This window comes from Ambystoma mexicanum, chromosome 6q (assembly GCF_040938575.1).
Source record: "Ambystoma mexicanum isolate Mex_15411 chromosome 6q, UKY_AmexF1_1, whole genome shotgun sequence".
Classification (NCBI taxonomy): domain Eukaryota; kingdom Metazoa; phylum Chordata; class Amphibia; order Caudata; family Ambystomatidae; genus Ambystoma; species Ambystoma mexicanum.
Window position 1 is genome coordinate 783,601,601 of NC_090937.1, and position 144,179 is coordinate 783,745,779.

A 144,179-nucleotide genomic window follows, 5' to 3' on the forward strand; every position below is an offset into this window, starting at 1 on the left:
TTGGGTTTCGAGTTCAGGAGTTTTAGAATTAGTTGGGTGTCGTCGGCGTAGTTCTAGCACAGGATGTTGTGCGAGCAAACTATTGGAGGGAGGCTGATCAAGTAGAGATTGAACAGGAGGGTGGATAGGCACGCTCCTTGTGGGACTCCCGTGTCGACTGGTCGGGCTTGGAAGGCATAGTTGGAGAGTATCGTTATTTGGTACCAATCCTTGAGGAATGAAGCTATCCATTTAAGAGCGGATCCACAAATTCCTAGGGAGTGGAGGCGGTCTAGGAGGATTGAGTGATTGATTGTGTCGAAGGTGGCGGATAGGTCAAGAAGGATTAGCGCTGTGCATCCCGCGGAGTCTGCGGTCATTTTAAGGTCATCCCAAATTGAGGTTAGGGTGGTTTCAGTTCCTTGACGGGCTCTGAAACCTGATTGAGCGGGGTCTAGGAGATTGTTGGCTTCGACAAAGGCATTTAGTTGGGAGTAGGCCATTCGGTCAATGAGTTTGGCAAGGAATCTGGTGTTTGAGATGGGGCGGTAGTTTTTGGGCTCGAGAGGGTCAAGCAAAGGTTTTTTAATTAGAGGTTTGACATAAGCCATTTTGAATGCGTCGGGAAAGATACCCGAGGAAAGGGAGGCATTTATAATGGATCTTGCGTGTTCCCCAGCGCAGGTGGAAGTGAACATTTCTTTGAGGGTTGTGGCTGGGCAAGGGTCCTGTGGCGAGCCAGATGGTTTGAGGGCAGATAGAAGTTTGAGAAATTGCTCTGGTGAGATTGGACGCAAGGATTCAAACGTTGGTTGCGTTATGGTCGCATCTGGTGGGGTGGCTGGTATGGGGGGAGAATTGCTTGGAGGATGTAAGAGAGCAGGGTTGGTGGCTAGAGTATTTGTTCTTTCGAGAGCCATGGTGAAAAGTGGAGGGAGAGTGAGTCGCACAGAGATTGTGAGGGAGTCGAGCCGGTCGTGTTGCAAGCTGGATGGGTGAATTCGGAGATGATTTTGTGGAGTTCTTTTCTTGGGTTTTTGCAGTTTTGGATTCAGGAGTTGTAGTGAGCTTTTTTTGCTTTCTGGATTTCTGCCTTGTACTGGTAAAGGTGACAGGCCAAGGCGGCCCTATTCAGCTGGGTTTTGTCTTTCTGCCATTTGCGTTCTAGGTATTTCTATAGTTGTTTAGTGATCTTCAACTCAGGAGTGAACCATCTGGGGAAGAGGCCACGGCGGGTTGATGGTTTGCAAGGGGGTGTGAGCCTCGTCAGAGATGCATTGAGCCATGAGTCAAAGGCTTCAGGGGTTAGTTGTTTGTTGAGTAGGCATATAGGTGGTGGAGACTGGAGGAGTGCGTCGGCCAGGTCCGAGACGATTATTAGTTTTTTCCAGCATTTGCGTAGATTCGGGGGTTCAGATTCGAGTACGGGAAGGCGGTCGGGTGGGTGAATGGTGAACGAGAGAATTAAGTGATCGGACCAGAGGATAGGGGTAGGCCGCTTTAAATGAATCAGGGTGTTGGTGCTAAAGATGGCATCGAGAGTGTGTCCTTTATAGTGAGTCGGGCCGTTTGTGTGGGGTTGGAGGTTAATTGCGTCCAAACCGTCAACCAGAGAGTGTGTCATAGGGTTGGTGGGGATGTCGAGCCATATGTTGAAGTCTCCGAGGAGGGTGAGGTTGGGGTGGTTTAGTTGAAGGGTGGCAATAGAGTCGCAGAGGTTGTTTGCGAAATGTCTATCGTAGCCAGGGGGTCTGTAGATTATTAGGAAGCTGTGTGAGAGCGACGGGGAGAGTTATAGTCTAACAAGGAGAGATTTGCAGGATGGAATGGAAGGTTGGTTGTCAATGATTGAGGCGTGGAAGAGAGACTTCCTCTAGAAGGACGGTTCAGTTGGATGAGGGAGTATTTGGGGGGGGGAGGCTTCACTGGCGATTGGGGCAAAATCGTCTGAGAACCAGGTTTCGGTGATAAAACCAGGTCTGGTTTGTCCGAGGCGAGGAGGTCAAAGATGTAGTATCTGTTTTTCGCTACGGAACGGGCATTAAATAGGATGCAATTCACATCGGGAAGCGAGGTTGGTCTTGGAGCAGGAGCGGAAGGGGGTGGTGGCGGACAGAGAGGAAGCTGGGGAGGGAGAGGGGTACGGTGGGAGATGATCGATGGGAATTGGGAATAGTGGGCGAGCAGTGGAGTTGGCGGGTTTCGGGCGGGAATGGGTGGCTGCGTGAGTTGGGATGCTCGGGTTCGGTTCGCGTGGTTTGAAGGTAGGGTGTGGGTGGTTAGGACTTTCAGTTGTAGTTGATGAGAAGTCGAGCGAGAGGGGTTTCAGGCAGGGTGAGGCTACAGGGGAAGGAGGTGAGTGGGGTACAGAGGTTGCGGGTCAAGACAGGGGAGGCAAGGAGTGCTGAGAGATTGAGGGGGACCAGGTACGGTTCCTCTTTAGTTTCTTTATTGCAATTGGAGTGTGGGAGAGGGTAGGGGGGTGAGAGGGGGAGAGGGATGCGGCTTCTGTTCTTGCAAAGGCTAGGCGTGCAGTTTTTAGGGAGGGGAAATGGTGTGGTCGGGAGCGGAGGCGGTGGGGGTTTGTGGGCAGAGCGGGGGGGATGCTTGCAGGGCGGGGTGTGCTCGCTATGATAGTGAGGGGAGCGGGCATGGTTAACGTGGGCTGATCTGTGGTGATGTTCGGGGGAGGAGTATTCTTAGGGTGGTTGGCTCGCCATCGTGCCCCTCTGGCTTGGTGTTTGGAGAGGCGAATGGTAGGGAGTGCAAAGGAGGGTGGGATGATTTGGGAGGGGGGACGGGAGGGAAGGTAGATCGGGGAGTGGGGGCAGATTATGGTGGTCATTTCTGACGGACCTTGGAGGACTGGGTGTACTCATGCTTAGTACGAGCTGTTAGGTGTAGTCTCAGGAGCAGCTTACAGTTTAGTGGATTTTATAGGTTCCGTTGTTTCACTGGGTGTGAGTGGTCTTGTACTCAAGGTTCCAAGTGGTCGGGTGATATTATTCAATTATTCTAGGTTTTAGTGTACTATTTGTACTAGCTTGCAGATATTAGGCCGTTTGAGGTATTGCTAGATCCTAGGATATGCTAACTGGTTGGCATATTTAGTTGTAGCTACAGCACAGTTACGCTGTTGGGTAAGGCTTTCTTCTAGTAAGCTGGAATACAGGTAAGCTTATTATTATTTTAGGCAGAGTTTGGGAGGGCTTTCTTATCGTAGTTCTAAATTCAGTGGGGGCACGCTATTGGCACACTTCTAAGTTCAGTTTGTACAGAGAAGATATTTGGCTATTAGGAATACTTCTAGGTTCAACTTTATACAGGGATGATATTAGGTTATTAGGAGCACTTCTAGGTTCAATTTTATACAGAGATGATATTAGGCTATTAGGAGCTATTAAGTATATAGTAAATGCTAATACCTTATTGTCGATCTGAATTCAGTGGGATTTCACTGTTGAATTCAATTGGCACACTTCCAAGATTCAGTTTGTACAGAGATGATAGGAGCACATCTAGCTTCAGCTGTATTTGGGAGGGCTTCTTGTTGTAGTTTTAAGTTCAATCAGTTATTAGGGGCACTTCTAAATTCTACTTTCACAGGGTTGGCTATTGGGCACACATCTAAATTCACAGGGAGGCTATTGGGCACACTTCTACGTTCACGGAGAGGTTATTGGGTACATTAGTAATCTGGCTTGCCACAGAGAGGCTATTGTGCACACTTCTTAATTCGCAGAGAGGTTATTGGGCACACTTCTAAATTCACAGAGCAGCTATTGGGCACATTTCAAGATTCAGCGAGGCTGTTGGGCACACTTCTAGATTCAGTATCAAATGCACATATCTGGAATCACAGAGAGCCTGTTGGGCACACTTCTAAATTCACAGGGAGGCAATCGGGCACACTTCTAAATTTACAGGGAGGCAATTGGGCACACTTCTAAATTCACAAGGTGGCAATTGGGCACACTTCTAAAATTCACAGAGATTCTATTGGGCACACTTCTAAATTCAACTTCTAAATGAGCTTCTAAATTCAACTTTTCCCAGAGAGGCTATTGGGGACACTGCTAGATTCACAGTGAGGCTATTGGGCATACTTCTAATTCAACTTTCACAGAGAGGCTATTCGGCACACTTCTAGAAACACAGAGGCTATTGGGCACACTTCTAGAATCACAGAGAGGCTATTGGGCACACTTCTTAATTCGCAGAGAGGTTATTGGGCGCACTTCAAATTCGCAGAGCAGCTACTGGGCACATTTCTAGATTCAGCGGGGCTGTTGGGCACACTTCTAAATTCAGTATCAAATGCATATATCTGGAATCACAGAGAGGCTGTTGGGCATACTTCTAAATTCACAGAGAGGCAATTGGGCACACTTTTAAAATTCACAGAGAGGCTATTGGGCACACTTCTAAATTCAACTTCCGAATGAGCTTCTAAATTCAACCTTTCAAAGAGAGCCTATTGGGGACACTTCTAGATTCACACTGAGGCTGTCGAGCACACTTCTAGTTCAACTTTTCACAGAGAGGTTATTGGGCACACTTCTAGACTCACAGTGAGGCTGTTTGGCACACATTTAATTCAACTTTCCACAGAGAGGCTATTCGGCACACTTCTAGAAACACAGAGGCTAATGGGCACACTTCTAGAATCACAGAGAGGCTATTGGGCACACTTCTAAATTCAACTTCTAAATGAGCTTCTAGATTCAACTTTTCACAGAGAGACTATTGGGACACTTCTAGATTCACATTGAGGCTATTGGGCACACTTCTAGTTCAACTTTTCACAGAGGGGCTATTGGGCACACTTCTAATTCAACTTTTCGTAGAGAGGCTGTTGGGTACAGTTCTAATTCACCTTTTCACAGAGAGGCTATTGGGCACACTTCTAAATTCAACTTCTAAAAGAGCTTCTAATTCAAGTTTTCACAGAGAGGCTATTGGGCACACTTTTAATTCAACTTTTCTCAGAGAGGCTATTGGGCACACTTTTAGTTCAACTTTTCAAAGAGAGGCTATTCGGCACACTTCTAGAGACACAGAGAGGCTATTGGGCACACCTCTAAATTCAACTTCTAAATGAGCTTCTAAATTCTACTTTTCTCAGAGAGGTTATTGGGCACACTTTTAATTCAACTTTTTACAGAGAGGCTATTGGGCACACTTCTAATTCAACTTTTCGTAGAGAGGCTGTTGGGCACAGTTCTAATTCAACTTTTCACAGAGAGGCTAAATTCAACTTCTAAAAGGGCTTCTAATTCAAGTTTTCTCAGAGAGGCTATTGGGCACACTTTTAATTCAACTTTTCTCAGAGAGGCTATTGGGCACACTTTTAGTTCAACTTTTCACAGAGAGGCTATTCGGCACACTTCTAGAAACACTATAAAGGATAGTGCTTGAACAGCTGCACTACCCTGAGCATGTTACTAGGGAAAGCCTTGCAGAAGCTATTGCGGAGGACTGGTTTGTACCAAATTTGTTAGAACACATTGAGCCTCATTATAACCCTGGCGGAAGCTGTGCCTGTATAACAGGCACGGCTGCCGCCGGAGTTGCATTTTTTCCGGCACCCATCAATGAGGAATTACCGGGTAATTCTGACATTGCCAGATTCGTAACACTGCATTGCCGGGTGTTGGTGCCTGTCAAGGACGGTGCCGGTGCATCCAACAGGCTGCGCTCGCGGGTGCCGCTTTGCCCGCCAGGCCTGGCGGGCTGACAGGCGCCTGCGAGCACAGCTCATAGTATAGCGGTCCGGGAACTACGGTACCGGCATGCTTACTGGTACCGTAGTTCCCGGACTGCCATGCTTATAATGAGGCCTATTGCCTTTTATGTAGTAAATTGCATTGTATGTCAAAAGTTTACCACTGGGCACACACTGCGAACAATTAGAGGAGTAATTCCTCGACCGAACAGTCCTTTTCAGCATTTACATATTGACTATATGCTGCAAGTATGTAGTGGATATAGGTATATGATAGTGGTGGTGAGCCCCTTTTCGAGATGGATTGAAACTGGTCCATGTGCACACCCTGATGCCACTTGCGCTGCAAAGTTTTTAGTCTGAGCAGTCTTTCCTAGATGGGGAGTATGTGAGGTGCTGAGATACCACAATGGGACCTAGTCAGTTAATGAAGTATTCGAACAGATCAGCCCATTGCTTAGTATAAAACACATTTCCTTCTGCTTATCACTGTATGTGAATTGGATATGTGAGAGACTCAACAGTCTTCTCAAAGAAAGAATTGCTAAACTTAAATTGACATTGAAGAAGGGATGGCTGTATTCCCTGCCCCTTGCATCATATGCATTAAGGATTCAACCTGGGTCAGACCATCACCTCACACCTCATGAGTTAGTTACAGGAAGGCGAATGAGAATGCCCCGTCACCTCCATCGAGGAGTAGAAGTCATGCCCAGACAAATGCAGAATTGTTATGAAATGAGCTACGTGTGTATTTGACATGTATGACCGCTAGTATCTCTGTCATTTCAGACCAACTCAAGTGCAAAGGGTGACGGTCTCTGGACACAGATGTAGACCATTCTGCAACCTGATGTACGCGATTACTATCTGTATCCAAGTTATTTGTTGGAGACCCCGTTTTAGTACGCAACTTCACAAGGAAGTGGCACGAGCCCCGTTATAGTGGATCATTCATCATTGAAAATGTCACCCCCTCAGCAGTAAAGGGCCGAGGAAGGCATGCCTGGATCCACTTGAGCGACGTGAAGCTGTATGCTGTTGAGACTGATACACCCCCACCTGTTGATTCAGAAGCAAGACAAGAAGAAGCAGTTCAGCATGTGCAGACTCAATCGATGACAAGGAAGAGAGATGCTAAGAGTGCTGATTAAATAAATGCAAGTGTGCATTTGGACTGTGGCTTGCCTCGGGCACTCTTTATTGATATTTTAGCAGGAGTGTAAAAATCAACTGACTTGAGCGACAGGAATCGTTTTAATCTAAGAACGGCCTTGCGATTAGAAGATTGCTTACAGCGATAATTGAGCAAATTCAACAGCTACCTGAGCATCTAACAAGACTGGCTGATTAAAAAGGTTTTTTTCTTTCCTTAAAAAATAGTACAGTGGCACAATGTGGACCAATGAGAATAATGCAATTCCAGAAAGTGAACAGATCAGATTCAATGACGTGTGGAGAGACACCAGTGGTGGGGTCCCATGTATTGCTGCATAATGTATGTGTGCATAGCATCTGTCATTGTTTTTCTGTTTTTGTTAATACACGCTACTTACCTTGCTGGTCCCAAAAAGGTAGGCGTCTGTTAGGCAGAATCACATGCAGTACCCTTTGGGAACACTACATGCAATTAAGACTACAATTGTAAGCACAATTTCACCTTTGGTACAAGCATGTACTACACAGTAAAGTGGTAGCAATGGCTGAGCAGCCAGACTTATCTCAAGAGTTTAAGTGAGCAGTAGAACAAGTTACACAAAGGACCAACTAAAACAGTGATTCAAACAAACACTTACTCAAGGTTTCTTAGTAAAAGAATATACATTTATTTACTCAGTCAGTTAGAAAACATTACACTAGCATAAGCAGCTCAATATCACACACTAATAAACCACAAAATTACAACCGGTAAGTAAATGAACAAGTTTAGCTCGCCTGAAGTGGGAGCAAAATGGCACTTCAGCTATTTAATAAAGGGGTAAAAAGACAAGGTTATAAGAACGGACAGCCCAAATACATTCATAGACAGGGCAAAGGGTTTCAGTTAACTACAACCAGCCATTCTTCTCATAGGCCTGGGCCAATGTCAATGGTTCAGAGTCTTTGTATAGGATAGCACAGTTCTGATAGATAACGGTAAGTCATTGCCACAGAGTTTGGAAGAATTTGGTTAGGCGAAAAGTTTGATGAATGTTTAGGGAAGGACTAGCCTTCGAAGTTGAGGAAAGTTTCACGCACTTTCTCGATGGCCGAAAAGTTTTCCGGACCGCGTTTGCACAGTACCTTGGTAATGAAGAAGAGCTGTAGCTGAGGCAGTTGTTCCTGGCAGTTCGAGCAGATCTCGCTGTTCCTGAGCTTCAGTCATGGGGACAAGAAGGAGGACGTCGGGAGGTTCCTGCACTGTCCAGGGATGAGGCCAAAAGCTTAGCAAGACGTCAGTTAAAGGTGTGAGTGCCTTAAAGTCCACATGATGGTTTCCTTCCCTCTGGCTATCCGGTTTTCAACAGCACTCTGATGAAAATTCAACCAGATGGGGACGGTGTCCAGGTGGCTTGCGAGTTGGTTGTTCTTACCAAACTCAAGGGAAGAAGTTAACCTTGAAGGGCTTCTCTGTCATCGGAGTTTCAGGCAATTCAGACCTGCAGCAGGGCTTCACCGGTTGTCCAGGAGTTGTAGCAGTCCTCTTCCATCAGCTCGTCTTTGGTTCTTTTGTTCCAGTGGTCGACTCTGCTTTCCAAGTCCCAGAGACCTGCTTTTAAACAGTTTTCCCGCATTCATTCCAGACTGGCTATCACTCACACAGCAGGGTGGCTGTCCTTGCTGGACAGCCAGCCGGCCAATCACGCCAGAGTGCATTAAGGTCTCCTAGTAGACTAAGCACAGGGAGTTTCGAGCACCTCCCACACATCCTCTTCACCCCAGACACTCAGGCGCCAGAGGAGGGCTTCAGCACTGAAGCCCACCACAGGCCAATGAACAAAGGGACCAAACCTGGTTTGGCGCGCAGAGACAAACACAAGAAGGACTTTTCCTAAAAGAAATGGTGAAAAAATATGACCAGCGTCTGTTTTTACAGACAGGTCTGGGGCGCCATATTGAAAAACATGGCTGACCTGATTTTTATCTACCGTTGTTAGTGGTCAGGAAAAATCATGGTAGTTGATCTAAACCACTGCCAACAGCCATTTAAAGTAGGGAAAGGTAACATTTGACTGTTACATGAGTGTTTTGACTCGGGGGAAGCTAGGCAACCACTCCAGCTCTCCATAGGAAGATAGGGTGTGCTGGGTCAGTAAATTTAAAGAGAATAGCAAAGCAAATTTAACTTTACATGCTCTGGGAGACAGTAGTCAGTCCCAGGAAAGGTATTTAAAGCTTGGGAAACCTGAAAGACATCCCTGTGCCACTGCACTGAAGGTGCTGTGTGACACACAGAAAAGGTGATGCATATGGAGTTGTTTTAAAACTCCATATCCAAAGAACACAAAAGTAAAACACATTGAAAATTAAATGTTCAAAGCCCCAAAAAATAGCAAAAGAGCAGGAGGGCTCGAAGGTAGAGGGAATTTTGCACTTGTGTGAGAAATCTCCCTAACACTAGGAAGCACTAGTTGCCTGCACAGCCATGGCTTGACCTTGGGGATGATGCTGAATGCTTGCACAGGTCTTACTCTGAAAATTAATTTGTGGGCGGTTTGCCAGGTTGCACTTGTGTTTGCACTCCTGGCGTGAATGCTTCTCTTTGCAAGTGAAACGTGAGGTATATAGCAACTCAATACCATGCTCCTCTTCTTCCTCCCTATCATTTAAATCAATTTTATCTTTCTCTGGTAATGCATGTGTAACAATGTAATTGGGCCACATGGGTAAGCAACTAGTCCTTGTTCCCTTTTCCTGTTCTTAACCCTGCTTCTGAAGTTTGTCATTCTTGATTCCCTGACCCTCTCTGATCCTTCCACAAACCAAAAAAAGACTTCCCGCTCTACTGGTTTGATCTTCCATCCTTTATGCTCTATAGTATGTCATTAGTTAAAATTCTTAATCAGGTCAAAAGTCCTCTGTACTGGGCATTGGCATTGTTTGCCTCCCCACTGCCCCCCTTTGTCATGAGTTCCATTTTTCTCAGTTTCTGCTCAGTAAAAAATGCGCACAAAATATGCCTTTCTGGGGTGTTATGCTTCTTTTACTGATTTATCCTCATTTTCCATCTATAGAACTCACCCAACTAAATGTTTACAAGAACTCCTCCTTCGTTTTGATATAATTCATAGTATTTAATACACAGAAATGATCCCTTTATGATCTATTTATGCTTGTTCTTTGGTTTTAAAAAAACTGTAACGGTTCTCGCCTACTTCAACTTTTCTTCTGAGTCAACACTCATCTCCCTTCAATATATTTTCCTATTTGTCCAGTGCTAAACCCCAATATCCTATAATTTTCTGTCTTTCTGCTTTATCAATTTAACTGAATTTTGCCCGACCCTTCCTGTGTTTGCCCGTGCGGCCCCTTTAGTTAAAGATTTGATTTTGCGAAGCCCAAGAAGAAACATCAACCTTCCCAGGCAGCCCTCCTTTGAACCACCTTGTTGAGGTTTCAATTAGGCCTCTTACTAATCCTTTGTGCACACAAAGGGGCTTGACCGAAAGAAGTCTGCCACTTCTACTAACATATCAGCTGGCCATGGAAAATCCAAGGCATGACAGCACCAACCTGTAGAATCCCAAATCCATCACCAATGAATCCAAAGTAACATCGGGCAGCAAAGGTAGAGATTAACATCCATACAGCTGTTTAGAAATTGACAGGGAATCTGGCAGAGTATTGGTGTCCCTAAAATGTAGCTCCCAAGTGTTAGGGAGAATTCTCCAGAATGGCTAATTTCCCTTACCTATTGAGTCCCTCAGCAGCTTTGCTGGATTTCTAGGATTTATTTTTTTCACCTGGTGTGAGCCTTTTTTCCCACTCTTACATGTGTTTTTCTGTGTGTGTTTAACTTGTTCTTGTGTTCATAGACTGTGGCGCCTCACCTACTCCAACTGGCATCATCTTTTTACTGTGTGTTACACAGCACCTTCAGTGCAGTGACACAGGGTTGTCTTTTTCAGACTTCCCAACTCCGACTCCATTTTCTCAGACTGACTACTGTCTCTCAGAACATGTGAAGTTGCCAATGACTTTATTAGTCTCTTTTAAATCTCACAGACCCACTACAAAATATCTTACATAGAGTGCTGGAAAGGGTTAATACTTACCCCTTGTTGTCTGTTTCTCTTGGAACATTGTTTCATTCCCTTTTCATTAAGACTTGGCTGGTGGCAGTGGTAACTACCATATTTTTCCTACGCGGTTATCTTAAATAGCCCTGGTATTGTTTTAGGCTACCTTGGTAGCCTTGAACTTAAACCCGCTGGACCATATATGTTTTTATATGGTTCTGCCTGGGTTTATTCACCATCTCTTTTTGTAAAAGTCTTTCTCGTGTTTTACTCTGCGCGCCAAACCAGGTTTGGTTCCTTTGTTTGCCGTCCTTTCGCGGGCTTCTGCTCAGAAGCCCTCCTTAGGCACCTGTATGTCTGAGGGGGACAGGATGTGGGGGAGCGGTTTAGGACTCCCTGCACATGGTCTCCTTGGAGACTCATGTCACACTCAGATATGATTGGCTGTGGTGACTGTCCTGGCGGGACAGCCACCCTGCTGTGCTATTGACAGCCAGGCTGTGTGAATGCGGGGAAAACTGCATAAAAAGCAGGTCTCTGGGTATGGAAAGGCAGAGTCGCCACTGGATCAAGAGAGCCAAGGAGAAGCTGACAGAAGAGGACCTCTACCACGACTGAACCGCCCGGTGAAGCCCTGCTGCGGGTCTGAATCTTCAAACTTCAACGACAGGGAAGATCTGCAAGGAATCTTCTCCCCTTGAGCTGGTGGTAACAACCAGATCACCAAACTGCTCGTCAGGCCTCCCTTCTCTGGTCGAATTTGCTGTACAGAGCTACAGTGAACCAGATAGCCAGGAGGAATGGACGCTGCTTGTGTTTTAAGGAGCACACCTTTTATTTATCGCTTTGCTCTGCTGCTGGTTTCTTCCCTGGGAAGTGCAGGACCCTCCAGTCTTCCTCCTTCTTGTCAGTCCGACAGTCGCTTCAGGAACTGTGATCCTGCAGGACCTGCCAGGAACATATGCCTCAGCTACAGCATTCTTCTGCTTTAAAGGTACTGTGCTAACCCGGTTGTTTGTTTCATCCAGCCGCAGTGAAAGTATGTGAAATCCTTCACCAATCCGAGGGCTTATCCTTCTCCATTTGTTAAAGTAACTTTTCGTCTGACCAACTTCATTCTGAACTCTTGGCAAAGACTTAACCGCAAACTACTCTGAACTGTGTGATCCTCTGCAAAGACTTTGGTCCATTGACTTTGGGCCAGGCCCCTTGATTTCGATGTCCTCACTGTAGTTCCTTTTTCTAGATTTCCCTGCTTACCCACTTGTTGGTGCTGCTCAATTTCTGTCTTACTTTGTCTATCCCTCCCTTTTAAATTGCTGGAGTGCCATTTTGCTCACACTTCATTTTGAGTCTAACTTGTCCAGAATCTATTGGGTGCGGTGCAGTCTATTAGTAGCGTGATTTTCTACTACTTGATAATAGTGAAATGTTTAATAACTGATGTGTAAATAAGTGTTTATTCTTTTACTCAGAAACCTTGAGTCAGAGTTTGTTTGAATCATAGTAATTTCTGTCCTTTGTGTAACTATTGATACTGCTCACTTTACTCTTGAGATAAGTCTGGGTGCTCAGCCATCGCTACCACTTTACTGTGTAGTACAGGCTTGTACCAAAGGTGAATTTGTACTGTCACTTGTAGTCCTAATTGTGTGTGGTGTTCCCAAAGGTTACTGCATATAATTCTGCCGAACACCAAACACAGAAATCTCAGGGTATTTATAGGTTTTTACACCATGAGCCATATACAGAAGAGTAAGTATGATATATATATATATATTTTCAGTTACATCAATAAAGAACTTCCCAACGGAGCACCCTCCAACCTTGGAAAGCATTGCTTTAAAACACCCTCCGAGACCTGTACAATTCTGCTTGGCCTACCAAGGTGACACAGACCTCCACCTGTAGCAGATCTTTCCATTACATGTACTAAAACCTGTTCAGACAAATAGTGCCAGTGTGATCCATATTCTGGTTTCCTAAGCATGTATTCACATGACAATGTCACGCCTCAAAACACTTGTGTATAGGTGCGTTATAAATACCAATCATAATGCCACTAGCTGTACCTGTACCTCAAAGGATTACTTCATGCTTGCATGACCGTATCGATCTTCATGTGAGTGCCAACTATTCAAACCTCTCACTTCACCACCCACCCGAATATCACTGTGATCACTGCATCATCTTTAAGTCATGGCTGCAGTTTTGCTCTGTCCAAGGTTCGTGCACAAATGTGGTTCATCAGAAGTATAATCAGTTGGTTTCGACAGTAGAACATAGTGTGTGTAAGAGTTGACTGTTCAAGCTGTGTCATGTGTTAGGAGCTGGAGACGTGAGTTGGTGAGTGGTTAGGACAGGCGAGTCGGATAGCGTGGATGGCCATCTTACTAGTTTGTAACCTGGGATCAACCTTTCAACTTCTAGTCTCTTGTTCCACTGGCACAGCAGTTCTGTTGAGATTTTTCCAATTAGATCATAAGGTTCTCACAGTTTTAGTTACGGTTCTGAGTGGATTACAGGGAGACTGACCTAAAGGAGTCCGACCCTCTGACTTTCTTGGCTAAGCCATTGTGTGTGGGCATGGCACGTGGTGGCTGGAGTAAGCAGAAAATGTCTGTTTGTCTATTTAATTACGGCATCAGGAAAAAACCCTCAATCTGATTTCCCAAATTCCTAGGTTGAGGTGCTAGGCTTGGGCAAGTTTCGTCTTGAGTAGAGTAGGCACAGAGAGTGCAAACTCTGACTGTACATTTAATAAGAGTGTCAGGAGACTTGCCCTCATCTAAGTATGAGTTCTCAGTTTCCTTGGCTCGAGTATTGTTTGTGAGCATGTGATATGTCAGAGAGGACAGAGACAGTCACGCCTCTGTTTTGGACTTTATTATGAATGTGGTCTTATCTCTGTTCTTTAAGAGAGGCAAAAAACACTAAGGCACACCTATAGTTAAGGTTCTTTTAAGTACACAAGAAGGTAGAGTTAAGGATATTGAGGGATGTTGTATGGAATTTTGAGGTGCGGGGGGCAAAGGCTCAACCTTGGCATCTAGGTTGGATGTATAAGAACAAAAAAGTGGTGGTTCCTAAAAAGTTATTTAGGAACTCCCGTCCCCTGCACACTATCAATAATCTGAACATCAGACCAAACATTCAAAGGGGTAGTCAGTAATTCATATAAACCTTTTTGTATAGTTAACAATTTTGATATAAGAAAACCAATTTTTTCAATTTTTCAACAAAACAAAATATGTATTATACAAATGAAAAGCCCAACGCGTTTCGAGTTACAAACTCTTCTTCAGGGGCAATGTAACAATTCTTCTAATTTCTAAAGAATAAAGATAGAAAAAGAACACATCTTAGTCCAATATTTCACACTGTATTTCCATATTCAAACAAGTATTTCATAACAAATGAACACATTTTAGGAGGAGAACCACTAAGATCCTCTTCAAACTAGAGAGGGTCACCCCTACTTCAGTAAATCAATTTGATAAATCTGATGGTAACTCAATTTTTTAGAAATGCCTAGTGGTCTCATTATGACAGAGTCTTAAATGAGCAATGGCTCAAACAACAGAAGTATGTAATCATCAAAAGACATCGTATTAAATCCAACCAGAAAAATATATTTAATTTTAAAGAGATTACTGTCAAATTGTCCCAGTCAGTATAATCAGTAAAAAAGAGAAGAGAGGAGAACAACACTTGCCCAAGCGGGTGGGTGTCTAGAATGAGAGAGAGTCCTAAAATGCCTATATCCTTAAGGCAAATTATCTCATGGACATAGCACCCAGTCGTGGATGAATATCTAATCTGTAACAAAAAATGCTCCTAATTAGCGAAATGTGCTAAACCTAGGTAGAAGGAAGTATACAGGGTAATAGATACGCACTTACTTAAATAGTAGTGTCCTCCAAACAAGGAAATCCGTAGTTCAAAGAAGGGTTCCTAACATGCAGAAGCTGGAAGTGAAAATAGAGAAAAGTATAAGTTCTACCACTATTACACATGGAGACTGCCAAAAGTTCGAAGTCAAGAACATCTTGTACCTACAGAATTCACCTAAGTACAGGTAGTGTAGGAGCCAGGGAGACGCACCTCTCACAAGTGGGAGATGTGTTGCTTCTATGTGCGTCCTGCATTTATACCCGAAGGCATAATTAGGTGCATGCGCGGTAGCAAGTAATTGCATGCGCGTGCGCCTAGAAGATAAACCGACGGCGTCATGGGGCTGCCGTCATACGCGAGCATGCACGAAGGCGTTTAAAGAGAAAAGTAAACAAAGCGCTGTGACGTGGTGCCAGATCTGACAACCAATCGCGTAAGAGTGCAAGAGTGCTAACGATAGCATCGTCATCGTTATGACGCGCCTGCGTCAAAGCGTGATGGAGTCAGACAACTCGAAATCAAAGGAAGGGGCATCCTATTGAGTAGAAGAACTAAATGGAAGTTAGTTAAGTGATAACTGTGTTGAATAAATAAGTAACGGTAAAACCAGGTGTAGTGACCAGATAAATGGAAAAAGTAGAAAAAGTAAAATAGATAAATAAAGTCGTCCATATCTCTTGGGAAACTCGGTCATAAATGTCAGGATTTAAATAGTACCAACAAAGTGCTTACAATTCCTGCCCACTTAAGGACGTACAGTCTTTTACAGCGGCATGATCCAACATGATCACATCAACAAAAAAAATATAAATAAATAAGTGGAATCACCAGACATAATCACATCTTAATCTATGTAAGAAATCAAAGGGTACATACGAACAAATAAATAGAATTACCAGACATAACCACATCTTAATCCATAAAAGAAATTAAGGGGTACATTTATAAAAAAAGGGCCCAGGTGGTAGTCTTCAATCATCCCCAGGGGAGAAACAGAGTCAAGGCAGTGAATCCAAAAAAGTTCTTCTCATGAGTATGAGACGAGCAGCTTCCTGTGGCACTTCTGCACAATACCGGCACCGAAATGGTACCATACATGTGCGCCACTTTAACGCACATTATAAAGTGGAGGAGTGCCACAAGAATACCCGTGTTAAATGGCAGGTACCAAATGTGGCGGTTGCTAGGTTGGTTTCCCAACCATCCTAGCAACCGCCACATATATTCTGAAAGTGGCGCATTCATTCTGACTTCGGAAGAATGCGCCACCTTCAGAATAGGTCTTAAGTACCGAAAGGGTCGTTAACACTTTCTCCAACCTTTTCAGTACTTAACACCCACATCAGAATCCGGCCCTGAGTACAGAATTTACAGCTAATTACAGTGTTCCTCATAAGAAATCATATTTGCTTTAATCAACGAGTTTCGATAAAAATGTCTTTTATATTTTCAGATTTATTTAGAAAGTGATATGGTACTTCACATGCCTGCTTTATTAAACACAAAAACACTGTGTCTACCCATTCAAGAATACAAGGCATAAATCTTAGTCCGTTGCTGTAAAATTAAAAATGGAATGGTGGACGATGTGGTCTACTGAATACATTGGAGACACTGAAGCAGGCACACATCCTGGCTTCTCTGCTTGACCAACATGTGTGGTCCTATAAAAATAACTTCACTTCACAGAGTTCAATAACAACTTCTCAAACTGAAATCTCCAAAAGTCATTCAGTTTAGTGTGCACTATAAAAGACAAATATGCTGGATTATTTTAAGCATTTCATGCTTTAAGTGGCATAACATGACAGCAGTCGGGCAAATGAGGCTGAGCTTGGCAATGATCGCAGCATTTGGGTTTGTGAGTTTATAACTTGCATATGATGCTAAGAGGGTATTTGTGGATACACTTAGCATATTAAAACAGTTCCTTGGCATGTGACACAGTGTATTGCATATTATGCCATGTAAAAACTTTAACGGATATAAAATGGCTGGCTCTAACTGGGCATATGCAGTAGTACTGCCATAGGAAAGCAAGGCTACTGGCCTATGATGGTTCAGCTGGGTGTACAGCAGGCATGTCATGATTTCACTAATTACATATTGGGGAACAACCATTGTTAACATATAATCGAAAGCTAAAATAGCCTTTTGTCGGTTTAATGGAATTTGCTATTTTTATAATCATATACTTATTGTAGGCATTTACTGTTTTTCTAATGTCACTTCTTGTGATGTCACTTATGCCAAGGGTCACATGGCATCTCTTTCTGTCATGCTGTCATGGTTGAAGGTCACGTGATGACATTTCCTGTGATGTCATCAGTATGTGATGTCACTTCCGCTACCACTTGCATTTTGGCAAATGGACCTCCTTGCACAGCCTACAGCTGTAATTTATCAGATGCCGCTTTTCACATGAGATATTTAATCAGTTACATTACATCAACGTGTTCGGATTCAGCGTGAATGTTTTTGAGTTTACTGATTTACTTGCTTGTGTGATAATTGTAAGTTCATGTTAGGTAAACCAGTTAGTAATGCAGGACTCCCGGAGTAAAATCCACAACATCAAACGTTGTTCTCGCTTCATGCTCATAATGATGTCGCTATCCGACCGCCAGTACATTTTGACGAACATCACGCTGCGTGTGCAGAGTGCAACAGAGCTGTAGCTAATATGCTTTAAACAATCTGCCAGACCACCCCCTCCCAAGGCATCTACAAACATTTGCTTCATGAGACATGCTCACGAATTTACAGACACGATTGCTTTATTCATTTTAAGTTTAATGTAGCCTGCCGAGGCATCTGCAATTTATTGGAACATTAAACACGCATAAGATTTCAACACCACCATTGTCCAATTAATCTAAAGGAGCTGGCTTTCAACAAGCCCAAAATTAAGAAACCCCAAGCTGCTTACTGACTAAAGAGTGAGAACTCTATATTGAAAGTGGGACAAGGAAGTCGGTTTGAAGCACAGCAAGGCTGACTTAAGGTTCAACATTTAACGTGCTATACCTGGAGGGACATCCACTGATCGTCTTGGTGAATGTGATAGAGTGATCTCTGAGAACCAGGATCACAGTACATGGTCCATTCCACTTGGCCGTCAGCTTGTTCCTGGAAGTTGGGAGTAATAAACTTACATTGCCCTTCACAGCAAATCGACAGTGTGTGTGTGTGTGGCTCAGTGTGACTCCTGCTATTAGAATGCCTCTTTTCTTTCTCTAGACTGATTTTCAGATGTTGGTGAGCCATAGACTTGAAAAAGTTGTATCCTTTCGCGTTTGCTACTTTCTTCCTCTGCTCCAGCTGGAACTTCCCATTCTTCCATCAAAATGTCCAGTGCATCTCTAGGCTTTGTCCAGAGAGGACCCCAATTCCACGTGTCTTCTTCAACCATCTTCCAGATTAATCAAGCCAGTTGGATGGGATCTTGAGGTCTGCCATGGACCGAGATGTGAAGGGAGTTCCCTGATCCATTATGATCTGTTTCATAAAGACTAGTCAGGAGATTAAGTAAACTCGTTTTTTAAGCTGTTGTTAATGGTGTTGGTTCCCATTAGAAATGCCTCAGTGAACCATTTCCATTGTTGCTGATGACCAAATATACTGCTTCCCTTCCTTGGAGGAACGTAGGGACCCAATGCCCTTGATCCCACAAGTAGTAGCAATGGGGCCTTGCTACAATTGGCTTGGGAGATCATCTGACATAGGGAGCATTGTAGGCATGGTGTACCCCTAGCTAGAAAAAACGGCTAAACACAGGTCTGAGTCTTAGCTCCCATTGATCTCCAGAAGAGAGATTGGAGTGCCTTCCTTTAGTCTACTGGTACCAGTAGCTGGTAGCAAGTGTTATGTTAAAGGTTCTTATACTGTGCACTGTCACCACCTACGTGGTCCCTTGGGGCTCTAGCGGATCTGTAAAGCAAGAGGGTAAGGGGGTTAAGTTAGTAGGACTGAGCAGGAGAAAGGTGCAAGAGAGCTGTGATGTGCTCTTGGCAGCTTCAGTTCAGTTTACACCATTCGCTGAGCGTAGGTGTAATTTCTGTTCGGTAGCCGTCATGAGCTGTTGTTCGAGGCTATGTGTGGGCTTTTTCATTTTTGTGGTGTAGTGAAGTACTGCTGTATTGTAGAGAAATAGTTGTATTTATTGCAGAGTTTCACAGGTGTATGCAGAAGGATTTGTTTTTTTTAGTAGGGTCGGTTAGTGGGGGTACCCTATTCTGCCCCCTCCGGTTTGACTACCTGCAGCAAATATCCCTCCCCTTGTCATACATTGTGGTGTGTTGCAATTACCACTCCTATGTGTTGTGTGCAGAGGTCTGGGTCCTCAACAGGGCTATTCAGCTGTAGCACCCTCTCCGCCCCCAGTGTTCAGACCAATTGCCGCCCACATCCCTTACCCCCTAGCACATCCCAATGTGCAGGAACCACCATCCCCACAGCCCCCCTCTAGGACGGACCGGCTCCCTGTTCCCCTGTGCTCCCTGTGCTCCATTATCTCTGAGTTTGGAATGCCTCTCTCTCTCTCCCTTTTTATCTAAGGCCCTCTATCTGTGGTCCAATTAAGTCAGTCCCATCTCTCTCCCCTGTTTCCTGTTTGACCCTCTATGGGGACGGGCACATCCTTGTCTCCCTCTAATACAGACGTCTCTCTACTTCCCTTCACTTCCCTCTGGTCTGGCCTATCCCCCAGTCTTTTTCAGTTGTGTGTTGGTTTGATGGGGTGTGGGTGTTGTTGATTTGTTTTTGTCCCATTCTGAGTTGAAGAGTCAGGTTTTCAGAAGTTTTCTGAATTTTAGTTGGTCCTTCATGGTTCGTATTTTTCTGGGGAGGGAGTTCCAAAGTTTAACAGCTAGGCAAGAAAATGCTGATCCACCAAGTTTTTTCCTCGTGTATGGTTTAGGTTGTAGGTGGATATCGTCACTGGATCAGAGTGTTCTAGTCGGCTGGTAGATGGTGATTTTCTTCTGATGGCAGCCAATGTACCAGCTTCAGCGCTGGAGTGATGTAGTCCCTCTGTGTGAGTTTGAGGAGAAGTCTGGCAGCTGCGATCTGTATACATTGCAGTTTCATCAGTAAATAATCCGGCATTTCGAGGTTACGGCTGTTGGCGTATTCTATCCTGGTCAGGATGAGGGAGATGATGGCCAGTTTTTTGTGCATGAATGAAACAAAAGGTAGAATCGTTGATATCATGTGTAGATGGAAGAAGCATTTCTTGATTAGAGCACTTGCTTGCAGTTCTAAGTTTAGCTCATTGTCCATTAGTATTGCAAGGTTTTTGACAACTTTGGATGGTATGGGTGCTGTTCCCAGTTCTGTGGGCCATGGGATGTACTGGTTGCTTCCTTGGTTGTTGGATGTAATCATGATTTCCATCTTGACCGGGTTGACTTTGAGGTTCTTAGTGTTCATCCATTGGTAGAGTTCTTTGAGGCAGTGTATTAGTGTTGTGTTCTCCTCTTGCTCATCGCCGATTGTATAGATGATGTGGGTGTCATCTGCATAGTTGTAGCAAGTGAAGCCACGTCTTTTGATGAGGTTGATTAGTGGCATCATGTAGATGTTGAAGAGGAGTGGGGATAGTGAGGATCCTTGTGGTACTCCACAGGTGGTGGCCTGCGGTGTGGATTTGAATGGTTTTATCCATAGTGTTTCTGTTCTTTCAGACAAGAAAGAGTTAATCCAGAGCAACACTGTGTCAGTGATCCCAATTTTTTCTAGTCTCTTGATGAGGATGTTATGGCTGACTGTGTCGAATGCTATGGAGAGGTCGAGTAGTATCAGTGCAGAGTTTATGTTGGAGTCTGCGTTGGTCTTTAGGTCGTCCCATATAGAGAGAAGTGATGTGTGAGTGTGGCATCCCGCCTCAAATTGTGAGAAAGAGCAGGCCCTTTGCTTGAGAAAGTAAGGTCTTATATTTCTGACCTCGTTCCTCCTGCAAAATAGTATCATAAAAGGAGGCCCAGAAGGTCCAGTCCTTGTGCTGCATGTACCCTTCCCCCAGTGCATACTACTTGAGGTTTCTTCAGGATGAGGGGAACATTCTGGCTGTGGATGCCCATGTAGCTTGGTTTTCCTAACTTTCCTCTTCTGTTTCCATCTCCTCTTACCCAATCATTTCTTCTGCTTCTATGATGCTGTTGACCTGACAAGTAAGATGGGCAATGGCATCTCCCTCCTCAACTTTAAAACTCTGTCCCATGATTGAAGAGAAGATCTTCAATGATTCCACTGTAGTCCGAGTTTATTAAGTGCTGACATCAATCCCAGTCTTTTGGCCAGGCTGGACCTGGGTTATGTTTGCCAACATGGTATTTCAGGAAATTTGACCAACAAGCCCTTGAATATTAGGGCCTGTCCTTTCTAATCAATTACCATTTGGTAAATGCTAAATAAGTTGAGTCCTGCTGAGCCAGGGATGGCCTGGAAGCAATCCACAAAAAACCTGTCCTGAAATCCATGGGAAAATTTGAGTAGTGCTCCAAGACAGCCTTTGTGCATCATACGGCTGACACCATCTGCGATAGGGTAGATGGGTAAGAAGCACAAAAAGGCTGAAGCATTTGTAGGTTTCAGAGGAGGGTTTTGTTTTGCCAAACACATCACAAAGAAATAACATAATATTCTAGAATAAATCAGAAACAAATTCTCTTCAACAGTTTTAGGAAAAGTGTCTCTCAACCTCAGCTAAAGTTTCCAATCCATAAACCTGGTGTTTGTCTTTGGGCTTTATGTTTGCAGGGTTCCTGAAGCCTCATCTGTTGAGTATGATGTCAGAACCGCCATGGCCAGGATGCCCTGGCCTTGGATCATCTTGCAGGTCTACTCCAGCAGGTCGAGCCACTGGGTAAATCTTATGCGGACTGATCCACTCTCCCAGGCTTTTGGGGTGGGCTGTGGTGCTCTCTATATGTTGACCGCCTCCTTGATCTAGGGTCCTGTTCCCTGAGGCATCTACTAGCTGTCCACCCCTAAAGTAAGCTCTCTGGCCCCTAGCAAAATGTTCATCTTCTGATAGATCCTCCTCTAGTTTCTGCCCTGGATCGACCTTGTCTGCTAGAACCTCCCTCCTCTTTCTTTCTAGAAGGGGTACTTGTTCTGCTCCCACCAACTCCTTGCCCTTCCTGCACTGTTGGCCCCCTGTTGGGACGTCTCCTCTGGTCTTCCCACAATCTCTCTCTGGAGGGTATCTATCCTCATCCAGCTTCCTCCTAAACCTCTCTCTCTTGCTTTGATGGTTGCCTCTTCTACTCCCCAACAACATTTCCTTCTGATGACAACTGTGTATTTTGCCAAACTCCTCCAGACTTTCCCTACCACCTACACCTCTCCCCTCTTGCTCTGTTCTCATTACTCATCTCTCTCTCTGTATGCCCTGTATTCAGACATGCATTGTCATAAATGCAGTCTTCTGACACATTTTTGTGATATGATTGTATAATTATTCAATATATTGTTATTAAGTTATTGACTGTCATTTTAAAACTCCCATGTCATTCCCTATGTAAACAGAGTAAACACCTGTTGGCCGTGAAACAAACATGGGCAAAGAAGCGTACAGCTTTTATGGATAATGGGACTTTTTGACCTTAATTCGTTTAGATTCCAAATAATGTTTTTTATTCTCATGCAATTATTTGTATTCTCATCTTCACAAATTATCAGGTGCTCAGCGGAGCTAAAGAACCCAGGCACAATTTCTCTTTTACTTCTGCAAGCCAGTTTACACATATATGGACCCTGAAAACAGGTATGTGACCGGTATTTAAAGGGTTTTATGAATGTGGCTGTATTGCAGTCGTCAGTCCTGATATCAGGATGTCCCTGTTGTTATTTACATATGGAAGAACACTCAGCTTTTTGTAAATCATTGGGGAGCCTTCTTTATTTCTGAATTTGGACGGGTGAATGAATTGGTAGTTTGCTGAATTTACAGACTTTTTGATGTTGCTTTATAGCTAAAGTGAGCTGTCAGGAGTGAGTCCAGTGGCCAGATATTAGCGAGACCTCTTAATCTCTATAGTTGGGTATAGTCCTACATTATGTCTGTTTTTTCTAGAATTGATGATGGTGGCATACCTTTTTGTTTTCATCTTCATTATTAATGGAGTGCAGAGTAATCAAAAGTCTTCGAGTTCTCTATATTCACATACTGTGTTTTGTGTATGAGGTTTCTAACTCTGTATAGTTTCAATAGAAATCTGGTAACAAATAAAACGTTGCATTGAAAACTGAAGCATTATAAATATGGTGTAGGGCTTGAGAAGGTGTCTGTTCATGTCATATATTACCCTTAGATTCAGCCTCTGTATCATCAGTTTATTTGCTAATAATGGAGTTGATGTCAACATCGCAGAAACAGCCGTGCACTTCACTGCTGCACACTAATTCTTCTCACAACTAGCCCTCAACCTAGTAAGTACATTACACAACTTGTCCAGTAAGTGATCCCCCAAATCTGACATAGCAGTTTCTCAGGAAAAGTGTTAAAAATATCTGAGATTTTTTTATTTGCATACGTGATCGAACATACCTCACTATTTATACAACTCTACATCACCCTCAACTAATGGAAGCCCTGTCAAAACCACATGTACATTGCAAAAGGACTCAACCACAATCACAGATGATTCTTTAGTGAACACATCTTCAAACTCTTTAACAATCTAAAGTCAAGCACATGGAATTGCCATTACATCACCTCTGAGCCACTAGTTTTTATTTATTTTTTTCTTTAAAATATTTGTGGACTTTGGTTAAGGCACTGCTGACATATTGGCACCAGGTAGTGCTGGCGGTCACCATATAGGACTGTGCAGAAGGATTTAAAGTGCTGACTTTGGATATTTGGCCAGCCTCAGGTTACTGGGGAAAGTGCATCAGATGAAAGCCAATATATCTCACTGGTCTAAACTGGTTTGCATAATAAGCTACAGTAGATGCTGTCATGGGGGTGGAGAAAGCCCTCGCCTGAGGAGGATGTAACCTGAAGGACGCCAAGTGCCATGATTTACCTGGTAATGCTTAGTCATGTGATCTCCTATGGACATGGACATAAAGGAAGGACCAGTCTCTGGAGACAAACCAACCTATTGTTGGAGGTAAGGTGAGAATAGTGCACCAAAATGTCATGGGGTCAATTGACTGCAGCACATTACAGGAGAGCATCTGGCGGCCAGAGGGGATTAGTGGGTTGGGAACAGGTTAATGAATGGATGGTGTCTCTTTATTTTGCAAGACTAACTGGAAGAAACACTTTTGCTCATCTCACGACTGAAATTGAGATGATTGTATTTTTGGATATTTTCAGATTGGCAAAACAACTCAGACCTAGTGTGCGATGTGGTACGACGCTAGACTGGAAGCTGCATCATCCTGAAGACTCCACCATGCACACACCGAAAAAATAAGTAGTCCTTATTAAAAACTCCATGGAGTTTATCAGGGTAGTTAAAGTTAATTGTTGGGATCCATACATGCAGAGCCACTAAGGGGAGCTGAGAGATTTTTTTCCATGATGGGTGAGCTGAAAAGGGATTCATTTACTGAATATGCAAATATGTGTTGGAAATTCTGGTTTGGGTATGCAGGTTTAATATTTTTTGGGCTGTTTTATTGCTGAGGTTTTGGCGATTGTCTACTTTTTCTACGCTGAAATAGATCCTGAAAAATACTGGGAGTGGTCATTTAGGTAGGCTGGTTTTGTGAAAACCCTGCAGGTCTCAGGTATATGTACCTGGGTACAGTCCGATTCGAACTGACTCTGGTAGGAGTTGGCACTCAAAAGAGGACTCTCTTTTTGTGTCGCTGGTTAGGATAGGGGGAAACAAACTGGGAATGGGATAACAGGATTTGGTTGGTGGAACAGTAAGGTAGAGCACATAAACAGGGAAAGATCGATGTTTGCAGGTTGAGTGCCACTTATCAATTTCAGGACCACCCTGGGAAGTGTCTGGTAAATCACCATCCCCTCTCAGGACTGCAAAAGTGCGGAGTCAAAGAGTGAATGATACAGGGGAAAGTGGATACAGGGCAATTCAGAACAATAACTAGGGACGGACAATCCAGACAGGTGGAGGGCCCTCCTAAGGGCTCACTTCCATGTTACATGCCTACAAACTTTAAAAGCATGATCTATGATTTCTTAGACTCTTGGAACTTCCGGACCAGACTTAATGAGTATACCTAATTCCGCATAGATGGGACTTTTAATCTGCTCAAACTGGGTGTGCTCAGGTGAGCTTGGGAAACACGGAAGGAGATGACAAGCCTGAAGCAGTGGGGGGCATTTGAGACTCGGTTAAAGGAAGTGGCTGCCAGATGCAATGACAGTGAAGCTAAAGGACTCAAAGAGGTTAATGACAGGCTGCAAGGACAAATAATCCTGTAGGTATTGTACGATCGGACCGAAAACAAAAGGTCCAACCGTACAAAAAGACCGAAAAATGCTACCACCAAAGGTTCGAACACCAAATGTTTGAACCTTTGGTGGTAACAGTGTAGGTAAGTATAAAAACAAAAAGACTGTGGGGGTGTCCCCCGCAACAACCCGCTCACTATACTGTGTGGTATAGTGAGCAGGGTGTTGCGGGGGATATCCCCGCAGCGCACCCGAACAAAAATTTTGAAAAAGGAAAACCGGGGCTGCGGGGTATCCCCTGCAACATCCCGCTCAGTATACTTTACAGTATACTGAGCGGGGCTTGCGGGGGAAACCCCTGCAGCTCCCGGAAAAAAATAAAAAAAGAAAAGGACCCTGCGGCACCGGTTCCAGATCAAGGAAGTTAAAGGGAACTGGCACTGCAGGGACACAGCGCGACGTAAAGACAGGTTAAGTGGGGTGTGGGTATGTTGGGGGTGTGTGGGGGTGTGTGTCGTGGGTGTGTTGTGGGTGTGGGTGGGGGTGCAGGTATCTAGGGGTTATGGACGTATGTTCACATGGTAAATGTACAAACCTTTTGTGGTTCGTACATTTCACATGCAAACATTTCAGCCGCGGTCAAATCAGCCGCAGTAGGATCACGTAGATGCAATCCTGCAAGGGGAGCATGAGAGAAATCCATGCATCTGTGCTCCCCAATAGTTGAAGGGAAGATGGAAACTGAACATGAAGAGCGGGTCAGCAACAGAATCAGCCCAAAGGGTCCTCTGCACCAGTGCTGCCGAGACCAAGAAACCTAGGAGCTGAAAGGGGGGTTTATTGCCTGATGTAACTCCCTCTTATACTTCAACAATGAAGAGAGGAGGCACTTTGCCGCTTCTCCAAGTACCCCATAGACAAATGCAGACAGGCGACAAACTGGATGAGTGATTGCAGCAACTGTTCGAACTTGTCACTGTACATATCCCATGGACTCCAGGTGACCTGCAAAGCCTAGCTAAACAGTTCCCAAACATTAGAGAAGAACCACAAGGATTCATAGAAGAACTAAGCACTGCATACAGTGCAACAACCCCTCTTCTGCTGATATTAATCAGTTCATGGGTATAGTAATGCCAACCAAGGTAAGACAGCGATTAGTTAAATGGGCTACCTGGTTGGATGCCAGTCCCTCTAATGTTGATGCTGTAGTTTAGGCTAGAGATAGGGTAACTACCGCCATCTCTGAAAACCGCCTCCTGATGGACATTCTGGTCTTAGATAAGTGACTGGAAACCAAATAAAGGTGAATGTCCATCACACTATCTATACCAGCTGAAGGTGGTGTGATGAACCCAGTGGAGTCATCACGGATTCCCTGGTGGTGACTTGGGGAAGGCAGCCGCTACCTGATCCTTACCCTGGAGGTACCTTCATAGGGGAGGATAACATGGGAGGAGACAGCTACCGGGGGATGTTATAACTTCACTGGACGAGACAAGGTATCTCCTCCTTTCCCATGAGGGTGAGCCCCATAATAAGCAAAACCCTTTTCCATGAGGAAGATCCTCTGATGCCCCAGACCCTCATGTCATACTGTTAGATACGAGTTCCCACTGATAGGAGAAGTGAACCCTCTTCTTCATATTTCTTTGGCCAAACACACAACCAGAACACCAACTCACACTGCTCAAACAAAACACCTTTTTCTTCTAAAGTTCCTTAAGGTAAAACCAGTAAAAAGAACTATTTGAATGCCATAAAAGCTATGAAGTTCAACTCCCAGAATTCCCCAAGTACTGAGTCGAGGAGGCTGCAGAGGTTTGAATCGTGTACCAAAAACCTGAACCTCAACGTGCATCCTCGTTGTTTTACAAAGCACCTGTATGCATGATATTTAACCCTGGTGAGAGCGCTATTTGTAGAATCAGTGCAGCAGAAGACATTGGTTCCTATTCAAGAGCTCACAAACTGAAAGACCACATACCGGTGTGGCAGAGCAGAGGAGGCCACCACAGGAGAGACGTAGAGTCATAGATTTAAGTGCCGTGGAGATGCTTGGAGCCGCGAGGAAGGTCCTGGGTGCTCAGCGAATCAAGCAGCTGGCATTCTCCATTCTGGATCCCGAAAGGAAGCAGTTGTGCAATCACTGAGCCATGAAGGGGGCGGAAGAATGTCTACAACATCCAGTTTGGAAAATGGGTGGAAGCAGCACACTGCAGAAGTGCGAACCCAACCAGAGATGTTGGACAAAGCTAGTGAGTGTGCCCGAAGCCAGTGGGGACCCCGGGGCATTCCGGCGACCACGCCAACAGCATTTTGAACATTATAGCCTTGTGAATATGATGAAAGGCTAGTTTGAGTACCAGAAAGCTAAATGGGAAGCCCTAATGAACTTATGAATATATGAAATGTAAAGGTGGGGCCACACGACTCAGGAAGTTGGCAAAGTTGACTGTTTTAATGTCAATAATCTAAAACAGGGAGTACAATGGACATCAACGGATGTCTCATAGCATGGTTTCTCAATGCATTTAATAAAAAACATCATATTTATAGTAAAAATCCATCATAGCTGACATCAACCTATGTATTTGCTATCGTCATCCTACGTGCCAAACTACAAAAACCTAGTGGCAATAGGCTTAAGGGGCACATCTAAGTACACGTTCTATACTAGTCTAGAAAGTGATAGGTTCTCCAACATCAGGTGGGACTACTAAGCCCATCCTTCAAACAAGTCACTATGAACGTCACTAAATACACAACGTCCCATTGGTTATACAAACTATAGGGCTCTTAATAACGTGTCTCCCTACAATTGGTTGGTCCGTCAGTACTTTTCCACCCATGTTAGCAGCACGCAGGCTGGACTTCCAGGAGCTGGTGAGCTGGTCATAACCATAGCTTCCCACCAATTAGCATATCACCTATCATCACCTCAGTGGTCTGCACGTCAATTAAGCCTTTGAACTTGGCCTTGGAAATGTTCTTTGCTATGGAGAATACAAGGGAGTAGAAGCACGCTATGCTTCGCTGTGTAGGTGTGCTTCGTCATGTTTGTCCGAGTACATCCTCCCTCCACGTGGCTGAAGACCACAAATTTTAGCTCTGGTGCATTTAAAATACTACTATTTAATGAAACTCTGGCATCTGCCTTGTTTTCGTCCATGCCTTCTGAACAGGAATTTCCTTCTTTCACACAATTGTAACTAATGTCTGCTAATCCCAGTCCGATAAGACCTTGGCTTCTTGGGGATGATCCAGTCTCGCATTCTGAGATTCACTTCTGTAATTCAATTGTTTTTTCAAGTGCGAAACACTGGAAAAGGCCTTCCTTCTCTGGCCCATCTCTGCTATAACACGTTGTGGAAACATCCATTCTTTACTTCTATATATGTATACGTTGCTACATGCCGCAATCTATTCACTACATAGCAAACCTCAACTATACTTCATCTGCCTGTGTGTCTTTGCATCTGTACACGTGTAAAATAACTTGATATCTTCATTGTTTCTGTAGCATAAGTTTATTCATCTCAAGTCAGAGATGTCACTTATATTTGATACATTCTTGATGCCTTCTAGAATATCTTCATTCTCTCATCACTGCATCTCTTCTACGTAAATCATTCTGGCATTGTGTGACGTCACCAATCTGCTCTTTCATTAATTGGTCCTGTTTCTTCTGGGATTTTATTCAAATGGCCATCATACTGTCTCGTATGCAGGTATGGCTTTCTCAATGGGAATCTTGCCTCCAGGATTCTCCTTGGTATCAGTATTTTCAATGGTACTGCACATGTTTCACACTCTAGTTCCCAACATATAGGCAATATGTCTGAGACCTTAATATATAAAATATATGAGAAATACTGTTAAAGCAAGCATACAAGAGGTCTTCGTAAACCAAAGATAACAGGTGAGAGAAATATAGGAGAAATCTTGACAAGCAAGTCAGCAAGCAATTGATTTATATAAAAGTACTGGCAGGGGAGTATACAAAGTACTGGCAGGGGAGTATAACAGGCAAGTGAAACTCATAAGTGAAGACCTGGCAGACGAGTACACCAGGCAATTGGCATTGCAGAAAGAGTCCTGCCAGAAGAGTGCACCAGACAGTTTGCATTGCATAGAGGAACCTGGAAGGGGAGAAAACCGGGCAACTTTCAAGCCCCAAGAAATGTTAAAGTAAAGATTGGTGTTTATTTATTGAACCCTGGAAATGTGGATATTAAAGAAATACATTGTTATCCAGACAGAGGAGAAAATAACATTAAAGAAAGACTGTTAAAGACTTGGTTGCCTGAACAGGAATCCTGTTAGTCCAAACAAGACACCAAGGAACTGTTTACAAAAGTGACTTTGCTTCTTATGATTAAGAATTGAGGGGGAGGGATCCACCCTCTGGAACCAAGCCCTTACGCCTTGGAGAACATTTCTGTTGGAATTATACTTATTAGAGTTGTGAACACTTTTTGGCCGGTTGAAGATATTTTCCTTACACACTGTCTTTTGTTTATAGTGTGAGGGTGAGGACAGGACGTTTGGACACAAGAGGCCTCATTACAAGTATGGAGGTAGCCATGGTGCTATTAGTGCCATGGCTGCCTCCATACCGGGCTCCAAAACCGGGTTCCTTCAATGAGGAATATCCACGTCATTCCAACATTGGAGGACCCGGTAATTCCTCCTTGAAGGAACCATTTCCCATTCCCATTTGAGCCCCCATATGGCTCAATGGGAATCGGGAGGGGGCTAATAATGGGCACGTAAATAACGGCTTTTATTAGCTCCCTGGTGCCCCTCGCGGGACCCGGAAAGGACGTCTGGCTTTACTAGACGTCTGTTCTGAGTGCCGCAAAGGGAAACTCGTAATAGGCACTCCCGTAATGAAGGGTGCCGGTCGCATGCCGGCACCCTTCATTACGGGAGTGCCAGGGTCGTAATGAGGCCCAAGGACTTTATTTTCTTTTATTGACATCCTGACACAGACAGATCCTTAGTTTTAGTTTATGGGCAGGAAAACTCCTCTTTAGCATAGGGTCAGAGAGGCATTTTTCCAACCTTTTGTCTTTTAATCAATATCTTTTGTAAAAGCATGACAACCTTGTGTCTGGCTCTCCTTTTTTGACCCCTCACACTAGCTTTAGTTTAACACTTGCCCATTACCAAGCATGACAAGACTGCACAGCATGCTATAGTGAACTCATTTGTAACTTGGCTTCTTCCTCAAAGTACATGCATCGCTGAAGAACGTGTGCATAGAGTGGTAGACTAAACCATTAGCAGAACTGGTGGCAGTTTGGAACTACTGTGTAGCGTGTCAAGAGATTGTTGAAGGTAAGTTAATGACTCTCCAGTTTAATAATGTACAGGGACAGATGCAAAATACAAAGAATATTGTGCTCAAAGCAGGGGCAGACCATGGAACTGGGCTAGAGGAGGTCAGCCTACAGGACAAATGAGGTTGGCAGGACAAGTGGGGAGTTATACAGGACATGAACGCACAAAGACAATAGAATCAGCATGGACAACAGGGGTAAGCAGGGATTTCAGGGATTTCCTCAGCACCATGCTGCCTATGGGCGCAAGCTGTGCAATATAAAATAGTATAAAATAACATAACAGGGACACTGGGGTCAGCAAGGACAACCAGGACCTTGGGGCTTACAAGGTTCATGAGGACTGCCGACAAACCCATTATTTTTCAATTACTGTGAACAGGTGGGGCATTGAAAGAACGGGTTCACCTAAACACCTCAGAGACAATACTTCAGGGCAATCAGGGACAAAGTAGTGCTCAATAGGACCTACTCACATGTTCTATTGACTGCGCTTGATGGAAAGGGGCATACGACATCCACAACTAAATTGCACTGTACTCAGTAAGGCTGTACCTGTATTGGCTTGAGCCATCCATTTACTGAATCCTGATTCGCCGGCAGGCGAGGAGCCGGGCCACCTCTCCCAAGGCCCAACTTCCAAGGCTCCTGTCCGGAGCCTGTTGAAGCCGGGAAGAGTGAATCCTGCTGATCCACCAAGGTTAACAAACATGGACAATATTTACTTTGCCACCAATCTGTGCGCTTCTCATACCCACTACTAGTCCTCTCACGCACCAACACTTGCATTTCGCATCTAATGTCATCTGACGAGTATGTGCGCAGTACCGTACCCATCATAGAATTGATCGCAGGGAGATGTCGACATTTTGCTTAACACTATGAGCTGTAACTGCGCACAAACTCTGCCAAGTTCACGGACTTGACGAGAGGCATCTTGCCATTCCTGATACGCTTACAGATGTCCTTATCATTAACACTTGTAATACTACCTTGTCGCCCACCCCCCAATGTCTGCTGACAATCTGTTTTGCACATGGCACATAACTATCGTTCTGTGCACTGTATATGCCAAAGGGCCTAGAGTCATTTTCACTGAGCCACCGGTGCGCGCATCGCTTGCTCGGCATAGTGGAAGTAAGCTATTAACATCTGTACCGCAAGCGCAGAATGGACCTTTTAATGTGTGCTAAGATCTGTGTTCCATTACTAAGAAATGTGATTCCTTGCTTTACATGTCGATAGAGCACATCCTCCACAAAGGGCTCATTATTGTATCCTGCTGCTACTATTTCTACTGTTACTTAGAACAGCGTAACAAACGTTACTACCCACTGACTCGCACATAGTACGGTATGATTACTTTATGTGCATGTACGACTTATTGACTTGCGCTTTCCACTGTCTTATTACCTTATGTGCATGTACATTGTGCCTGATACCACAATATTTGTTACCTGCCTATCTGGCCTATCCCACCCTACCCCTGTCCTGACGTCCTCTGGCTTACAACAAGGATAGGCACCCACTGGGCTCCTCACCCGAGTTGGCTGTACCTCTGACCTCTCCCTACACCAAAACCACATCATCTAGGCCCTCATTGTTGCCACCTTGTATAGACTGTATTATTCAGAGTAATCTCCCATTATGGTCCAATCTCGCCACACACAGAACACAACCTGCTGCACAGGGGGTGCCTTCATCCCATTGAACAATGGCCTAGCTAAAGTAGGTTGCTACTCACACCACCCCATCCCTGCCCGACCCCATTTCTCCCAACGTCCTCTCTGTTTCCATCCTATCAATCGAATAATAAACAACTCAGTAACAGAAATGGCTTGACTACAGCTATAAGCTGGTCAGGTCCCCCTGCTTCTGGTATACCCATGCCCATTGACCTCCACCATAGAGTCACCACAGTCATTACGGGTGCACATCACAGATCAAAGCTCAGATCCAGAATACCACTATCTCCTGCAGCCTCCCTGCGTCCCATCAAGGGCAAGAATAGATTAATAAGGTTAGCATCACGACTGAGTGTCAACTATACCTATAGCCGGTCACACAAACACCATCATATTGGTCAGAAACCATGCGCAGTTAAGACTCAGAACAACGCACTAGGATTTTGCCCTCTACGGTAAACAGCCCTACCACGTTACCACCCTCAGCATCCACCCCACCACATAACGAGCACCCTCCAACCCCAACTAAAAGTTCACACACACTTAAATGTGCCCTCCTGATCATGCGCTCTCGAGGAGCTCATGCCATCGAAACATCGAAACGCATGACTTTATCTTAGACCAAAAACTGGACTTCCTAGTCCTCACTGAAACCTGGTTACATCAAGCATCTGGCCCCTTACTAGCTATAGCCATTCCCCCCCGCCAGTTCCCCCTACATAGAGCAGACCGCCTCAACTCACCGGGAGGAGGTGTCACTATCATTGCTAAATCTAGCTTAGATCTTAGAACATGCAAACTTGACACTACTGAGGGATACAAAATGCATCTTCTAAAACTCGCAACAGACCCTAGGACCACCACTAACATCCTTGTCATCTACAGAGCCCCCAACCAGCTGAGTCACCCTGAATCAGACATCCCACTGATCATCACACCTTACCTCAAGCCTAATACTAAATTCATAATTCTAGGTGATATCAACCTAGGCTACAATGACCTTCAAGACCACAAAGCAAGTGCTTTCCTCACCGTACTGCATGACATGAATTTTACCCAACTGGTGACTGAACCTACACATGATAAAGGGAGAACCCTAGACTGGGTTTGACTCTAAATGTCTGCTTATCCATTGACTCCATTAGAGTGATTAACTGGTCAGATCACAATTTAATCAGTTTCACACTGTCTACTCCAGAGAATCCTACCCCCCGTCGATGTCTCCCAACCCCATTGAAACTAGAGACATCTGCAACCTCACAGCTGATAACCTCTCCCCCGTGCTGGTGGAGGCCCTCTCCTCCATGACACTTACTAACCAGAGCGCAGATCCCAGTGGCATTGCTAGCGACTACCATAATTGCCTAAAAAATACTATAGATGCTCTAGACCCGCTAGTAACCAAAATACCACGCAAAGCCAAATGCTCTAACTTCTGGTTCAGTCAAGAACTGGTTGAGCTGCGGCGTAACAAAAGAGCAATGAAACATGCTCACAAAAAATCTCCTACTGCAGTCACATCCAAATCACTCCAGGAAGTCATCAAAAACTATAAAAATTCAGTTATTGAACACAAACCCAATGCCCTGAATTCCTGCATCAATAACACAGCGTCTAACTCGAAACAACTTTTCACCATCCTACGAGAACTGGAAATCCCCATCCCCCCTACTAATACCATGACTGAAAGCAAAGAATGGTGCACGACTATCCAGAATGCGCTCGCCGCTAAAATAGTTAAGCTCCAAGATAAAATCAAAGCCAAACAAAAACTAGGAGAAATGTATTTCATCCACACCACTTGCTGCACCACATGCACAATTGTGTTGGAGTGAGTTACAATGTTGCTTGATAAATAATTTCAAAGTTCTGGTTAGATGGTTAACCAGAACAACTTATTTCTGGCCCTATGTGAATACATGTGTTTTGACACTTAACCGTGCCTTTCTCAAATCAGGGCTTGTCCTCTGCTTGGGCACATATGTGATCTGCGTAGATGCAGTGCGAACAAGTGCGAACTGAGGTTCCTCAGCATCCGACGCGAGACGCAAAAGCCTTCAACTTTCAGGGGGATTTCAACCCATGATTCTTGTTCGCATTGCATCTACGCAGATCACATGTGGACCCAAGCAGAGGACAAGCCCTGATTTCAGAAAGGCACGGTTCCGAAACATGTGTAATCACATAGGGCCATAAATAGATTGTTTTGGATAACCATCTAATCAGAAATTTTAAATTATTTATCAAGCGACTTTGTAACTCACTCCAACACAATTGTGCATGGGGCGCAGCAAGTGGTGTGGATGAAAAACATTTCTCCTGCTTTTGCCAATGGAGTAGAGGAACTCAAGGTCTCCGTTGTTTCACGCATCAATGCGACACGTTTAAAATTATACTTGATTCTGGTCGAGGGGCACTTAAAATTGATTAAACATTTCCAAACAAAAACTATTAGCCAGTAAATGCCCATCTACGCCGCCTCATGACACTAACCCAGTCAAACCAGCATTGCAGTTTAACTTCTCCCAGGTCAACCAAAATCAAGTCAGGATATTATAGCTGGGCTTAAACCCTCAAACTGCAAAGGACATTCCTTTCCCGCCAAACTAATCAAATTGTGCCCACCTACGCTCTCTCCTTTCATCACCAATTTTGTCAGTGACTCCTTCAGAACCAATGTAGTCCCGACTAACATTGAAGAAGCATAGGTCACACCACTTCTGAAAAAACCCACTCTGGACCCCACATTACCGACTAACTACCGTCCCATCACCACAGTCTCCTTTCTCTTGAAAATAGATAAAATTGCCTATTCTCAAATCCAAACCCATCTGGACTCGAATAATCTACTAGGAACTAGACAATCCAGCTACCGGCTTAGCCATTGTACAGAAACGGCCCTATTGGATCTTAAAATCCAAATGGACTCCATTAGAGATTCTGGCAAACTTTGCATCCTACTCCTCTTAGACTTGTCGGCTGCTTTTGATTTGGTGGACCATGATAAACTATGTACCACCCTGGCAGAAAACTACCACTTCTCACTTGAAGCCACTCTTTGGGTGAGATCCTTCTCGGCAGACCGAACCTCTAGAGTCGCCTTAGGAAAGAAAGCTGCCGACTCCATTCCAGTACCCATAGGAGTCCTGCAAGGTTCATGCCTGTTGCCCACCCTTTACAACGCCTACACTAAGCTTCTCTTTGCTTCCTTGACGCCATGGGTGTCATCTATTCTAACTTCGCAGATGACAGCCAGATCCTGATCCCCTTTACAGGGAACCATGAGCAAGACACAATTCTAGTAAATAAAATGTACGCCATAATCCAAACTGGATGGCAGTCAATAGTCTTTGCCTTAACGACGAAAAGACAGAGATCCTTATCGTGGGCACACCATCCAAAATCAAATCGCTCGACCCGGACTACTCCTCCATCACCATTGACGGCACACCTATTCCTATCCTCAATCAGGTTAAAACGCTGGGTGTTTACCTAGATTCTAACCTAACCTTGACCAAGCATATCAATACTCTTTCATCAGCCACTTTATACACCGCCATACTTATTGCATTAAATCGACAATTCCTCACCCACAAAATTGTATTACTCTCGCTCGTGCATTAATGCACTAAATGGACAATTCCTCACCCACAAAATTGTATTACTCTCGCCCGTGCATTAATTTTGTCCAAACTAGATTATTGCAACGTGCTATTACTAGGCTCTTCCAACACCACCTTGCGAAAGTTCATCCCCTACAAAATAAAGCGCTGAGAGCAGCTCTCTGCATCAAAATATATGACCATATCTGAAAGACGAGAAGGGAAGTTCCCTGGCATCCTATTAAGGCATGAATTCTCTTCAAAACTCTTTGTATCACACACAAATGTTTAGCCAAGATGGCCGCCATGTACCTCACCAACACAGTAACGCTGAACACCTCGACAAGTACTCTGAGATCGAATAACAGCTCCCAACTCAGCGTCCCATGCTTCAAGCTCATGAGGGCAGGGGGTAGGAGTTTTCAGGTCCCAGCCCCAAAAACCTGGAACTCCCTCCCATTGACTTTGAGAAGCATCACACCCAAGATTTAAGTAAATCCTAAAAACCTGGCTTTTCAATAAAGACTAGGCCAAGATTTGCACCATCCTGACCAGTAATTGTGCCGACAATTACCTTTAAATAGACCTCTGCCTGGTCTCCATCAACCACAGTATTGCATATGTATTGTCTTCCTGTCTATTGTTGTGCAACTATTCTTTCACTGTAACCAGAGATGTTAAGCCTTCTGTAATCTACGCCGTGATAACCCAGGGTTTGGGCATATAAAAATTAAATAAGTAGGCAGACGGTGCACGATGAAGGACCTGACATAACCTAAGGTATCATTCTAATAGCTCTCTCAGGAAGGAGGCAGTACACAAGATGTTGAATCCCCAAACATTTACACAAATAAGAGAATTTTTAGCTGTGGTCAGGCACTACCGACAGTGGATTTTAGGATGTGCTGATGAGATCATCAAGCCCCTGCAGCCAGGACCAGATTATTTGCCCCCCCTGTGAAGAAACAGCAGTGGAAGTCACCTTTGGCTCAGATGGCTCCGATGTGGAAGGGGCCATTGCTGGTTTTGTTATTGTCTAACTATGCTGTAAAACTTCAGGGCACATGACATGGGTCTATGTGACCCATTGTAAGGGTGCAGCACCATCAGTACTTTGAAAAGAATAGGTTTCTTCTGGACTGGACATTTTCTCAATTTTGATCTCTTTCCTGATTTGAAATGTTTTCTGTGTTACCTAATGCAAACTAATACAGTTGTTAAACCTCTCTATAATGGTTATCATCTCAAAAATAGAAACATAGTCCTGGTGTCAGAAGAGGTATTTAATCCACTGGCAGGGAGGGAACTGCAAGTTTAAGGCTGAAACACGTGTATGGGGTTGCTGTTGGTACTCTTTTTCAGAGGAGAATTGCCTAGCATTTCAGTGCTGGACTGCCCCTGGGCAGGACAAAGACTGATATGTGGGCACATTTCTTCTCTGTGAAAGGGACAGTGAGCTAAAGACTTGGTAGAGTCTCTCTCAAGGGTTATTCACCCAATAACAGGTCATTGGGCCGTGTTCGTGCTGGTAGAGAGATTCCCATACCCCTCTTTGTTTTGCAAGTTTAAGGGAAGCTGGGAATGTGGGGTGCATTTGCTGGTAGGGTTTCCTCCCATGCCCGCTATATGCCCCCATGGTGTTCTCCTCTAACTCTGCGAGTCTCTACTTAATCTGATATCAGACCAAGAATACCTCTGTGCTTTAAACGCTCAATCCCAGCCCTCTAGATTGACCCCTGCCGCAAGTATAACACCCATGCCTAAAACTATTGTCACTTAATCAACCTTGACACCTCCAATGTATCCTGTACCATCTCACATTTCTGATTTAACTCACTATTCCTATTCTGTTTTACAAACTAGGGTGAGATGAAATTAAGCTCTGGTTTCATTACCAGACTAATATGACAGTGGTTGTGAGAGAATGGTGTCAGACTGGCAATGAAAGAAGGGCCACTGATGTAGAGCCAGTGCTAATGGTTTTCATAGGGTGGCTGTACAAGGAGTGTGTAGTGTAGAATGTAAGAGTGTAGTGAAAGGGAAAGACTACAATAACTCCCTGGTGATATTCTACTATTTACTAAGCACTTTGAATTCTAGAAACAGCAATGATGTGACATGAGTGAGTTGCAGCACCACCCATTCTATATGCCGGTGTAACGAAGACTTAGTTAATCAAACCTGTACTCTCATTCAGTACCTTGTGTCACCAACATTTGAGGTCATTGAATTAATAAGGACTACTCATAGTCAGTCTCTCTGCTATAACACAGTGAACAAAACAGACAGTTCTGGATTCTGATATGTTGTTCTGTATGCTACGTTGATAATTTCCATTCCTTCGTCTGAGTTTCAGGTCGCTACTCAGTTTCCCACCTGCAGCGAGCGAGTCGCCATTCGTCTTCCAGAGCAGAAAGAGAAATTACCCAGAAGAAGACAGAAATGGAAGCAGTTGATTGTATTTGGGAGGGTGCGAAAAACAGTCCTTGCCGCTTGCGGTATCTACAAGGGTCAACATTTAGATGGCTGATTAGGCTGCCTAGAATGAGCTACAGGGCCTATCTCTGGGGCACAGCTCACTGATGCAAGTATAACATTGGGGATCTGCACATGATCGGCACTCTCAGAAAGCTCTCATGAGATGCCCTGATACAGCAGGGAGAAAGCTGCAGTGGGGCATTACTTGTGAACAGGGGCAGAATTACCTGAATTCAGAACTCATACGTATCCATGAAGCTGTACAACATAACAGCTGGCCGAGAATCCTGGGAAATGACTCTGGAGTACCTGATGATCTGTGCCCTTGGAGACACTTCTGGCACTACAGTGGATGGATTTGCAGATTTTGGGAATGCATATTCACTGCAAAGGGGCCAATCAATGTCATCTGGGCCCACACCAGCAATATAGTACCAGGCCCGTGGACAGGATGCAATTGGGACTGGGCAACACACAGAAGAGTGTGGGAAGCCAGCCAGATACCTGATTTCCCTGCCATGAATAACCCTGACTTTGGCTAGATGTTTTCTCAGCTTGGAAGTTGTGGCCTATCACCCACCCATTTGCAATGCATTAATAAGTTAGGAAAGGGTCAAGTGTGATGGTGGGAAATAGGATTTGTTGGGATGGTAATAAGGCAACTGAGATATCTTTGACAGGCATGAAATTGTTCCATGGTGAGGACAGGTGTGTGGATTTAGTCACAATGCCAATGACAGACTTGCATTTCATCATACAGGCAGTTTGATTCATATTGACCTGTGGTTGAAAGTAAATCCATGCCTATTCATATAGAATTGTTGAAATGGTGGTCTAATATTGTGCCCATGAGGTTTGAGGAGCTAGAAAAAAAAGCCCAGAGGCGAAGAATATTACTGATATTTGGAAGAGTGTTAATGCTTTAGAAGTCATATTAATGACCATAAAAAGGCAATTGATGTAGCTCATCATACAGCCAGTGTATGTGCTCCCAGAGCTATCCTGCGTACTATTAACAATTAATTGTCAAACAACCCTACATCACCTCCACTGTGTCTATAACTATTTTTCTTCTTCTTACTTGCAGGTCTTGTTCCTTCCTGTCGATGATATTGCAATAGTGCCCTCCAGATCAGCTCTGCATTGCATGACTCCAGATCTGTATCCGTCATTTGTTTCACATGGAATCGAAAGAGAAAAGGATGCTCTGAAACATTAGTTAAATGGTTTATTAGAGATATAAAGAAAGGAAAAGAAGAAAACACATTAATGAGTTTTCAGAGGAATATTAAATGCAGTAAGTTAATGGCCCTGATTCTTCACAAATCTACTTCTGTAAAAATTGAAAATAAGTTATAATTGATCATAATTGGCATGATAGTTCTGCAGGAAGCACTAAAGGGGGCAACAGATCAAAAAGAAGTATGATAAATATATTGATATTCCGAATACAGGGATGAAAGGGATCATTATCCTAGAGGAGGAAGGGTATGGGGGAGGATTTCCTTGACAAACAAAAACAAGGAAGAGGGAAATTGTTTCTGAACACATTGCCGTTACATCCATTCTGCACCCTTAGTGTTTATTCTTATTTAAAATCTTAGCAGACTTTAGTTAAGGTTCTCCATTCATATTGGCACATGGTGGTGCTGGTTTGCCATATTAGATTGCACATACGCAATTCAAGTGCAGACTTTGGACATTCGGGCAAACTCAGGTTGTATTTCACCAGTTTAAACTAGTTTGCATAATAAGCCATCAATCTGCAGCAGATGCTGTCAGAGGGGTGGAGATCTATGCCCCTCACCTGAGGAGGATGTAACCAGAAAGACGGTAGCGCTGCCATGTTTTACCTGATACTGGTTAGCCATGTAGTACCTTATGGACATAGCCATAAAGGAAGGACCAATCCCTAGAGACAAAGTAACCTATCATTCTAGATAGTTTAGGAATAGTGCACCGGAAGGCCTAGTAAGTGACTTTATGGTTGATCGGCTAGAGCGCATTTAAGGAGCACATCTGGAAGGCAATGGTGGTTAGTGTGTTAGGAAAGGGTTAATGCAAGACTGCTGTCTCATTTACTGAAACTGACACCATTCTTTTTTGGGATGTTTTCACCCATAAGGTAACAGGTTTGAATACTGGAAAGGCTGATCAGTATTTCATCCTCATAGTCTCAATACATTTGATATCATTAAATTGGATGATCATAAAACCCATCACCATAGCATTAGAAGAGGGGAGAATTCAGCAAGAAGCATTATATGAAATTTGACATTATAATTTGTAGCAGTCATTTATGGACTACTCTCCCGCTGATAGCACCACCTCTTGGAAATAACTTATGGTTTCAGAATCCTAGTCTATACTTTGAGATATAAAATGGGCAAATGAAAAACATATTATACTGGATCTAATCTTTCTTTAAAAAATGTGCACATGAGCAATTATAGAACAACATTTATTGGAAAACTGGCCACTCAGCTGCAGTATAAAGTTGAGTGTTTCCTCTCCAAGCTGTCATGCAAATATATATGTTTCTCAACTTGTATAGCTAATCGATACAAATAGTATCATTGTTATGCAATGTATCAACAATACACAACATCACTTAAAAAAAACATTGCAAGAATTACATCTTTAGCACTCATCTTTAGAGACTCCTTCCACATAAGACCCATCAAAAGGGTTGTGGGTGGGAACTGCAAGCTCCTCTCCATGAGGCTCACCGCCTCCCACTCTGACTGCACCACCATTCACATTATCTATCAACACCCAGAGCCTAACACAGAGAACATTAAACCTACCTCAAGGATCATACTCATGGGGTACCTGAATTTAAGATTCAATGATTCCTTTGCTGTGGTCAACACCGACCTAGGCTTCAAACACTGTGTCACCACCCCTACACACACTAAAGACAGAACTTTAGATTGGATAGTGGACTTAAACAGTAAAATCTCTATCACAGCCAACGACCCGTGTTCATGGTCAGACCACCATATCATGAGCTTCACCTTCCCCCAGCTGGAAGTCAGACCCCCAGCCCAGCCATGCCTCAATCCTTGTCCCACAGCACCCAGAAGATATCCAAAGAATCCATTTCCCTCCTCCTCACTCCACTCCACCCATAATCCCTTAACTCCACAGACCCAGATGTACTAGTGGGTATCTTCACTAGCACCCCCACAAAAGCAGTAGACCTGGTAGCCCTGCTACTCTCGTGGAAAGCGAAACCAGCAGGTCACATCAATACCTGGCTCACTGAAGATCTCCAGTCTATGCACAATAAAAAAGACAGGCGTAAGCCATCTGGAAAAAAGCGCCTTCAGCAGCATCCAAAGCTGCATTCAACAAGTTAGCCAACCAATACAAGCAGGCCATTATTACTACCAAGACTAACACCTATAACACTAGAATAGTTAACGCTAGCTCCAACTCCCAAGAACTATTTATAATCCTTAGGGAACTAGAATCAGCCTCACCCCACTCCCCCCCGACATAATTTCCAAAGATGAGAACTGGTGCTGCCAGATCCAGGACACTATCCACTCCAGCAGAAAATAAAAAAAACAAGCCCTATCTTAAGTACTCCCCCACCACACCACAGCCCCAAATTGCCCAAGACACCTCTTTTACCCTTTGGATAAACCTAAGAACTAAAAACAGACATCATTAAAAACCTAAAACCCTCCAGTTGCAAAGGGGACATCTGCCCAGCCAATATTATTAAAGATTGTGCAGAAACCTTAGTACCCTTCATCACCAAATTCGTCAATGCTTCCTTCACAAGTAGTTGAGTCTCACCAAGCCTTAAAGAATCCTCGGTCATCCCACTGCTAAAAAAAAAAACAACACTTGAACCGTCCATCCCCAACAACTACCATCCCATCACCACAGCACCATTCCTAAAAAATTCTAGACAGAGCAGCATACATCCAAATGCAATCTTACTTAGAACAAAACCAAATCTTGGGGATGTGCCAATCGGGCTTCAGGCCAGGCCATGGCAGTGAATCAGTGCTCCTTGACTTAAAAAAAAGTTCAAAGACAAGGGTAAACCTGCTCTCCTTCTCCTACTAGACCTCTGAGCTGCCTTCGACCTGGTTAATCCCAAAACCTTATGCCATCACCTCATAGACGCAGCCAACTTCTCGCCAGAGGTTACATCCTGGGTCGCATCCTTCCTGGAGGGTAGATCCACAAGAGTTTTCTCTGACCATGCCAGAGCACCACCCATATCCACCCTCTACGGAGTTCCACAAGGTTCCTGTATCTCCCCTGCCCTATGCAACATATTCACCAAACCCCTCTTTGATCCTACAAAAACTATGCTGAGGACACACAAATTCTCCTCCACCTGACAGGCAGTTAACAGCACTTACTCAACAATCCAATGTTGGATGGCAGAACATTTCCTGCGCTTAAATGATGACAAGACAGAAATCCTACTGGTGGGCTTGCCAGCTACGCTCAGGAATCTCGACCCCCAATTCTCCACCTTCACCATTGATGGGACGCATATCCATACCTCAGCATCAGTAAAAACTCTGGGTGTCCACCTAGATGCATCTCTCACCCTCACCAAGCAAGTGAATGTGATCGCCTCATCAGCAGCATGCACAGCCAAGCTTATCAATGGTGGTGTATGCCCTTTAGACTAAAGGCCCCTTCAGTTAAACTTGTAGTGGCTGAACCACTTGAAAACCCACTTTGAGTGGAAGTGGTTCCTAGACTCTAAAGCTGGATACTCCTGAAAATCCACTTACAGTGGAGGTGATCCAGATGGATGTAAAGAACGTAGGTGTTTTTAGCAAACCTAAGAGGGCAAGGAGTTTCCTTGAGTCCAAGGTAGGAATTATGTTTTCTCCTTTAGTTCGCACTTCTTGACTCCAGTCAGCTGCTTAACAATCCCTCGAGCACTTAAAGAAACTACAGACAATCCAAAACAATGCCCTTTGGGCCACACTTAACATCCCGAAAAGAGACTGCATTTCTGCCATGAGGAGGAAAGTGCACTGGCTCCCAATCAGGGAAAGGATCATATTCAAAATCCTTTCAATTGCACACAAATGCCTATCCAACACAGCCCCCCAATACCAGTCCCAAAAATGGTGAGATACAAATCCAACTGACCAATCAGAACCGCCTACGCTCACCGCCTGGCCTTACCAAGAGGAGGAGGCTCAAGCTTCCCGACTGTTGCAACAATCAACTGGAATGCCATTCTACCTGCTTTAAGAGCAGAACCCTCTTACTGGCCATTCCACAATGCCTTAAAAAGCTGGCCTAAGATACTACCTGTTGAGCAGTACTGGCGCCAAGACTGAACGTTAGGTCGACCATGCGCCCATGCCAGAAGGGAGGTTGAAGATCCATGGCCCATGTGATATGACGACATTAGTTTGCTTGCTTTGATCTTCACACGTAACTGGTTCCGCAACAGCGCCCTGATGCCTGTGGGCTGAGGCGCTTCACAAATAAAACAAATAATTAAATAAATAAAATATCAGTCACCTAGCTAGTTTCGCCATTGGGAACATACATGTAGGTCACACAATACTCTCTACCAAAATGAAGCAAAACTCAAATGTATTTTAAGTAGACATTGAAATATATCTCAGCCAAATCAATCAACTACTTACAAAGTAGACTAATTTTCACAATTAGAAAATTATAACAAAACTAAATATTCAATTACAGTTGCTTTTCAGTTCACAGACTAAGGGAAGCAATAACTCTAACTTGTTTTAGGATAACTCAGTTATACTCAAGGCAAGTCAACCCTTTTGAAGTAATATTCAATTACAGTTGCTTTTCAGTTCACAGACTAAGGGAAGCGATAACTAACATATTTAAGGATAACACATTTATACTCAAGGTAAGTAAAACCTATATACTTTTGTAAGGAGCTACCAGCAACCTAAAAGGTAGCTGTGATCTAAGCAGACTTATTCTGATCAGGCTAACAGCAAGTCAGGGGATGCAAGACCCAATTATCCTAACAATTATCCTAACAGGAATAATAAAGTGAAACCAGCACTATTACTTTTGGGAAGAGGGGAACCCAATTCACTGGTGAGTAAGTTAATCCTTTACCTACTTTCTGTTAGACTGGCGAAACAGTTTCTAAGGAAAATAAGCCCTTGAGAATACTTATTTAAGACGGCACGCAGTTTATTCAAGGTAGATAAATCCTACATACACGTTTTCAGAATGGCAAAACGTATCTAAGGTAAGTAATAACCTTTTTTGACTATGCACTCTGAGAGGTTAAAGTTACCAATGAACTCATCCACAAGTAAGTAAACTTTTCAACACTTGTTTTAATTTTCAAGGCAGACCACTTAAATTATCCAGCGATTCCCAATCCTAGTACATCAGTTCTCTCAGAGGAAGAAGAGGGACCCAATGGTCCAGTAGCCAACTGTCGGCAGGAGGAGATAGGGCTCAGTTGCAGAATGGTTCAGAGTACTGGTTCAGAGTGCCAGAGGACTGTTCAAACAAGTAAGTATTTTACTTTAGAGTTAGTTATGGGTCAGAGAAGACACCTTAGGAGGATTCCCGCAGTGGGCCTGGGTGAACTGGACGAGAGACCTCCCAATCACAGAAAACACCCCAAAACTACACAGGAATGACAAGAAACTTAAGTTAAGTAAATACCCAAGCCAGCCCCGTACCTCAGCATGGAAGAAGAGTTTTCAGCAGGAGGACTACAGGATCTGTAGCCAAAAACCCAGGCACTGCATTCCTTGTCAGGAGGACAGAAGACAGGACCCTGGATGGGCTTTTTCAGCAGGGATCAACACAGAAGGCTTCACGCAAGAGTTTCTTCATGGCTGGATGTTGCTCTGTAGATTTGGCACCTTTTCAGGAGCACAGAAGAAAACTGAATATTGCTAGTCGGAGTCTCATTGGTTGCAAGGTCCAGCACTCTGGTGAGGGGACTTCTAAGACTCGATTCATGTCTCTAGAGGTCCAACAGGATGCCCACAAAGTTTCATCAAGATTCGAACATTCAGAAGACCGTGTACCGCTCAATGGCATGCGGTACCAGGGTATTGGGGTATTGCAGCCCCGCAAGGTCACAGCACAACATGAGATGTCTCAAAATGCAAATCTTGTTCAGTCTATTAGGTCTCATAAGGCTCTGGATCAAGGTCATCATTTTCGGGGGTCCCCAGGTCGATTGGAATGAAGGGCTACAGCAGGCTCCAGTTACAGAGAAGGCTCTCTGATCACTGGAAATTGTCTCAGCTGCAAATTGTTCATTTTCCTATTCGGTTTTGGTTCCAGTGGTCGACTACCTCTTCAGCTTCCAGAATCATACTTTTATGCAGAAACCCAGCCAATCAAACAGCTTTGGAGCATGCAATCTAGGGGGGTTGGCCTTCTTTTCAGGACAGCCAGCCTCCCAGCTTGAACTGGATTCTCACACTAAGGTTGGAAGACAAAAGACTGCAGAGTTTTGGACTCCTCCCTCGCTTTCTGCCTTCACAGACACTCTGGAGCCTGGGCAGGAAGTCCACAGGACTCCCGCTGAAGATAAACATCACACAAACAAATGTCCTAACCTGGATGTCAGGGGAAGGAACAAGAAAGGACATGGAATGCTGAAATGGTGAGAAAAGTAGACAGGGGCCATTTTGGTGAAATAAGCTCCCATGGGCGCCTTTACTGGAGCTGTGGAAGCAGCCCACAGTTAAGGTGCACCAAATGAATACAACGGTTCACTACCACCAGCCATTCAAGGTACGTTTGTCCTTGTACATTTATCTTTCTCAATTTGTTACATTTAAATTGAGAAAGAGGATACTCTACATAAGGTGGGGTTGCTGGTCTCACCCAATAAAATGTAAAAGGGATCCAAAGATCCTTTCTTACCTTGGGAACTGTAGTTCTCACAAGGTTAACCAGATAAAGTTAAAAGGGGAGCCCCTAGGGCAACCCAGCAACAATAGGCAATTATTGCCAAAAAGTTGTCAAAGAGGATTTCTTTTAAAATACACCATGGAGACTCTTAAAAATGACACGTATAAAAAGAGTAAAAGATTCTGTGAGTGTGGAAAAAGGTTCCCACTCACTGAGGTATTGTGGAAAAATAATCTACCAGTCCAGCAAAAAGTTCTGGGGTTGACACAGGTCCGCACAATTTATCATTGATATTAACATTTTACCTAACACTCATCTCTCCCAGACTAAGGAACGGGATGATCTAATCCTCACCTAGATGGATCTCATGTTCCAGTCAGTTAAACTGTTTGCTGAGTCCACCAGCAATCTTTATGTAACCCTTGCTGTGATAATTTTAATATTAGTTATAATTTGCAAACTATATGACCTACAGTATTTTTGGGCACTTTCCTCTTGTCTAAGGTATAGGGGATCTGTTTTCACAGTCCCCCAGAAGTTTTGACAACTTCTGAACCTATCTTCACCACCTCTCCCACAGGAGCAGGTTGGGTCTCATGTATCTTAGTTGGAAGGGTGGTGGTCAAGCATTGTACATGCTGCTACTTCCTCTTAAATCTGGTTTTACCTTGGTTAGGGGTTCCCTTCTAACAGTAGGATTTACAATGAGCTCTTCTGCAGAAGATCCTACAGTCTCAAGGTGTTTAGTCTTGGACTTATCTTTTCTGGATTTCCACCAGCTTTGAGGTTTACCAGTCCTCAAAGGCCTAGATAGGTTTTCAACTTGTCTATCCACCCCTTCCTCAGAAGCAGTGTGGTTCAGAGACTTTATAATTGGAATTGAAATGGCAGAGCTTTGTTTAAGCTCTCATTTCCCTAAAATTCTGGTATTCTAGATTTAGATTTTTCTTTGTCAGAAGTTGCCCTATTAACAGAAGGACTTACAGTAGGGTCCTCTGTGGTGGATCCCACAGATTTAGAGCGGTCACAAGCTTTTTATTAGAAGGCCTAGTAAGAAAACTATTCTTCAATTTCTAATTACTCTTTTTGTATTGGAGTTGTTCAGGCCTGGACGTTTCCTTCTGGGCACTGCGAACTAAAGGAGAAAACATAATTCCTACCTTGGACTCAAGGAAACTCCTTGCCCTCTTAGGTTTGCTAAAAACACCTACGTTCTTTACATCCATCTGGATCACCTCCACTGTAAGTGGATTTTCAGGAGTATCCAGCTTTAGAGTCTAGGAACCACTTCCACTCAAAGTGGGTTTTCAAGTGGTTCAGCCACTACAAGTTTAACTGAAGGGGCCTTTAGTCTAAAGGGCATACACCACACGGGGTGTGTGACAGGAACACCAAGGTTCTTGTCAGCCCTAGGAATTTCCTCCACAGCAGATGGTCAAGAGTCCAGGTTTTGCGATTCAAGGACCCCCTCCACTGTCTGTGAGGTTTCAGAGGGACATTCTACCTCAGACTCAGCTGAAGGTATGGGTGCTACACCCAAGTGCCCATCAGAGTGGCAGTGAATGCCTTTTATCTCTGAGGAGGGGTCTCCTAATGTGACCTCTCTTACTTCAAGTTTAGGAGCCTCAACCTTTGTACAAGGTGGCTCAGTTGAGTCTAAAACCACAGCTTTTGTGCTACACTCGCTGGCACAGTTCCTTTAAGGGATGAGGAGATAGCACTTTTAGGCCTACCTTTATTCTCATGGTCCCTTAAGGGGTTTAGATATCGAGAAGCTGTCTTCTTATATCCATTCATGAGACCTTTTACCCTATCCCAGTTACTTCTTTTAGCTACATTTAAATCCAAGATTACTTGGTAGTCTCTCTTGAGAAGCCTATACACAATTAGTGTAAAGAGTTCTTGCTTATCTTAGCCTGTGTTCCATTGAGCTGAAAAGCAGCTGTAATTGTATATTACACCAAAAAGGTCCCACTCACCTAGTATAACTGTGTGTTATCACAAAAGTAGTAGAGTTACATACCGTTCCTTGAGTGTGTTCCACTATTGCGAAAAGTGTATTTGCAAGTTGGTTGACTAAGTGATTTCCTTGTTGAGTGTCACTGCATAGCTGACAGGGCCTACTACCCATGTATTACTGAAAGTAATCAGAAAGTAATCTATGGCTTTACCCCACCTAGAAATACTGTTAGATGTTCTAAATAAGGTATGTGCTTTGATCTGTGTATTTCAAGCATAGTGTTGTGTTTTTATAATGTATTTATATGCTTTATGATAGTACTTACTTACCCAGGAATCTCTTGGTCTGCTTGTATATAAAACAAACCCTTTATTTTTACAATACATAGTGTGTCAGTGTTTCTTTGGGCCACATGTATAATGCTATTTCTTTCTACTGATTCTACAGCCCTTTCTCGCTCCAAAGATAATCCTGGATGCTCTGTCTACGCTACCATGAACTCAGGTAGTACAGCCTTATACTAAGAGTGGAGTCTTTTACTGCCTCAGTGAAATGGTTTTACTAATCCCTTAGTTGAACTTCAGAAACACTGTCCTAACAACCCTTATGTCAAGTAGTGAACAGAAAGCATTGATCCCCTAGTGCAATGTTGCCTAGGAGTGCGGCTTTCTTCAACTTGTCAGTGTAAACTACCATCCTGTGCCCAGAAGCAATTTCAAAACAAAAAGAGAAAACTATTTAGTTTAAAAAAGAAATGAATTCCACTTGTAATTACTCTTTTTATTTTAATTACGTATCTGATAGAGTTTCAAGGCATTAAATCTTAGTTCAATCTATTGTGGTATTTTATTTAACTATTCAAGAACAGACATGGCTCTGTGAACAGAGGGAATCCAGTCTGTCAGGATCTCTGTAGATCATCCCATCCCACATCATGATGCTTTCACTCTATGCCCCTTTGTTTGTAGACATGCAAATGTTGTCCTAGTGCCTTACGTCTTTCAGCCTCCAATGTAACAATGAAAGCAGATGGGTTTCCCTTAATGACTTAGAATTATGGCATATTTATAACATTGATCAGTGAGTTGAATGGAGACAGCTGAAAATAACACCTTGTAGAAGGTTATGCATGTGCCAGTTGTTTCTATCTCCTCTGAGACCACACCCGGATGTTGTGTAAGCATTGCAGTCTGTTTCATTGTGTATGGTGTTGTATATATGGGGTAACATTCACCATTTGCATAATCTCTTGGCATTGCTGGGGGTCTCTGTGAGGAAGACAGTTCATTCTGGTTGTGGTACCCTCGCTGATGTGCAACCCAATTCAGGCACAACTTTGTTTGTCCTGATGTCTATGCACATTCTGTTGATGTTCGATATGGGTTTTTCTGCAAATTTAGCAAAACAATGCCCTGTACAGTTTGTACTCCCATTGGAAGGAAATCCCTGTAATTTATAGAAATATTTCTGTTTTTTCTAGACCTAGCGCTTTTCTAATTCACTTTATTAATCTAATAGCAGCCATTCTATCTGCATCCTTTGGACATCCTGATCCATCATTATCATATTATCAATATATTAATTTCAACAAACATTTTCACTCTTAATGTAACAAAAATGGTTTAAACAATATTAAAGATTCAAATCCAGATGACGCCATAACATTAAAACTTGCAGATAAGGGCGACTCACTTGTCTAATCGGACAATGCCCATCAATCGGACAATGCCCATCACGGTGCAGAACACTGGTGTCAATTGAATGATAGTGACGTATATGCATACATATCTAATGATTCTATAAATAAGATCAATACCAAAATAGAAAGGGCGCCAACAAGTAATAATCCATAAATGGATCAACTCCAAAATCAGACAATTCTTAATAGCTACAAATCCATCAATACCTGTTTAAAGTTCACAATCACGACATTTTGGGGCCCCAAAGACCAACAATAGCTGACACCAGTAGAATCTTTCAAACCCTTTGGACCGATATTGATATTTCCATCAACCTCTTTTACACAATGCTACTTTTATGCATTATCTGAATCTAGTAGATCACAGGAATCACAGGAATAAATTTATAAATACACTTTAGGTATGTCTAATGGACAGTTTACAGACATAGACGCAAGCATTAAAGATAATACTTTCTGAATAACTCTATACACCAAACCTCCAGATAGTAATGTTCTTTCAGACAGACACAGTTTTCAACCTCCACAGACATTAAGGCAACTGTGATACAACAAACTCCTCAAAGTTAAAATCATTATAAATTAATACATTACCTGTGAAACTCAATCAAATCTGTTGACACTTAATTCCCCACTAGAGGCTACACACATGAAGAACCTAAGTGAGCAGAATATAAATTTGCTAGACAAAACAGCAACAACGTATTGAACTTTCAAAGTCCTGACCTATTCGCAAAGTTGATTTATGTTTTGAAATAATCTATTCAAAGTAATTCTATCCAACAAATAATACATGGGAATTGGTACATTCTTAAGAATGATGAAAAACTTTAAGATCTTTTTCGGGAAATACCAATCTTTATCTACTACTCCAGCAAAAACCTTAGGGGCTGACTGGTGAAATCAGAGGTACCGAAAAGGATAGAAAAACGTTCCTCCGTACTACAAAACAGGCCCTTACGTTTGCCACAATCGTGTTGATTTCAGAGTTTAAAATAAAGCCAACATTGTGTACCATACAGCATCAGAAAATCACATTTGAATACAAGAATATACTTCATGTGATACAGCTACAGCTTCCATTGTATACTTTGACCATCTTGCATTTATTCTGTAGGGAAATTGAGTAATGAAGCCACATTTTGCTGGAATGAGCATTGTTCAAATAGAAGAACCACAAACCTGAAAGCAACAGTGGCAAAGCACTTCTGGAACGAAATCACCCAATTAGTCAAAAATATAAATGTCCACAATGAGTAGGAAATACATTTAAAAAATTATCGCAAATATTAAGTGAATTTACCCTCTTTTAAATAAATTATCTTTCACCTGTGCCAGCATCACTTCTATATGATATAAATAAAAGGTTCACAATAAAACTTTCTAGAAGCATTATGAATCCCAGTTTTGATTTACAGTTGAAATGCAATGTATTTTCCATTTGTTAATAGAATTATTCCTTATTATTTAATGTTCACTGTATAATTTCTCACAGTCCCCTTTCTACAAAATTGGTTATCTATTGAATCATCAATTGCAATAAAATGTCAATGTCATTGTAATGGAATTTCTTTCAACCATACTTGCAAGAGCAAACATTTGGTGGATCTGCTCCCGTATCCACAATAAACTGAGAGAACAGACATAGTCATGACATAACATAACCCATCGCAGATTCATACTGCTGATGTTTGGCTCTTCAAGCATATGTGTTGGGTGACCCAGAGGCAGGACATTTAAAGATGCAACTCTTTAGTACTGGTCTTTCAAATATATTTTGTGACGTTGAATTATGAATGTTAAGTGATGTAGCTGGTAAGTCTATGGAAAAGTCTTCTCCGCAGGCAACCGTTTGAATCAGAGCGAAGGAGGGAGCAAAAACGAGTAGGGTAAACCATTGCACTTATTATTCACAATTCCTGTGAGTAGCAGAGTATTTCATGTAGGCAATTTAGAACAGATTTGACTCTCTTGGGAGACTTGAGTACATTATAATGTTACAATTCTCTAACATCTTCATTGACGTTAGTGTACTGTACTTGAGCAACTCTGAGGTGCCCTCTGTTTCACAATTGATCACAGCATAGTAGCAGTCTCCCTTCGCAGAGGTAGAACGTGCACAGGTCCAGCAGTGATGATCCAAAGTGTTTCCCTGTGGGAACAACATCAGCAATTCCCATGTGTGCAACCATCAGCTCTAATAACCCCACAGGTCATGGGTTTTACTCTTGCTAATGGGATTCAAGCAACCTAACGGTTCACAATGTATGAATGTTGTGAGACATAGGAAGCTGAGGGAGCCCAATTCTAAGATCTGACTGCAGTTTCCACACAATGATCAGCAGTGACAACTTAGTTCACTGAGCTACCTTGCAGCTTTGAGGACCTGCTTTTGTATGCAGCAAATGTGAGATTGCACACATCTATGATGTGTGCTTAAAATCTGGGTGTGCTTCTAACATTGCTGCCCTGCATTGGTGCAAACATTAGGGCGCCTAGAACTTCCATATGTATAACCTCATCTTCCTGATTATAATGGTTATTGATGCTAGCCTGTTTAACAGTACAATATTGCACAAAATAGCCAGCATATGCATCCCAATCCGTGCGTAGAATGGACCAAAGTGCTGAACAATCCTGCATGAAGGCACATTACCTGCTGCTTCAAGATATCAAACCACCCCTCCCTGAAACGTTGCTGTCCTGTGTGCCTGGTTGTTAGCCTTCTCTGACTCGGAAGCAGACCTTAGAAGGAGTTCATGAGTCAAGCCTGCGATTGTAATGGTTTGATACTCAGTTACAGCTTATTTAGAATGATGCTCTCAGTGTAGTTTCATGAAAAAAACAGTGATTCACAGGCTGTACTCGCCAAACTGATTCACCTGCTGTCAGCAGTACATCTTTCAACTGTCAGGCTGTGGCATTGGATGGTGATTGTGTGCAATCTATCATGATAAGCAATGGTTGGCGTTCTGGCACCAGCCAGGTGCTATTTTAAGTCAGTCAATGCATTCTATTTCTCCATTACCAACATAAACCATACCAACGAGAACATTACAAAGGCAATTCAAATTGCAGAATTCATAGAACTCGAGCAAAGCTAAAACGCCTTGGGAGTGCTGCTTTAACACTTTGTAAACATTATATATAAAAGAGAAGCCATTACTATTCATTAGAAAATGGATTGATTCAGAGCAGGACCTGATGTTATTTAGCATCTTCCTTCGCAGATCAATACAACTACAAATCAGTAAAGAAAATGCAGAGGAGCTTCATCAGCCCCAGATCACATAAACATTTCTTTCTAGAGCCCAACCTCACGAATCATTAGAATCATTGTCCTGCAATCTGGTGATTCATTTCAAATGTGTTCTCCCTCTGGTTCATACTGGTGTGTGTCCTGGCATGAAGTGTATATGGAAACTTTCCACACCCCGCTTCCACTGGAGAACTATGCGTTAGTAATGCCATGTTAAGGTTTTGTATCACATGGACAGCAGAATATCTGCCTTTTCAACCCTATGCTTCAGTGATACTTTGAGTGGAGCATACACCTATCACTAGCCATGAGGATCTTGTAGGTCAATGGGGTATTACATGAACATATTAAGGCAACAGTTCGCTCCTTAGTACTAACTGCCACCGTTTCATCAATCCCTTTCACTGTTCACATTCTTTTTTAGTGTCCAATTTACTAATGGAGGGATAAAGCCCTGCACATTGAAACAATGAGAAAAACTAAACGTGCTTTGCAGATATTGACATTTGCGGACAAAGAGGCAAAAACAAAACTACCCATTATTCTATTGACACTTCTTATCCTCACCTAAGTGTTAAGGGGTCCCATTTCTTGACATCAATACAAGATAAGCATTTATCATTTTCTAGTAAAACATGAAAAGGCACAGTTAGGAGTGAGTGCCTAGTGTTCCATTCCTTTAAGACCTTGTGTTAACCAGGATGGCAAAGTAGATGAGACAGACACATGCTGACCGGAGGACAGTCACATGGATGCTCAAATAACAACCAAAACAAAAAGGACAGATTTGAATGTGTGCTTCTCAAACCACAGATAAGCAATGTACACCTCAAGATCACCAGAAATATGGTTCTATGTCCCTACATTAACAGTTCATTTTTCGATTAGCTTTTTGCTGACAGTTTTTTGCTGAAAAAACATATCAAACTTTTGTTAGGGGTGGTTGTCCCCTTACAAACATCCCATATTATTTGCAGAGTTTTTTTGGGCCAAAAAATAAACTGTCGATGTAACAACAACTTTGTACCCAGAAATATGTCACACATAAGCCCCTCCGCCTGCTAGGCCAGCAGCATCCACTTCAGAGCACTGAGCAAAAAGCGCACAGACACTTTTATTTACCATCAACAAACCACAGAAAAGCAGGCTGGCATATGAGGAGAAACCATACAGGTACTAGAAACACCTGCCATGACTTTGCAGTTCACCCAGCACAAAACCTTCAACATGACAGGCCTTCCACAGAAAAATGCATAGGCAACAACTCCAGCTCAATTAGAAATTGGACAAACACTAATACATCACCTCAACACACAACAGACACAAGGGCATATTTGGGGCCAATAGTCATCCAATCCTTATCCCACATCCTTATACAATCACATTCCTCTAATAGGCCAACACATCAGCACTCTCCCAGGACAGCATTGATCAAGAATCACAGATTCTCATACAACACCATAGCAACCTGGATAAGTAGTAGATGGGGAGGGCCTATTAGTACCTGATCCCATGGCCCGAGAGCCTTGATTAGCAATCACATAGACACTCTTACATTAGTTCAACAAATCAAGACAGACAGGACAGAGTGAAATCGTATGGGCATCTCACAACCCTGACCTGAAGCACCTATATTACTTTTCACACGTACCCATGCCATGACTTTCCTACTGCAGTTCATACTCATGTGCCAGACTACAGTAGCCCGGCAGAGTTGAACTTTTTAATCCGTTTTCATAAAAAATCCTTAAACATCCCTTGTCCCCATTGCCCTCCCACTCCACAATAAATTCCATAGCTTCGCTGATACCATTAGTGAGAGAGAAAGCACTGCAGCATTATACACATGCAGTGCCACTCCTGAGATCTGAATGTGGCCAAGGGAAAGACATTTATTAAAATAAAATTATAAGGCAATAAGATTCACCAGATGCTACATTTGGCTTGTATAATCTGGATGTTGTTATTGACTGAGTTTCTGTGAAGCTGATCGGGTGAGGGGAGACAATGGACTTCCACTACGTACCATTAACCACTGCAATTATTATATGTTGGGGCTCTTCTGCCTCATTCTTCTGTATGTGCTTTGTATTGATATTAATTTTGGAGGTGGAATGGTTTACTTTTAACCTATTAAGTGCTAAATGCAAGTATGTTGGTCCAGAATTCCCACAAGGCATCCTTGTAGGCTCCACCTACTTCTGCAGTTGAGTCTGTTTCTATCCTTAGATTCAATGTATTTATTTCAATCCCAGTTAGGTGTGGGTCCAGTCATACAATTGTGGGGGAGCTAGAAGACAGACTTTAAAAAAGGTGAGCCTTCATCTAATACCCAATGCCCTTCCACATTCCCATACATCCATCACAAATTATTTGTATTTTTTATTTTTATTGTTTAAAGCACAGACCTAGTTCGAGAGGAGCAGAGCACTGTACCAAATGTGGGTAGCCAGCATTGGGCTGCCATCCTCAACCCCATCTTCCTCGACTGAATCTGCCACCACGCAATCTACTGATGAAGGGCAGAGGATTCCTCCTGCTGCCTCGCAGGCCATATAAGAGACTGTTGATCCTTTACTTTCTAGGACAACAATTCTCTGCATGTACTGTGATGCAGTCCTCTGCAGGGGGGGAACAACTTTGAAGTGCTTTGAAGGCTGCTGTCAAGGAGCATGAGAAGCACTGCCCCCTACCTTAGATCTTAGGTCAGGCCCAACATCTTCCTCTGTCCATCTGTCTCCCTCATCAATGGTTGGTGCCAATGAAGGAGACCATTATTTCGATCTAGAAAGCTTCTTTTTTTACTATATTTTGTTTCAGAGTTTAGCCTTGATTGTAGACCCTGTTTTCACACCTCCCCCTACATTCCAGTCAGTGAGTAGAATGTCTTCCGGCTAGGTCATCTGCCTTGCACAGAGAGCTTTCAGAGACACTGAGTCTGAGGGAAGTTTGTTTTTCACACCCTTAGAGGCCACACGTTATTGCCGTTGTTAACAGATGGGATGCAAGCCAGGCTTTCAGTGGGGGATTCCTTTGTGAGATTTGCCCCACAACAAGCAAAAGGGTTTGCCTCCGGCATACAGGTACCTTTCTTGGGAAAAAGTGGGCTTTTCTTGTCAAATGTTTTCTGGTATTTTGCATGTGAAGCATAATACACATTGAGCCTCATTCCGAGATTGGAGGTAGGCATGGCGCTAATAGCGCAATGGCTGCCTCCAATAACGGTACTGAATCCGCCCTCATTCAATGGGGACTTACCAGTCTAGTCAGACCTTTGCGGGACCGGTAAGTCCCCATTGAAAATACCATTACCCATTCCCCATTCCCATTTGAGCCACTATAGGGCTCAATGGGAATGGGGAAAGTGCAAATAACGGTACCGCAATTTGCGGTACCGTTATTTGCTCCCTGGTCCCTTTGCGGCTCCCGCTTAGGCCACCGGGTAAAACCAGGCGGCCTTAGCGGGACCCGCAAAGGGAACTCGGAATAGGGCGCAAAGGGATTACCGGCACCGGTGTCCTTACCGGTGCCCGGTATCCCTTCGCGCCCGGGTCGGAATGAGGCCCATTACATCTTTTCAACACACATTATGGCACCATTTTTCATCCGATTATGAGCTCAAATTGAGAAATCTGTGTTGCAGGAGATGGTGTAGACCTAATTGCCATCAGGACAAGTGGTAATTGGATGTCCCAACTGGGTCCAGAGTCTGCCACAAACGTCTTTAAGATACTCACAATGGTCTTATTTTATCTCTCTACCACCACACTTGAGGCCAGGCTGTAGGCAATGTGGAGTTTTCTTTTTACCCCTAAAAGCTCCCACATCTTTACGATCACCTCACTAGTAAAATGACTTCCTTGATCTGACTCAATCCTTTTTGGGAGTCCAAAACGAGAGAAGATGTGGTTGATCATTTGTGCAGCAGCTGTCTCTGCTTACAATTCAGGAATGGAAGACATTCTACCCACTTCATGAACAAGCATGTCACAGTCAACATGTACTTGTTTCCTCTAGAGGAGCGAATCACAGGCCCAATGAAATTGACTTGCACATCTGACCAAGGCAGCGCCATTCCCCTTTTTTTGGGGGCAGCTCTGTGTGTGAGTGAACTGGGTTGAAATTGAGCACACACAGGACATGCTTTTATGTAAGTATAGAGGACCTGGCCCATGTGTGGCCATTAGGCAACCTTGCACAAGATTTCTAATGTCATATGAAACCCCATATGACTGGCAGTGACCGTGTCATGGGTGTGATTCAACATCAAGCTTTGGAATGAGGTCGGTACAACGGCCTGGTCACAGCCCGATAGGGCTCTCCTTTCCAACAAACTGTCTGGTACCCGCAACATTTTGGAAAACTTCATCAACACCTGGAGATTCTCTTCACCAGTATAATCCAACTCTTTTAGAGGAACACTCACAGGGTCTTCAATGTGTTGATAGAATTTTCCAATGATCGGGTCCTCTTTCTGTGCAGTGATCAAATCTGCATTGGGGTATCTTTACTTGAATGGGTAGTCAAGAGTTCACTATTCGCCAGTGTTTGCGACCTGGTGACAGCAGCAACTTGGATTTCCCCCAGCAAGGATTCCATTACTATGAAATCACCCAGCATGGTCTCAGTTTTACCCAGTTGGTCAGCTAGATAATTCCCAGTCTTATCTTGCCCCTCTCTTTTGGAATGACCTCTTACCTTCTTGCAACAGATGGTCATCTCATTGGAGGTCACTAGATCGTCAATTGACAGGATCAGTTTGGCATGCTTTAACAACGCATGCCTCAATTCTTCCAGTTAATCAGGTGCTCCACAAACCCATTCTTGATATAATTAGAATCAGGGTTTATGACCAGTTCATTTTGTTGGTGGTGGACTGCAGTAAGGATGGCTTGATGAACGGCCATTAACCCTGACACCTCACTACTTCAGGGTCCTAATTTGTAGCCATCAGAGGGTTCCAGGGTTTCGTTCACCCAGGCATTCCCAATGCCAGCCACTAGTTATTTTTCCCCATTCTTATCAACATGGTAGGAGCACCCATCCACATAAACTGTTGGTGTCTCCTGACACATGTCTTCTTCATAGACCTTGTGTGGGGAAGTTAAGTATGCCTCCATGTTGTGGTTGGTCATCAGACTTTCGTTCTCAAGGCTGTTTTCTTGAACACAATCATGGAAGTCTGCTAACCCTTGCGCTAGAGGACTCTTCTTGTTTTGGCCACATCTGACCTCAAAAGGAAAGCCTTGCATGGACAGAATCCATGAAGTAATTCATAAGTTACTAACGTTCCCTGACCGGTTTCTGTCACTTTGTAGAAATTGCAAGGGATGATGAGGAGTCTCGACAATCATGTGCTCCCCCTGGATAAATAGGTGGTCATTTTTCAATACCCACACCATGATCAGGAGTTCTTTCTTGCAGTCATTGAATTTTTCCTCCACGGAGGACAAAGTCTTGCTCATGGTATAAGATGCTTTTGATACAAACAAAGAGCCTGGGAAAGGCATATATTCAGTTGTTTAACTGCCTTGGCTTTTTCCGGACCCCACTCCCATTGGACTCCGTCCCTTAATAAATGGACCATGGGTTGAGTGACCTCTGCATAGTCTTCAATGAACTTCTGACTATAATTAGTGAGTCCAAGAAGGCTTCTTAATTCTCGCAGAGTAGTATAGTCTTTTAATTTCATTAAGGCTTCCACCTTCTTCGTCTGGGGACCCACTTCGCCTTCTGAAATGACATTTTTGCTCTTGCTTTCTGCAGCTGGGTTAGAACATAGCAGAACTTTGCTATATGTTCCCCCACAGTTGAGCTCTTGATCAAAACATCATCTACAAAGGCCAGGTTTCCCCTTTTGCCCAAGTCAGGCATGGCCTTATGTAGAAATATGTTGAACTCATTGCCGGAGTTTTTGTATCCATAGGGGGTTTGGGTCCATGTGTATTGCTGCACCACAAAGTTAAAGGCAGGCTTGTACTGGTCTTTCCTACTCACGGGTACTGTCCATTAGCTGTTGGTCAGGTCAATGGTGGTGTACACCTTTTACCCTTGATCTGGTCAGTCACTGATCGATGTAGGAAAGAGACCATCTTGACATGTGGACCTGTTTGTTCAACTCCCTCAGGTCTGCACATGGTCTCCATTGGACATCGGGTTTGAATATCCCCAAGACCGGTTTGCTGACCGTACTGTGGATCGGATGAATTATCCCATGGGATCCTAAATTCTTAATAATCTGAGTGAATCAAAGGACATGAGAGGTAACCGGTATTGTTTCACAAATACAGGATCTTAGGGTCCATTGGAATTGTGGTTGAATGAATGGATGTATATCAACAGTCGTATGGGTCAGCTGAAAAGATTTCTTGGAATTCTAGGAAGACCTAGTTCAGCTTTTGTCTTTGCTCCTTAGTATCACAGACATCAGCCAGATTGATCCTTTCCTCGACTATCTGTTTGAAACGTGGAAAGACCTTGGGCTTGGAAATTTCAGCAGTATCCTCCAGTTGGGTGAAGAGATCTCTTTTGATGGTATTGATCTGAACAGTAGGTCCCAGGGATTTGAGGGAGTGGCCCTCTCCCCTGATGTCTCAAGTCAGCTCTCCCACTCCGCAGGAGAAGGAAGGGGGAACCATGAAATTCCCCCGAGGCCTAGTAAAAATCTTTCCTGGAGGAATATTGTCACTGTTGTCGAAACAGTTGTTTGGGATTGGCCCCATGATTTCATTACCTAAGTCAATAGAATAATGTTGGGCATCAACAGTCATTCCAATAAAGGTGTCTGTGCCCAAAGTTATACTTCGAGGATCGCTGTTATCCACCAATATTCAAATGGTGTAGTGTTCTAGGTCGACTACATGTATTGGATTTAAATACAAACCTTGTTGTTGGAGATTAAAATTTTAATTTATATAAACCCGTCCTGATATTGGAGGTTCTGTTGTTGCTTAATTCTGAGGAGAATAGTAAATTGAGGCACCTCTCCTAGGGTGGTAACCTTCTCTCCCACCTGAACTTAAACCACATAAGGCAGCAATTGAGCTGACTGGAATGCTTTTTTGGTGTTGTCAAAGCCCGGGCTTTACCATTAATTCAGTCTAAATTGATATTTAATCGGTTGAGAATGTCACTGCCCAAATGAAACGTGGAAGGTGTATCTCTCACAACCCAACTATTATTTTGTATGCTTTTGTTACCAATGGCCATTTTTAGCATACACCTGCTGGGCAGGAGATGTTTGGAGTGGGGAATTTCCAAAACGATTTCCCATTTGTCAAACAATTTAAATGTGGGAATGGTTGGATCTTTTGGGAGTTTCCTGAAATATTTTTCGCTGATGAAGCTCCTTCTATTATTTAGTCATACTCTGTCAAGCACCAGCTCCTCCTCCTCATTTAACTGAATGGGGAAAATCAACTGTTCGCTGTTTTACTGAATTCCCGTCAGACTTTGAGCAGGTTCTTGACTGGTTTCACGGGACTCAAGGTTTCTTCTGATTTTGCACTGCTGTAACATTTTAGGTGTTTGCTTTCATTGTGGATTGCCACTTAAAACTGTGAAAAGGTTGATTTTCAAGAATGGAGAAGGGTTCCCATCACCAGTTTGTTCTCCTACAGAGATGACAGTGATGTCTGGTACTTGGTTTTTCTTGAAATGGAATTCTACTTTCTCAGAAAATAGATCAATAAATGACAGGTACCATTCAAGCTTACATAATTGGTACTCATTTTTTATTTTATAGGCCGGTTAGTCTGGGTCCAGAGGACCTCATTCACACAGTCGATCAGAGGTGATAACCTCCTTAGGAGATCATTCCCCAGTAAACAAGGTGTGCCCTCTGGAGTCACGACTATCACCGGATGTTTTAATCGGTGACACCCAATTTTGATTTCCAGGTGTGCAGACACTTCGATGGAAATGTAATTCCCGTCTAAATTTTGAAGTTGTCTCGGAAGTGGTGTGAGGGGAATTTGGTGGCCCTCCATCCCATCCTGAGTTTAGTTGGTCAAATGCCTTTTTGGACAGGAGGGTGGCTTGGGATCCAGCATCCACCAGAGCTGATAATTCACACTGACCCTGCAACCTGACTGGTGAATACAATCTGCACCCTGGAGGAGAAAGAAGGCAAAGGAAGTAGGAGTTATTTGCTAGCACAGTATTCATTTTCTTGATATTGAAATCTGACACTTTGTGATGTTGGGTGATTTTCTTGGTCAGAGATTGGGAATCTGTAAAGATCATTTCACAACTGGCAATGGGTGGGTTTGGGAAACCTCCTTCCCCTGATTATTTGCTGGAGGCAGTTCTCAGAACCTGTTTGGGGAAAGGACCCCTCCATTTGTACCTTGTCTGGCTCACATTTTGGAGGTTGAATAGTTTCTTGTTTTTGGTTGGTCTCCAACCCTGTCCCATTCAGGGTCGTTTGGGACCAATTTTTCTTTGGGAGGTATCCTCCCATTCCTAAAAGAGAAGATTTGCTTACCTGGGTCCTCCAGGGATTCATCTCTTTCAAAGAGGATGATCTTAAGCTCTTTCACACAGTGGTTTCTTCCTTGGCCTCGCCTACTTACCCTATGCTCTTTAGGTTCTAACATTTCAGGGGTAGAAGAGTCACTTCAGGCTAAGAGGTGTTTAGCGGTTCTGTCTGGGTGAGAAAGGAAGCTTCCTCTAGGGCTTGGAATCTCCCCTCTACCAGGCCCCCTCCTCAGGAACTTTTGGTTTGTCGTATATTTCTTCCCATCATTTGCCCCCCTACTGCATCAGCCCTGGGTATTGGGGCATTCTGGGAAGCAGGATTAGGTTGAGGGTTGGCCTGAGCCCTCCGTATGCGCCCCAGTTCAGTCAGTTGTTGGACTTGTCGCTCCAGCTGCAAAACCATTTCTCATTTGTAGGGCGATCTCAAGTCATACTTCTGAGGCTCCAAGAAGGTAACTGTCCCTTCTTCTGGATTAGCTCGGGTACTGGACATTTCCCCCATAATTTTCTATGCTGAATCTCTCTTCTCCCAGGAACTATTGTCCTGGAATTCTGGAGAGAGTGGAGGATTATTTTGGAAGTTCTGGTTCGGGGGATATCTGGGAAAAAAGTTGAGATTGAGAGGTGGAATTATACTTCTCTCCTGATGGAAGTTGGTGGGAAGATTCCTTGGGCAGTACTTACCTGATTGGTTCACCCCACTGGGCCAGGGGAGTGTAAAAATAGCCCAGGATTGGCTTGGTACCCTTTTACCTAGGGCTTACATAGGTGGCAGGATCATTGTTCTGGGCCCCTGCATGACTACCATTCGATTGGGATAGGGTGATGGGTTCCTTCTACCTTCCATTTTGCTTGGTGACAGGAGGGGTACTTTTAGTCCCCCCATCTCCAGGTCAAAGGGAGGGGTCATTTTCACCTCTACCCCTTTCACAGAAGCAGGTGCATTATATAGCTCAGGGATGTTGGGGTTTTTTTTATTCTCAGTGGGCTTTTGGACCTCATAGATCCTCGATTACCCAATCCAGGGTCCTGTGCTCATGAAAGTCATGCACGAGCTGAATAATTATGGATTTGTGGAGTGCATGGAAATAGGTGATCTCCTTCAGAAAAGAGGACAGGGTGCCAGATCTCTTCCCTCCCTTCCCTCACCCACCTTACCTCATTGCCTCTCCATCCAGGAAAAACAAACAAACAAACAAAATATCAAAAACTACAGGCCATTTGCCACTTGGGGCCAGCCAGTGACCAGAGTTTATTTTTTTTAGTCTCTTTGTTTGAAGTGTAGGCTGCACATTGTAAACTTCTTCAAACTTGTTTTTGTGTTTTTCATTTGTATGTACTATATATACTGACAGATGCTTTATTGCATATCGTACTTGTTCCATTTTCATCTTTTAACAAAAACTGTTTCAAGGCATTTAAATCATTTAAAGGAAATATCTCATCTCAAGCATCTGTTAAATGTACTCTATCTCTTCAAAGAATGTTCACTCCATCAAACCTTATATTCCCATTGTGGCATTTCTACATCCTGTAAAAAACATACAACTTTATTCACATTCTGCCTGGCTTTTTCAATTTGTTGACAACAGTTCCATTAACCTTTCAAATGTATCCGTAATGTCAAAGTGCAAGGATATTCCAGTCCCATATCCCAAACTGTTGTCTCCACAATGTACTATAATGATGTCTGGATGTCTAAACCGAACCATATTTTCACGCAACAGTAATAATGCCACCGAGTTTAATCCACAGACTCCATACCATGACCCCTCCAATTCTTCTAATCCAAGATTAGCAGAGATGCCAAGGTGCTCTGTGTAAACCTTCAACCAATGTACCTTGAGTCTCCCAGAATCCACACACTCTGCTTCTTCATAGCCCTAGCCATGCTTCCACCACTGCACACAAGAAAGCATAAACTTGCTACCCTGCGCTCCTGTATACTTCAGCTCCTCCTCCACAACCACAAAACCTCATTGTAACCCTGTCACCTCAGTTAAACACTTCATATGTAGATTTCAACTCTCAGGGGACCTGTTGTGAGAGAACGGGCCTCAACGACCGGTGGGGGGTGTCTGTACTCCCACTCCCTATATGGTGGAGGAGAGGCACAGGAGACCCCAGCCAAGATTCTCTATTCGGTAGCAATGGTCGAGCAATCAAGGCCTAGCTTCTCAGGAGGTGATGCAGGCTGGTTCTTAAGTACAGTGTATCCCCCAAGCCCCCACAAAGGAATATCCACACTCTGTATTGGTTAGAACACAGTCTTTATATAATCAAAAGTTAAGGTTATGTAAATTCATCATGATAACTCACTTTGTACTCCGGCAAAATCTACGATGACAAATATTTACAATCCTAAAGTGGTACCACCCTAGATCTCATTGAAGTGCATGAACAATACAGTACAATGACACACAGACCAATAGAGTGAAACCAGCAATAGAGAGAGGAGAGAAAATAAGATGGTTGAGCAATAGGCAGGATACTGGCCCCTACCACTGGGCACAGTTCTGTGTGGAGATCCCCCCACCTGGGCAACCTGTAAAGAAAGATATAGCACAAGCCCAGTCCATATATTGCTCTGTAAGTCTTATTCTCTCTTATAATGTTTTTACCCCCCCAATGTACCTGGTGGAGTCGAGTTCCTCGAAGGGGCGTCGACAACCATCGAGGGACTCGCTGTTCGGCGACGGGGAATCGACGGCCCTTCTTGAATGCCTTCCCTTTCAAGCGGGAGGCACGGGGCGTCGAACGTCCGTCGACGAACGAGGTAGAACGATGACGAAGAGGCGGCAGCTTCGTCCGAGCGGTGCTCGTCGGCGTCGGGGCGTCGGCGTCCTGCAAGGCGGAGGTGTGCGGGGCACCTCGATGACAATAGTTCTGGACCGCAAAGATTGTAGAGACGGGAGCCCGGCAAGGGCGTCGAGTCGTCCGAGTCTTTGAGGTCGTCGGGTGGCGGGAAACCCACCGGCAGGTTTCTCCTCGGCGCGTTGGTCGTCCTCGACTTTCTCCGGCAGGATAAGCGGTCGACGAAGCGGTCGAGAGAGTCCTTCGATTGAATGTTCTTAGGCAAAGGAGCGGACGGCTCCGGTCGTCGGCGGCACGGCGTCAAGTGGTTCCCACGGCTGGGCAACACAACTTCGACGGGCCTCCAGCGGTTACACAAACCTGCGAACCCTGGTCGACGGCAATGGACTTCGACGGCGTCGATGTCCGGGTGCTTCACTTCGATCTCCTCGGCGGTCCCGTCTCGGGTCGACAGCCTTTCAAGGGTCTGTCTTCCAGGGCGCTTCGGTCGAAGATGGAGCGGTGCTCGATGGTCCCTCGAAGCACGGGAAGAGGGCGCCTTACCAGGTCCTCTCTCGGGTCAGCCCTCGACGATCTCTTCAGCCTTCGGATCGGTCGAAGCAAATGCCACAGCAAGTCTTCTTCTTCCAGCTGGACGTCGAGGATCAGCAGTTCCAGTTACTCGTAGAGTGGAGACTCAGCTCCCTGGCTGCTTCAGGAGCACAATGGTCGCTTCTCAACCAAAGGTCCCTTCTGAACACTTTTCCAGTGGTGAGAGGTCCCCAGATATACTATCCTCTCTCTCATCCACGCTGCTGGCACACACTCAGCAGCCAATCATACTGCAGGGCATTCATGCAGTCAGTCAGCCAATCAGGCACACAGTGCATTCAGGCCACACTCCTCCCTTCCAGACACTCACAACAGGGAATGTGGATTGGGACAAGTACCCAGCCATTCAACACTACACACTGTATTCAGGCCAGTTTCGGGCAGGGCTGTCTCAGTCTTTGTCTCTCATGCCAGAAACCAGACAACCACAACAAGAAGTGTATATTGGTCACACACTCCATTCACCTGGGTCCCACCCACAGGAGGTACCCACAACATACAGTCACTGGGAAGGCTGCAGCCAGTCTAGCTGGGCCTTTACAACAATACCATACATGGAACTTCCACCCAACAGCCAGTCAGGGGGAAGGGACAGAGACAGGGCTTCCCAGGACTTTGGGAAAACAAGATAACAGGCAATAGAAAGCAAGAGGCCACAGGGGCCATCTTGTTTTCTATTAGGAATCAACAGATCCCAATGGCAGGGCCAGGGTATCCCAAAATGGAGGACACCCGGAGCACCTGTCAAATTCAGCACGGAGCTGCCACCAGCCCATACCCTGCTCTGGGGTCACCCACAGGTGCCCAAAAACATACACTAGGGGCACAGGGTTGTACCCCTACCCATGGGTGCCATAAGGGTATCCCATGGGTCTGTTCACCAAACCAAAAGAGAGAGCTGCACTGCCAGGAGTCCCACATGGACTCCGGGGCAGAAAACATAACAGAACACACGGTAAAAACAGAAAAAGGACAAGGACTCAGAGGCCCTGTCCCTCAGATGCATTTCCAGCATCACAGTCGCCCCCCCAGACTGAGGTGGAGGGTGTCTAATCTCCCACGGGATAGACACCCTCATCCAGACGGTCAACATACCTTCTGGAAAGGCCATCTGCATTATCGTGACTCTTCCCTGGTCTGTGCTCTATGGTGAAGTCTAGCCCTTGCAGGCTAATGGACCGCCTGAGAAATTTCGGGTTCTCACCCTTCATCTGCATAAGCCACTTCAGGGGCTTATGATCTGTTTGGACCTTGAAGGTAGACCCCGTAAGGTAGGGCCTAAAACGCCTAAGGCTCCAAACTATACTAAAACACTCCTTTTCAACAGTAGCCCACCTAAGTTCTCTACCCTTGAGTTGTCTACTGATGAATATGATAGGGTGTTCTCTCCCTTTGTCATCTAACTGGGACAAGACAGCTCCAATTCCGGTGTCGCAGTCATCCGTCTGGACGATAAAGGGTCGGCTGTAGTCAGGCGCACTCAACACAGGTGCCCTACACAGACTTTCTTTCAAGCCATCAAAGGCGCGCTGACAGTCTTCGGTCCAAGTAACCTTCCTAGAATGCTTGGGTGACGTTAGAGCTGTCAGAGGTGCAGCTATGGTCCCATAGTCTGCCATGAAATTGCGATAGTACCCAGTGAGGCCCAAAAAGGCTCTCACCTGGGTTTGAGTAGTGGGAGTCTCCCAGTTCTGTACATCCTGTACTTTACTGGCGAGAGGTTGGATTTGACCCCCTCCTAACTCATGACCAAGATAGGTAACTTTCCCCTGAGCTATCTGGCACTTGGTGGCCTTGATAGTGAGGTTAGCCCTTTTCAAGGCCTGCAACACCCTATCCAGATGTGTCAAATGCTCTTCCCAGGTGGAACTGTAGACGGCAATGTCGTCTAAGTAAGCCACACAAAAGGCTTCCAGCCCACTGAGCGCATGGTTGACCAATCTCTGGAAGGTGGCAGGGGCATTCTTCAACCCAAAAGGCATGACCCTAAACTGGTAGAGTCCCTCAGGTGTTGAGAAGGCCGTCTTTTCCTTGGCATGGTCCGTCAGAGCTATTTGCCAATAGCCTGAAGTGAGGTCAAAGGTGCTCACAAACTTGGCAGCACCGATGGTGTCCACGAGCTCATCAGCCCTGGGCAATGGGTGCGCGTCAGTCTTGGTGACGGCATTGACTCCTCGGTAGTCCACACAGAACCTCCAATCCTTGGTACCCGCCTGGGAACTTGCCTTGGGGACAAGGACTACTGGACTGGACCAGGGACTGGTTGAGGGTTCAATAACACCCAGATCCAACATCTTGGCGACCTCAGCCTGGATGTGGTTCTTAACAGTATCTGACATACGGTAGCACCTGCTTTTGACAGGCACACTGTCACCAGTGTCAATTTCGTGCTTACACCACGGTGTAAGGCCTGGCTTCAGTGAAAACAGAGAGGCGTACTGTTGGCGCAAAGCCCTATAGGCCCTCTGTTGCTCGGTTGTCAAATCTGGAGAGAGATGTACTCCCTCCACTGAGCCATCCTGAGGGTTGCTATGCAGCAAATCAGGAAGGGGCTCACTCTCATCCTCTTCTTGCCCAGAAGCTAGCAAGAGACATGAGGGAGGGTCAAGGGGACCGACGATGTCGATGCCCACCCTCTCAGATGGTGTGCCAACCACTGGCAACAGCTGTAGTGGGGCAATGACACTGCCTCCAGTCTTGCCAGACAACTGACAAGTTGGGCAGGTCCTGCAGTGGGACTCCACCTCTACTCCCATCCGTGGCCAGTAGAAATGGGCAGAGAGCCTCTGCTTAGTCTTCTTGGTCCCAAGATGACCAGCCAAGGGCACCTCATGCGCCAACTGCAGTAGGAAGGGCCTGTAAACCTGGGGTACCACCAACCTCTTGCGGGCACCAGGTTCAGGCTTAGTGGGCTCACTAACAAGGAGCTCACCCTCCCAATAAATCCGGAAATTCCTAGGCACCTCTCCTTGTGCCTGGGCCAGGGCCTGTTTCCTCAGTCCCTCGAGAGAGTGGCACTCTCTCTGTCCCTTACAGAAGTCCGCCCGGGAGGGTCCCCCTTCAGCTAACAAGCATTGAAGGTCGGGATGATCCTCCGGGTTAAGAACCTCTCCCACAGGAGAGTCTTCTGCCTCTTCTCCCAAAGGAGTTGAGTTTGGGTTTTCCACTGGACCCAGCCCGTCCGGAGCATGGATCCCAATGGGTGCAGCAGGAAGAGAAGGTGCTCCCTCCACAGAGGTGGCCTTCTTGGTCTTCCTCCTTCTTGCCTTAGGCCTCGCCTTTGGCTCGGGTATCTGACCCACAGCCAGACCCGGTGTCACCTGTGATCTAGTGACAGCAGCAGCAGTCATGGGAAGACCATCCGAGATCAACCCCAACTCTACTAGATCATTCCCTAACAAAATGTTAGCAGGGACATTGTCCTGAACCAGGACAGGAAGCTTCGCTGTCTTGTCGCCAATCATGAGTGTGACTAAGGCTACAGGTGATAATTTGGGAGGCCCACCAGCTAACCTGGTGGTTTGCAGAGGAGCACCTTCATAGTCCTCTGGCCTGAGCAGGGTCCTGTCCACCACTGTCATGCTTGCCCCAGTGTCTCTCAAACCAGTAGAAGGCTGGCCATTCAAGAGGACACTTCTCAAAAACCTACGTGTGTTCTGTGGGATAGTCGCCAGTACTTCCGCGTACTGGTCCCAGGCCCCAAGGGACACTAAGGAAATCTCCACCGGAGCACCAAATGTGATACCGGCAGAGGAGGGGAGGACAGTGGCCTCCACCTCAGACACGGGGTAAGGGTAGGTCAGGCTGACAGCCTGTACTCCAAGTGCCTTACCTTTACACTTGGGGTCACCCCTTTTGTGATCCAGAGCCCCACAGTCCCAACAAGCGCCAGGAGTGCGGGGTACGGTACTGGAACCACTGGGAGCCTGCTTTGCAGCAGGTGGGCCTCTACTCTTATTCCCACCCCCAGATGACTTATCCCCACTAGATTTTTGGGTCTTAGGAGAGGAAGGTTTTGGTTTACCCGACTGTGACTGCTTGGGGGACTCCTCAGCTTTCTGAGAGGCCCCCTTCTCCTTGTCCTTGTCCTTCCCACTGGAGTCCTTAGGGGACACCCGGTGGGAGACCCACTTGTCAGCCAACCTAGCCAGCTTAAAGGGGTCCAAAATGTTCTGGTCAGCCACATACTGACGCAGCTCTGGTGAACAGGCTTCAGAGAAATGCTCAAAAAACAAGAGGTGGGACAATTCAACAAAAGTCTTAACCTTGTATCCATCGATCCACCCCATCATGTTCATGTGCGCAGCACTCACCCAGTCAACCCAAGACATATTCTCCTTTTTCTTAAAATCCCTGAACCTTCTAAGGTATTGGGTAGGTGTCTTGCCGAACTTGGCAATCAAAGCAGACTTCATACACTCGTACTGACCCCTTTCTTCCACACTCAGCTTCAGAATACAGTCATACCCGGTTTGAGGCACTCTGCTTAACAAACACTTCGCCCAATCTCTTTTATCCACATCATGAATCTCACAAGCCATTTCAAACGCTTCAATCCATTGGAGGATATCCGAACCCTCCACAAATACACCAACCAAATCTTTCATAAACTTGGTGGCTGGGGACCTGACACTCTTACTGGATCTAGCTGAAGTCTCCACTCTAGCTTTCTCTAGCTGGATCCTCTGACATTCAGTGTCCTGGCTCTTGAGTTCAAGGTCCTTATTTTTGAGTGCAACTTGTTGAGCCAACTCCTCTTTCTTAAGCTCAGCATCTATTTCCAACTTGCGGTATTCAAAGGCCAATTTCATCCTTAATAACTCAAGCTCTAAGGAATTGCTGGAGTTTGGAACAGAGGCAGCAGGAATGGCGGCATTCCCAGAAACAGATTCAGCTGAAACCCCAGGGGCAGAGTCCTCATTGGTTGCATTCCCCCCCTCATCAAGAGTTTCACTAACAGTCTGGTAGTCCACCAGGGCAGCTATCAGCTCAGCCCTAGACTTATCCACAAAGTCTAACTCCCTGGCTTCACAAGCACTCTGGAGAGCCTCCAAGCTCATCCGAGTTAATTTGCCATTCGCAATAAACTCCATTGTTTGTAATGCAGTTACCTTGTACACAACTAAACCTTAATTTAATAAAGGGCAAATATCCTTTGTAAGTGGCACGGTTATACACTGATTCTTAAAACCATAAGCATCCCACCGCTTGACACCAGTGTGAGAGAACGGGCCTCAACGACCGGTGGGGGGTGTCTGTACTCCCACTCCCTATATGGTGGAGGAGAGGCACAGGAGACCCCAGCCAAGATTCTCTATTCGGTAGCAATGGTCGAGCAATCAAGGCCTAGCTTCTCAGGAGGTGATGCAGGCTGGTTCTTAAGTACAGTGTATCCCCCAAGCCCCCACAAAGGAATATCCACACTCTGTATTGGTTAGAACACAGTCTTTATATAATCAAAAGTTAAGGTTATGTACATTCATCATGATAACTCACTTTGTACTCCGGCAAAATCTACAATGACAAATATTTACAATCCTAAAGTGGTACCACCCTAGATCTCATTGAAGTGCATGAACAATACAGTACAATGACACACAGACCAAGAGAGTGAAACCAGCAATAGAGAGAGGAGAGAAAATAAGATGGTTGAGCAATAGGCAGGATACTGGCCCCTACCACTGGGCACAGTTCTGTGTGGAGATCCCCCCACCTGGGCAACCTGTAAAGAAAGATATAGCACAAGCCCAGTCCATATATTGCTCTGTAAGTCTTATTCTCTCTTATAATGTTTTTACCCCCCCAATGTACCTGGTGGAGTCGAGTTCCTCGAAGGGGCGTCGACAACCGTCGAGGGACTCGCTGTTCGGCGACGGGGAATCGACGGCCCTTCTTGAATGCCTTCCCTTTCAAGCGGGAGGCACGGGGCGTCGAACGTCCGTCGACGAACGAGGTAGAACGATGTCGAAGAGGCGGCAGCTTCGTCCGAGCGGTGCTCGTCGGCGTCGGGGCGTCGGCGTCCTGCAAGGCGGAGGTGTGCGGGGCACCTCGATGACAATAGTTCTGGACCGCAAAGATTGTAGAGACGGGAGCCCGGCAAGGGCGTCGAGTCGTCTGAGTCTTTGAGGTCGTCGGGTGGCGGGAAACCCACCGGCAGGTTTCTCCTCGGCGCGTTGGTCGTCCTCGACTTTCTCCGGCAGGATAAGCGGTCGACGAAGCGGTCGAGAGAGTCCTTCGATTGAATGTTCTTAGGCAAAGGAGCGGACGGCTCCGGTCGTCGGCGGCACGGCGTCAAGTGGTTCCCACGGCTGGGCAACACAACTTCGACGGGCCTCCAGCGGTTACACAAACCTGCGAACCCTGGTCGACGGCAATGGACTTCGACGGCGTCGATGTCCGGGTGCTTCACTTCGATCTCCTCGGCGGTCCCGTCTCGGGTCGACAGCCTTTCGAGGGTCTGTCTTCCAGGGCGCTTCGGTCGAAGATGGAGCGGTGCTCGATGGTCCCTCGGAGCACGGGAAGAGGGCGCCTTACCAGGTCCTCTCTCGGGTCAGCCCTCGATGATCTCGTCAGCCTTCGGATCGGTCGAAGCAAATGCCACAGCAAGTCTTCTTCTTCCAGCTGGACGTCGAGGATCAGCAGTTCCAGTTACTCGTAGAGTGGAGACTCAGCTCCCTGGCTGCTTCAGGAGCACAATGGTCGCTTCTCAACCAAAGGTCCCTTCTGAACACTTTTCCAGTGGTGAGAGGTCCCCAGATATACTATCCTCTCTCTCATCCACGCTGCTGGCACACACTCAGCAGCCAATCATACTGCAGGGCATTCATGCCGTCAGTCAGCCAATCAGGCACACAGTGCATTCAGGCCACACTCCTCCCTTCCAGACACTCACAACAGGGAATGTGGATTGGGACAAGTACCCAGCCATTCAACACTACACACTGCATTCAGGCCAGTTTCGGGCAGGGCTGTCTCAGTCTTTGTCTCTCATGCCAGAAACCAGACAACCACAACAAGAAGTGTATATTGGTCACACACTCCATTCACCTGGGTCCCACCCACAGGAGGTACCCACAACATACAGTCACTGGGAAGGCTCCAGCCAGTCTAGCTGGGCCTTTACAACAATACCACACATGGAACTTCCACCCAACAGCCAGTCGGGGGAAGGGACAGAGACAGGGCTTCCCAGGACTTTGGGAAAACAAGATAACAGGCAATAGAAAGCAAGAGGCCACAGGGGCCATCTTGTTTTCTATTAGGAATCAACAGATCCCAATGGCAGGGCCAGGGTATCCCAAAATGGAGGACACCCGGAGCACCTGTCAAATTCAGCACGGAGCTGCCACCAGCCCATACCCTGCTCTGGGGTCACCCACAGGTGCCCAAAAACATACACTAGGGGCACAGGGTTGTACCCCTACCCCTGGGTGCCATAAGGGTATCCCATGGGTCTGTTCACCAAACCAAAAGTGAGAGCTGCACTGCCAGGAGTCCCACATGGACTCCGGGGCAGAAAACATAACAGAACACACGGTAAAAACAGAAAAAGGACAAGGACTCAGAGGCCCTGTCCCTCAGATGCATTTCCAGCATCACACCTGTCTCCTGTCATTCACAGTCTCCTGCATCAAAAACTACTGTGAAACTCTCCCAGATTTCTATTTGCAGATTCAACAATATCTACATCTAACAAGACATAGTACGGGTATGCTTATTTTTCTTTCACTGCTTTTATAAATATATATATATATATATATATATATATATATATATATATATATATATATATATATATATATATATATATATATATATACAGGGATGCTGCCACCTACAGTGTAATACACATCTCAATGTGCATATGTTCTTTTTTGACCACTGCGTTCAAATGCCATGTATTGCAACATTAAGTGGCAGTTATTTACATGTGCTGCCAAAATATCGGACATCCTGACACCAATTGCCACTTACCAGCGTACTACAAATCTTTTGCAACTGCATGTCCCTTACTTGTAAAAAAAGGTTACAAATGGGGCAGCTCTAAATGCATGAATTCTTTCCCCAATAAAATGTTACTAAAAAGAAACATTTTAAAAAGAACAGCATTTTTCCTTACGTATTAATGTTATGTTTCCAATCTTTGCTATCAAATCCCCTATAGTGCCACCATTCTCCACATACTACCACTTAGTAGTACCATACTGCATTTTCTTTCCTTTACAAAAATATGAACATTTTTCTACTACTGATGTACCTACACACTGTACATTTCTTATTAAAATACACATGAAAGTAGGTCTTGCAAAACACATAGGCCCTCATTCCGAGTTGGGAGGCAACCATGGAGCTATTAGCTCCATGGTTGCCTCCCAACTCGTCCCAAATCCGGCCTGGTGAATGGAGTAATTACCGGTCCATTCCAAGGTTGGAGGGACCGGTAATTCCCCATTCACCAGGGCCCTTCCCCATTCCCATTTTTGCCCCCATAGGGCTCAATGGGAATGGGGAAGGAGGTAATTACGGTACTGTAAATTACGGTGCCGTAATTACCTTCAAAGTCACTTTGCGGGTTCGTTTTTTAACGCCTGCAAAAAGCAGGCGTGAAGTACCCACCCGCAAAGGGAACTCTGAATAGGGCGGTAAGGGTTTAACGGCACCGGTCTCGTTACCCCCATAAGCTTTTACTTACACCTAAATGTACAGTGCTTTAAACCGAATACTATCACGTTTCATGTAGTGGCACAATATTACACATCATTACAAGTGCCACTTAACACAGTGGCTCCAATATTTTGCAAATACATTTTCCTTACTTTAAAAACACAGAAATACAGCCAATGTGTATGTACATTTTATCCCTTTGAATAAATTCCTACTACAAACACGAAAACCTAAAGGGAACACTTTTCCTTACATAAAGGATACTAGTCTTTAACAACCACTACTACAACACATCATAAGCACAACATACACTGCTGCAAATGTAAAGTTCCACAGTATTACCACTAGGCCACAGTTTGCTCTACTCATAAACACTGCAACACATTACAAATCCATTGCGCCACAAGTGCACTTCCCATATTAAAAGCACCAGGACAAAAATGTCCCTACTGCAAAACAAATATTGTTCATGCATTTTTGCATCAAGGCAAACTTTGCTGTACAGCTGAATCCATTCCATATTAGCATTAGTGCATATTTTCCTGTGCTGCAAAAATGCACTAAAAAGGCATCCTTATTACACTATGCCAATTTCCATACACTGTTGCTTATATGTCAAACTGCACTTGTCAGAGTGCAACCATTTTCCAATGTATCTCACTGTTTAAAAAAAAAATAAGGCATATTTTGCTAGTGCTAATACCATGCAACTTTCCACTTGCACCAGTTCAAAGTTTATATAATCTCGCCCCAGATTGTAACAACATACTTTAGCACTCCACAAAGCACAACTGTATTCACTCTTTTTCCAATAACTGCTACTTCCTCAATAAATGCTATTGAAACTAGTTAACAATTACCAAATATACCAACTAACTTTCTTTTACAATTACAGGAAAAAATGAAGATTGACAAACACAGCTACCAAACAAAGAAAACTCTTCACTTCCTACAAAGTAAGTACATTAATATAGCATGTATGTCTCTCCAATTGAAATAACGTACTTTCATTATGTATTAGCCTAAATTATTCCTTTTTTACGCAACAATATTGTAGGTCACTCTTACTCACCCCAGTGCAGTATTTACACTATTTCTAATCCTAACTCAGCATTGCTACTTATTCAATAATCCACCAATTCCTTATTGCCTAACAACATAACTGTCTCTCATGTACTTCTATATCACAATTTTATGTCTTTATTCTTTCATACCCATATCCACCTCAAGTCTTCAATTCCAACCCAAATACTTTTCAAACTCATTCTATTCCAAATTACTAACAGATTACCACTCCTACACACTCTGCCTCACCCCTTTACAATTACACCCATACAATCCTCATACCTGTAAACTAAACCACACCATTACAGCAAGCACTGTTTTCCTCAACACAACATAATATCAATACATATTGAATCACACCACCACTCCATTACTCAGTCACACCAGTACTGTTAACACATTCTACTATCAATATGTTATCACCCATTCCCCATCACATGAATATACTTATTTTATACACCACCCGATTTCATGTCATATTTACCCAAACCCATTACAACTATACAACCTATTACTCTAGCAACCTTCCTAACCACTCCTATCATCCCACTACACAATCACAGAGACCTCTTTTTCATCCTTCTAAAATAACATCAACGCACCCATCATTTCTATACAATAACACATGCATAAACATTCCATATCTTTCAAACACACACTTTCTGCTTTTCCAACAGACCCAACAGAATGCCTACTAAAAACAACTCTGTAGAAAACAGAGAAAATATAGAGCACATTAAACACAAGAACAAGCCATATAGGGCCTCATCACGAGTTGGGTGGTATCCCGGCTGTAATGCCACCCAGCTGTAATAGTGTTAGCAGCGCCAACCGGTACAGTGGTATTACTGCCGGATCACGGGTTGGGAGTTAACAGTAAATCCCCATTCCCCTTTGGGTCGATCGAACCCAATGGGGAATTTTGGTGCTAATACTGCACGCTAATACGCCCGGAGGTAATAGCACCAAAAACAGGGCTCTATGGGCCTCACCAAATGTTGGGCAGTAGCCCTTAAATGCAGCGGTTACTGTATTACTGCCACATTTAAGGGCTGGCCTTATCACGGGTCTGGCGTATTTAAGCCGAAGAAAGGTCCATTCTCGCTGCAATTACTGCTGGTAGTATTACTATGCAGTAATTGCGTCCAAAATTCGGTATTGGGTCCAATGGACCCAATGGGGAATGGGGACTTACAATAAGCGTCCAACCCATGATCTAGTGGTAACACCGCCGGACAGGTGGGCGTGTACGCTAATATAGTTGGGCGGTATTACAGCCCAAATACCACCCAACTTGTGATGAGCCCCTAAATGAGATTTTCACCTCCAGCAAATAGCCCATTTAGCACCCAACTCGTGAGAGGGCCAGCCCTTAAATGTGGCAGTAGGAACAAGTTACTTACCTGTAACTGTTGTTCTCCAGCATGGGTCTGGCATGGATTCACATGCTCATGAATATTCCCCGTCGTCAGGCTGGGAATCCTCGGTAAAGAAAAAACCAGTATCAGTTTTGTTTCTGATCTGTCTTTCGTAGTAACAACCAATCACTGGTCTCTGCGTCATACTGACCACAGCCAATGACTGCCCTCTACCTAAGCACCGCCTCTGGCAGCCATCTTCAGATTTGGAAGCACGTGAAGTGGCAGTATGACCAAGTGAAGAGCCGCAGAGGGGTAGGCGGGAGGGTTCGCATGTGAATCCATGCCAGACCCATGCTGTAGAACAACAGTTACAGGTAAGTAACTTGTTCCTTCTCCAGCATGGGGTCTGGCATGGATTCACATGCTCATGAATAAAGAATACATAGCAGTACACACATGCACAACCACGGGAGGTGGCAAAGGCTCAACATTAAGCATTGTACCAAACTCAACATTAAGCATCTTACCTCCCCACCAGGCTCACCTCAGGCGAACAGGTTGCGCAGCACTGCTTGGCCGACCCTGGACTCCTCCCTGGAATCCCGATTGACGCAGTAGAACTTCGTGAAGGTGTGCGTCAACCTCCACGTAGCAGCCCTGCATATGTCCAGCAGGGGCACACCAGAAAGGAACGCCGTGGTAGCTGCGATCGCTCTGGTGAAATGGGCTCTCGGACGGCCAGGCAGCGGTCGGTTGGCCAACCGATGAAAGTACATGATACAGCCGGAGAGCCATCTGGAAATGGAAGCCTTCGAGAGAGCCTTCCCCTGATTGACAGGTCCAAAGTTCACAAAGAGTTGTGACGTCTTCCGAAAACACTTCGTGCGGTCCACGTAGAACTTCAGCGCTCTAGCCACATCCAGCGAGTGCAAAGTTCTCTCAGCCGGCGACGAAGGCGACGGGAAGAATACAGGCAACACCAAGGGTTCGTTGAGGTGGAAGTCCGACGGTACCTTGGGCATGAAGGAGGGGTGCGTCCTGAGCACTACCCTCGTGTCGTGAAAAGTCAAGTACGGGGCCTTGCAGGAAAGGGCCTGGATCTCTCCCACCCGTCGTGCGGAGGTGATGGCCACAAGAAACGCTGTTTTCCACGACAGAAACTTCAACGGGGCCGAGTGCAGAGGCTCGAACGCAGGTCCCATGAGCTTGGTCAGCACCACGTTGAGCTCCCACGCCGGGGCCGGAGCCTTCACCGGCGGGAACGATCTGAACAGTCCCTTCATGAACTCTTTCACCAGACGATGAGACCACAAGGACGTCCGCCCCGTGGTTCTGGGGTATCGGGAGATCGCAGCAAGATGAATCTTGATGGACGCGTGTGCCAGTCCAGCTTTGGCCAGCGTCAGCAGGTACGGCAGTACTTCGGGAGCCGTAATCCGTAGAGGGTTAATCTTCTGTGCGTGGCACCAGAGAGAACCTCTTCCATTTGTGTCCGTAGCATTTAAGAGTCGAGGACGCCCTGGCCTTTGCAAGAACCTCTCTGCAGTCGGCCGGTATGTCGTATCCTCCAAACTCTAGCGCTGCAGGAGCCAGGCCTGCAAGTTCAGCGATTTCGGGTCGTGGTGGAGGATGGCGCCTCCTTCCCTGGAGAGCAGATCCGCGTCCACCGGCAGCTTGATTGGCGGGGACGCTGACAAGTCCAGAAGGTCCGGGAACCATATCTGCCTCGGCCACGCAGGTGCGACGAGGATCATCCTGCACCGTGACCTCTTGAGCTGGTTGACGAGCCGGATTAGCAGTGGCAAAGGAGGGAACGCGTAGAGGAACAGGCCCTCCCAGGGGAACGAGAAAGCATCGCCCATGCTCCTCGCCTGGGGAAACCTGCTGGCGAACCTCCGGCACTTGGAGTTCGTCGCCGTCGCGAACAGGTCGATCTGGGGTGTGCCCCACCGTCGGAAGAGGCGATCCACTAGATCCTGCCGTAGTTCCCACTCGTGGCACGAGCGCAGCTCCCTGCTGAGTGAGTCGGCGATGGTGTTTTTTATCCCTGCCAGATGAAACGGCACCAGAAACATCCCTTGGGCGACTGCCCAATGCCACAGGTCCTGCGCCTCCTTGGACAGTGCTGGGGACCTGGTCCCGCCCTGTTTCCTGATGTAAAACATGGTGGTGGTGTTGTCGGTGAAGATCCTCACCACCTTGCCCTTGAGGGACGGAAGGAAGGACCTGAGGGCCCAAAACACTGCACAGAGCTCCAGGACGTTGATATGTAAGGATTTCTCCGTCGGGAGCCAAAGGCCTCTTGCGTGCAGATTTTCGGTGTGCGCTCCCCACCCTTCCAGGGAGGCATCCGTGGTCACTGTCTCCTGGTGGGCTGGGGTCTGGAAGTCCATGCCCGCCATCAGATGCGCGCGGGTGCCCCACCACCGGATCGCTCGTCGGAAACTCTCGTCGAGTGTGATCCTTTCCTCGAAGCTGCCCGTCGTTTGGATCCAGCGCGCGTCCAGGAACTCCTGCAACGGGCGCATCCGGAGCCTGCACATGGGAATGAGGTAGATGCAGGAAGACATCATTCCGAGGAGGGACTTGATGGACCTCACCTTGGCCGCGTCGGCCACCAACATCCGCTGCACCTTGCCCAGGATGGTCCTGGTCCTCTCCTCCGACGGGGAGGCCAGAAGGGACACTGTGTTGAGCCTCGCTCCCAGAAACAGAGCGTCTTGCGCGGGTACCAGGTGGGATTTGGCATAGTTCACGGAGAATCCCAGGTCCGTGAGAAGTTGGACGGTCCTTGCCGTGTGAACCACGGCGAGCTCCCTTGTCTTGGCTCGGATGAGCCAGTCGTCCAGGTAGGGGTAGACGTGGATCCCTTCGCGGCGCAGCTGCGCCGCCACCGGTCCGAGGCACTTGGTGAACACCCTGGGTGCCGACCGTAGTCCGAAGGGGAGGGCTTTGAACTGGTAGTGACGCCCTTGGACCACAAACCTGAGGAATTTTCGGTGCCCCTTCAGGATGGGAATATGGAAGTAGGCATCCTCCAAATCCAACGACGACAGGAAGTCTCCTTCCTCCAGCTGACCCAGGACGTGCTGGAGGGTGACCATCCGGAACTTTTGCGCCTTGATGAACTTGTTCAGACGTCGCAGGTCCAGGATGGGGCGCCATCCCCCCGTCTTCTTCTTCACGAGGAAGTATCTCAAGTAAACTCCGGAGCCCCGAAGCCTCTTTGGGACGAGTTCGATGGCGCCCTTCCTGAGCATCGCCTTTACCTCCAGGAGAAGTTGAGGGACGTGAAGTTCTTTCCTGGCCACGGGGGGGGACGCGCGGACACTTTCTTTGAAACTCGAGCGCGTGGCCCCGGGCCAAGGCGTCCAGCACCCAACGGTCGGTGGAGATGGACTCCCACACGCTGACGAAGCTCGCCAGCCGGCCTCCCACCGGGGTGCTTCGGTGGGGGCCCGACCCCACGGCCGGTTCAATCCTGCTTCGACGAGGCTTTGCCGCCTTGTCCTTGGCGACGACGGCGGGGTCCGCCAGACTTGCCTCGTCCTCTGTAGGCCTCCTGAGACGACGAGCGGGCCGCTTGACGGTAGGAGGAGAAACCGCCGCCGGAACCTTTGGAGGCGCCCTTGCCTCCGCTGCTCCGAAAGGGCGTCCGTCGTTGTTGCAGAACTCCAAGGGCCCGGGCCGTCTCGGTGTCCGCTTTAATGGCCTGAAGGGAATCGTCCACTGTTTTCCCAAACAGGTTGTTCCCATCGAAGGGCATGTCCAGGACTCTGGTCTGAACGTCTTGACGGAAGTCCGTAGCCTTGAGCCATCCACGCCGCCTAAGGCAAACGCCGTTGCCCAACTGGCGGAACCCAGTGTCGGCGATGTCCGTCGCAACGGTAATGGCGTGGTCCGAAGCCACCTCACCTTCCTGCAGGATCTCCAGGGCCTCTGCCCTCTTGTCGTCCGGCAAGAAGTCCAGCAGGGGAGCCAGTTTGTACCAGAGCTCCCTGTCGTATCGGGCCACGATAGCCAAGGCGTTGGCAGCTTTAATCGTCGTCGCTGCAGACGAGATGACTCTGCGTCCCATAGCGTCCAATTTCTTTCCCTCGCCGTCCGGTGGGGAAGTTGATGTGGAGGCCGCACCCCCCCCCGCTTTTTTCCTGGCCGCCGCGGAGACGACGGAGTCCGGGGTAGGCTGCGCCCGGAGGCACAGGGGGGCCGTGTCCGGGACCCGGTACATTTTCTCGTACCGGTCTCTTCTAGCTGGCGTCGTGGAAGGGTTCTTGAGGAGGGTGAGGCCCTCATCCCAAATGTCGTCCAATAGAGGCACCGCGAGGACCGTCTTCCTCTTGGCCTCGCGCCGCTGATAAAGGAAACCTTCCTTCTTCTTATCCTCAGGGCAGAGTTGGAAAAGCTCGGATGCCCTGGCGATCATGGAGTGGAACGATCCAATCTCGTCGGGCGGAGAAGCCCTGATGGGAGGCGACGACGGTACATCCTCGTCGTATACCTCGTCGTCCGTACCCGTCGCTGCCGTGTCAGTCCCCGTATCATCCCCTCGGGTGGACGGGGAGGAGGGCTGGAAGGGGCGCGACGGCTGAAAAGGAGGAGGAGGGTGGATCCTTCTTTTCTTGGTAGGGGGAACCCCAGAAGGTCCCGGTTCTGGGTCCCCCGACGGGAGAGGTTCCGTCGGCAACGGTAGTCTTGTCCTTATCTCTGAGCATAAGGACTGTATAGCCAACAAAATGGCCGCCAAGCTGTCTCGCGGCGCTGGCAGAGGGGAATCCGACGGGCGATCAGGGGCCCCGTCGGTACCCTCGACGATGTCGTCGTCACCTGCGTCGGGATCCATCCCGACGGGCCGGTCTTCTTCCAAGCCGAGGCCGTGGCTTAAGACTTCGACCAGCTCCTCCTCCGAGGTTGAGGCCGAATCTACGACGACGCCCTGCCCCCCCTTTTTCTTCCCCACGGGGGATTTCACGGGGGTCCTATCGATGGGCACAAAAGTGGACTCCCTCCGAGGTGGCAGGGAGACTCTGAGCCCCGAGGTCGCCACCACTGGCGTAGCCTCCACAGGCTGAGCCAGGGCCGCCGCGACAGACTCGATAGAGGGCTTGGCCAGATGGATTAAGGCCTTCACCACCTTAGGTGCGCTCACCGCCTTATCATTGAGGGGGAGGACAGTGCCTCGCTCCCCCTCCGCCTTCGAGCTCGACCGGGGCCTCTCTAGGAGCCTCGCTGGGTGCCCGGCCTTCCTCTTACCCGACCCAGAGCGTTGGCTCGTGGTTGATGGTGCCGGGGAGGGTGCGCCCAGCCTGGCGCCCGTAGAGCCCGACCGTTCGGCGCTCCCGGTGCCAGCGGACTCGCGGTGCTTGGCCTTATGTTGGACCCCCGTCGCCGGGGCGTCCTCAAAGGTCTTAGAAGACCGCTCGGATTTCTTCCTCTTCTTCTCGCCGGATGGGCTCTTCCCTTCCAGCCCGTTGGCGAGACGTTGATGGCGGTTCTTCATGGTCCACTCCGACATGTTGCCGCAAAACGCACAGTCCTTCTCCACGTGCGTCTTGTCCTCATGTAGGCAGTAAAGACAAAAAGAGTGTTCGTCCTCCTTGAAGACGTTCTGCAGCTGGCATCCAGGGCAGACCCTGAACAGCTTTTCGGGCGTCGAGCTTCCCTTCTCCTGGGCCATGACCGGGCCTGAGAAACTTCTGGAGTCCTCCAAAAGCGTAGCTCGACGAAATCTTCACCCTTGAGGGGCGCAGACGAATCCGACACGGGTCCCCGTTGATCGGATGGAGAGTCGGTGGAGCTTGAGGCTCTTTTGACCGAAAAAACGAAGTTTTTGAGAAAAAACGTGAAAAAATAGCACTAACGCTCGAGAGCAATAGCACGAGGATCCCAACACATGAACGTGCGGTAAAAATCTGAAGATGGCTGCCAGAGGCGGTGCTTAGGTAGAGGGCAGTCATTGGCTGTGGTCAGTATGACGCAGAGACCAGTGATTGGTTGTTACTACGAAAGACAGATCAGAAACGAAACTGATACTGGTTTTTTCTTTACCGAGGATTCCCAGCCTGACGACGGGGAATATTCATGAGCATGTGAATCCATGCCAGACCCCATGCTGGAGAAATACTCTTACTGTTGCATTTAAGTGCTACCGCCCAACTCGTGATAAGGCCCATAGTCACCCGCCACAAAACAATTCATAGAAATCATTCAAACTGAACATCTGGTAACCTCACTCAATGAAACTAAACAAGTCAGCACTACAAAAAGTAAGCCCCTCTTTCAAAAAATACCATTGCAAAAAGTCAATTTTACAAAAAAGTATTCCAGCATAGAGTTCTTCGCAATCTCCTAAAAAAATCTAGGTCATGTTCTACGCTTAAAAACTACTACAGAAAACGAATCCTCGAAGCATTTACAGCACATTTAAACTAAAGAAAAAGATATTTATATTGATTTTAAACAGAATGAAATCACTTCCTAAATTAATCAATAAACTACTCAAACATGCACAATATCAATATAAATACCTTTTCCAACTACTATGAATGTGAACAGTTTTACACAAGCAGCACAGAACCATATTTCAATGAAGAGGCTTATACACAAGAGCAAATAAACCCAATTGCCATAGACAGTATTTGGCGAGGCTATGAAGTGGTAGCAGACTCCATTATGGCAAAAGAAACCCTTATAGAAAACACATCCCCAACAAACTTTCAACCAGATGTTCCTCTAGTCCAAACAAGCTGTTCAGTGTACAAGTGGAGCTGCAGCTCAATATGTAACGAACACCAACAATCGTTCAAATGTTTACGACAATTCCTGAATCACTATGTGAAACTAAAAGACAAAAGTAGAGTGAAAACTTTACAAACCATGGAATCCTGCCCAGTACGCATCCACACTGGACTGCAAGGACATTCAGTAGCCTGCATTTCTGAACCACTTGCAAAAGCACTTTCCATCACATCAAAATATTAGCAACACAGCATTCCTCTTTGCAAAACCTTGTCCATATATTGTACTATGCAAAAAGGCCTGCTCTAGAACTACAAACATTACATAACATTCTCCTACATGGAACAGCTAAAGAACTCCTTAGAGAAATAGAACACATCCAATGAAAATATTTTGGAACTGAAGTTCACTTACAAAATTCAGTTACTTTAGAAAACATTAGAAAAAAACTCAGACATACCAACCTCCATACAAACACATACAAAAAAGAAATAGCAAGGTTTGAAACACATCTGCCGAAAATACCAAAGAATGTGTCTGTTGTTGCAGTATTTTGGTTAAAAGAAAATAAATAGAAAATAACTGGCACCTCAATAGTTTGAACATACTGCAATATAATGTAGGAAAAAGTTAGAGGTTTTAGTTGTGCCAACTATATTATGGGCCTCATTATGAGTTTGGAGGTAGCCATGGTGCTATTAGCGCCATGGTTGCCTCCAAAATCATGGGCCTCATTCCGACCCTGGCATTAACCAAGGTTGACGCCGGTATTTTTCCAACTCCGCCATTGTAAATGGCGTAATTACCGCCCCATTCCAAGGATGGCGGGGGCGGTAATTCCCCATTCACCATGGGCCCTTCCCCATTCCTATTTTTGGCCCATAGGGCTCAATGGGAATGGGGAAGGCGATAATTACGGCACCGTAAATTACGGTGCCGTAATTAGCTCCTAGGTCCCTTTGCGGGTTGTTTTTTTAACGCCTGCAAAAACCAGGCGTTAAGTACCAACCTGCAAAGGGAACTTGGAATAGGGTGGTAAGGGTTTAACGGCACCGGTCTCGTTACCGGTGACCGTTAACCCTTACCGCCCTACACGGAATGACCCCCCATGTCTGGGTCCGGGTTCTTTGAATGAGGAATTACCGGGTCATTCCAACCTTGGAGGATACGGTAATTCCTCATTCAGAAATCCCATCCCCATTCCCATTCGAGCCCCCATAGGGCTCAATGGGGATGGCGCTAATAACGGGCCCATTAATAATGGGCCCGTTATTAGCTCCCTGGTCCCCTTGCGGGACCTGCAAAGGACCTCTGGTCTGACCAGACGTTCTGAGCGGGTTCCGCAAGGGCACCTCATAATAGGGCGAATGGGTTTAGCGGCACCGGCACCATTATCGGTGCCGATAAACCCATTCCGCCCACCTCGTAATGAGGCCCTATGTCCTGCGCCCTAATACAAAAACTCTGATTTCGCAGGTGTCGCAGGGGTGTGAGGAAAAAAAGGGGCAATGACCCCTACCTCTTGTTGAAGCATGCAAAAGAAATGTTTCCTCATACAATATAAAACTGTGCCACACAATCTCATGTGATTTGTACACCAGATTTGAGTTTTTAATCATAACACACAAATGTTTTAAAATCATATAGCAATAAGGTGCTCAAAGCTTGACAATAACCAAATGCCATCACGGGCTACCACTAAAAACTTAGAAATCTTCCAACTTTAAAAAGCTCTCCAACAACTTAACTTGTATGAGAGCATCAAAATTTAAACAGTACAACCATTTCAAGCTATAATGCGCCATCAACCCACAACTGACAAATTGCCTCCAACCGATTTACTCAAAGGTAATCGAGGCAAAGTAGTACCAAAATAGTCAAGGGGACCTGGTCTAGCAGTTTGGGCAGAGCTGCTTCCTTTGGTGGCAGTTCCTAACTGATTTGCATATGGCGGGACCCCTTTTGCAATGGTGCAGATGGGCTAAAAATGATGGTGTGGAAGGTTGCCCAGAGCAATGCCAGTGGTTCAGATTAATTCCACCCATCACTTTTTTGGTAAACTAGTACATTTGCCATTAGATCTTAAAGAAAATGTAGAAACTCTAGGAGTAAGGCGGCCAATAGAACAATCTTTGATTGTACTAGTTAATGGTGTACCAACAAAATAAAAAACAATTTGGCCACAACTAGTTGACTTAGACCAGTGCTAGAATATCTTAAACAAAACAATGAATAGAACAGAGATATAACATAGAATAAAACGTGAGAGAAACCATGCAAATAATTGAAGATTCACCGAAAGCTGGCCAATTTGTGGATCCCGTTTCTGTGGGCAACATTTTAGACCAGTGTACAGTTCATCCACTACCTTCCAAAGACACCACAGAAGATGCATTACAAACATATCAAATGCGTCAATCCAAAGGATCTCCAATGAGCTTATGGAAGAAAAGTGTAGAAGCACATTCTTTTCCTCTACTCTTTCCTACAGGAAAAGGGGGAAGGTATGATGAAAGAGCCACACAAATTAGTGCATCAGAATATCATTCTTTGCAAATGTATTCTGAAGACCAAAGATTCAGAAAAAATGTAGAATACATTTTTCACCTCCTGTTTGAAAGCAAACTAGCAACTCCATGTTATGGAGTTGCACATACATTAAAAACAGGCTCTCATTTCTTAAACATGTCAGCTACCCAACTGTTTCAAAAGATAAAAAACAAAGATGAAGTTTTGCAGTCGAGCATCACAAATCTCTTTGCAAACATGCATGGTACAAAAGAATACTGGTTGCGACATCACGCTGAAGTACGTTGTATGCTAAGGAACCTAGGCCCACCCACGTGGTTTGGTATTTTAAGTTGTGAAGAAAATGCAAGGGATGACCTGCATGACTTCATATGCACTGCAAACCAAAATAAAGAGGGAAAAGACATAACAACACCAGGAGAACTCTTTTCTGTTGACCGTGTCAATGTTTCAAGATACTTTCACCATTGCGTCATTGCCATGCTGCACTTCATCTGCAATAAAACTACCTCTCCACTCAGAGAAGTAGACCACTTCTTTTGGAGAAAAGATTATCAATCCAGAGTAGCACCACACATCCACATGCTTTTGTGGATAAAAGATGCTCCTGAATTTAGCCACTGTTTTACAATTTATTCAAAAATATATTATTACCTGTGACATCCCTTCAGAAACCACACATAGTGACATACGTACACCAATCTTACACTGCCAAAAACATAAGTGTGGCAAATACTGCTGATATAAAAACAAAGGTAAATCTACCAAATGTCACGTTGGCTTCCCTAGATCAGTTTCCACCAAAGGACAAGTAAATAGCTTGTCCCCTAAAAACACATACAACATTACAGGAGATGAGGCACCGAAATACATCAATGATTAAAAAGCGATCATTGCCCTCTTGTGGAATACAAATATAGACATTCAATACATTGCAGACAATTCCACTGCAATTGCAAGATATATCACAACCAATTTCACCAAAGCTGAGAAGACAGAGATAAAAGACCTTTGGGATAACAGATCATCTGACAAAAACCTGTCACAAAAATTGTACAGCTTTGGTATCAAAATGCTGTCACATAGAGAATGCGGGTCATACAAAGCTGCAGACCGTTTAACAGGCACATACTTATATGGGAAATCTGAAAACATTGGGCCCAATTCATAGAATCCAGCGCAGAAGCAGCGCAAGCGCCACAAGCTGAGTAGGTGCATGCGCCATGCAAACCAGCAATTGCGCTGCACGCATATTCATGGATTTCCCGAGGCATCAGTAGCCGCGGCGCAATGAACAGCAAGCAGTGCCAGTAATGCCCCAACAAGTCCCCATGCACAGGAAAGCCAGTGAAATGCCCAATACATCACAAGACCCCGCGCCACCCATGGCCCAGCACACAGCACCCCCCATCGTAATTGCGTGAAAAATCAGGGCATACCGCTCGCACACCAGCCGAATCGCATGGAAAGGGCAGCACATACCCCGTCCGCACCCCAGTGAAATCACGTACCCCGCACCCATCAGCCAAATCACGTGGAAAGGGCGACACGTACCCCAGCAAAATCGCGCACCCTGCTCCCAACAGCCAAATCGCGTTAAAAGGGCCATGCGTACCCCCGTGAAATCACGTACCCCGCTCCCAACAGCCAAATCATGTGGAAAGGGCTGTGCGTACCCCAGCAAAATCGCATAGCCCGCAGGCACCAGCCAAATTGTGTGGATAGGGGCGCATGTAACCGAACAAAATCGTGTACCCCGCTCACATCAGTCAAATCAAGTGGAAAGGGCTGTGCACACCCCGCGGAATAACCTACCCCGCTCGTGGCAGCCAAATTGTGTGTAAAGGGCCACGCGTACCCCCGTGAAGTCATGTAGCCCACTCACGCCAGCCAAAACATGTGTAAAGGGCTGCGCATACTCCTGCAAAATTGCGTACCCGCTTGTCCCAGTCAAATCACATGCAAAAACCCACGCAGAAAGTGCTGCGTGTGCTGCCATCAGCCGAGAACACACCCCACAGGCACGCCACACCACAAGAGATCCCCCACCACCCGTGACCATACCCCACAGGCAGCCCACCCCTGACTATAACCTGCAGGCATCCCACCCCTGACCATATCCCGCAGGCAGCCCATACCACAAGGGACCCCCCACCACCCGTGACCACACCCCGCAGGCAGCCCACACCACAAGGGAAGCCCCCACCACCCATGACCATACCCCACAGGCAGCCCACACAACAAGGGACCCCCCATCACCTGTGACCATACACAGCAGGCAGCCCATACCACAAAGGACCCCACCACACGTGACCATACCCCGCAGGCAGCCCACACCACAAGGGACCCCCCCACCACCCGTGACTATACCCCGCAGGCAGGCCCTTACTCATGACCCCCCACCAGTGACGGCAACCTGCAGGCAGGCCCCGACTCATGCCACCCCACCCCCCACATTTATGCACCATGCAATCATGTAGCATATGTCCACCAAAATCCCACCACATGCTGCACCCATAGGGTGCACCTCAACACTCATCCATTGTTCCTGCTCCCCATTACATGCCCCATGGCATGGGAATCACAAACTCACACCTGCATGGATGTTTGCACACACATGAACAACATTTCTCAACAGCAGAGACACGTAATACAGGCAAGGAAGATTGAAACTAGCACCAAAAGAATGAGAGCAGACACCATTTGTACTCCAAGGTATAAAAATGTATTAATGATCCTGAATCCAAATGAAACATATTAAAATAAAAGCAGTGAAATCATCATCATACTAAATCCAAATGAAATGCGAATCCAGAAAAAAAAAACTTTTGATCGAAAAATTAAAGACTCCAAATTGTGGTCCATGTCCATTGTACCATATGAAAATGCAAAGAAAAATGTGAATAAAACAATTGCTCCATGGTAACAAAAAATTGGTCCAAAAACGACAAGATCCCAACTATATATAAAGTTCACGGGTCCATGATCCCCACAAATAAACACCCAAAAGGTACTATAAAAAACAACTATATACAGGATGACACCAAATAATAAAAAACAAAAACAAATGAAACCCACTCCTAAAGGTTTACTTACAAAGGCAGCGGGCTAGTCCTACGACTCACCATTTCAAGCCTCCGGAACAGCCTCCGGGATGATGACAACCCCCGGGCCTGTCGTGCACGTGCCCTTCTGCTTGGTGCCTGCACTTCTTCCATTGCCATGGGTGCAGTTGTTGCGGTGACCACCTCTGATGATCCTCCTTCAACTCCCATCTGAGGCAGGGATGTGGTCTCCATCAGACTGCGCACCAGGGTTGGGACAGGTACACAGAGGGCCCTGGTGGTATCTGGGCCAGAAGACGGCAGGGAGGACAACTGGCGCACAGCAGAGAAGGAGGAGGAGGGAGTCGCAGCATTGGCCAGCACACATAATACATTTGTGACCATGAACTGTGCTAGCCAGTTTATGAGGCGACAGACATCATCGTGATGATGTTCAAGGCCCTGATTGAAAGCCTCCACATCACCACGAATGATGGCTGTACGCCTCGTAATACTGGCTACCACAGGTTTAACCCTGTCACGAATTGCCTCATCTGCAGGTCGTAGAAGATCTGTTTCCATGGATACATTCGCCACCTGCGGATGGGTCCGGCCTGAGGCATGTCCGCAGGTGCACACTGGTGCAGTCGCAGTTCCAGGGACAGGAGCAGTCACAGGCCCCTCCACGGTGACCTGCACTGCCTCCGGCCCCTGACACTCGACTGCACCAGGAACACCTACCTCATCACCCCCGCCGGGCCCCATGTGCTGGGCTGATGTGGAGCACACATACGCCTGCTAAGCGTATGGCCCACTGGCAGTGCCTTGCGGACCCTATTAGCGCTTTGGGCCATGAGAGGCGCACAACTGGTGATGTCATGCCCTGGAATTACCTCAAGCGCCAAGCAAAAGACAAGGTGGCTGCCATGTTTGCCTCTACTCAGGTGACTGGTGATGGGTTACCACCAGAGGACAATGAACTCACTAGACATGAGGAGATAGCTAGTGATTTCATTGCAGTGGAGCAGGTCCGTTGTATGAGCCAATGTCCGGTGAGTGGTGATGCATGTGTGTCCAGTCCATGTGTATGTTGCTTGTGTGATGTGTTATGATTGTCTACCAGTTCAGGCTACATTGACATGACTGGCATGTATGACCCATGTGATGTTGAACTGATACGTGCTTGTTGTCATGCAGACTGCATACAAAGCATGTGCTGCACACAGAGGCAATCTTCATCACCACACCTGCTAACTCCTTCGATGACACTCTGTCAAGCCTCTCTTGGTCCTATTCTTGCTCCAACCTGTGGTCGCGGATAGCCTGTGATGATAGTCCACTCAACACACACCTTCTATCGTCACATGACTGATGTCTCTGTGAGGTCACCCTGCAATCTGCTCCTCAGAGGCATTCTTCCTTTCCTCTCCTTCCCCAGCAGCTCACTGTCTCCAGAGGACTGGTAATTCCTATGGTGGACTACTGTAACAGCCTTTACCAGGATGTCTGTGATCCACACTGTTCCCTCTGCAACTCTGCCAGACCTGGACTGTGTGGAAAGTCATTTAGGCATGGTGCAAGGTATCTGCCTAGGACTGTGATGATGGCACAGGCTCACAGTGGCTATGAGTGTTCATTCCTGAACCCTGTGCATTCTCAGTAAGTCCCTATGGGTCCTCTGCCAGCAAGTCCTTCAACTCCATCTCCTGTATTTACTTCTTTCTCATGGTCTTTCATCATCCCTTTCATGCTCCCTCAGGGTCAGTTGCTCCTCATGGAAATTAGTTTGTGGTTTTGGTCTGTGTTGAGCTGGGGCCTCCCTCTGGTACAACCTCCCTGCCTCTATGTAACTGGAGGTGTAGCATCCCCGGGTATGGAGGCACTTCTAATGCTTCCTCATGTGTTGTGCTTTCTGTCCTCATCTCCCCTGCTGTACTCCCAGATGACTGACAGAATGCACTTGCCACCTGACCCCACTGTCTGCTACAACACGGTCTGAAATGCATTGTACATGGCTCATCTGCAATCATTTTCAACTTCCATCTGAGGCTGGTTGAGAGTTCTGGCATGGCTATGCTATGTGCCATCTGTGTATGGGAATCAGTCATCTTTGTGGAAGGACTATGCCAGTGACATGCTTGTGTGTGATGCAGGTGCTATGCACCATGCAGAACATGTGTATCTCTTGCCCTTTGACACACATCCATGTGCATGCGTGTCTGAGTTTGTGTCATGTGTGACATGGCAGGTTCATGTGTAGGCTGGCAACATTGTAATGCCTATGTGTGTGACCTAAGCTATTAACATGTGTATTCATGTCTCTTTTTTGCATTTCTGCAAGGTGATGAGGCACCAGATGCAGTGGAGGAGGAAGAGGAGGAGGAGGAGATGGTGGGGAGGAAGAAATGTATACTGAGTACCAACCAGGCACCAGTGGAGGATGTGGTGTCGTAGCCCATGAGAAACCATTGGTGCTACAGACCATCCTGGCCAGGGGTGTCTGAGTCTGTCATGAGGATGCCTATGCCTCTGGTGCCGAATCAGACATGGGATCCTCATTTCTGTGCAAGGTGAGTGATTCTGCTGCGGATGCTGTTCTGTCCCAAACACCCACATGGGCGTTAGACCCCTCACAGGGCCAGTCAGTGTTGGTATGTCCATCTGTGGTGGTTACAGCTGCAGGGCTAAACTCCACAGTATTGGCTGCTGTTCCTGGGGCAGCCTTTCAAGAGAGGAATGCAGTCTTGCAGCCACAGGCAGCGCAGGTGCAGCAAGGGCCAGGTATCCTTGGGTCCGGCGGGTGTGGGGTCCGGCAACACAGTGGCTGTGTGCCACCCGGAAATATTGTGTGGGAGCAATCCATGTGTACTATTGCACAGCAACAGGGGGCATCATGTGAGATGTTGGTAGAGGGCATAGATTGTTTGGCCAATTCCATGCTCCCCCCGGACAGACAGATGGAGCTTAAGCAGCAGGCATTTGAGTCCACATGCTGCTCGCACAGGCTGGACATGTCGGCTAGCAACAGGGGCCAACCGGCTGAAATGAGGGCTCTGCGCACAGCCATAGCTGCTGAGACTGAGGCCCACACGGCTGCCCTGAGGGAAGAGAATACCTCCCTAAGATCTACTCTGGCTGCACTCGAGTTGGACTGCAGTAGATGGGCAGAACAGCAGATGGAGTAGATGATGCACAACATCTCTGTAGAACTCTGTGCAACCCGTGAGGTCTTGCAAGCAGAGATCCGTGCATCCTGTGACATCTTGCAGGCGGAACTCTGTGCATCACGTGAGCTGCTACATGCAGACCTCTGGGCCATCATGATGCAGAATCAAATATTTCAGGCGTGCATGCTCGCTGCCATTGAGGAGCAGACCAGGACTATACATGGTCGGCTCCCTTACCATGCAAACCCCATAATGCTACACCAGAGGGTTATGACAACATTGACAGCTCTCCCACTCTATGCTAGCTGTGCAGGCCATGAACCCATGAAGGTTTTTTTTTTCTCAACATCCACACATGTGGGTGTTGAAGTGCACCCTGCACCTACTCCCTCCTGGGTGCCCCTCCTCTTTGTCCACGATGGCCATTTTTGATTATTTTTTTCTTTATTTTTTGTCTATTGTGCATTCGTGTGACAGCGTGTTGCTTTGTGTGGCATCCAAAGGCATCCACTGTGTGTTCCGGCTGGGCCCATACAGCATTATCTTGTGTTGGTATGTTTCTTGTTTGTGTCTTAGGTTTCAGACACATGCCTTTCCTGCTTCCCCTTTCCATGGGCTTGCAAGGAGGGCAGCGTGTGAAAGTAATTTACACAGACGTATTGACCTTCCATCAGTTCAGTAGTCGGGCTGAAGTCCAACCTGTGTATACACCACTAGTGGGGATTCATGATTGTTTGTCCAGTGCATGGTCAGCATACCTCTTTCTTTCCACTTTGGTAACTGTGCATTTTTTATATTACATCTCACTTTCTTACCCTAAATACAGACAATACTGAAGTCCCATTCTTCCCTGCTAACACACTTCCTCCTCCCTCCCCCGCCTTCCAATTTCTTTTCCCCTTCCCAACTCCCCATCCCTCCCCATGCCCATAATCTTGGCCTTCACATTGACTCTAATCTCTCCCTCTCTCACCCCATCTCTCTCACTGCCCGATCCTGCCGCTTGCACCTCTATTACATCCGTAAAATTCTCGACCCTTCCTAACCCTCCATGCTACTATACTCCTAGTCACCTCCCTCGTCTTCTGTAGACTTTTCCACTGCTCCACTCTCTTCTTCGGACTCCCTTCTACTCACCTAACACCCCTTAAATCAATCTACCACTCTTCCATCCGTTCCCTCTTTCTTCTTTCACCTCTAAATTCCATCTCCTCTTCTCTCTCCTCTTAAGGTTCGCTCTCCTTAAACTCCCAGCTCAAATTCAATTTCCTCTGTCTCGTCTTCAAATCCCTCTATGGTCTCGGTCCACCATACCTTTCCTCACTCCTTACTTTCTACACTCCTTCTCGCCCACTCCGTTCTGCTGATCTTTTCCTACTCACTCCTCTTCCTCCACCCTGTGCCCCACCCCGCTTCCGCTCCTTCCAACTACTTGCTTGTTTCCACTAGAACCGTCTCCCTCTCCCTATCCGCTCTATCTCCTCCTACTCCTCCTTCCGCACTTCTCTAAAATCCCATCTCCTCCAATCACCACCCTAACATCTTGTGCTGCTGCTCTCATTTCGGTCCTACTCCACATCCTAACACTTTCTTGCTGCTTCTCTCACTGTGGTTCTACACCACTCATGTTAAACCATGTCACTGGTGTAAATTGTTTCAATATACTGCTTTCTAGTACTTAATTCACATGTTGTTTTGTAATGCTTGTTGTATTCTCTTTGTCCTCTTGTAAAGCACTTTGGCATAAAGCACTATATAGTTATTCAATAAATACAAAAATTACATTGACTGTCTTCATTATTGATGCCCTTCCTGCTGTATGCGTTACCCTACCCCCTTTAGCTAGCAGAGACACACTCAAGATAGAAGGACTCCATGTGGAGCTTTGTCACTTTGATGCACTTGTGCTATTGTGATTGGTCATTGTCTGACATTATCACTGTGGGCTCCTGTGTTTATGATATCTTATGCTGGAAGATAGATGTTCCTGTGTACGATTTCATTTTGATGTGTCAGAGTGAGTTATTTCTGACCTAGTTCCATTTGTCGACCTGCACTTTGTGACAGTAGCATTCTGTGTTGGCCATTTGTCACTTTTGACATTGCATGCCATGGTGCGGCAACCAGGTGACATGAAGTTTGGGAGGGTTTAGGTTACAACCAGGATTTAGATGCGCAGTTTTCCATGGGGTTGGTGGCATACTGCAACTTGAATGTGTGCCTTTTGTTCACACGGGATTGGGTTACTTTACGTTTCTAGGGATGCACACAATGTAGAACTTCCAAGGACACATTTTCAGGGTGGTAAGGTTGGGACAGTTAATTGTCCCTTTGTCATCATTGATTGTCACCTGGAATGTGCCAGGCCTGTGTGCACTCTGCAGGGGTGGGATTTTAGGTGGAAAATTGTGCCACAACCTGGGTACGGGCTGCTTCGTCATGGGCCCTTTCCCCTTCCATGCGCAGCAGGCGTGCATGTGGTTGGGGATGTGGTGGCACCACCATGTTCACCGGTTCACCACGCCGTTTTGCAATGTTGTGCAGGACACATGCTGCCACAATTATCCCGCACACTACTGGTGGTGCATATAGTAGCTGCCACCGGAGTGGTCAAGGGAGCGGAAACGTGACTTTAGCACTTCGAATGTGCACTCCACTATGGCACTAGTTGCAGTATGGACTGCGTTGTATATTACCTTGGGTGGTGTGGTGGGGTTCCGTACTGGCGTCATCATGTAGCTGCTCAGCGGGTAGGCACTGTCCCCATGGGGAGGTGAGAATGGTTGTCATTAGTTGGCTTTGTCTATCTGTCTGTGTCTAACATGCATGCATGTGCACAGGCATTTATACTCACCAATGAGCCATTGTCATGATGCCTACCCCAGGCATTCGGATCGAGTCCATCAGCCACAGGAGCAGGCATCCAGATACTCATTAAAACCCCAACAGCCCTGGCTGGGGGCTGTTTGGATTCAGTCCTGGCGCCTTAGGCGCCAGGCTCATCATAGAAATCAGTCCTGGCGCCATAGGCGCCAGGCTCATAGACTTTACTTACCTTATACAAACCATGCTGCAAATGAGTCCAAGCCAACGTAAGGCCTGGATGGGACTATTTTATTACAGGGACTATTTTTTTTACTCGGGTGTGGTTCTGGGGAACTTCTTACCTGGGACTACTTTGCAGGCTATTTAAACCACGCCCGAACAGCAGCTCATGCTTCCTGTTATTCTGCATCCAGCAGCGTAACGCTCACCGTGTCTGCAAGTCAGCATCCATTCTTCTGCCACGCCCGCCTCGAATCCGGAGCTCCTAGAGAAAAAGAAAAGAAAGGAGAAGAGGTTAGATCACGGACATTATTTGATTCCTTACCTGATTCCGGACCCAGCACATCTCCGAGCCTGGAAAGGACATTATTTCAGCATGCGTCGCTTTGCCTGCAGCAGCGCCGCGTTATACTCACCAGTCCACCGCATCTTTCAACTCGGTGCTGCCTCCATCATTTTCTTCGTCGAAACCCAGCACCTGGGGGGAAATCAAAAGGAATAACAAGGTGAGCCGAGAAAACCGACAAAGACAATCTCTTTGCCACCATAGGCTTACCCGCTTTACCACTGGAGGTATTATCCTTTAATTCGCCGCATCTTTCTATGCCGCACCTATAAAGGGAGAGAAAACAGCAAGTTAAACTCATGCAACTTTTACCAGACAATGTTTGGTAATACAGACTCTTACCTGAACGCCATAAGCTGCCTCCAGGCAATATTCTTTTGGACCCAGCTGCAACCTAACGAGGGAATGGAACAAGAGTGAACATCGGAAATATTGAACTCTTTGAACTTTATAGACAATGGAGTCAATATTCCTCCGGAACTCCTCCAGTACCTTCAAACCAGTGAAGTAAGTGGTATCTACGCGCCCCTGCATGCCATGCAGGATGGAGAGCTCATCATTTAAAAACATAAGGAGAATATTTCTACGAGTCCAGCAGACAAGATTAGGTGGCCCAGTCCTGTCCATGGATAGTTAGCATATACAGAGGTGATGATTCCCTTGGCATCACATACAACCTGCACGTTGATGGAATGCCGGTGCTTGTGATTCCGATAGATGTGCTCTGTGGCCCTAGTTGGATGTAGGGTCACATGGGTGCAATCAATAGCACCAAGCACTTTGGGGCAGTGCGCCACCCCATAAAAGTCCTGAACCATGGCATGCCTTTCTGCGGATGTTCTGGGCATGTATATGTGCCTGCGGACTGAGGGGCATGCAGTCATGAAAGCCAACACCTGGTGTAGGCAGAATGACTGTGTGGGCTGTGAAACGTCCCCAACTATGGCACATGTCCGGTGAAATGACTCAGTTGGCAAAAAATGCAGTACATTGAGCACCTTTTCCAAGGGGATCACTGCTTGGGAGAACAGGGTGGGTGATGTTAGGTCATCCTCCCACTCAGTGACCAAGTCTAGGATGATATGAGGTGGAAACCTATACCTGCCATAGACTTGGTCATCATGCATCCCAAAAAGGCTGCTCCTGGGTAAAAAAATGTGGGGCCTGGCAACCCTCCTCCTCCTCCTCCTCCTCCTGTGGTGTCCCTCGAACACTGCTGCGAGGAATGGTACATTCATCGTAGCTGTATATGTGCGTTTGTGTTTGCGTGCACTTTTTATGTGTTGTTTTAGGTGCATAGTGACGCTTACAGCCGCTTTCGCTTGGCGGACGTATTTTCAGATTAGCGTGTCTTTTCCCTCGCACAGGAGAGCCCTGTACAATTCCATGAATACGTTTTGTTAGCGCGCATGTGGACGTTGCGAGTATTTTACTGTGGTACTTCCCACGTAACGCTCACATTTACGCTTGTTATTCCCCATTCCACGTGTTCCGCACCCTTTTTAGGTGTGTCGCTGGACGGTGTGCGCCTACACTGGGTGTCTCGCACAAGGCGTTCGTGATGTTGCAGTGACGTTCTGGACCCACACGGATTCAACGCAGGTCTCAGGTAAGCCATGCGCAATGTGTTCCATGAATAGGAAAATGGGCGCATGCTTGCATTTTGCACGCATCTGCCCCGTGTTCTGCACAGATTTATTCCATGAATCGGGCCCATTGGACCTCATTACGAGTTTGGAGGTAGCCATGCCTGTAACACAGGCATGGCTACCTACAAACTTGCGAAAAAATCTGGCACCCGCGAAGGGGCGATTCCCGGGTCATGCCCAGTTTGGCAGACCCGGTAATTGCCCATTCGCTGGTGCCGGTAATAAGGGACTCCCCATCCTCATTTGGCCCCACAGGGCTAAATGGGAATGGGGAGGGTGGTAGCATCATGTTCTGCTCGCAGGTGCCGGTACGGCCACCAGGTCAGACCTGGTGGCTGCAAGGGCCCCCGCAAGCAGAATTCGTAGTATGGTGGTACAGTAGCAACGGTGCCAGTAGCAATACTGGCGCTGTTGTTGCTTCACTGCCATTCTTGTAAGGAGGTTTTTAAATCTTTTTTATTGTATATGGTTTACAAAAGAAACCTTTACAAATACATTCGATAAGAAAAAAGAAAACATTAAATAGGAAAAAGAAAAACATAAAAAGTTGTCTAGCTAAACCTTGGTCCAGCTTCATCATGAAAAAGGGAACTAAAAAAAAAAAAAGATTCTAACAGCCAAGACATTTTAAAAAACAATTTAATTGACACATACTTTCCAAACAGAAGTACTGCTTTGGAAAACATATGCCTGTATGACATAGCTCAAAATTACTCCTATAAAAACAATGTTATGCCAGATGAGACAACTGCCAAATATTCAGTCTCAACTTGTGAAGGAAGCCTAGTAAAAATGACCAAGCAATGTCTAACTAACCATGTAAACTTATCGTTTAACTCCACAACATAGAGAACTCAATTATGTGGCCCTACTCCAACTTTTCAAACCTTGGAGAAAAGAAGAAGAATTATTAGGTGACCATGACACATTTGAAGCTGTATAATAAATGTCAATTTTACACAAGTCAGTGTATTACAAAGTTAGATACTTTGTACAGATTGTTTTTACTTTATTGTATTTTTAATTTATTTTATTGAATATTTATAAAGTGCTTATAAATTAATGGTAATTAAAGGTGCCACAAGACAAAAAGGGGGGGAGGGGCAGAGGAGAAAAATAACAATAACTGTTGTACTAGGATGGGGGCGTGGCCTAACAGCCATGGAGTAGGTAGCCTTTCCCGTGAGCTCCTACACATCCGACACTGATCCTGATGCGCAAGACGAAAAAGATGGCTCGAATGCAGGGAAAAGACACATGCAGCTGTTGGAATGCAATGGGCGCAGAATGAGCATCCAACAAAATGAAATGGACAAGCAAGTCGTCAGAAAGGGCCCTGTAATTGCAGAGCCGCGACTTGACGAAGATGGCATCAAGATGGCGGATGCCAGCGAACAAAGGAACCCACCGATGCACCCGACGGAGCGCAGATAGAGAGCAACGCACGGCGCGAGGTGCCGGAGGACGTAAACACATCACAGGTGTGGGATCAGTCTGCTACAAGCTAACACTGAGAGGATACATGTTGCAAGCCTCCATGTAAATCCCGGCACTGTGGACCGCCAGGAAATAAGGGAGCGGGCAGGCGACAGTGGCGAGGAGAAGCGTGCGTGCAAGTCAGCGGTAGAAAAGGAACCCATACCGCATGGGTAGGGGCCCAAGCGGGTGGGCCTTTGCAGAGGAAGCGGACCCCTGGCACTGAGGAATGCCGTCGCAGTGCGTGTAACGTTGGCGACCCAACAAACGTATGGACGGCCGATGTGCGGCTGAGTGGGGCTGACGGAGCACATCGGATCAATGCGAAAAGCAGAGGGCTGCGCTGAGTGAGTGCCTCTGCCACCGGGAGCGGCAAAGGCAGAGTGCGCACATGGCTGGGCCCGTAAAAGCCGCACGCATTGAAGTGAAATAAACTAATCAAAGGCAAGAGAAGCGCTGCGAACAAAGGCGAACTGTGCCCAGTGAGAGGAGAGCCCAAATGCGAGTCGGCACATAAGGGCCTGAGGGCTGTTGGAGTAAACAGAGTAAACGAAATGGCTGTGATAACAGTGCGTTAAGGGAAGGCACTGCATAACATCAAGAGAAACGTAGATTTCACTGAAAATAAGGTATGGAGCAGTTGAGCACCCGAGGGAGTGGAACTGACAGACAATAATAGCGCTTTGGAACTGTGGAGGGAATGCTCGGTGCCCGAGTAAATAAATAAACGAATAACAAAATGGCAGAGGCATTCAGTCATGGATTCTATGTGTGACTGAGACAATGGCGGTGGCCGTGAGACAGCGCGGAAGGCGCAGGCCGGAGCTGCACAGGTGGTGGAGGAGAAGGAGTGCCTAATTAGGCAGACTAAGGGCAGGGAAGCTCCTGTCACTAAACCCCAATGAGGCCTGAGACACAGCAGTAGTGGCCAACGAGGTGCACTTATAGACCCCTAGAAACACGCCAAGGAGACACCGACTACAGAAGCTAAGGGAGAGACGTGGGAGGGCACAGCCCACTCAGTTGGCAAGCCAAACGCAGACGCCCTGGAAAGGCTTCCCGAACAGCGGACACAAGCACTGAACTCCCCAGAGACCTGAATCGTAGTGATAGTGATGGACAAGGCGAGTTTGCTGGCCCCCAGGACCATGTTGAGGGCATATTATAAGTATTAGGCAGAGGGAGACGTGGGAGGACACAGCCCACTTCAAACAAGGCTTCACATGCCACAGCGACACGCAGCCTACTGGAAAGGGCGCACCAGTGCCTGACTGACTGGGGGAAGCCGCGGCGACACTGAATAGTTGGAACCATACACATAGGAAGGATTGCACGATGTCAGTGAAAGGATTGAGAGCCAAGAGTAAACAACCCACAATGGAGACCTTTGCAAAGGCACAACGGTGTCATGATCACTGCTTCCAAGGAGCCAGGATCAGCCCAACGTCCTTGGAAGCAGGCCCCTAACCCTGATCCTAGGCACCAGCCGGTCCCCACAGGGACCTTTTGGACCTTGTCCTGGCGCCGGTGGCACCAGGCTCATCAGAAGCATCGGTCCCGGCACTGGAAGCGCCGGGCTCATCATTGGTGTGAAGGTGCTTGGGTGGACTTACCTGCGGCAGACCATGCTGCTTACTTACCAGACTCTTAGAAGTCCTCGGTGAACTGGGACTACTTTCTTACCTGGGTGGGGCAGCTCCACTCCCTGGATACAGCACTGGAACTCTTCTGGAAGCAGGAACTCTTTTCTTACCTAGGCGGGGCCGTGGAAGGAGACGCCTCATCACTCCAAGGCTATTTAAACCACACCCGATTGATGAAACGTGCTTCCCGTTATTCTGCATCTGCAGCAGAACGCTCACCGAGTCTGTTCCAGCCTTTCTTCTTTGGATCCTGAACCTGCAAGAATTATACGTACCATTCCTGTACCCGATCAACATCAGCACCTGCAAAAGACCAGAAACAACAGGTTAGCAGAACGAACTTTCACACGCAGTGCTTACTTACCTGATCCATCGGCAGCGACCGTGTCTCACGCTGCACCTTCGCCTGCAAAGATAAACAGCATTATTATACTTACCGGCACGCTGTGCATTCCGGATTCTTCACGCTGCATCTTCACCTGCAAAGATAAACAGCATTATTCTACTTACCGGCACGCTTTGCATTCCGGATTCTTCACGCTGCATCTTCACCTGCAAAGATAAACAGCATTATTCTACTTACCGGCACGCTGTGCATTCCGGATTCTTCACGCTGCATCTTCACCTGCAAAGATAAACAGCATTATTCTACTTACCGGCACGCTGTGCATTCCGGATTCTTCACGCTGCATCTTCACCTGCAAAGATAAACAGCATTATTCTACTTACCGGCACGCTGTGCATTCCGGATTCTTCACGCTGCATCTTCACCTGCAAAGATAAACAGCATTATTCTACTTACCGGCACGCGGCGAATTCCGGATTTCTTCATTCTGCATCGTCGCCTGCAAAGACAAAGAAAGAGACAGTAAGAGCGCTTGCCATACTTACGCAATTCCAGGCGCTTCACTGCCACGCATTAAAAGACTATAAAGACTAAAGGTGTCCAGAAACTTACCGGTCGTGCAGACAACGACGGTACCCATCCTCTGAAGTCAAGAGGCCAACGTTTCACCAGTGAAGGAACTGGCAACGGAAACCTGCACTAGACGCAGATGGAGAGCCCAGCATTCACCTATCTAAGGTGAGCACGTTGACCTGGGAGGGGGGTTCAACAGACAAGCTAGGAGGAGAGAGAGATAGGGACATTCAACAACCCAGACCTTTAATCCCCATATTATTTCACCTGCAGAAACCTCACCCTTCGAGTTCGACACACAGTGCTGAGAGGTTCGACCCCAGAAGCCAACCGAATCCTGCACATCACATTTCGTGTTACAGACACCTTCCTGCCAGGACCCGCGCCTCCGTGGGAATCAGGTGAGCGTTACAAACGGACTCCCTCGACCCCGATGCAAAGCGCGGTGGCGGCCTCCACGGATGGCACCACAGACGGAGATAACCACCAGGTCCTGGCAGCCATTACAGAACTAAGTGCAAAATGGGGTACAGCTATGGCGGATCTACGGACGGCACTAGAAAACAAAATAGATGCCGTAGGAATAGAAGTCACCCTGCTGAGACAAGATGTCAGGGCGCTGGCAGAAAGGACAAGTGGCCTGGAAAGCGCGGTGAAGACCAACACGGATGTCAGCGCAAACAATGCAAAGGAGGTCCATGTGCTAAAACAGCAGGTTGCCAACCTCAAAAATCAAATGGAGGAAGCGGAAGGAAGGGCGAGGAGGAATAACATATGGGTGGTCGGCCTGCTGGAGGGAGAGGAGGGCCAAGACCCCACGAACTATGTGGAGAACATGATCCTGCAGGAGATAGGGGCAGACAAGCTTTCGCAGGGGTTCAAAGTTAAGCGAGCACATCGCGCCCTGATGAGAAAACCACGGCCTGTGCCCCGCCGCGCCCGATAATTGCAAAGATCCTGAATTATAAAGACAGGGAGAAGAGGGGCCTTCTTAGCAAGGTCCGCGATGTGAGCAGAGAAAGAAATAGGGGAGTATGTGTTTTATTTCAATTTTAACATGTTAATACTTACAAAATAATAACAGAAAGAAATATACATCTATGTACACGTTTTCAAGCAAATGGTGAATTTGAAAACTTCATTTCTTTTCTACACATATATACATTTATAGTAATACTCCCTTTTTTCAATACCCATGTATGAAAATTCTTCAAATATATCCTAATGCTTAGTTGTTCCCTGTTTTAAAGCACTTCTCAGATCTTTTAGATGAAATGTGTACACATTTTTCTTAAAGCAATTGAAAATGTTTACATGTGTTTATTTTAAAACATCGTAAATAATTAGGATTCAACATGTGTCCTTTTTATTTCTAAATGTATATATAAATGATATATTTATGATATAGGGACAGAGATCTACCCCCAGCACGTTTCTTTGAAAAACGACTGACCCTGAGGGAGTTCGAGGTAGAGGAGCGAAGAGTTCGAGAGTGGAGGTAGTTGCGGAGGGATTGCTGAAGGTATTTTTGCCCCATGCCCCAGAAAGCCTTGTGGACAATGTAGAGGGTTTTCAATTTAATCCTTGCATCCACTGAGAGTCAATTGTGAGATTTCAGAGTTGGAGAGATACGATCCCAGAGCTTGAGGCCAAGGACAAGCCTTGCAGTCCGGTTCTGGATTAGTTGCAGAGGGCGGAGAGTAGAGGCAGGTAGATTTAAAAAGAGGCTGTTGCAATAGTCCAACTTAAAGAGAAGCAGAGCTTGGGATACAGTGAGCTTCTGGGGGAAGGAGAGGAAAGGCAGAGTACCTCTCAGCAGATGCAGTAGGAAGTTTGACTTTTTATAGAGACATCAGCGATATGGGTGGAGAAGGAAAGTATGGAGTCACAGATGACCCTGAGGTTCTTAGCCTCGCAGGTGGGGGTAGGAGGAGGGCCAAGGGGGGTCGGATAGAGAGTGAGGGGAAAGGATGGTGAAGGTGTGCCGATGAGGAGGATCTCCAACTTGCTAGCATTCAGACAAAGATCATTGGCGACACACCAATCTTGAATGACAGTGAGGCAGAAGAGGAGGTGGCCAAGAGTAGCCAGAAAATGAGTTGAGTGTCGTCAGCGTAGCACTGGAAATTTGAGCAGTAAATGGCAATGCAGTGGGCGAGAGTTGCCAGGCATTGGTTGAAAAGTCAGGGCGAGAGGTTGGACCCCTGGGGAACACCACAGGTAGAGAGGAAGATAGATGATAGAAAGGACACAGGATGGACCTGGGAGGGTGGATCAGAGAGGAAAGAGGTCAGCCAGACCACAGCCTGATCAGATTATATATATATATATATATATATATATATATATATATATAATCTGATCAGGTATTGGCTACAAATATATATATTCGCTACAGTGGGGAGGTGGGAAAGTTTTTTTTAGTGAAGTGCACGGGTTTTTGGTAGGGCAACTTAACCATAACATCCCCTTAACAAACTTTTTTTTGTTTTTTTTTGTAGTGAATTTCACAGGTTTTTGGGAGGGCAACCTAACCATAACGTCCCCTTAACAAAGTTTTTTTTGTAGTGAATTTTAAAGGTTTTTGGAAGGGGAACTTAATCGTAAGATTGTGTTAATGAAGGTGTTGTGCTGAAGATACACTGTTGTCATGTGATTTTGGGAGTAATGTAGTGTAATGTATGGACTTGATGTACATGTAACATAGAACATACAGAACCCTCTCCCTATTGATATTAGAGAGGGACGGACTGAGCGCCTGTTTGCGGATGGGCGCGGACGAGGGTAAAAGTACCCAAACTGGCGGGGGTATCTGAAAATGTACTATTTTCTTACAGACAAAAGGTTGAAGTTAGAAAAAGGACAGAAAGACATTATAAGTATTAATAAATAAATATGGAAACCTAAACGTGTGAAATGAAAACGATGCATTTAATAGCCATGTAGAATGAAATGGATAGTACCATAAAAAAAGGATGCCTCAATCGTAATTACTTCACAGAAACTCTGCAGCCTGGACCGGCACTGGACGGACGCAGTAGGACAAAGGGAAATAACATCAAAATAGTAAGTGAAGGTCATTTTTTGTATGTGTGTGTATTTTTTTTGGTATGTGCTGCAGAAATAATAATGCCTTTCTGTTGCTTTGACACAAAAATGATGAGTGCTTTGGAGTGGTTGGGACAGTACTTTCTGCATGGGGAAATGTCGGAAGAGAGCGATAACAATGGTACACATCACTCTGCGTATGCAAAGTAATGGCCAGTATTTTATGGGCATTTAATAGACAAATATTTATTTTTTACAGACCAGGAAAGAAAAGAAGAAAGGCCAATAAATGACACAGAAGAAGACAGGATCAAAAGGATTGAATTGAAAATGGACACAGTGAATGAGAATTTTAAAAGTTTAAGGGAGTTTGTGGAAGACTGTGTGAGAGAAAAGGTACGTTACCACTGTCCCACCTGTACCTTCCCCCCTCTGCATTCCCTAGTGAACCATCCCCAAACCTTCAGGAAGAAAATAGACGTTTCGACGTAACATCCCTCCCTTCTTCCCCTCACAAATCTTCTCCTCATAACCAGGCCGTGTTGAATCCTAATTCCCCTACACTTGTGTCAGTATCTGCTTCCCCCGGTTTTTCTTTGGAACTAAGTTTGTGTGTGTGTTTGGAATGTTTTTGTATAGTAGTTGTAGTTAAAGAGTTTGAGGAATACATTTTTTTTAAAAAGACTTAAAATGTTTGCGAACAGCCCGCCTGTTCGACCTGTCTGAAAGGAATAGAATGTGGATGTTGTAAAGGCAGTACACCTACCCTTACTAATGTCAAGTAAGATGGAGTTGATGTTTGACCGCACCATCTGTGCAAGTTGTTCCTACATAAACAGAAAGGGGTGTCCTAAGGACATTATACCTCGGCGTACCGCTTACAAACAAGATAAAAGATGTTCGTAGAACACACCAGGCGTCTGGGATGGCAGTAAATGAGCAAAATGGGAGTGTGTTTAGGACAGTATACCTGCCCGTATTGTCCGCAGCCAAGATGGTGCCGTCCATAGAACAGGTGCGGTGGCCGGATAGGTTGTAGTCATACAAAATGGAGTTGTCCTAAGGACACTGGACCTGTCTGTATAGTGAGCTTATCATGTACGCACATGCGCAGTACAACCATAAGTACAGCGAACATCACGCCTGACCCTAACTGTCCATCTCACTTGTGTCGCACTTTGAATTAGTTTGAGAACCCGAACACTGTCCTTAGGACACTTGCGCGCATGCGCGGGTTTGTTAGTCTGCATTTGCTGTCCAGCGGACACCCATTTCTGTCGTGGGTGTGTTCGGGATGTCATCATGTGACCGCACCCATGCTGAGCCTGTGGACTAATTTGCGCAGTGTGTGTGTTTCCGCAACAGTACATAAGGAACCTATGCACACAAGGCAAAATATTGTACTGTCTAAAAATATCATTTCACATATTCCAGACAATAGCTTATCTGTGGACATGTTGTGTGAAATTTTTGGAACGCTTTTCAGTGATGAAGATGGTCACTAGGCGCAACCCTCCACCCCTATAAATGGCCACACCCCTGAGCGCATCTTCATTGTCCTGCTAGCTATAGCCGATTGAGTTGTACTGCCTTTACTGCTGTAGTGACCAAAAGGAAAGTAATTGGTATGGCATCCATGGCTGCTGTTGCTTCATTAGCCTCTGCACCACCCCCAAACCCACCACCACCACCTACCCAAGGGCTTGCAGAGAGATATATGGGTGAGGATGTAGAGATCGAGGAAGAAGAGGAAGAAGAGAATGAGGTGGAGGAACTCTGCACTACAAGCACTCGGCGGGAGTCATGGGTGTGGCAGTTGTTTTCCGTTTATGGGAATGTACCAAAAGCACGTGCAAACCTGGTGAGGTGTAACCAGTGCCAGGTGGTGCTGAGTCACGGGAGACTTGGTGCGTACAGCTTTGGTATGACAACCATGAAGCGACACCTCACTTCGTTCCACAGTGCAGACATTCACAAGGTGGTGCCATGTAAAGAGCGTAGCCGATTGAGTTCCTCCACAGCATCCTTCGTGTCCGATCCTGTCACCACAAGAGACACTCCTGTGGGGGTGCGCGTCCCTCCAGCTGTCTCACAAGCCATTCGCGATGCTGTTGACCCTTACCTTTCAAAGGTGACAATAGTGTTTATGTATTGTGATGCAGTACTCTGCAGGGGGGAGAGTTTTCTAAGTGCTTTTGAGGCTACGGTCACGGAGCACCAGAAGATCTGCTCCTTATCTAAGTAAAGCTCACCCTATATCTTTCTATGTCCACTTGCCCTTTCTTATCCCCATGTTTGGTGGAGGCTGGGAGTAAGTGGTGGCTCTGAAAAGAGCCTTTCGGTGGAGTGTTGTGTGGGTCAGAAACTGTGGATTGGAGAAAACTGATTGTCACATAGGTTATTGTGAATGCAAAAGAGGTTGCAATGCATTTTGTACATTGCGAAGAATAATCTGATTGCCAGCATATGTGAGATGGACTCCATCTCTGCGGAAAATGAAAGAGCTGCGAAACAAAATCTTTTCATTGTGGAATGAGGACATGCCAACATCTCTTAGAAAGGCACAAACAGCCTTATTCACATTGCGTCTCGCTTTCTCCATTTGTGGACCAAATGCAGAAGAACGCAGCCATATTTGTCTTTGTGCAATACGGGAAAAAAGTAGTTGACAATTTGGAAACATGTCCATGACCTTCGCAAGTCCTCCTTCATTGCAAATTGCAAAGAAATTCCAGAGACATGGCCTAAACTGTTGCCTGCACAATGAATGATAAGTATATCTGGAGGGCGCTCTGTCAGTAAAGTAACACAGAGAGGTACGAAGTCCAGCCACCTCATTCCACGTACACCATGCCAGTGCACTCCCACATGAGGAAATCCGAGATCTGTAGATAGACGGCAGCTTTTTGCATGCACCTTCAACCAATGTATCCATGAGTCTCCCAAAATCCAGATAATCTGTTTTCGAGCACGCAGAGCCATGGCTGTGTGGTCTCTTGTCAGGGAGAAGATGGTCTTACTGAATCACGCCATTCAGAACACACCTACTGAACTTTATTGACCAATCCCTAGCTCCGCTCATTCTCATTTGCATGCGTCTCCACCCCAGAATCCCCAATGGTGATATGCGCAGCCTGCAAACTACTGCCATATCCACGGACATGTATAGGATCAGAGCATGACGACCTTACATTAAAGTATTATTCCCCTTTTTACCCTTTAAGGCGGGCTCTGAAAAGAGCCATTTTCTTTTGTTTTTGGGCAAATGCCTTACAGGAATCTGTTATTTTGTTTATTTTTTTGTATTTTTTGTCCTTACTGTACTCCTACAACCATTACAGAACCTTCTCTAAAGCAAGCCTTACATTCCAAAAGAACATGGCATTTCCCAAAGAAGATAGCGCAACACCATCTGCTTCAAAATAATCTGCTTTACTTGGAACAATGTTATCGTGGCTGCAGAAAAACATACCAGCTCGTAACATGAAAGCACACATGCGGCGATTGATGATACACCTCCGAATACTTTGATCTGGACAGAAAACAGAATTGTTGTTCCATTTTACTCTAGGGAGTAAACCAGAAAAAAATACTTTTATTGTTGGGAAGATGTTCATGAGTGCTTCAACCAACTGTCCCAAATCTGCCAACAAAGTACGTGAACTCACGTAGCCCAAATAGCAAGCACCGTAGTGCAAAATTACCACATGAGGAGTGGTCATCGTACACATGTCTCTGTAAACTTGCAGAATTGCCATAACATTGGCATCAGTGTCAGTGCTCCACACCACCTCCACTCCTCTCACATCGGAATGGTGTGCCACATGCCTACTCTTGGCATAGTGTTGTAAGCCATGGACAAAAACGTCTCCAAGCACCAAAACCCTGACCCTCTCCACCTCTGCCATCTTCAGTATACGCACCGTCTTTCTACACAAAAGAGTAATGTGAACATCTGATTGGCTGATGCCAACGGTCCCCTTTCCATGCAGGATTTGCTGTAGAAACCCGTATGTGACACGCCCTACCCGCGGACAAGTGTTGCCTACGTGCGGCATGTAGGTCTTACCCAGTCCTTCTACCCTTTCCACATCGGTAGCAAATCGAGTCCCTCATTGGACACAACTAAGCAGTCACACAACCATCCACCAATCACATTGAACATCGCTAAATCTAACTCCGTCATCAACATTGCGCACTTCAAATGTACTGTCGATGACTCTGACTGGAAGTCTAATATCATTGCAAAGCACCTACTTCACAAACTACTGCGCAAGTGTTGTGGATTTCTACGTACAGCTCCATGCATGCGCACATGCATGAGTATAGAGTACAGGTATGCATATTTTAATCAGAGAACATGTGCAACCCTTATGAGGTAATTTAAATAAATTAATGCCGCTAAATGTGCATAGGCAATATATACCAACGCTCCCCCTTTTAAGTGCAAGTTGTCCGATTTATCATTGACAAACCGCACCACTTCTCACTGTCTTCCGCATAATCTATACATACGTTACAAGCATGCCTATTTAGGGCAAAACTCAATTTTGCATTAGAAAATGTCGGAGTTGTGTACTGTGTACGGCCTACAGTAATGCTACTTGCAATGGGATCGTATGAGAAATATAAGTGCTCCCGATTGCTGTGGTGACATTTCCCTCTGAGGGTCTTCCAATGTGTCGGCATCGGCATCGTGCTTATAATTTGCAAGTAGAAAATATTTTTCCATCTACTATTATGCCCTATCGCTTACAAACCTCTCTCCTATAGATAGTATACCTTTTAAAAAACAAGGCATAACCATAACCTTAAAATTGTTCTCAATTCAGAAGGACTTGCAAGTAACAAATTGCAAGTAACATACAAAGGCAGCACAGAGTGAAGTGAAATGCACACGTGCACTGGGTTGAAATATGAAAGTGGAATGCTCTGATGAAAGATGCACAATTAATGTGTGCAGTATCATCACTGCTGTAAACACACAAAGTAAATAATGTTTTTTTTTTCAATCGCAGTGAAGACTACTCTCTTGAGAATCAACAGCATCTACATTGCAAACGACTTATCCGAAGAAACCTGGTCATTTTGCAAAAAAAAGTAAGCACAGTACTAACTTAATATTGTAACTATACCTCAAAGAGGCTGCGCGGGTTATTTGTTTAATTTGTACACCCAAGCAAACATTGATTTCTGAACCATTCTAACTACAAATACCCATTTATTAAACAGAGAAGAACAGGCAGAATGGCTGACAAATCCCTGTGTGTTTGGAACTCAAATAACATACAGAATCATTAGAAGGTTAGTTCTAGAAAAGAAGTTGCTGTTTCAAGTTCATGGCATTTTGTTTACTAATAATGCTTCTTGTCACCACTAGGCCACTTTGTACTCTCATCTGAAGCACATTGTAGTAGTATACAAACAGTAAAATAGCCTTACCAAATCATTGTAAGAGTCCAATGCACATTCACACACCATGACAAAGAGCTTCCCCATCAGACTAATGCATGCATGCACACAGCACACATACATTGAACAACAGACCAAAGCATGCCTTCTTTTTTTCAACAGACACCAAAGAATGGTTACCAAAAAGCAACTTCGTAGAAAGGAACACAGAAGTAGAGCAAATAAAAATAAAAGTGTTCAATCTAAGCATCCATCTGTAGTAGAGCTTGTAGAGAACGTTGGAACAAACCAGCTAATGCAGTCGTTTAGCAAAACAAAGGAAGCTTCAACTACCGAAACTTTACCTCCTCCATCAAAATGGGTCACAAAACACAAAAAGCGTGGCAAAAAATCGGCTACCAGTACAGCTAAAAATGCTCCTAATAATCCGGATATAGTAACAGGAACACATAGTAAAAAAAGTATTTTAGCAAAAATGTTTCGTCACAGAGTGCTTCAGAATCTACTAAGAAGAGGACCGAAATCATCCTCACCCCTTAAAACCTACCATAGAAATGTAATCCTACAAGCTCTCATGGACAGTGCAATCCTTCTCAAAAGGAAGTTGTTTATATTAGTGTTAAGTAGGATGATAGCACTAACAAAACTAAGTACTAAACTACAAAAGAAACTCAGCAATAAACGGAATGTGAACACAAATAATTTCTTAAATGTTTGTGGAGGTGAATGGAGTCACACGACAACCACAGAACCATATTTTAATGAAGAAGTATACAAACAAAATCAAACAAACACAATTGCCACCCATAGCAGTGGACGAGGGTATGAGAAAATCAATAGTACCATCATGGAACAAGAAACACTGCTTACAAAAGTATCCCCTGAAAACTCAGAATTACATCTCGATTCGACAGAACCACACCGTCCAGTATACAAATGGCCGTGCACATCAATGTGTGCCATTCCAAATAAAGCTTTCAAATCTTTACGTCAGTTCCTCAATCTGTATGTAAAAGGGAAAGACCAAAGTAAAATGAAAGTGCTGCAAAATATGGATATTTGTCCAGTGCGCAAATATACAGGACTGCAAGGACATTAATTAGCCTGCATTTCTGGGCCTATTTGCAAAAGCACCTTCCATGATATGAAAAGGATATCAATACATAATTCAAATGTAAGAAATCTAGTGTATAAAATATACTATGCAAAAAGTCCAGCTTCAGAATTAGGCAATTTAAATAACACTCTTCTGTATGGTACACCCAAATACTTACAAGAAGAAATTGACCATATTCAGAGAAAGTATTTTGGAAGTGAAAGCCACTTACAAAATGCAATAGTTTTAGAGCATAGTAGCATCAAATCTGCGCATAGCAACCTTCTATTACACACATGCAGAAAAGAAATACTAACTTTTAAAAGGGCATCGGCTGAAGTACCAGACCGTGTGTGTGTGTGTTGCCGCAGAACGTTTTACAGAAGGAACACAATAAATGTGGACATAGCATACAAAATAGAAGACAATGAAGATTCCAAATGGTTTGAATTAGCTCTCTACCTTTTAGCAGAAAACAAATATGAACTAACTGAACGCCTAATATGTGGCAGTTACTGTACTACAAAATTAGACAACAACCACACTCCTTAATTTGGAATTGTTCCCACTACCAAAAATCCTGCAACAACTCAATTTGTCTGAGAGCATCATAATTCAAACAGTTCACCCATTTCAAGCAATTATACGCCTTCATCGAAAAACAGCAAAATTACCTCCCTCTGAATTGGTGAAAGGTATTCGTGGCAAAGTAGTTTATTTGCCATTAGATCTAACCGAAAATGTACACACGCTAGGAGTGCAACGTTCAATAGAGCATTCTTTAATAGTCTTGGTAAATGGTGTACCAACAAAAAACAAAAACATTTGGCAACAACTGGTGGACTTACATAAAGTTAGACAAGCATTGCAATATCTAAAAGACAATAACGAGTACTACAAGGAAATAAATATTGAAGAAAGCTTAAGGGAAACAACTGAAATAATTCAAGAGCCATCAGAAACTGGACAATTCGAACTTCTGGATCCTGCTACAGTATCTACTCTTTTGGACTAGTATACAATTCATCCATTGCATTCCAATGAAAGCATAGATGATGCACTAGAAACTTACCAAATGCGACAAACCAAAGGTTCACTAATGAGTATATGGGAAAAAAGTATAGAAGCACATGCTTTTCCACTGCTATTTCCTACTGGCAAAGGCGGAAGATACGATGATAGACCAACTCAGATTGGGACATCAGAATACCGCTCATTACGAATGTATTCGCAAGATCCCAGATTTAGACAAAATGTGGAATGCATATTCCACCTACTCTATGAAAGTGAATTAGCAACGCTATGTTACAGGGTTGCACACATTTTGAAATCTGGAACCCACTTTCAAAATATGTCAGCTACACAGTTAATACAAAAAGTACAGGAAAACGATGAGGTTTTACAATCAAGTATAACAAATTTGTTTGCAAACATGCGTGGTACAAAGGAATACTGGTTCCAACGGCACGGAGACGTGCGTTGTATGATCAGAAACCTTAGACCACCGACTTGGTTGGTTACACTAAGTTGTGCAGAATATGCATGGGAAGATTTACATGAGTTCCTACGCATAGCAAACAGCAACAAAAACAACATAGATATATTAACACCTGGAGAACTTTGCTCTCTAGATCCAGTTAATGTGTCAAGATATTTTCATCATCGTTTCATTGCCATGCTACACTTTATTTGCAATAAAACTGTTCCTCCACTTGGAGAAGTGCAAGACTTCTTTTGGAGAAAAGAATATCAAGCGAGAGGAGCACCACATATTCACATGCTGTTATGGATCAAAGGTGCACCTAAATTTGGTCACGACAGTGATAGCACTGTTTTGCAGTTTATCCAAAAATATGTCACTTGTGAAATCTTTTCACAACAGACACATAGTGAGCTGCATGGGCAGATTTTACAATTTCAAAGACACACATGTGGTAAATATTGTCGCAGCAAATAAAAAATTCAAAGGTAAATACTACACCAAATGCCGCTTTGGTTTCCCTAGACCAGTTACAGAAACAGGTGAAGTAAACAACTTCATGTCTTCCGTTCGGCATGTTGTTAAAGGTAAATCATCTAAGAACACGTATTACATAAAAAGAACAGAAGAATCAACATATACCAATGATTACAATGCAATCATTGCCCTCTTATGGAATGCAAACATAGATGTGCAGTACATTGCAGACAATTCAACTGCTGTTGCACAATATGTTACAGCCTACTTAACAAAAGCAGAAAAACAGAGCTTCAAGACCTCTGGGATGACCTAGCATCAGACAAAACACTATCACAGAAATTGTACAGCCTACGCATAAAAATGCTCTCTCATAAAGAATGTGGTGCCTATGAAGCAGCAGATCATTTAACCGGTACTGCTTTGTATGGAAAATCAGACAACATAGTATGGCTAAGTCTTGGTCCTGCTAAATCTAGAAAAAGAGTGCTGAAATCATATGAGGACATAGAAACAATTGCCAGAAATGATCCCAACAGCCAAGACATTGTAAAAATCAATTTACTGGACACATACTATCCGAACAGGAGTACCACTCTGGAAAGCATGTGTCTATACCACATAGCTCAAAACTTTGCATACAAAAATAATATAAAACCTGATGAAAGCAAAGGTAGATATAGAGTGACCGATTGTGACGGGAGCTTAGTGAAATTTACCAAACAAAGCTTAATTAATCATGTAAAATTATCATTAAAATCTCCTCAACAGAAAGAACTATTTTACATGTCTCTGTTACAACTTTTTAAACCATGGAGAAAAGGGGAAGACATACTAGATAACCATGACTGCTATGAAGATGCATTTAAAGCAAATGAAAGCGCTATCACCGATGTGAACTTTACGCAGTAGAAAACAATGTTACACAATGAGCAGCAACAGGGAGAAGAACTTCTGGCCCAACTAGATAAGGACTTCTCCGACAGTAGTCAACCTTCTGTAACAGGAAGTCAAGAACCACTAGGACAACCACTAATAGCAAATGAGGCAGAAGTAGCTATGGCAGAAGTAGAAAACACCATGTATCAGTATCAAGAAGATACAGAAGACTTAACTGTACAACAAGCAAAACTTAACAAAGATCAGCGCACCATTCTTGAAGACGTAACAAAATAAATTGTACATGATGTACAACACGGAAACAAAGAATGTACCTGCCAAAATTACAAACCTATACTGCTGTACGTGAGTGGTGAAGCTGGATCTGGAAAAACATTCTTAATCAAAATCATCAGAAAGTTCCTTTAACAATTGACAAACAACAAACTGTCAGCTGTTGTAATGGCCCCCACAGGTTTAGCTGCCTACAACATAGGAGGTGTCACTTTACACCGATTACTACTGCTTCCAGTAGAGCATCAAAATAAATTAGACTATTACAAACTTTCTGCAGAAGCTGCAATGGAAGTACGCAGAGTATTAAAACAAATGAAAATGCTACTAATAGATGAAGTGAGCATGGTCTCCAACCTAATGTTGGCTTTGATTCACCTCAGATTGCAAGAAGTACTTAAAAGTAACAACAAAGAACTCTTTGCAAGGAAACACATCATTGTTTTCAGAGATCTTATACAATTGACACCAGTGAAAGGTGAACCTATTTTCAAAACCTTAGGCCACAAACTCTGCCGTAAAACTGTTGGCAGAATAGGAAATGTCAACCTTTGGCAACATTTCCAATGCAGAGAATTAACAGAGAACATGTGGCAATCTGCAGATCACACTTATGCCTACATCTTAAAAAGTATTAGAGTTGGTGTACTATCGCAAGAAGCACAAGCATTATTGAAAAACCGTCACATTCATGCACTTTATGGCGATAATGCATGTGAAACTGATGTTATGGAACAAATTGCGCACAACAGTGTCAATTGTATGGCCTTAATGCCAATTCTTGCAAGCTGTTTCAAATTCAATTAAACAATGTTAAATAAAGAAATGCAACCAATAATTGAAATTAGCGCAATAGACAAACTAGACGTACATGGTACGACAGTACCCATGTGTGAGCAGGCCACAACAAGACTAAATAGTTTAGAAAATTCAATCTCCAACACAGCTGGGTTGGAAAAAATATTAAAATTATCCTTAAATTGTAGAGTAATGCTTAAACGTATTCTTGACGTTGAGCAAGGTCTAGTTAATGGAGCACTGGGTACAGTTGTTGGCTTTCAATCATACCAACGTGACAGCAACATTCAGTTTGTCATTATTAGCTTTGATAAACTTTCAGAAGTGAAAAGGATAGGACGCTCAATCGCTCGATTCCTTCTCTTCAAAGACATGTATGTACATAGAGAGCAATTTTCTCTAACTCTTGCATATGCAGTTACCATTCATGAATCCCAAGGTCTTACCCTAGTCAAAGCATTGATAGATATAGGAAACACAGTCTTTAAAGAAGGCATGAGCTATGTAGCATTATCACGCTTACCTACACTTGACGGTATATTGCTAATGAACTTTGATACAAGTAAAGTCAAAGCTGATATTCCGTGCATTGTAGAATACAATAGACTGCGTTCACTGTACACCCCCATCTGAAACAATATCCTGTTCCAGATAAAGTGAAATGCAGTAAAAGAAAACTAAATCAAACAGAAATGCAACAGAATCCAACAGCAAATCCCTCAAAGAAAACAAAAGAAGCTAAAGCTTCATCAATTACCACAAACAAAGAAGAACCTATTAGGGAATGTAAACCAGGTACATCTTCAAAGAAGGAACAGAAACTCCAAAAAATGCACTCAGATACTGAACTAGCTGGTCCATTCAAATTTGCAAATTAAACTGGGGAAAGTTGCTATGCAAATGTAGCAATGAATATTCTATTTCAATTGCCACCAATTCTTAACAATATTTACTTACACAGTACAGACCAATTGTGTTTACAAATGTTAGTGCTTCATAGACATGCAACAATCATGACAACACATACAGTGTTCATGGAATAAGGCAAGAATTGGACTACTGTGCTAGAATGGTGCGATTCACTATGAACTCACAAGAAGATCCACAAGAATTTTTAATGTGCTTACTACTAGTATTGGAAAACAAAAGCATACCTGTAAATTAAAAAATCCAGATATCGTACATGTGGAAACATACATGCACTCTCTGTAACAATGTGCTCCAGCAACAAATCCCAAATGATCGATTTGTGTATGTTTCCATACCTAATTGTGAATCCATTCCATTTGAGCAACTTGTACAGAATGCAAACCATGGCAGATTATGTATTATTTGCAATTCAGACAATCGTTCCACCTTACTGATACAATCGCATAGTGCCTACGTAATACTTATGCTTCTACGTTATAATGCCGATGGTACCAAAAACAACTGCAAACTGACTGGATTCACACACGGTCAAGTGTCCCTTGGAAAGAAAACCTTTACAACAATAAGTATAATCTACCATGCAGGAGCAACAACCAATTCAGGTCACTACTCTGCATACATTAAAAAGAAATGTGGATGGTTCGAATGTAATGATAGCACTATTACTCTAAAGCAGAGATTGCCAGCTAATCTTACAAATGCGTATTTAATCTTCTTAAAGCCAAAATTTAATAAATAATGTGTACTTCAAGACTACCAAAAAATTATGGAAAAGTCTACAAACATTTATAATACGCCAACAGGTATCCAACTGCCCAAGAGGATATAACAACAACACAAATAAATGAATATCACAGAACTGTAAGAACAAATGCACAGTTAGAATACGCCTACAGGTATCTAACTGTTGTTAAAAATCGGCAGCAAGGCAACAAACATTACATTAATCAGAAAGATGAAGGAAACACTCAAAGGAAACAAGGATGTAGTAGCAAATAAAGTTTTTTTTTAATCCGACATGATTTTCTTTTCCCAGACCCAAGGATTATAAAAGCAAACACAGAAACTGAGCAGAATGCACATTACACTGGTTTGTAAACTAAATATGAGGGTAAAAAAAGTAAACTGTCTATTATGCAATGTAGTAAGTTTTCATAAAATGCAAAGACATACATATTTTTTTCTTTTATCACAGAAATTAAAAAAGGATACTTCCGGCAAGTACTAAAGGCATTTAAAACATATATGGATTCTGAACAAAGTAAGGAGTAAGTATATTGGCAGTCATTTTGTACACATGCGAACCTACATGGCTAATCTATGGTACTAATATACTGCAGTGGCTCTAGGCTGGCCCTTGCATCTTGGTTGTGTAACCTACCACAGACGCCTTACGTCTAAGGTACAAAGAGTACAGTTCCTAACCACAACCATTGCTGCATATCAAAACCATGGTCCTTGTAAATTAACTACTTATAAGTTAACTTTTGGGACCATCGTCTGCAGCCATGCAGCCATGCAGCCAAGACGATAGGACGTGCACACAACTACCGCATTACACCACACCCATATTCACTTATAACCCCACGGCTTATGACTTCAGTCTTGGGTGCATGGCCTTTGAGCATGCAGGCAAGACTCTGGGTCCTGGGCAGAAACACCACAGCATATCAGAACCATTGTGCCTTGTAATTTCACTACAAACAAAGTGGGTTTTGGGAGCATGGCCTTCGCCCATGCTCCCAAAATGCTATGCCCTCCCCACAACCATCTTAATGATGTTGCATAGTACAAGTGTACCTATAGCTGTGATATGCTGCAGTAGTTTACCGACGGCCATGCATCCAAGACTCTAGGCCCTGGCCACAACCACCGTAGCATGTCACAACCATGGCAGCGTACTAATGAATGCAATATCCGTAGGAAAAAGTAATGCACTTAGGGCATGTTGTCAATTTCAATGTTCGCTAACACCACGCGTGTCCTTACAACAGTTACAAGTTCCCTGTGCACTGCATGGACTGAAATTCTACCGTTATTAGACCCCTCATTTTCTGTGTGTACAAGGTGGCCATAGAAAATACATCATGAAGACTGACCGCCAGAACAAATGCATTCATCACCCAAGTCTTACTGTCTGAACCTTTCCCAATGCTCAATGACACAGCAAAAGGGTTTTATAAATATAGCATGTTTCCGCTGGTTGTCGCTCCACTATCGGTGGATCCAAGATGTCGGGCGCATCCAAACAATCTGACGCCGAACACGTCTCGCTGCAGCCAATTGGCAGAGACGTTGCGTGTCCGTAGTCATGACGCCAGCCCCTTAGCCAATCAGTATCTTGTCCGTGGACCGAACAGGGAAGTGTGACCGCGAAGCGGACATAGATATCACTAATTTTTTTACACCTACTTTTTGGTCATTTTAATTAAAAGTACTGCACGGAAGGTCACCAAATGTACAAAAGCAAGCTTTCTGGACCAAGCCACTGCCACTGTTGCAAATTTGGTGAAAATCCGTCCAGCGGTTTGACCTGTAGCCGTGCGCTTAGTTTTTCCCCCATTCAGTCTATGGGACAAACAGAAGTTTTGGGACCCCCCTATAACTTTGCCCCCCCCGGACCAAACCTCACCAAACTTTAGAAAAAAATTCAAAGTGACCCATATACTTTTTTGCAAAGTTTGGTGAGGATTCGTCCAGGGGGAGCGAAGTTATAAGCCGCCCAAAAAGTGCTCTTCCTATAGAAACAGCAACTTAACCATAACTATATATATATATATATATATATATATATATATTCAGTGAAAAAACTTTGTTAAAGGGACGTTATGGTTCAAACTAAAACCGAAACCCCCTGAAATTCGCCAGTTATGGTAAGCTAAGCAACCATAACTCGCGCCACCACCGTGCACTGCTAAGACTAACACCCAGGAAATCAAAGATGACATCACAAATGTCATTGATGACATCACTGATGACATCACATGTCTGCTTCCCCCTTTTTTCCTTTACTAACATATCTAGCCCACATGGTTTTCTTCAGTAACAGTCAGGACCTAAAAATTGAAAACTTACTATATTTGTACACTTATCCTTCAAGTATGTTCTTACAGTAATTCCCTTAGGGTCCAGTCATATCATATGAAACATATACATAGGGGAAGACACAAGCTTGAAAGACAGCCCCGTGACGAGAGACACGGGGCATGAGCGGGGGTAGGGCAAGGTGGGGCCCCCACCCCCGCTCATGCCCCGTGTCTGCCCTGTTCCAACAGAGCAGACATGGGGCATGAGCAGGGGGTGGGGGTGAACAGGGGAGACACGAGCCATGAGCGGGGGGAAAAGGAGGGAGACAGACAGGGACCAGGAGCGGGGGTAAACAGGAGAGACACGGGGCATGAGCAGGGGTAGGGCAAGGTGGGGCCCCCACCCCCGCTCATGCCCCGTGTCTGCCCTGTTCCAACAGAGCAGACACGGGGCATGAGCGAGGGTGGGGGGGGAGAAGGGAGACACGGGGCATGAGCGTGGAGTGGGGGGGGAAGGAAGACACAGGGCATGAGCAGGGGGTGGGGGGAAAGAAGGGAGACACGGGGCATGAGCAGGGGGTGGGGGGAACAAGAGGTCAACAAGGGGCAGCATAGGAGGGGGTGACAAGAGGAAGACACGGGGCATGAGCAGGGTGTGGGAGGGAACAGGAGGAAGACACGGGGCATGAGCGGGGGTGGGGGGTACAGGAGGCAGACACGGGGCATGACCAGGGGGTGGGGGGCAACAGGAGAGAGACACGGGGCATGAGCGGGGGGTGGGCAGAACAGGAGACAGACACGGGGCATGGGCATGAGCGGGGGGTGGGGGGAACAGGAGACAGACACGGGGCATGAGCGGGGGGGTGGGGGGTACAGGAGACAGACACGGGGCATGAGCGGGGGGGTTGTGAGGGGGACAGGAGACAGACACGGGGCATGAGCGGGGGGTGGGGGGCAACAGGAGAGAGACACGGGGCACGGAGCAGGACATTTTGGGCGGCCGGTTCGGCCGGGACGATTTGGCGTGGCCGGTTCGGCGCAGGAGCCGGTTCAGCGTGGCACGTCACGACAGCCCGCGCCGAATTGGCCGCACATAAATGTCCTGCGAGTTCTTCATGCAGGCACCACAGCCACGCAGAGTACACAGCCGGGCCCGCGAAGGTGGCAGCACAGCCCCCACCCTTGTGAGCCCGGCAGATCAATTCTGCCCATCGCCTGCTGTTTAGGGAAACGTTCAGTGCAGTGCACTGAAAGTGCGAGTTTCAACTTCATCCCACACTATTTTAAAATGAAACCGCTCTAGAACAGTTTCATTTTAAAATAGTGTGGGGTGAAGTTGAAACTCGCATTTTCAGTGCACTGCACTGAACGTTTCCCTAAACAGCAGGCGATGTGCACTGGTGGGGGGGAAAAGGAGACAGACACGGGGCATGAGCGGGGGGGGCAACAGGAGAGAGACATGGGGCATGAGCGGGTGGGGGGAACAGGAGACAGACACAGAGCATGAGCGGGGGGTGGGTGGGAGGGCTAGACACAAGGGGCATGAGCGGGGCTGGGCAGGAGGGGTAGACACACAGGGCATGAGTGGGGGGTGGGCGGGAGGGGTAGACAGACGGGGCATGAGCAGGGGGTGGGCGGGAGGGGGGCATGAGCAGGGGGTGGGGGGGAGGGAGAGACACATTGGGCATGAGCGGGGGGTGGGCGGGAGGGGTAGACACACGGGGCATGAGCGGGGGGTGGGCGGGAGGGGTAGACACACGGGGCATGAGCAGGGGGTGGGTGGGAGGGAGAGAGACACACGGGGCATGAGCGGGGGTGGAGGGGTAGACACATGGGGCATGAGCGGGGGGTGGGCAGGAGGGAGAGAGACACACGGGGCATGAGCGGGGGGTGGGCGGGAGGGAGAGAGACACACGGGGCATGAGCGGGCGATCATGGGGAAGTGGAGAGACACATGGGGCATGAGCGTTGGGTGTGGGGAGAGACACACAGGGCATGAGCGGAGGTGGGGGGAGGGAAGGGACACACGGGGCATGAGCGGGGGTGGGGGGAGGGGAGAGACACACGGGGCATGAGCGGGGGTGGGAGGGGAAGTGGAGAGAGACACACGGGGCATGAGCAGGAGGTGGGGGAAGGGAGAGACACACGGGGCATGAGCGGGGGGTGGGGGGAGGGGAGAGACACACTGGGCATGAGCGGGCAGTGGGGGGAGGTATACTCCACATACTGCCTAACTCTTCTTGAGGAAAGTCTGACTGCTCAGCCACAGCTACCAAGTGAATCTGTGTGGTACAGACTGCTACAAAGTGGGTTTACTGCCAAACACCCGTAGGCCTAAATCCTTTGCAGTGGTCCCAGAGGGAACTGCACAGGTTTCCGCTTAACACTGGTGTACAGCGGTGGGATTTGTATCGAGTATACAATTTAGAGTGCTTTTCAACACTTTAGGATAACTAACCACAAAGCTTAGCACTAAAAAGCAACTTTCAAAAACATGTCTACTATGGAAGTTTACAGTCAGGAGTCCTTGTCAGGTGAAAATACTGAGAGTTTGAGAGCTCTCTGTAGACAAGAGAATATTTCTGTAAGAGGCAAGAAAGTAGAACTGATAGCGAGATTGCTGGAAAACCAAAGTCTGGGTACTGGTTCAGAGGAACCAACTTCTCCAGCAAATGTAGAAAACAGTGATGGTATTGATCTGAATCAAACTCTTGATAATGAGTCAGAAGAGGAAAGTGAACCTAATGAAGTTAGCCACTCTGAGCCTCTGTCTGCCTTACCTACTGTACCTACGGGACCCATACCAGGTCCCACATGTAACCCTGCTTATTTTGACCTTGAAAAAATGAAGCTTTAAGTTAAGACTCAGAGAAATAGAACTTAATCATGAGTTAGAGATGAAAAAGTTGTCTGTGGAAAATGCTTCTCTCTCCTCTGGTTCCTCTAGAAGTTCCAGTTCCAAAAGACCCCGGATGCCTAAGGAATTAGTGGGTATGTATGAACCTAGATTGGATGTGTTGGATTGGTTAAAACTGTTTGAATATAATCATGGGCTCCAGGACATCACAGGGAATGAGTTACTTCCCTGGTTGTTCTCTAGGCTTCCCCCTGTTGCGACTGATGTGGTAATGGAGTTGGGGGAGGTTGATAAGAAGGATTACGAAAGTGTGAAACTAGCTTTGATAGCTAGGTTCGGGAAGACCCCTTCCCAGTATCTTAAGAGGTTTAGAACCCTCAAAAAGCATGATGGTACCCCTTGGGCTACCTGGGTGAGTGAAGGGTTGAAAGACTTAGAGGGATGGATTAAGGGTTACAAGGTGAACACTTATGAGGGTATGAAGAATCTTTTTATGTTGGAGTCTATTTATGATACCTGTTCTCCTGAGCTCAGACAGCACTTGTGTCATGATCTCTGCTTCAAAAAGGTCAGGGTTTTCCCAACTCCCTTGGAAGCAGATCCATAACCCAGGTTCCGAGTGCCAACCAGTCCCAATTGGGACCTTTTGGACCCAGTCCTGGCGCCAGTGGCACCAGGCTCATAAATATGCCCAGTCCCAGCGCTGGAAGCGCCGGGCTCATAATGCTTGGGTGGACTTACCTTCAGCAGACCATGCTGCTTACTTGCCTGCCAGTTGAGCCTCTGATCCTCTTCTGTTTGGAACTACTTTTCCTGTTGGGTGGGGCTGGAGCCACTCCCTAGATTCAGAACACTGGAACTCTTCTGGAAGGCAGGAACTCTTTTCTTACCAGGAACTCTTTTCTTACTTAGGCGTGGCTGTGGAAGGAGACACCTAAGCACTACAGGAGGCTATTTAAACCACACCCGGTGGATGAATCTTGCTTTGCGTTATTCTGCAACCTCTGCAGCAGAACGCTCATCGTGTCTTCTGCATCCGGTCCTGGGCCTAAGGAAAAAGGCTTACCATCCTGAATCCAGTCTTCAGCAACACCTATAAAGACAAGAAAGAACAGGTTAGCATTCCGGCATCTGAAAGGCAAAGGCTTACCATCCTGAATCCAGTCTTCAGCAACACCTATAAAGACAAGAAAGAACAGGTTAGCATTCCGGCATCTGAAAGACAAAAGTTTACCAACTCTTTGCACGCTCCGGAGGCCTTCGGCGCTGCATCCCGCATCTGAAAGACAAAACAAGGTGCGTTTAAAGACATTGGGGAACTTTAATACTCACGTGCCATTACTCCTTTCCACATCTAATCCAGTGGGTATTCCGGCACCCTGCAACCGCTCCGAACTCGTACCTGCAAAATAAAAATACAGTTAGAGCGCATAGTGAAGCAGGCAACAAGCGCTTACTTACGTGCTTCCAGGCGCTTCTATTCATCACACGGGCTCCATCTTCAACTCACTTCAGCCCGTCATCCGCCATCGCCGGAACCCTGCAAAACAAGAGACATCATTACTAAAGACTTTAAAGACATTTGAATGACTCGAAACTTACCGTTCGTGCAGTAAACGACAGACAGCAGTCCTCTGAAGTCAAGAGGCCTGCGCTACCTATCCAGTGAAGAAACTGGTTACAGCACCCTGCCCCGAGGCAGATGGAGAGCTCGGCATTCACTTACCTAAGGTGAGAGCGTTAACCTTTGGGGGTCTACAGGAGAGGAGAAGAGGAAAGAGATAGGGACACCCCAATAACCCCAGTTCATTAACCCCATATTTTCTATCTGCAGACATCTTACTCTATACGTCAGGCATACAGTGCACAGAGGTCCAGCCCAAAGAGCCAACCGGGTGCTACACATCACCTTTGAAGATACGGTAGTCGCCCAGTCAAGACCGGCGCCTCTGCGAGAATCAGGTGAGCGTTACAGAACGCAAAGCCCACCGCAAAACTCTCGCCCAGGCGCTATGGAAACCTCGGATACTGACCCCCTAGCCCGGTTACTTGGGGAACTAAGGGCAGAAGTGCATGCAGCTCGTCAGGAAACGAATGCTCTAAGAAGGGAACTAATTATTTCCAAGGAGAGAACAGACAATCTTGCTAGACAAGTGCTACAGTCACAAGCCGGACAGACCCCGTTACCCGCATCAGGGGCAAATCTTCCTTCAACATCCTCTATGAATCCAGTGCAGATCAACCTACCTGGGAATGTACCTCTGGCTCCGCCCGAACGATTTTCTGGTGACCCAAAGAGGTTTGCAGTATTTATCAATCAGTGCCGGTTGCACTTCTTATGCCGGCCAGCAGCCTTTCCAACTGATCAAGCAAAAGTAGCTTTTGTACTTTCGTACCTTAGTGGCAATGCGGCAGACTGGTCGATCCCTCTAGTTAATCAAGATGATCCGGTTCTCCATGATTTTCAAGCCTTTCAGCTTAGTATGGAAAAACTGTTCGTAAGACATTCACAGGGGCAGGCCTTGGACAATGAGCTTCTTTCGTTGCGACAGGGTAATCAAGACCTTTTGGCTTATATTGCATCTTTCAATAGACTAATAGTGGAAACTCAATGGCCTGAGGACAAAAGGATTATGCTGTTTTATAGAGGTCTACGTGGAGAGCTCAAAGACGTTTTAGCCCAAGTAGTGAATCCCCCACAAGACTGTTCGGATTATATAGACTTGGTCGTTCAAATAGATCACAGGCTGCAGAACAGGAAGGCCGATCGTTCCAAGTTTGATGCTCGAGTATTTTCCAAACCGCCAACTCCTTCCAAAGGAGTAGACTCCGGGGAACCCATGCAAATAGGGGGTCTGAAAGGTCCTCTAACACAAAGGGAGCGGGAAAGGAGGAAACAGTTGCAATTATGCCTATATTGCGGAAACTCAGGGCACTTTCTTCGAGACTGTCCGGTGAAACCTGCCAGGAAGGCAGTAGGAGCTGCAGTTACCAAAGTTACAAACTCTGAGCAGGGAAACAACCTCGCCCGACAAGAATAGAGGTCCTCTTGCCGAGCGTGAAAACCAGTTCCGTGACCTCGCATTTCGTGATACCTATGGTCCTCATTAGCCCTGATAATCCGGATCGATTACATGCAATTGAAGCTTACGTCGACAGCGGTGCCATCGGCAATTATGTGGATCATGAAATGGTTTTGAGGATGAATCTAACTCTTTGTCCCAAGGCTGTAAAGGACGTCATTACTACGGTGGATGGTACGGAGATAGCCTCCGGGCCAGTAACGCATACCACTCAAGAGGTGACGCTAGTAAGTCAAGATGGACACCATGAGAAGATCGTGTTCGATGTGATCAAGGCCCCTCAGTTTCAGATTATTCTAGGAATACCTTGGTTAGAGAAACACAATCCTCTGATCGATTGGCGAGCAAGAACGGTCCAGTTTCCAGAATGTGTCTCTACTTGTCACCCTCCACCTGGTGTTGCACTGGCCGCAATTTCTTCAGAGACTCCCCAGTTACCTCCCGAATACCTAGAATACCAAGATGTTTTCCGGAAGGATCAGGCTAACTCTCTACCTCCTCATAGGTCTTATGACTGCCAGATAGACCTGATACCTGGATCTACTCCTCCTTGTAGTAGAATTTATGCCCTCACCGAGCCTGAGAACCTTCACCTTCGACAATACCTGGATCAATACCTGGCAAATGGGTTTATTCGTCCTTCCAAGTCCCCTGCTTCTTCAGCTTTGTTCTTCGTTCCAAAAAAGGAAGGAGACCTTAGAACTTGTATCGATTATCGCTCCCTGAACCAGATCACTGTTAAGAATAGATATCCGTTACCTTTGATCCCTGAACTCCTGGACCAAGTCAGAAAAGCATGCATATATACAAAGCTGGATCTTAGAGGAGCTTACCACTTGGTGCGAGTAAAAGAGGGCGATGAATGGAAGACGGCCTTCCGCACCAAGTATGGGCTATTTGAATATCAGGTCATGCCCTTCGGACTTTGCAATGCCCCGGCCGCCTTTCAATATTTTATGAACAATGTCCTCAGAGAGCTCATAGATGTATGTGTTGTTGTTTACATTGACGACATCCTCGTTTATTCTTCATCGGAATCTGAACATCGGAAACACGTGAAAATGGTCCTCGAAAGATTGCGTCAACACAAACTTTTCGCTAAGTTGGAAAAATGTGTTTTCAACGTGACTGAAGTTGAATTCTTGGGATTCATATTATCACCTGGCGGAGTGCGTATGGATTCAAAGAAGGTCGATGCAGTTCTCAAATGGCCATCACCATCCTCCGTAAAAGGTGTGCAAAGCATGTTAGGCTTCGCTAACTTTTACCGCAGGTTTATCCACGAATTCTCTCGAATAGTCCAGCCCATCACTGCCTTGTTAAAGAAAAACAAACGTTTTGAATGGTCTACCGAGGCGGAACAAGCTTTCCAGGATTTGAAGACTAAATTTATCTCTGCACCAATCTTAAAACACCCTCGCCCCGAACTCCCCTACATCGTGGAAACTGATGCTTCAAGCCTTGCCATGGGGGCAGTTCTATCACAAAAGGACCCGGTAACCAATCAGTTGCATCCCGTGGCATTTTGGTCCTGCAAATTCTCGCCTCCTGAAATCAATTACACGATTACTGACAAGGAACTTCTGGCTATCAAGTCTGCCTTTAAGGCTTGGCGGCATTATCTGCTGGGGGCCCGACACACCGTTACTGTGATTACGGATCACCGAAACCTGCAATATTTGAAGACCGCAAAAGCCCAATCCTCTAGACAACTCCGTTGGGCATTATTCTTTGCCGAGTTTGACTTCATAATTACCTATCGACCTGGTACAAAGAACGGTAAAGCCGATGCCCTTTCTCGGATGGGAGTGGAAGAACACTTGGTCAACCCTAAACCTGTACCAATCATTCCTGAACAAAGAATTCTGGGTGTAATCACCACAGAATCCATAGAGGAAGTTAAGGATAAAGCCAGGCAACTTGTAACTCCAGCAGACATACAGAATTGGCATCTGCAGGGAAAGGACTTTGCAGTAAAGGACAACTTATTGTATTTCCAAGAACGATTATACCTACCCAGCACAGATTTACAGAAAAAAGTAATCTCTTGTTATCACGACTCTTTAATGGAAGGTCATCCCGGTATAGCCAAGACCTCAGAAAAGATCAAGCGCTACTTCTGGTGGCCGTCTTGGAAAAAAGATATCAGAGACTTTATAATGTCCTGTGGAGTATGCGCCCAAAACAAGAGTCAAAAGGAAAGACCAGCAGGCCTCTTACGCCCTATTGACATCCCACCTCGCCCTTGGCATACGCTTTCTATGGACTTCATCACCGATCTACCTCCATGCTCCGGATACAATACGATTCTAGTAATCGTGGACTTATTCTCCAAGATGGCGCATTTCATTCCGCTCAAAGGCTTGCCAACAGCGGCAACTCTGGCCCGAGAATTTCTCGAAAACATCGTCCGACTGCACGGTTTTCCTTCGGTTCTAATTTCGGATCGAGGTAGTCAATTTATTTCTCATTTTTGGCGAAGTTGCTGTCGGTCGGCTCAAATTGATGTGAGACTATCGACCAGTCACCACCCTCAGACCGACGGACAAACCGAGAGGACCAATCAAACTCTGGAACAGTATTTACGCTGCATGCTGCAACAAACTGAAAAAACTTGGAAAGATATCCTTTGGATAGCCGAGTATGCCTACAATAACTCTGTCCATTCGGGAACTGGGAAAACCCCGTTTTTTCTTTTGTACGGCAGTCACCCTCGAACCTCGGAGTTGGATCCCCTCCAAGATCTTGAAACACCAGCAGTAGACTACCTGCATTCTACAATCACCCAAGCCTTTAAGGAAGCTGTTTCTCACCTTCAAAGGGCTAAAGAACAATACAAGAAAGGAGCAGATCAACATCGGAAGGAAGCCCCTCACCATCAAGTAGGGGATCAAGTCTGGTTATCCACCAAATATCTATCTCTAAAAGGGCCACGCACATTCAACCCAAGATACCTTGGTCCCTATTCCATCACTACCATAGTAGCGGGGGCAAGTCCAACTTGACCCAGTAGCGGTCAAGTTGGACTTGCCCCCGCACATGAAGATACATCCGGTCTTCCACGTCTCTCTATTAAAACCTGTGCAACCTCAAACCCGACTAACCAAATCTCCAAAACCTATCCTAGTGGATGGAGAACTCGAGTTTGAAGTCAAAAGCATTCTGGACTCCAAGATCTCCAAATCTAAACTATTCTACCTAATTGACTGGAAAGGCTACGGCCCCCAAGAGAGATCCTGGGAACCTGCTGAATATGTCCACGCTCCTCGCCTAATCAAAAGATTTCACCGAACATTTCCTGACAAGCCAAAACCCCCGGAGAAGCCCGGTTTGGGAGGGGCCTTGAGGGGGGGTACTGTCATGATCTCTGCTTCCAAAAGGTCAGGGTTTTCCCAACTCCCTTGGAAGCAGATCCATAACCCAGGTTCCGAGTGCCAACCAGTCCCAATTGGGACCTTTTGGACCCATTCCTGGCGCCAGTGGCACCAGGCTCATAAATATGCCCAGTCCCAGCGCTGGAAGCGCCGGGCTCATAATGCTTGGGTGGACTTACCTTCAGCAGACCATGCTGCTTACTTGCCTGCCAGTTGAGCCTCTGATCCTCTTCTGTTTGGAACTACTTTTCCTGTTGGGTGGGGCTGGAGCCACTCCCTAGATTCAGAACACTGGAACTCTTCTGGAAGGCAGGAACTCTTTTCTTACCAGGAACTCTTTTCTTACTTAGGCGTGGCTGTGGAAGGAGACACCTAAGCACTACAGGAGGCTATTTAAACCACACCCGGTGGATGAATCTTGCTTTGCGTTATTCTGCAACCTCTGCAGCAGAACGCTCATCGTGTCTTCTGCATCCGGTCCTGGGCCTAAGGAAAAAGGCTTACCATCCTGAATCCAGTCTTCAGCAACACCTATAAAGACAAGAAAGAACAGGTTAGCATTCCGGCATCTGAAAGGCAAAGGCTTACCATCCTGAATCCAGTCTTCAGCAACACCTATAAAGACAAGAAAGAACAGGTTAGCATTCCGGCATCTGAAAGACAAAAGTTTACCAACTCTTTGCACGCTCCGGAGGCCTTCGGCGCTGCATCCCGCATCTGAAAGACAAAACAAGGTGCGTTTAAAGACATTGGGGAACTTTAATACTCACGTGCCATTACTCCTTTCCACATCTAATCCAGTGGGTATTCCGGCACCCTGCAACCGCTCCGAACTCGTACCTGCAAAATAAAAATACAGTTAGAGCGCATAGTGAAGCAGGCAACAAGCGCTTACTTACGTGCTTCCAGGCGCTTCTATTCATCACACGGGCTCCATCTTCAACTCACTTCAGCCCGTCATCCGCCATCGCCGGAACCCTGCAAAACAAGAGACATCATTACTAAAGACTTTAAAGACATTTGAATGACTCGAAACTTACCGTTCGTGCAGTAAACGACAGACAGCAGTCCTCTGAAGTCAAGAGGCCTGCGCTACCTATCCAGTGAAGAAACTGGTTACAGCACCCTGCCCCGAGGCAGATGGAGAGCTCGGCATTCACTTACCTAAGGTGAGAGCGTTAACCTTTGGGGGTCTACAGGAGAGGAGAAGAGGAAAGAGATAGGGACACCCCAATAACCCCAGTTCATTAACCCCATATTTTCTATCTGCAGACATCTTACTCTATACGTCAGGCATACAGTGCACAGAGGTCCAGCCCAAAGAGCCAACCGGGTGCTACACATCACCTTTGAAGATACGGTAGTCGCCCAGTCAAGACCGGCGCCTCTGCGAGAATCAGGTGAGCGTTACAGAACGCAAAGCCCACCGCAAAACTCTCGCCCAGGCGCTATGGAAACCTCGGATACTGACCCCCTAGCCCGGTTACTTGGGGAACTAAGGGCAGAAGTGCATGCAGCTCGTCAGGAAACGAATGCTCTAAGAAGGGAACTAATTATTTCCAAGGAGAGAACAGACAATCTTGCTAGACAAGTGCTACAGTCACAAGCCGGACAGACCCCGTTACCCGCATCAGGGGCAAATCTTCCTTCAACATCCTCTATGAATCCAGTGCAGATCAACCTACCTGGGAATGTACCTCTGGCTCCGCCCGAACGATTTTCTGGTGACCCAAAGAGGTTTGCAGTATTTATCAATCAGTGCCGGTTGCACTTCTTATGCCGGCCAGCAGCCTTTCCAACTGATCAAGCAAAAGTAGCTTTTGTACTTTCGTACCTTAGTGGCAATGCGGCAGACTGGTCGATCCCTCTAGTTAATCAAGATGATCCGGTTCTCCATGATTTTCAAGCCTTTCAGCTTAGTATGGAAAAACTGTTCGTAAGACATTCACAGGGGCAGGCCTTGGACAATGAGCTTCTTTCGTTGCGACAGGGTAATCAAGACCTTTTGGCTTATATTGCATCTTTCAATAGACTAATAGTGGAAACTCAATGGCCTGAGGACAAAAGGATTATGCTGTTTTATAGAGGTCTACGTGGAGAGCTCAAAGACGTTTTAGCCCAAGTAGTGAATCCCCCACAAGACTGTTCGGATTATATAGACTTGGTCGTTCAAATAGATCACAGGCTGCAGAACAGGAAGGCCGATCGTTCCAAGTTTGATGCTCGAGTATTTTCCAAACCGCCAACTCCTTCCAAAGGAGTAGACTCCGGGGAACCCATGCAAATAGGGGGTCTGAAAGGTCCTCTAACACAAAGGGAGCGGGAAAGGAGGAAACAGTTGCAATTATGCCTATATTGCGGAAACTCAGGGCACTTTCTTCGAGACTGTCCGGTGAAACCTGCCAGGAAGGCAGTAGGAGCTGCAGTTACCAAAGTTACAAACTCTGAGCAGGGAAACAACCTCGCCCGACAAGAATAGAGGTCCTCTTGCCGAGCGTGAAAACCAGTTCCGTGACCTCGCATTTCGTGATACCTATGGTCCTCATTAGCCCTGATAATCCGGATCGATTACATGCAATTGAAGCTTACGTCGACAGCGGTGCCATCGGCAATTATGTGGATCATGAAATGGTTTTGAGGATGAATCTAACTCTTTGTCCCAAGGCTGTAAAGGACGTCATTACTACGGTGGATGGTACGGAGATAGCCTCCGGGCCAGTAACGCATACCACTCAAGAGGTGACGCTAGTAAGTCAAGATGGACACCATGAGAAGATCGTGTTCGATGTGATCAAGGCCCCTCAGTTTCAGATTATTCTAGGAATACCTTGGTTAGAGAAACACAATCCTCTGATCGATTGGCGAGCAAGAACGGTCCAGTTTCCAGAATGTGTCTCTACTTGTCACCCTCCACCTGGTGTTGCACTGGCCGCAATTTCTTCAGAGACTCCCCAGTTACCTCCCGAATACCTAGAATACCAAGATGTTTTCCGGAAGGATCAGGCTAACTCTCTACCTCCTCATAGGTCTTATGACTGCCAGATAGACCTGATACCTGGATCTACTCCTCCTTGTAGTAGAATTTATGCCCTCACCGAGCCTGAGAACCTTCACCTTCGACAATACCTGGATCAATACCTGGCAAATGGGTTTATTCGTCCTTCCAAGTCCCCTGCTTCTTCAGCTTTGTTCTTCGTTCCAAAAAAGGAAGGAGACCTTAGAACTTGTATCGATTATCGCTCCCTGAACCAGATCACTGTTAAGAATAGATATCCGTTACCTTTGATCCCTGAACTCCTGGACCAAGTCAGAAAAGCATGCATATATACAAAGCTGGATCTTAGAGGAGCTTACCACTTGGTGCGAGTAAAAGAGGGCGATGAATGGAAGACGGCCTTCCGCACCAAGTATGGGCTATTTGAATATCAGGTCATGCCCTTCGGACTTTGCAATGCCCCGGCCGCCTTTCAATATTTTATGAACAATGTCCTCAGAGAGCTCATAGATGTATGTGTTGTTGTTTACATTGACGACATCCTCGTTTATTCTTCATCGGAATCTGAACATCGGAAACACGTGAAAATGGTCCTCGAAAGATTGCGTCAACACAAACTTTTCGCTAAGTTGGAAAAATGTGTTTTCAACGTGACTGAAGTTGAATTCTTGGGATTCATATTATCACCTGGCGGAGTGCGTATGGATTCAAAGAAGGTCGATGCAGTTCTCAAATGGCCATCACCATCCTCCGTAAAAGGTGTGCAAAGCATGTTAGGCTTCGCTAACTTTTACCGCAGGTTTATCCACGAATTCTCTCGAATAGTCCAGCCCATCACTGCCTTGTTAAAGAAAAACAAACGTTTTGAATGGTCTACCGAGGCGGAACAAGCTTTCCAGGATTTGAAGACTAAATTTATCTCTGCACCAATCTTAAAACACCCTCGCCCCGAACTCCCCTACATCGTGGAAACTGATGCTTCAAGCCTTGCCATGGGGGCAGTTCTATCACAAAAGGACCCGGTAACCAATCAGTTGCATCCCGTGGCATTTTGGTCCTGCAAATTCTCGCCTCCTGAAATCAATTACACGATTACTGACAAGGAACTTCTGGCTATCAAGTCTGCCTTTAAGGCTTGGCGGCATTATCTGCTGGGGGCCCGACACACCGTTACTGTGATTACGGATCACCGAAACCTGCAATATTTGAAGACCGCAAAAGCCCAATCCTCTAGACAACTCCGTTGGGCATTATTCTTTGCCGAGTTTGACTTCATAATTACCTATCGACCTGGTACAAAGAACGGTAAAGCCGATGCCCTTTCTCGGATGGGAGTGGAAGAACACTTGGTCAACCCTAAACCTGTACCAATCATTCCTGAACAAAGAATTCTGGGTGTAATCACCACAGAATCCATAGAGGAAGTTAAGGATAAAGCCAGGCAACTTGTAACTCCAGCAGACATACAGAATTGGCATCTGCAGGGAAAGGACTTTGCAGTAAAGGACAACTTATTGTATTTCCAAGAACGATTATACCTACCCAGCACAGATTTACAGAAAAAAGTAATCTCTTGTTATCACGACTCTTTAATGGAAGGTCATCCCGGTATAGCCAAGACCTCAGAAAAGATCAAGCGCTACTTCTGGTGGCCGTCTTGGAAAAAAGATATCAGAGACTTTATAATGTCCTGTGGAGTATGCGCCCAAAACAAGAGTCAAAAGGAAAGACCAGCAGGCCTCTTACGCCCTATTGACATCCCACCTCGCCCTTGGCATACGCTTTCTATGGACTTCATCACCGATCTACCTCCATGCTCCGGATACAATACGATTCTAGTAATCGTGGACTTATTCTCCAAGATGGCGCATTTCATTCCGCTCAAAGGCTTGCCAACAGCGGCAACTCTGGCCCGAGAATTTCTCGAAAACATCGTCCGACTGCACGGTTTTCCTTCGGTTCTAATTTCGGATCGAGGTAGTCAATTTATTTCTCATTTTTGGCGAAGTTGCTGTCGGTCGGCTCAAATTGATGTGAGACTATCGACCAGTCACCACCCTCAGACCGACGGACAAACCGAGAGGACCAATCAAACTCTGGAACAGTATTTACGCTGCATGCTGCAACAAACTGAAAAAACTTGGAAAGATATCCTTTGGATAGCCGAGTATGCCTACAATAACTCTGTCCATTCGGGAACTGGGAAAACCCCGTTTTTTCTTTTGTACGGCAGTCACCCTCGAACCTCGGAGTTGGATCCCCTCCAAGATCTTGAAACACCAGCAGTAGACTACCTGCATTCTACAATCACCCAAGCCTTTAAGGAAGCTGTTTCTCACCTTCAAAGGGCTAAAGAACAATACAAGAAAGGAGCAGATCAACATCGGAAGGAAGCCCCTCACCATCAAGTAGGGGATCAAGTCTGGTTATCCACCAAATATCTATCTCTAAAAGGGCCACGCACATTCAACCCAAGATACCTTGGTCCCTATTCCATCACTACCATAGTAGCGGGGGCAAGTCCAACTTGACCCAGTAGCGGTCAAGTTGGACTTGCCCCCGCACATGAAGATACATCCGGTCTTCCACGTCTCTCTATTAAAACCTGTGCAACCTCAAACCCGACTAACCAAATCTCCAAAACCTATCCTAGTGGATGGAGAACTCGAGTTTGAAGTCAAAAGCATTCTGGACTCCAAGATCTCCAAATCTAAACTATTCTACCTAATTGACTGGAAAGGCTACGGCCCCCAAGAGAGATCCTGGGAACCTGCTGAATATGTCCACGCTCCTCGCCTAATCAAAAGATTTCACCGAACATTTCCTGACAAGCCAAAACCCCCGGAGAAGCCCGGTTTGGGAGGGGCCTTGAGGGGGGGTACTGTCATGATCTCTGCTTCCAAAAGGTCAGGGTTTTCCCAACTCCCTTGGAAGCAGATCCATAACCCAGGTTCCGAGTGCCAACCAGTCCCAATTGGGACCTTTTGGACCCATTCCTGGCGCCAGTGGCACCAGGCTCATAAATATGCCCAGTCCCAGCGCTGGAAGCGCCGGGCTCATAATGCTTGGGTGGACTTACCTTCAGCAGACCATGCTGCTTACTTGCCTGCCAGTTGAGCCTCTGATCCTCTTCTGTTTGGAACTACTTTTCCTGTTGGGTGGGGCTGGAGCCACTCCCTAGATTCAGAACACTGGAACTCTTCTGGAAGGCAGGAACTCTTTTCTTACCAGGAACTCTTTTCTTACTTAGGCGTGGCTGTGGAAGGAGACACCTAAGCACTACAGGAGGCTATTTAAACCACACCCGGTGGATGAATCTTGCTTTGCGTTATTCTGCAACCTCTGCAGCAGAACGCTCATCGTGTCTTCTGCATCCGGTCCTGGGCCTAAGGAAAAAGGCTTACCATCCTGAATCCAGTCTTCAGCAACACCTATAAAGACAAGAAAGAACAGGTTAGCATTCCGGCATCTGAAAGGCAAAGGCTTACCATCCTGAATCCAGTCTTCAGCAACACCTATAAAGACAAGAAAGAACAGGTTAGCATTCCGGCATCTGAAAGACAAAAGTTTACCAACTCTTTGCACGCTCCGGAGGCCTTCGGCGCTGCATCCCGCATCTGAAAGACAAAACAAGGTGCGTTTAAAGACATTGGGGAACTTTAATACTCACGTGCCATTACTCCTTTCCACATCTAATCCAGTGGGTATTCCGGCACCCTGCAACCGCTCCGAACTCGTACCTGCAAAATAAAAATACAGTTAGAGCGCATAGTGAAGCAGGCAACAAGCGCTTACTTACGTGCTTCCAGGCGCTTCTATTCATCACACGGGCTCCATCTTCAACTCACTTCAGCCCGTCATCCGCCATCGCCGGAACCCTGCAAAACAAGAGACATCATTACTAAAGACTTTAAAGACATTTGAATGACTCGAAACTTACCGTTCGTGCAGTAAACGACGGACAGCAGTCCTCTGAAGTCAAGAGGCCTGCGCTACCTATCCAGTGAAGAAACTGGTTACAGCACCCTGCCCCGAGGCAGATGGAGAGCTCGGCATTCACTTACCTAAGGTGAGAGCGTTAACCTTTGGGGGTCTACAGGAGAGGAGAAGAGGAAAGAGATAGGGACACCCCAATAACCCCAGTTCATTAACCCCATATTTTCTATCTGCAGACATCTTACTCTACACGTCAGGCATACAGTGCACAGAGGTCCAGCCCAAAGAGCCAACCGGGTGCTACACATCACCTTTGAAGATACGGTAGTCGCCCAGTCAAGACCGGCGCCTCTGCGAGAATCAGGTGAGCGTTACAACTTGGCTGATTCGAAGGAATTGGATTCCAGGAAGCTAACTAAGGCTGCTGACTTGTGGGTTGCCAACAGGGCTACTCATAAGGATTCTGGGGCAACTCAGAAGAAGGATGAAGGAAAACAGCCTAAAAAAGACTCAAAAGAGAATTCTAATAACTAAAATTCCAAAGAGGGCCCCAAACAAAACCATAAGGGTAAGCCACAAGGAAAACCACAGCAGAATAGTGTACCTTCTGGTGCCAAACTGGAGGGAGGCCAGAACAAGCCACCATTCCAGAAAGCATTCGGTAAATGCTTTGTTTGTGGCTCGACTGACCATGTGAAAGGAGATCCCAGATGCAAGGGTAAACCTTCAGGGGTCCAGCTTGTCTCCTTAGCCTTCGCTCCAGAGGAGGAAGTCCAAATGGCAAGTGGAAACTTTCTACTACTGGCTGATGAACCCACTGGAGTCTCAGCCAGTGTTTCTTTAGTGTCTCTGGGTTTGTGGGAACAACAGAATTTAGATGTATATAATTCTATCCCAGATAATACTAAAGAGTATTATAAGGACAGTGTCCAGGTGAATGGTCAGGAGACTCCTGCCATTAGGGACACTGGGGCCAGCATAACTGTGGTGGATACATCTTTTTCTCAGGCTGAGGATGTTGCTAAGGCACCCAAACACCTCACCAAGTTAGCTGGAGGGCCTGTGCAGATGCTTCCCCAATTACCAGTTCTCATCCAGTGTAACGACATGACTGTAAAGATACCTGTCAGCATACAGAGTGAGGTACCAGGACGAGTTCTGTTGGGTAATGATTTAAAAACTCTCAGAGTTGTGTCTCATACCCTCAGACCTCCTAGTAAATGGTTACAGGAGCTAACCAGACCTGCAAGGGAGAGAACCATGAGAGGTACTCCCCAGGAGATGATGAAGAAAGATATCACTCCTGCTCCACTGGAATTGTCAGCTGCTGTCTCAAAGAAATCAGAAGCGAAAGGGAAACCTAAGACTTCTATACAAAAACCAGCAGCCAGCAATCCAGTGCAGCCAACAAGGACTTCCCCGCGGTTGTCCAAAGTTACACTCATAACTCCCCCTCCAGCTGAGGCTGAGAGGGTGGTACAACCCTGTGTGGTAGAATAAGACTCTGAGGAAGAGCTAATGGAAGGCCAGGAACTCATTGGAGATCTGGATCCTGTTGACCATCCTGAGCTGCAGTCTTTACTGGCAGAAGGTGGACCCAGCAGGGCGGACTTCAGTAAGGGACATAGTGAATGTCCAACTCTGGAAGGTCTTCGCCACCAGGCAGAAGCTCAGGCTGAAGGGCAAGAGCCTGGGAAATGCAGGTTGCACTGGGAAGATGGCCTCTTCTACAGTGAACCGACCGAGTCTGCACCTGGAGACTAGAAACGACTTGTAGTACCCCAAGAGAACAGACCACAGTTCTTGCAGTTAGCCCACGAGATTCCTTTGGCTAGTCACTTGAGTTTCAAGAAGACTAAGGAAAGGCTCTCTCTCTACTTTTATTGGCCGAAGATGGGGGCCGAAGTAGAAAAATACTGCAGGAGCTGCCACACCTGCCAGACCTCTGGTAAGGTGGGCTCTAAGAATGTGGCACCTTTAGTGCCTCTCCCCGTTATGGGAGTCTCATTTGAGAGAGTAGGGATTGACATTGTTGGTCCCCTTGATCCTCCAACCTCCTCAGGCAACAGGTTTATACTTGTTGTAGTAGACCATGCTACTAGGTATCCTGAGGCAATTCCTATGAGGACTGTTACAGCTCCAGCTGTGGCTAAGGCCCGCCTTGGTATTTTTACCAGGGTTGGGTTTCCTAAGGAAGTAATCTCTGACAGGGGGCCAAACTTTATGTCCCACTACATGAAAGCCATGTGGAAAACCTGCGGAGTTACTTACAAGTTCTCAACAGCTTACCACCCGCAAACCAATGGGTTGGTAGAAAGGTTCAACTGAACCATGAAGAGAATGATAGGTGCTTTAGAAGAACCCCTTAAACAAAAGTGGGACCTTCTACTGCCATGCCTTCTCTTTGCTTATAGAGAAGTCCCTCAGGAGGGAGTAGGTTATTCTCCCTTTGAGCTTCTCTATGGTCATCCCGTCAGAGGTCCATTGGCCCTGATTAAGGAGGCGTTGGAGAGTGCTCCTTCCCCCAAGCCAGTCAGAGTGACTGACTACGTGATAGGTCTCCGGAGGAGAATGTCGCACATGATGACAGAAGCAAGTGATAACTTGAAAGCTGGACGAGCATTGGTCAAGCACTGGCATGATCAAAAGGCTAACATGGTTGAGTTCACTCAAGACCAGCTAGTTCTCGTTATGATCCCAACAAGGCAGAGGGCCTTGCAAGACAAATGGATGGGACCCTTCAGAGTTGTGGGTAAACTTGGAGAGGTCAACTATCTGGTGGACTTGGGCAATCCCAAGGAGGCTCTGACAGTCTTCCACACCAACCGACTCAAAGCGTATGTCTCTAGACCTGATGTAGAAGCGTTGCTTCTAGCATCATCAGAGGAACAAGAAGAGAGTGAAGCTCTTCCGGATCTTCTCAGAGGCTTACCTTTAGACGAAAAAATTGAAGGAGTGAATCTGTCTTCAAATCTGACACCTGAGCAACAAGAAGAGTGCAAATCTATGTTGAATCAGTTTGCCTCTCTGCTCTCACTTTCACCAGGCGTGACCCCTTGGGGCCAGCATAACATACTCACTGGGGACTGTCTGCCAGTCAAAAGCAGAGGATACCGAATGTCAGAAAACGTACAAACCCACATCAAAGGTGAGGTCAGGAAGATGCTTGATCTCGGGGTAATAGAGCCCTCTACTAGTCCATGGTCTAGCCCAGTTGTGTTAGTACCAAAGGCAGGATCTAAAGAACTTATATTCTGCATGTATTATAGAGCTCTTAATGCAGTCACCAAGACTGATGCCCACCCTTTGCCAAGAACAGATGAGTTGGTGGATAAACTTGGTTCAGCCAAGTTCCTCAGCACATTTGACTTGACGTCAGGCTATTGGCAAATAGCCCTGACAGACCATGCCAAGGAGAAAACTGCATTTTCTACCCCATTGGCCTATACCAGTTTAAGGTGATGCCTTTCAGATTGAAAAATGCACCTGCTACATTTCAACGGATGGTAAACCAGGTTCTGAATGGGATGGAGGACTTCTGCATGGCATACTTGGATGACATAGCAGTGTTCAGCAATTCCTGGGAAGAACATGTAACCCACCTAAGAGATGTTTTGCAGGCTCTTGGACGAGCCAATCTGACCATAAAGGCGAGTAAATGCCAAATTGGACAGAGTAAGGTAGTCTATCTTGGACATGAGGTAGGAGGTGGAGAAATAAGGCCTTTGCTCAGTAAGATTGAAGCTGTGCAAAATTGGACAACACCTACTACTCAGACCCAAGTGAGAGCCTGCCTAGGTCTCACTGGGTATTACAGGAATTTCATTGAGAACTATGGGACTATAGCTTCTCCTCTGAATGTCATCTCCTCTCCACAATTTCCTAAAAAGGTTAGATGGAACGAGGAGTGCAATCAGGCTTTTGAAAACCTGAAAAAGGCTCTTTACCAAGCCCTAGTACTCAGAGCTCCTGATTACCACCAAACTTTCATTGTGCAGACAGATGCTTCTAATGTAGGAATAGGTGCCGTACTCAGTCAACTGGATGGGAAAGGTAGGGTCCATCCCGTTTGCTCCATCAGCCGCAAGCTGAAGGATCCTGAAACAAGGTGGGCAACAATCGAAAGTGAATACTTTGCTATCGTGTGGGCTCTGAAGAAGTTTAGGCCATACTTGTATGGTTCTACTTTTGTCATTCAGACTGACCACCAACACTTGAGATGGTTAATGCAAATGAAAGGGGAAAACCCAAAACTACTGAGATGGTCAATCTGCCTGCAAGGGTTTGATTTCACCATTGAGCACAGGTCAGGGTGTCACCACCAAAATGCTGATGGTCTCTCTAGGATGTCTGTCATCGACTAGAGGTATGAGATTCATCCTGGAGTGGATTAAATCCTCCTGTCCCTTAGTCTGGGGGGGGGGCAAGTGTTAAGGAGAATTCTCTGTTTAGGCTGAATTTCCGAACCTAGTGAGTCCCCCAGCAGCTTTGCTGGATTTCTGGAGTTTGTTTTTGTCCATCCTGCCAAGAGTGAGGCTCTTTTCTTCCACTCTTGGATATGAATGTGGTTGATTCCTGTGAGTGTCAATGTGTTCTATGGGCTATGGGATCTTTTACTCCATAGGGTCTCATGTGTTTTTGCTATGTGTGTTACACCGCACCCTCCGTGCCGTAACACAGGGGAGTCTTAGAGGATCCCCATCATAGACTCCATACCCTGGGACTGACTACTGTCTCCCAGGGCATGTAAAGTCCCCATTGGCTTTACTAGACCTAAATTTACTAACAGAACTAGTACAAACCATCCTATTGTGGACATACTAGTAGGGGTCATTCGATTACCCCTGGGTCTGTTATTCGAGGGGGCACTGTCCCATCCCCCCTCGTTGAGTTTTGGCTGGTGGCAGTGGAAACTACTTGTTATATTCGACCCTGAATATAACTCTATGGGATTCTCCCTATTGTTGGAGGCTAATACTTTTTCCCGTTAGTCTCTAACATACGGCCGGTTTATTTGTCTTAAATAAATCTACCAGTCAGTATTTTCTGCCAGAACTCGGTTTTTAAAATGGCGTCTGTGTTCACCTCTGTAACTCCGAACCAAAGGTTGAGCCCTTTGTTCCACTTTTGGCGGGCTTCTACACAGAAGCCCTCCAGAGTGGTGCCATTCTGTCTGGGTAGCACAGGGAGTGTGGGAGGGGGTTTAGGCACCCTGGACTGAGTTGCCTTGCCAACTCAAGTCGCACTCTGGTGTGATTGGTCCAAGTGGTGAGCCACCCTGCTCACCACTTAGCATCTTTTGATTGACAGCTAGGCTGAATGAATGGGGGTTTGCTGCATAAAAGCAGGGCTTTTGGGACTGGATCTTCAGAAGTCGCCACAGGACCTAAGAATCTGACGAGGGTAAAGCTGAGCCGACCTGCAACGACGACACCTCCGGTGGAGCCCTGCTGAACCGACTCACCACTTACCAACGACAGAGGAGATCTCCCGGCTGGAGAGTCTTCTTCCCCTGACTGGTGCGAACAACCAGTCCCTTTGCTTTTTTGTTCGCTTCCAGGGCGTAGTGGTCGAATTGCCCGTGCTGAGCACCCCGGCAACCGGATAGCCACTAGCCCGTACCACGACCAAAAGGTGGTGCCTTGTAACGGAGCACTCCGCGGCTGGTCTCTTTCCTGGTGGTGCAACGATCTTCAACTTTCCTTCGACGACGAGATCATCTCATCTCTTGGCAAAGCCCCGACTTGCCTCCACCACCAGGAACAACTGCCCCCGCCGGAGCTGTCTCTTCACTTACAAGGTAACGTGTCCGCCTGGCTTCCCTTGTGACGGTTAGCGTGAGGTGTCTTAAATCCTTACCTTTCCATTGGGTCACCTCCAGACCTTCTTAACTTTTTGTTCTAAACTGGTCCAACCTTTCTGTGACAATTTGCTACAAAGACTCGAAATGCATTTCCACTGTGATACTTTTTTGGGACATATCGCCTTGCCTCTCTCCGAGTGGGCCTGGCCTCTGAACTTTGTGATCCACAGTAGACCCTGCCTTGCTTGCCCTGCATTTGTTTCGTAAAAGAGTTGGTACCGAGTTGGTTTCATACCCTGCGTTTTCTCTCCCGTTCTAACGAATATTAGAGTGCCATCTAGGTTAAAGCATTCACCTCTGTCTGCAAATAAGTGGTGCCGTTCAACCTAGACTTGTCGAAATATTGTTAGAGGAGTGAGATACATATAGTAATTGTAATTGAAGTTGTTTGCCGTATTAGTGCCAGTGTGTTTTTCATAGATGTGTTTTTATAAATAAATAACTATATATCTTTACACCCAAGCTCTGTTCCATGTCTGCTTGTTCTACTGTGTAAATTGCCCTATTTTGTATACTCCACATACTGCCTAACTCTTCTTGAGGGAAGTCTGACTGCTCAGCCACAGCTAGCAAGTGAATCTGTGTGGTACAGACTGCTACCAAGTGGGTTTACTGCCAAACACCTGTAGTCCTAAATCTTTTGCAGTGGTCCCAGAGGGAACTGCACAGGTTTCCGCTTAACAGTGGGCGGGAGGGAAAGACACACGGGGCATGAGCGGGGGGTGGGCGGGAGGGAGAGACACACGGGGCATGAGCGGGGGTGGGCGGGAGGGGAGAGACACACGGGGCATGAGCGGGGGTGGGCGGGAGGGGAGAGACACACGGGGCATGAATGGGGATTGGGGCGAGGGCTGAGACACACGGGGCATGAGCGGGGGGTGGGGGGAGGGAGAGAGACACATGGGGCATGAACGGACATGAGTTCATGTGCAGGCGGCAGATCCCGCTCCTCGGCCCTCCGCTGGTCACCGTGTGCCGATGGCGTGAGCCGGGGGCTGGAGGAACAGGGGAGACACGGAGCATGAGTGGGGGTGGGTGAGACAAGAAGGACACATGGGCATGAGCGGGGGTGGAAGGAACAGGAGACAGACACAGGCATGAGCGGGGGTGGGGGACTTACTGTGCAGGAGGCAGATCCCCCTCCTGCTGACCTGATAAAGCCTCTCATGCGAGGAACAAGGATGGCGGGCGTCTCTGAAGCCACAACGCACTGCACACTTTCACTGCATCCAATGAGAGAGCACGTCAGATGTCCGTGGACATCACGCAAGCTGCTTGCCCAATCACCGTCCTGTCCGCGGAGCGAACAGGGAAGTGTGTCCGCGAAGCGAACACAGATATCACTAATTTTTTTTTACCTACTTTTTGGTCATTTTTTAAAAGACTACTGGACGGATTTTCACCAAATTTGCAAAAGCACACTTTCGGGACCAAGCCGCTGTTCCTGGTCCAAATTTGGTGAAAATCCGTCCAGCGGTTTGGTCTGTAGGCGTGAGCAACATTTTTTTCCCATTCAGTCTATGGGAAAAAACAAAAGTTTTGGTACCCCCATATAACTTCCCCCCCCCCTGGACGAATCCTCACCAAACTTTGCAAAAAAAATTAAGAGTGGGTCATATACTTTTTTTGCAAAGTTTGGTGAGGATTTGTCCAGGGGGAGGGAAGTTATAAGCTGCCCAAAAAGTGCTCTTCCTATGGAAACACCAACTTAACCATAACTACACTGCCACTATCGTGTGACATATACATATATATATATATATTTATTCAGTAAAAAAACTTTGTTAAAGGGACGTTATGGTTAAGTTGCGCTACTAAAAACCTATGAAATTCAGTAAAAAAACTTTGTTAAAGGGACGTTATGGTTAAGTTGCGCTACTAAAAACCTATGAAATTCAGTGAAAAAACTTTGTTAAAGGGACGTTATGGTTCAAAGTAAAACCGAAAAACCCTTGAAATTCGGCAGTTATGGTAAGATAAGCAACCATAACTCGCGCCACCATGCACTGCTAACACCAACATCCAGGACATCAAAGATGACATCAGAAATGTCATTGATGACATCACTGATGACATCACATGGCTGGCTCTCCCTTTTTTTCCTTTACTGACATATCTAAGCCACATAGTTTTCTTCAGTAACAGTCAGGAAGTAAAAATTGAAAAGGTACTATATTTGTAGACTCAGGGTCAAGTCAAATCATATGAAACATATACATAGCGGAAGACACAGGCTTGAAAGAGACCAGTCCTTTCTGTACATGAAGAAGGTTTTTAGTAGCGAAACTTAACCATAACGTCCCTTTAACAAAGTTTTTTTACTGATATTTGTTAGGCGGAAACCTGTGCAGTTCCCTCTGGGACCACTGCAAAAGATTTAGGGCTACAGGTGTTTGGCAGTAAACCCACTTGGTAGCAGTCTGTACCACACAGATTCACTTGGTAGCTGTGGCTGAGCAGTCAGACTTCCCTCAAGAAGAGTTAGGCAGTATGTGGAGTATACAAAATAGGGCAATCTACACAGTAGAACAAGCAAACACGGAACAAGGCTTCGGTGTAAAGATATAAAGGTATTTATTTATAACAACACATCCATGGAAAACACTCTGGCACTAATACGGCAAACAACTTCAATCACAATTACTAATACGAAGAAAAAGATCAATCCCCCTAACAATAGTTCGACAAGTCTAGGTTCACCGGCATCACTTATTTGCAGACAGAGGTGTATGCTTTAACCTAGATGGCACTCTAGTATTCGTTAGGACGGGAGAGAAAAATAAGTCAGGTTATGAAATCAACTCGGTACCAATACTTTACGGACAAATGCAAGGCAAGTAAGGCAGGGTCTACTGCAGATCACAAAGTTCAGAGGCCAGGCCCACTCGGAGAGAGCCAAGGCGATATGTCCCAAAAAGTGTCTCAGTGGAAATGCGCTTCGAGTCTTTATCGCAAATTGTTATGGAAAGATTGGACCAGTTCAGAACAGCAAGTTAAAGAAAGCTTGGAGGCGACCCAATGGAAAGGCGAGGATTAAGACACCTCACTCTATCCGGCAGAAAGGGAAGCCAGGTGGACACGGTACCTTGTTTGTGGAGAGACAGCTCCGGCGGGGGCAGTTGTTCCTGGTGGTGGATGCACGTCGGGTCTTTGCCAAGAGTAGAGATTATCTCGTCGTCGAAGAAAAGTGAAGTCCGGTGCACCACCAGGGAAGAGACTAGCCGCAGAGTGCTCCATCACAAGGCACCACCGCGGTCGCGGTACAGGGGTAGTGGCTATCCGGTTGCCGAGGTGCTCTGCACGGGCAATTCGACCACTGCGTCCTGGAGCGAAGAAAAAGCAAAGGTGACTGGTTGTTCCCACCAGTCAGGGGAAGAGACTCTCCGGCAGGGAGATCTCCTCTGTCGTCGGGAAGTGGTGAGTCGGTTCAGCAGGGCTCCACCGGAGGTGTCGTCGTTGCAGGTCGGCTCAGCTTTAGCCTCGTCGGATTCTTAGGTCCTGTGGCGACTTCTGAAGATCCAGTCCCAAAAGCCCTGCTTTTATGCAGAAAACCCCCATTCATTCAGCCTAGCTGTCAATCAAAACACTCTAAGTGGTGAGCGGGGTGGCTCACCACTTGGGCCAATCACACCAGAGTGTGACTGGAGTTGGCAAGGCAACTCAGTCCAGGGTGCCTATACCCCCACCCACACCCCTGTGGTAACCCAGACAGAATGGCACCACTTTGGAGGGTCTTTGTACAGAAGCCCGCCAAAAGTGGAACAAAGGGCTCAACCTTTGGTTTAGGAGTCACAGAGACGGAACACAGACGCCATTTTAAAAACCGAGTTCTGGCAGAAAAGACCATCCGATAGACTTATTTAAGATAAGTAAACCGGTGGTAGGTTAGAGATTAACGAGAAAAAGTATCAATCTCCAACAATGGGAAGAATCCCATAGGGTTATATTCGGGGTCGAATATAACAAGTAGTTTCCACTGCCACCAGCCAAAACTCGACGAGGGGGGA